The 110000-nt window shown below is 44.1% G+C and overlaps 1 protein-coding gene across 1 annotated transcript; it reads right to left on the bottom strand.

The window, feature by feature from the left end:
* Nucleotides 1-1676: 1676 nt before the first annotated feature.
* SNRNP70 (small nuclear ribonucleoprotein U1 subunit 70) lies at nucleotides 1677-68576 on the bottom strand. The gene is made up of 9 exons (XM_085880645.1): nucleotides 68275-68576; nucleotides 53487-53549; nucleotides 53050-53104; nucleotides 51613-51677; nucleotides 13154-13216; nucleotides 12644-12725; nucleotides 5177-5278; nucleotides 4176-4263; nucleotides 1677-3060 (listed from the first exon to the last, which is right to left on the bottom strand). The coding sequence occupies exons 1-9, from the start codon at nucleotides 68419-68421 to the stop codon at nucleotides 2145-2147; spliced, it is 1581 nt and encodes a 526-aa protein (XP_085736771.1). The 5' UTR covers nucleotides 68422-68576; the 3' UTR covers nucleotides 1677-2144.
* Nucleotides 68577-110000: the final 41424 nt, after the last annotated feature.

A 110000-nucleotide genomic window follows, 5' to 3' on the forward strand; every position in this document is an offset into this window, starting at 1 on the left:
AAAACGCATCCAGCACGTCTGACCACGTGATCCCCATGACATGGACAGAATGCACGAGACGCGATCTGGACTCATCGTACCGAGGGCAAAGAGAGAAAACATGAAGCAAATCCTCGGGAACATTACACCAGTCACACAGCCCCGTGGGGGTGATGCCCTATCCTGTGAAGATGAGCATAAGGGAACAATGCCCGCATGGTTGTTGTTGAATTAAATCCGCGCTGTCACGAAAATGCCTTATCAGAACACGCTCTACCTCGTCGCAGTCGGGTCGGTGGCGCCACGCAGTCGTCGCAGTCAGGTCGGTGGTGCCGCGCCCTCGTCGCAGTCAGTGGCGCCACGCCGTAGTCGCAGTCGGGTCGGTGGTGCCGCACCCTCGTCGCCGTCGGGTCGGTGGCGCCGTACGCTCGATGCATTTGGGTTGGTGTTTCCGCACCATCACAGGTGGGTTGGTGGTGCTGCACCTTTGTCGCAGGCGGGTCAGTGGCACTCCCTTCGTCACAATCAGGGTGGAGGAGTTACCTCCCAGTAACAGGTGTGGTGATAGCGCCTCCTGCTCATAACAGGCACGTTGGTGGGGCTGTAGCATTGTCATAGGCTGGTTGTTGGTATTGCCTCCTCGTTACAGGCAGGTTGGTGGTGCTGCCTCATCGCAGGTGGGTTTGTGATATTGCCTCCTTGTCACAGGCATCAGTGGTGTAGCTTGCTCATTGCAGACGGAACAACAGCGCTGCTTCGTTGTCGGTGGTGTTGCTTTGTTGCAGGTGGTGTTGCTTCGTTGCAGGTAGTGTTGCTTCGTTGCAGGTGGTGCTGCTTCGTTGCAGGTGGTGCTGCTTCGTTGCAGGTGGTGCTGCTTTGTTGCAGGTGGTGCTGCTTCGTTGCAGGTGGTGCTGCTTCGTTGCAGGTGGGTTGGTGGTGCTGCTTCGTTGCAGGTGGGTTGGTGGTACTGCTTCATCACAAGGTTGGTGGTCCTGCTTCATCACAAGGTTGGTGGTCCTGCTTAACATCAGGTTTGTGGTGGTGCTGCTTCCTTGTCGTGGGCAGATTGGCGGCTTCTCCTTCAGTCTTTCCCTGTCTGCTTTCATCTCTTCAGATCGCATTCTTTTTTTCACTTTGTTCCTCCTGCCAGTGGAACTTCCTTCCTCATTCTGTTCAAGTCCACTCTACTCTCCAGTGTTGGCAGTACATCAACTCTGGTCATCCTCAATCCATACCCGTAGTCTTCCATCCTCATTAGCCGCAATTCAAATCTCACCATTTACTTGCAGGTTGTCGTTTACTTCCCTAATCTCCTCCTGATCGTTCATTTCTTTCTTTGTCCACGACGTCCCCACTGTCACTACATTTCCTTCTCCCCTCTCACCTTCTCCTTTCATGAGCTGATACTTTGTGTCGAGACAGAACAAAGGTCTATTCTAGTAACGACAACTAAGATCCTCAGTAAATTCATCATCATTACCGCCACGGCTCTTTTGTTGGGAGAAAGTGTAGTCTGTTTTTTATTGATTGAGGTATGCTGTTGTAGTCTTTCCATCTTGTTTTCTAGGTGTATTCTTTTATTTATTTTGGGGGTTTTGTCCATATCCAAAGTTCTTCAGGACCTGAACTGATGCTGAAGCCATGTGGCTTCACTTGCTTGGTGCAAAACAAACCAAAGCAAAAACAAAGGAACAAAAGACAGTTGAAGATTTTATTAATGAAAGACACAGAAAGGAGACATTCTGAAATGCTGGTATAAAGCACATACATGACTGTTGGCAAAAAAAAAAAATCAAAAACTGTGGGTTTTAGTCAATCAAGCAAAACCTGCAAAAGTACTTTCGTAAATGAACAAGATTTCTACTCAAGTAGAAATGAAATCACATGATAGGACAGTACAACTCAATGCATTGGTGTTAACCTGACACCCTTCATGACTAATCCTGAATGAATACGATGAAATGCAATCCAAATGTCATTACTCAGCAACTGTACAATGGTTTGTCCATACGAAAGTGCTCCGCCTGGCGCTGCATTTGGTCTCATCCCATAAAGGCCAATCATATAAAAAACAGGCTCCACCAAAGCATAAATGAAACAGCAAAGAACTGCCACTCATTGCGTACTTGAGGTTCACATAATGCCTGAAATCGCCTGTGTTTTACCTAATAGTTTTCTGTCATAAACTGATCTATCTGCTGGTAACCATCCTGAGAGGAATCGTCAGCACAAGGTGCCTGAACTGGCTCACCCTGCTGCTGCTCCTCTGCAGGTGCATCCTGCTCGCCCTGCTCACCCTGCTCCTGTGGCTCATCTTGCCCATTCTCAGGCCTAATCACCTCATCTCGATCGCGGTCTCGCTCACGACGGTGATCACGGTCTCTGTCTTTGTCCCTTCGTCGTTCACGGTCACGGTCACGGTCACCACGGTCACGATCCCTGTGACTTCGCTTACGATCCCGATCCCTGTCTCGGTCGCCCTTCCGCTCTCGGTCCCGGTCACGGTCACGCTCCCTGGGCTTTTCTTCACCCTCAGCTATCTCCGTGCTCTCTGGCCTATCACCATCCACTGAAGCGTCGGCCACGACCTTGTCTTCAGGGTTTCGTTCAGGGTTTCGTTCAGGGTTTCGTTCAGGGTTTCGTTCAGGGTTTCGTTCAGGGTTTCGTTCAGGGTTTCGTTCAGGGTTTCGTTCAGGGTTTCGTTCAGGGTTTCGTTCAGGGTTTCGTTCAGGGTTTCGTTCAGGGTTTCGTTCAGAGTTTCGTTCAGGGTTTCGTTCACGGCGCCTCTCACGGCTGCCTGTCCGTCGCTTTCGTTCTTTGTCTCGTGGCCGATCTTCTCGCTCACGTCGACGGTCTCTTTCCCTATCAGAAGTCCTATCCACGAAGTCACGTCCCCGGTCATGACGCTCACCGATAGAACTACGATCTCGCTCGGCCATGCTGCGATCCCTCTCAGGAATGGCGCGATCTCGCTCGGGTACATTACGGTCCCGTTCAGTGATCCCACGGTCTCGCTCCCTTTCACGAAGCCGCTCAGGACGCTCAGGACGCTCAGGACGCTCTTTCTCACGTTCTCGGCCACTGCACAGAATAAAAATAGGCAATGAAGAGTTGATTACATTTCATCGATGCATTCATAAAATGTCAACATAAAACACCAGAAAGACTGTCCTTTTTTAATACAATAGAGGGAAAGATGAAGTGCACAAAATAAATAAAAATTACAACAATGACGATTAATTTGTATATTTAGGAAGTTTATTTGTGCTTCAGCTCTGCAATGTGCAAGAAAAAAACAGAGACCATCAACCATCTGTTACTGCTTCTTTCACTGCTTAATGTCAAAGACAAAAATTACATTGCTTCCCCGAGTACAGATTCGCCACAAATCCGAGCCGCTGTGGGCTCTCCCACACAAGGCATCAACAGTCTCCCCAAGTTGAGCAAAGCGTTTCCAGGTTCCTCAAAATGCAGGTTTTCGACGGATGTGGTCAGTTCTTTCACAGCAACCTTGTGACTGAAGTCAGTCATTTATGGACAAAACTGAGAAGATGGACGCCACTGCTTTTCATTGGATATTTTTGCCACCGAAAAAAGCAACACGAGACTAAAAAAAGTGCAGAAAAACAGAAGCGAACATGTTCACCCTACCCACCCCTCACTTGATTTGTCAGTGATGCAACGCACTTCCACCTATCCCACTTTGGAAAAGGGTCCGGAAAAAAAACAAAACAAAAAACCCAGAAAGTTCAGAATGACAGCTAGTTTTGGATTGGCTGAAGATGCAGTGTTAGTGAAGCCAAGTTTTCAACTTGTGCATTACATTGTTTACACCAGGTTGAACTTTAGGGGTGGTTTTATTGAGCCAATCACTTTCTCAAATATGGGGCACCGCAGACCTGTAATATCATAACTGCCATTTAATTTGAACAACTGACTGGTAAGTACAAATGAAAGGCGCATTATTGTCAAAAAGGTGAAAAGGATTGATAGAAAGATTAAAGCAAACGAGTAAACGCTCATCACCGTTTCAAATGGTTACCACTGTCTGGTTCTTCGCACAGTCTCTTAACAACAGAGTAAAATTGCGGGATCATTTTGAAAGCTCATTTGGATGTTATACAAGATACACATCACCAAGCCATCAATGCCTCTGGCAGATAAAGTTTCAGAAGAACGAATTTTAACATGCTTACCCATCTTCATAACGCATCATCTCGTCACGTCCAGAATGCTTAATATTCACGTCGGCACCGCCTCTCCGCGTTCCACCAAGCCCACCTCCTGTTCAGTGCACAAAGTAGTTGTATTTTTTAAAAGTGTCCAAAAAATGACAAATCAGCCTTCAATAAAGGTAGATTAATTATCTAACATGAAGATTATTAAAAGAGTAAATTAAGAAGGGTGTTTCATATTCTTTGATCTCACACAAAAGAGAAACTTAAACATTGTTTGAAGAACATGGCCCCAAGCAGACAAACGAGCAATGAAAAACTACACAAAACCTTCACTGGAGCCGAAATTTGTTTTTGCAAGAACTGCATGTTCTCGCCAATCTTCTGAGGCACGAATAACATGGAAACAATGAATGTTCCTCCTACATCGCATGTTCCACACAAGTGTTTGCAAGATGGATGAATAGTGATGTGAACATAGGAAGCTTCCAGAATCTGGGATGCACTTATCCAAAATGCAGTTAGGGTAGATGGAACATCTCCAAGACATGTCAATCTGCTGGGCTTGGCTTGGAAACCTGATGCCGAAAAAGGCATGCAACTTATGCGTTGGCAAAAACAAGAAGAAAAGAGAAAAGAAAGAATAAAAAGACAAACTCAATATTTCTTAGGGAAATGCAGGCTCGATCATTTGGTGATGCCTCAGTGCAATAGTGTTGAACACGAGAGTACACATGTCACATTCCAAAATGCACTTGCTGACTAGCATCTTCACAGAAGTGCAGTATGGAACATGTCACATGCACACTTTACGTGGGGTGATATGGCATCTGCAAAGCTTTTCCCTTAATGCACAAACATACCAATTTTTACCCTCCTTCTCAATCATATTTGAGCAAGTGTGGAATAAACTGCCATTCAACGTTTGGAATTCATAGAACCAAATGGTGAACCACTTTGAGCAATGACCATCACTGCTCAAAGTGGTTGCAACTATGACTACAACATGCACCATTGCTCACCAAGTTTGCGTGGGCGCCAGCCCTTGACGGTGCGAGCTCTCTCCACATCAACCAGCACTCTTTTTCCGTCAATCTTCTTGCCATCAGCATGCTTATATGCAGCTGTGAGGGGACCGGGCCCACGCCACAAACGGAAAAGGGAATAAATAAATAAGTAATCCTAAAGCCTTGGGTTAGCAAGTGGATGCTGTGTGACAGAGCTCGAAAGGATAAAAATAGCTGATAAAACATTCTTTCTTCCACATTGTTGCTGCAAGAGTAAACAATGATCAAAACGAGCTTGTCTGGACAGCCACATGCCACAGCCGCTAGAGGGGAAAGGAGACCACCGATATTGCTGCAACCTTTCACCATGATAAAGTTATTACAATGTCCAGGATACACATTATTTGTGCAAAGCACAAACCGATCACAAACCTTGGATAACAAAAAAGAAACAGACACACAATGAGATGCTCCAACTCCAAGTGTTGTCTCAGCATACAATTACAGACTTCATTAAGTGGAAGAAGGTGGGTGAGACAAAGCACAGGAAAAGCGATACGGTGAAGAGGCTGCTAGGTCCTTAAGCCGTGCTGAATAATGGGACATCCATACCACTCCTCAACAAGAAGGGGGAGGGATGACCGGTAAGGGATGAGGTAAAACACAAAAGCAATGCCCAGCCGGTTCCATTACCTGGATTTACTTACAACCCAATGGCACGAAGCTGCTATCTTGCGTAGCGAGAAACCCAAGGCTTTGAGCAATCTTCGAGAAGCGGAGCAGCTCGTCTCACAAGTAGACTATACCTACCCGACCTTACCTGAAATTTTTCCCACCCAGCATCCCCTTGACATTGACAGTGTGTGCGCTTTTACACATTGCCTATCACGATGTTTAAAAACTGCCAAAATCCTGCCATTTATTTTAAACAAGGTTTCAGTGGTTGCTTAAACACTGTAGTCAAATTAGTTTATTGGGTTAAAGGAGGTAAATATCATTTTTATAAATATCCAATTATATTCTTTCAATGTGCGTTTTTAATAATTGGCTGTCGCCGATAAACGATGACTAAAATCGAAAAACAGTGAACCCCCCACCCCCCTCCAAAAAAAACACCGCAATTCGAAACAGAAGGAATAACCACCTATAACCCAAGCACGAGCGCACGACCAAATGCTCCGCTCACGTCAATCTGTGGCTGCTTTGGACGAGTGTCTCTGTGAATCTCTTTCTCGATTGCTGGCACTAAATACCGAATAAAATTCCATCTGACAATCTCCGGAGAGCCCGTTCAAAGTGAAATTAGGTTCAAAAGTCACCTCACTTCGTTGAAAAGTCGGAGAAAATATTCCCTGAAAATATGATCACAGGTGCAAACAAAATGTCAATTATCACGTGTGCATTTGTACACCTTTGGAGAAACTTTTTTTCCGCTGTGGAAAAAAAAAAAAAACATAAAATCGGCAAAATACAGATGACATTGCCAAAAATAAACAAATAAATAAATAAAAACAAGCCTGGTGTGTTTGCATCAATATAGATACTGCCACATCTACATCCTTCCTTGGACATCGGTGAGCGTACACGGACATCGTAATCAAGATTTAGTTTAAAGTGTCGCTTCCCAGAGATCTGCTTTGCATATTTTTTCAACCTGCAGTTCATCATTTTATCATCCCCCACGTTTGTGTCACTCTCGTTGCAAAATACACGACCCAGGGGTGCAGTGGAGGATTTTAGCTGTGGAGACATGAGGAAAATTGTATGTTTTTGACTTTCAAATTGAATTTCACTGTGACTTGGGTCTTCAGAGATTATTAGATGGAGTTTTATTCGGTATTTAATGCCAGAAATAGATATTGAGATCCAGTGATGCTCGTCCGCAGCAGTTGTGATTAAGGTGAGCAGAGTGTAAGCTGTGCTTGCACTCCAGGTGTAGATGGTATTCCTTGTGTATAAAATTGCGGATTAAAAAAAAAAAAATTTTTGCATTTACGCTACAGGAATCCAGTTGATGGAGAATCGCAATCACAAATAATTGTATTGTTAAAATGCAATTGCAGAAATGAATGCCTCTTTTTCCTTTGCTACCATGAAATGAAATCCATTTTTTGAAACGAAATCGATTTTTTTTTTTTTTTGGAAACGGAATATCACTGGTTCAAATTGTGCAAAACCCAAACTCAACCATTAAGCTTACAAAAAATTTTCAACTTGCCAAGATTGCTGTAAAATTTGAAATTAAAATGTATTCGAGTGTTTTTGACTCCATTTCTTTCTGCAACTTTACAAATCCATGTGTTTGTGTGTCATTCCAGGTGCCATATTATTTATTGTTACGTTTCCACCTTCAAGGTGTGTTGCACCGTACCAGTATAAAGGCAGTGAGGTGGATAAATATATGGTTATAATGTGCATCTCAGTGTCGTATGGAAATGACTTGCACGTATTAAAGAATGTAGGAAGTCTTTCTTTTGTCCATTTGACTCGTTTTCATTTTCACATTTATCATGTATTCCTGTCCTTTGTTATCATACTCTATCCAAGTTGAGAAGTGTCTGTTTGTTTGTTGGTTTGTTTGACTTCTATGCATTCTTAAACTGGTGGTGGCACCCGGGGTGTGCACAAGATTTTGGACGATAAAAATTTCCAGAGCCACCGAGGGTTCAGGATAGAGGGAGGACACCAATAATCTCTCGCATACCCATTCTGAATAAAAATACCATCGTTAACTGAGCACAATACGATTATGACCCATATAGCTGTATCATCCAAGCACCCTATTGTGTCACATACGTTGCCATCATCAGTATCTTTATTGATAATTATTAAGATATTTAACGACCACTTGTGTGCACATTCAGGCTAAATTGTGTCAGTGAAGGTGGATATGAAATTTTTTTTAAACTATATTCCCCCATGGCAAGTCAATGATATGTATGAAGTTTCGCATCGATCTATTAAGTGGTTCTGGAGAAGATTTTTTTACATTTTTATTTTCAATCCAATATTGCCACCAGACCACGTGACCGATAACGTTAAATTTAATTCTTCACTAAGATCGGGTTGTTGATCAGACATATGAAGTTTCAAATTTTCCAGATAAGGGTTCTGATTCAACCAATTATGGCTGGAATACCACTTCATCGATGAGGTCATAGTTATCACCCTTCTACCCCAGAGGGAGGGAGTTATGACATATGCCAAGTTTCTATATATATTTTTTTTGTTGAGTGGTTTATCTCTCTGTAAATGTATATAGCAAGGTGCCACATGGTGGAAGCCAGTATTACAAGTCATAAATCATAAATGTCAGGGAGTTACCCCACCCGTAAGGATAAGTTCTTGCGAGTAGAAGCAATATAGATAGCGACTTTAAGAATGGAGAGGGGGGAGTGTGAGGGGAGGGGGGTGGTGTGCATCGCCAAATACTGTTGGCCCAGTTGGTTTCATTCCTTTAATGTTCCTCATCAAAAAAGAAAATTACGTTTTGGCCAGTGTTAAAGGTTCGACTTCTTCTTTTCCCCGAAACCCCTTCTGGGGTGGGTGTTGGGCTGTCTCATTGTCCTCTTCTAAGCCTGCCTGTCCATTGCAATACTCAAGTAAACTTTACTTGTGTCATCCTTGATATAGTCTGCTCACCATAGTCTTGGTCTCCCTCTCTGCCAATTTCATTCACTCTTCAGATCCAGTAACCATCTTGCCAAATTTTACCTGTCTATCCTCTAGAGATGCCCGTACCACCACAGCCTCAACTCCTGTACCTTCTCTCTGATGTTTCCCACTTTGATTTCCTTGTTGAGATCAGCATTTTTCTGTTGAGCATTTCAGCATTTGTTCTGTTGAGCATAATCAGCATTTGTTGAGATGTTACTCCTCTCACTGGTCTTAAGTAGTTCATCACCACCACTGCAAATTTCCTCAGGTGTTCCTCCTTCACTGCTGAGCTTTCCATTCCATCCAACAGTGCCAGCTTCATATATGTATGTGTGTGTGTGTGTGTGTATGCATGAATATATATACATATATATATATATATATATATATATATATATATATATATATATATATATATATATATATATATATAGAATTAATATACAGTACACACACACACACACACACACACACACACACACACACACACACACACACACACACACACACACACACACACACACACACACACACACACACGAGACTCCACGAGGAGGAGTGCAGCAAGCGACATTTTTTAATGATATGATGATGATAGGCTCGGATGATAGGCTAAGGGTTAAAATAGTGCTATATGGCATTAACTCCAAAATGGCCGATGTGTCCCTGACATCACTCCTCCTCGTGGCACCTCATATATATATATATATATATATATATATATATATATATATATATATATATATATATATATATATATATATATATATATATATATATATATATATATATATATATATATATACATACACACACACACACACACACACACACACACACACACACACACACACACACACACACACACACACACACACACACACACACGGTGGGGCATTTATATCTGACGGTTTTATTATCCTTATAACTGTTTCTGAAACAAATAAAACTAGAGGGGGAGCACTCGGTAGCGTGCAAAACCTCCTCCGCCAATAATGCGAGGTCACTCAAGTGAACCTGATATCCTATTCATTCAATTTGACATCAGCAGTGCTCACAGAGTTATAGTTTGCAACTTTCCCTTTTACCTTTAACTTTTACATACTCAATTCATTCGTCATAACTAGATTCCTTGAGACAGAAATTGATTTTACGTGGGTATATCCACCTGAAGTTCCAAAATCAGCCGCAATTATAATTTTGGCATGTTTTTTTGTTGGAAATCACTTATAATATGTAGAAATCCAAATAAAAAATAAAAAAATCGAAATTTTGTTGAAAAAAAAAGGTGCAAATTTTTTTTTCTCTCACAAATGTTTTTTTTGGGGGGGGGGTTGGAAATCACTTAAAACATGCAGAAATGCAAAAAAAAATTCAATTTTTTTTCAAAATGGCCGCCATAGCGGCCATATTGGATTTTGAACCAAGTCCAAAATATAATGGCATGATCCTTGGACCAGACCTCATCCCCCCACCAAGTTTCATCAAAATCCGTCGAGGAGTTTTTCCGTAATACTGTTCACAAACAAACAAACAAACAAACAGAAAGGGGTGAAAACTAGTAACCTCCGATCTTCGATGGCGGAGGTTAATAAAATTTCAATACAACATGGGCACATACTTCAAGTTTTTTTAATCAATTTTGATGCACGAGTCTTTAAAATTACATCAGACAAATGGGCCGCTTTTGAAGTTGTGCATTCACGACAGCGGATCATCATATTATTCATTACCGCAAGCAATGTCTCTTGATCAATAGAGCAATGGTTGCAGTGATGTTTGCCTTCAATTCATCGATTGATGTTGGATGTTCCTTATAAACTTTGCCCTTCAGAAATCCCCCATAGGAAGAAATCTGCTGGAGTTAAATCTGCCAAATCAAAATGTGCCTTATCTGTCATGATGACCTTGTTTGTAAAATTGGCATGCTCATTGCATTTTTAATTAAAAAAAAAAATGCTCATTGCAATTAAAGTGCTCCATCATTAAAAACTTTCAAGTATTATCTGTAAAAGAAAGAAAACAGTAATTAGTTATGCCAAGACTGCTTCCAGCTAGAAAGATTGCAAATGTCTCAGATATAAATGCCCCACCCTGTATATACACACACATATACATATATATATATATATATATATATATATATATATATATATATATATATATATATATATATATATATATATATATATATATATATATATATATATATATATATATATATATATATATATATATATATATATATATACTCTTCTCATTGGCATGCACTTGTCATACACTACCACTCCAGTTATATTATGCATATTATGCCATGCTCCACTCACTCCCTGCAACCCTATCTGTATTTGTCTCTTCAAATCATAAATATTTTCCACCCTCCATCCAAAGTAATCAAAAGCTTTCACTTGCTGCAGCTTTGACTCCCTAACCTCTCTTCTGAATTGGACTAAATGAAGTCAAACTTTATGTCACCACTATAACATCTCTCTATGTCTTGCTCATCTTTCTGCTCTGGCTTGTTGAAAATTGGACACCAACAAAAAAAGCAATACTTTCATTCATCAAATTTCACCAAATCATTTTTCACATTCGCAAATCTAATTAGGAAACAAAATTGAAAAGTTTCTTCAGCATTAAGCTGGTAATGATGACTAAACAAAGATAGGAAGGAAAAAAAATAGGGGAAACTGGAGTGTTTCCTTTTCACTTATCTAACTTTCATGATAAAAAAAAGGAAAAAATGGAAGAATGAAATGTTAAAAAACAGGCAATATTATCCAAGGTCTTCAAGTCACATAAAAATGAAAAATATTTTTGGCGAGATCCTTGTGCTTAAAACTTCCCTCCTGACATGTCAGCATCCAAAACGTAAAATGTTCCGGAGTTTCCAAACACACCGCGGATTTCCGTTTCAACTAACTAATGGAGGAGTTTGAATCAAGCTAAAACCTTTCACCAAACTCAGCTGAATGAATGCCTTTGTTTAACCGCTGCAATCTACCCATTTATCTTGCTTTGACCACTTTACTGGCGGATGAATCTCCAAAATGATTTTCCATAGTTTAGGCAACCAAGCAACGTTTTTAAAACCTTAGTGACGGCACGCTCCACCCTGTACAAACTATTTCTAACCCTGGTTTGATGGTAGGCAAGTTAAAAGCGGGAAAAGTGTAAAATAAATAATTATAATTTTCAACATCTGCATTGCAAACTGAGGCCTAGTCCAATTCAGCCGGTAACTTTGTCGAAATAAATTAAAAATCGCCAATCCATCGCTACCAACGTAGATGCCTTTTCCCTTTTTCTTGTGGCCAATTACCAAAAACCCAGCTCCTTTGCCATGGGTGTTCTTACCAGAATACAAACCCAAATACGAACCACAAAATGGGATGCAAGGGCAGCGCTAGCATCAGCTGCAAGCCAGTACGGACCATTGCCCTCACAATGGTGGCTGCAGTGACAACAGAAATAACAGAAAATTAATATCTACGGCACAAATTTTAAAGAAAAGCCAAAGTCAGAAAGGTATCAATACGAGTATGGTAATGCACCGCAGACGGCAAAAAATAAATGAGTTTAAAAAATGTTTTTAAAACCATGCCCCTCCCATACTAGGTTCTCAACACTTACCTTTTGAGCTTCCAAACGGATCAAGCAACTACACTAGATTAACAAAAACAGGAGCAACAACAAAAAAAAAAACCATACCATTCTACATTTCAAGTGTATCGCTTTGCAGTGCCTTTCGTGAATTTGACAACGTGTCCCATTTCCAATTAGACATTAACTTCCCGCCGATGGAGCTGTACGCAAAGGACTCACAATGCATGTCTCTCTCATGCTCGTACTCGATGAAAGCATAACCACGAGGCTTTCCAGATTTTCTGTTGTGAATGAGACTGATCTATTGGGTACAAGAAAGAGGAGGGTTGGGGGAGGGGGGGGAGTTCTGTTAGTTCCTTCAAGTAATAACATTGCCTTGTTTCAAGAGACAACACAGTGCTTCTCGAGCCGACGAGGTTTACTTTATCTCAAGAGGGATCCAACACTTGTGTTGGCAGGCAACAACCATTTCTCTTCAGTGAACCTGTTTGGACATGTTTCCCAATGATAACTTGCAGCAGCAAGACTCCCACAATATTGAATACACACATCATGCTGGTCTTTAAGCTAAACGTAGAGTTCGCAAAATTGGCACCTGTACAAGTACGGTTCAAATTTGCTCACGCAAGCAAAATTTAACAGGATACCAGGATGGCAGTTTTAACACACTACAGCAAAATTTTTCGAAGACAACACGTACAACATGACACAGTAAAGGAAGACACTTACCCTCCTGATAGGCCCATACACCTCAAACTCCCTTCTCAGCTTGGACTCAGATGTATCATAGTTCTGCAAAGCAATGAACAAGCTTCACAAACAATTTAATTAATACAAGGCACACAAGAACACTGTGATGGAGTTATGCACAGAATTTTATCTATGTATTTTTAAAGTATCAAGATTTCTCCGTCTGTTCCCCCATCATCGTCGGGACGTCATTACGGTGTTATGTCTGAAACGTCATTGTGGGCTTACATCTAGCTTCGGCGAGATCTCTACAGACGTGTACATCATCCCGGCATCCAGCACTCAACCTGTCCCGTCGCTTCACTGACTGCAGTTGAACAACATAATACATTGCTGCTTGGTGTGAATTCTATTTAACTATCTGACATCCGTAGGCAAGGGCTGGCTGAACTTCTAAAATCTGACATCCGGAGGCAAGGGACCATCCATTGGGACCAACTCAGGATCCTAGGAACCCAAGCTCACCACCTTACCATTAAGCCAACACCAGGCAGACGCCACCTATTAATTAAGGCTAAACCTCGTTGAAACCAGTGTCGCAGTCGAGTCCACATGGTTCGAGTCCGGGTTAGACTCCTTGGCATCCCGGGTCCGACTCCTTAGCTTAAAGTATTTTGTAAAGTGGCAAGAAAATAGCAAATTTATTTGTGCTTATGTATCTATCGATAATTCCAGCAATCTCTGTGTGTGTGTCTGTGTGTGTGTGTGACCGCTGTTTCTCGACAACCTCTGGTCCGATCTAATTGAAACTTGCCAGGTATATTGCTGGGGACCTGAGGATGTGCCTTTTCAAGGTTTGATATTAATCGGACAAGTGCTTCCCAAGTTATGGCCATTTATTTACCAAACCAATGGGAAGACACGTTGTTGCATGGGCGTGGCCGATGGGGAAGGGAAGCACAGCCACGTTCCCCATTACGGGTTACAACGTACGGGCTTCCGGAGAGTGATGACTTCGTGTATTATAATAATTTCTCGATTTCTTATGCGCATTTATCGACAAACAGAATGGCCCAAGTTATGATCGTTTTCATATTAGACGGTGTATAAATTTCGGGAACATCAGAGTGCTGGTATGCTCCGAACCAGGAAGTACATTTTTTCTCTCTCTTCTCTTCTCTTTTTGTTTTTCCTTGCCACGACATTGCGAAAAGGTAAAATACGTTGGCGCTAATTGAATAATTGGGTATTAAAAATAAATTGCGAATAACCGTAACAGCGAATAATATCAAACTTCCGGGTCACGCACGTACGGGCACGTGAGAGCGAAGAAACGGCCTGTGTGGTTTATTTATTTATTATTTTTATTTTTATTTTTTACGGGCACATACTAGTTAAGTAAATGAAGACAGAACATCAAAACCAACTAACAGTGTAACTTGTTACTTTCATCAAGATTTTTATTCCATATTGTTACGTTTGAGGGGGTGGGGGGTATGCATTCAAAGGGTAACTAGGATGTTTAATTGGTATGCCATGCTGTTCGAGTTTACCAGGATCTCGATGTAATAAGTAGCAATTCAGTGGTGATAAGTTGTCTAGTAAATGTTCATTTCTTCAAGGGGGGAGATGATAATTGTCACGTAATTAGAAAGGGACACGGGATAGGGTAAGTGTGTCTGCGTAAACCCCTTTTTGGTATTCTCTGGAGACTGGCCGTGACGTCACAGGACAGAGCAGCGGATGGCTCCGCCCCGTGATCACGATTGGCAGGAGGCGATGGCGGTGGGCCAATAAACGGCTCGATTGGAAGTGACGAGGACAGAAGGATAAAAAGGTTCTGTTCGGGATCGAAAAGGAAGAGGAAGAAGATTACAACCAAAAGATCGTGTTTTTTTCTGGTGTAGAGGCTGCTGCATGGAGAGCGTCCTTTTTGTTGTGCTGGTTCGATCGTGTTCTTGATCGTGTCTTGGAGCCTTGCTGAGCCTCGTGCCTCACCTTGGTTGGCTCTGGGGTTCTGCTGACTCGGAGTACGGGGTCGAACCTGCCTCCCTCTCCTGCTCGCAACTTGGCGCCAGAACTGGTTCCCTGGCGGCTGTGAGCGGACTTGGGCCAAGACCAGGAGGTCGACAGCACCACGGTTTCTCCTGCCCCCCTGACGAGAGCAAGGCCAGCTCGTCCGACGCCGATCCAGGGACAGTTGCGTCCACACCACGGTCCAGCCTGACCACCAGAAATAGCTACGTTTTGTGTGTGTGTGTGTGTGTGTGTGTGTGTGTGTGTGTGTGTGTGTGTGTGTGTGTGTGTGTGTGTGTGTGTGTGTGTGTGTGCGCTTGGCGCCTTAGAAGGTTTGAGATCTCTATATTCATTGGAATTGTCTGTGTTTTTTCCCCACGCCCGATCCCACACCATCCCGTCGAATCGCCCCGGATCCCTCTTCTTGCCGAGTCTTGTTATTTCTGGTCAATAGTAAAAACGAAAAAACATCATCAACTCAGTGAAAAGTGACTCGTGCCACCTTCCTCGTCCCGTTTGCGGTAGAGCGATTAGAACCGCCATGTTTGGGTTATAAATAAATAAACCGCCTCCATCGTTTCGGCTCATTCTACGTTGGCGGGACTGTTCAAGTCCCGTGGACGTCACATTGGTGTCAGGGTGTTGGATGTTCGAACCCCTCTAAATTATATACCAGGATTAAAATCTCGCCACGAATTGGAATATAAAATTACTACAGAAAAGCGCGCGAGCGCGGGAAAATTTTGGCGGGATTTTTCAAATTTAAATTAATTGGCGGCAAACGGGACTTCTGCACCATGGCGGATGTGCAGATGTTTGAGGAGGAAGGCCACGTGTCTGGCAGCGAGTCGGGGGAAGAAGGGAGAGACGGAGGTAGGGTTGGAACCTCCCCCATTCCGAGCGTGGACCGTGCTTCATCGCCCGTAACGGAGCCGGCAGCGCCGGAAACCGGCACGATGACGATCTGGACAATGTTGGAACGTTTAATGAGTGCAATTACAGCACAGGGGGCAAAAATGACGGCACAGGGGGCACAAATGGCAGAAATGACGGCACAAATGGAAAATCAATTCGTGACACAGAGGGCAGACATGACGGCACAGGGGGCAGAAATGACGGCACAAAAGGAAAATCAATTCGTGACACAGAGGGCAAAAATGACGGCACAGGGGGCAGAGATGGCGGATCGATTGGGGGTAATGGGGGAACAGTTGGGTGCACGGATTGATTTAATGAGGGATGAATTGGGGGAAAAGATGGAGAAAATGAAAACTGAGATGCAGGAGTGTGTGGATGTTAAATTGGGAGAAATACAAAGTAAATTTGAGGATAGATTGGAGGAAACAAAGGTAGAAATTACATTGGAGGGGGAAAATATACGAAAAAAATTGGTAGATAAAATTGATGCAACGAACATTCGGGTTGATAAAGTGGATGAAAGCCTGGAACGTCATCGTGCCTGTGTGGATGCTCGTATGCAGCTGCAAGTTGAAGAGTGGGGAGAGCTGAGGAAGCAAGGGATGAATTTGGCGGAGGAGGTAAAAGGATTGGAGGCTCGTTTGGACGAACAAGATAAAATTATGAGCCAAGATGAAGTCTTGGATAAAGGCCTGGTAGAGCCGTCTTTTGTAAGTAGAGTGTCCGGGTTGGTTGAGGAGCAGCTACAAACTCGCGACGGAGCCTTGGAGGAGGTTGTGCGGGCCCAGAAGATCCTGCGGGAAGAGGAGAATCGGTCCATTCAACGTTTGGAACAGGAGGAAAAATTGACCCATGAGACCCTCACCACAAAACATCTTTGGCCACAGTGGGCTCCGAAATTGGATACGCAGCCACAAGGGTGTTTGATCCCTGGGCTGGATTCGGACAAGTGAGAAACTGAGAAGCGGGCCACCGTAAAAGTGATCCCCCTGGTAAATTTCGACGGGTCAGGGAGCGTTGAAGCTTTTCTGACGCAATTTGAGTGCATTTCCCGACTAAACGGGTGGAATGAGCAGGAACGTACAGAGAATTTGGTGGCAACGTTGCGGGGACCAGACGCAGACGTGTTAAACGTGATCGCGGAGGGGATGTTGACCAGCTCCCACATTTGCGAGGCGTTGAGCCGTCGGTTTGGGTTTGCAGCAAACTGTGATCTGGTGCGGGCCCAGCTCCAGCACCGCAGATTAAAGCCGGGTGAGACAGTGCAGGAGCTGGCGCAGGACATTTATCAATCAGTCAGGATCGCGTATCGGGACCTTACAGTGGAGGCATGGGACAGACTGGCACTAGAGAAATTTTTAGCTGCTCTTCCTGACCCTGAGGTCCGAGCGCTAGTGGAGTTACAGGATCCACCCACCGTTCACCGACCGGCCGAGTGCGCGGCCAGGCTGGCCTCGTGGAGTCGGCCGGGTCGGGTTCCAGAGAGGCCATCGGTGACGATCCAACAGGTGGAGATCCAGGATCAGGGAGGGGGGCTGGGAGAAATTGGCATTACCCAAATGTTACAGGAAATCTGCCAGAAACTGTTAAGTTTGATAAGGGGTAATTCGGTAGTTAGTGTGCCAAAGCGGCGGGGTCCAGCCCAGCCAATAGAGCAATTTGATTATGGCCGAGGGGGTCCGGAACCGGAAGAGACATTTCACCGATACTCACGGGGGCCTTTTATGGGGAGTTGTTTCCGGTGCGGGCGAAGAGGACACATGCAACGATATTGCCGGTACCCGGCGATGGAGGGACCCTCCAATAGACTTTTAGACTCGGAGAGGGTGAATCCTCCTGCTGAACCGCCAGGTCTATCCGAGATGCCCTTTAATAGGTCGGGTCCGGAGATCACTGTCGGGGGTCGGGGAGACTAGATTGGGCTGAGCATATACGGCCATGCTCGGCTGCTGAGATTGTGGCGAAGTGCCCTCCTTTGGTGAAAAAAAAATGAATTGTGGGAAAATTGGCATGGGTTTGTAAGTTCTGCTGGGTTTTAGAGTGACAATCGGGACAGTGGGTAATTGGTAACAAAGCGAGCACAAGTGGCTGTCCAATGGCTGGTGCGTGGATCGGGTGAGAAGTGCTGTGTGAGTTGTTTTAAGTTAAGAAGTGAAATGTATGGTGCACACATTGATTTTTTATTGGACATGGTGTGGTAACAGGGAAGGTCATGGTCGGTGAAGTGTTAGAAATGCAGGTGTCACATGTAAGGCCGATGGGGTGGGGGAGTCATGTGGGTTTTGTGGGTGGGGATGATGTGCTTGTCCACAGGGATTGCTGAAGCTCACGGTGAGCGGGAATTGCGACCCCCTTCAAGGCGATTCACCACCTGGTGGCTTATGGTGACAGTGTCTGGAGGCAACTGGGAGAGGGTCTGGTTGGGCGACCAAGGCGGGTAGGACCTTGGCGACCCAGGAAGGCCAGAGGAGCCAGTGAGACCCCTTCCAGAGTGTTGTACGGGATTAGAGCTGATGGCTACCAGGGGGGAGGGAATCAAAGGGAGCGGGGCAGAGAAACGTCTGGGTTGGACTAAAGCTTACCTGTGGGCATGGTTGCACCTGAGATGCCCCCATCATCTTGTGGTAACCCACCCCACGGCCATGACGGGATTCAGCCTGCATGATTAAAATGAGGATCATGACCTAGAAATGTGATGATGACCATGGTGTGAGTGTTGTGAAGATGTGCGAGTCCCACTCGATCCCGCACAACTTGATTGGTGCAGCAAGGGCATGATGTCCGCGTAATTTTGGGGCAAGCAAATTTGAAAATTGGCTCCCCAGGTAACGCTGGGTCTATTAGCATCCACTGGGGGAGGCGGTCAAGTGTAAATATCCTGTGAATAGTGTCGTTAAGGCTTAGAGTAGGAATGTAAAGTATAAGTGTTGTGTTTTTGTGGAACCTTTTGTTTCCCCTCCCCAGATCACTGGAAGAGTGTTGGGCAAGAGCGATGATGCAGAAGATGGAGTGCAACTTCGCTCAGTGCTCTCATGTGATAAAATAAAAAATAAAAAAAATAAAAAAACGAATGATTGTTTTGGCGAGGATAAGGCCATAAGGGGGTAGTACATTAAGCAGGATAGGTAAGTTAGCTGCGACTCGCTGCCCATTGCCCCTCCTACTTTATTTCGTTAGGTTAATTAGGTGTGAGTCAGTAAGTGTTAAGGCTGGTACGGTAGCGCCTGTGATATACCTTGCAGGAGCTGCGGTACCAGAGGAGGGGGCAGTGTTACGTTTGAGGGGGGGGGTATGCATTCAAAGGGTAATTGGGATGTTTAATTAGGTATGCCATGCTGTTCGAGTTTACCAGGATCTCGATGTAATAAGTAGCAATTCAGTGGTGATAAGTTGTCTAGTAAATGTTCATTTCTTCAAGGGGGGAGATGATAATTGTCACGTAATTAGATATGGACACGGGATAGGGTAAGTGTGTCTGCGTAAACCCCTTTTTGGTATTCTCTGGAGACTGGCCGTGACGTCACAGGACAGAGCAGCGGATGGCTCCGCCCCGTGATCACGATTGGCAGGAGGCGACGGTGGTGGGCCAATAAACGGCTCGATTGGAAGTGACGAGGACAGAAGGATAAAAAGGTTCTGTTCGGGATCGAAAAGGAAGAGGAAGAAGATTACAACCAAAAGATCGTGTTTTTTTCTGGTTTAGAGGCTGCTGCGCGGAGAGCGTCCTTGTTGTGCTGGTTCGATCGTGTTCTTGATCGTGTCTTGGAGCCTTGCTGAGCCTCGTGCCTCACCTTGGTTGGCTCTGGGGTTCTGCTGACTCGGAGTACGGGGTCGAACGGCGGGCGGACCTGCCTCCCTCTCCTGCTCGCAACTTGGCGCCAGAACTGGTTCCCTGGCGGCTGTGAGCGGACTTGGGCCAAGACCAGGAGGTCGACAGCACCACGGTTTCTCCTGCCCCCCTGACGAGAGCAAGGCCAGCTCGTCCGACGCCGATCCAGGGACAGTTGCGTCCACACCACGGTCCAGCCTGACCACCAGAAATAGCTACGTTGTGTGTGTGTGTATGTGTGTGTGTGTGTGTGTGTGTGTGTGTGTGTGTGTGTGTGTGTGTGTGTGTGTGTGTGTGTGTGTGTGTGTGTGTGTGTGTGTGTGTGTGTGTGTGTGCGCTTGGCGCCTTAGAAGGTTTGAGATCTCTATATTCATTGGAATTTTCTGTGTTTTTTCCCCACGCCCGATCCCACACCATCCCGTCGAATCGCCCCAGATCCCTCTTCTTGCCGAGTCTTGTTATTTCTGGTCAATAGTAAAAACGAATAAACATCATCAACTCAGTGAAAAGTGACTCGTGCCACCTTCCTCGTCCCGTTTGCGGTAGAGCGATTAGAACCGCCATGTTTGGGTTATAAATAAATAAACCGCCTCCATCGTTTCGGCTCATTCTATGTTGGCGGGACTGTTCAAGTCCCGTGGACGTCACAATATTATGACACTTGCTGTTGTTTGCTCAAAAAAACCTACATCAACTATTCCAATAAATGTGTGTCAGTGTCTCTCCTCCATAACTCCAAAACCCTGAAACCGAGCAGCCTGAAAATTTCCATGCATACTTAGGGAATTCCAAAGGAGGGAATGAATGAAAATCGGGTGTTTGGGTTAATTTAAACACCCCTTTAGAAGATAATTTAAGAAATGCTCATCACAAAAAAACAACAAAATAAGCCTTACGAAGATGGTGGCGCACCATCTTGGTCAGGTCAGTCCTCTGTCAGCTCGCTGGAGTCTTAAGCTGCCATTTTATTTTTGGCCTGCACAACAATGCCTTGAGTTGGAACAGGCCGCAACTATTCCTTTACGAAAAAGTTGTTTTTTTTCCCCCCACTTTCCTCACTCATATCATCGAATGCCTGATCATCATACCTACACACATCACTGGATACATTGCAATGCTTATAAACACCTGAAGATGCTAGTGTTCGTGGCTTTATTTAATTTCCGCACATGCCATACCCTCCACAATCTCTTAATCTCAGCCGAATTTCAAAATTTAAACTTGTTTATTGACTTCAGCAGTAGTTCCAACTGCTGAAAAAGTGTTCATTTGTCAAATTTCGACATCACTTGACATTTCTGATGTCTCCGGGTGCACGGTGTTGACAGCCGTTTCTTATGAACCAGAGTGCTTGCGTGAGTGCTTAAGCCACTTGGCAAGCAGTCCACAATATTGAGATGTCTGAATATATCAATGAAATTATGAAAAGTTCAGTGCCCACTCGCCTACGTTTGGCTGTGCGGTGCGTCGGATGGAGGTTCGCTCGCTGAAAATGTACAATTTTATTTTACACATTTCCCCTTTTTGTACTATCTTCTTTCATGAAACGACCAATCACTTTGGAATAGAAAGATATATAAATAAAAAAAAGTAAACGTTTCATTTTTAAAAATTTCTTCAACCGTTTCGTTGGAGTGTTTGCTTGAGTGGAATGCTTAACATCTCTGGAGTTAGGCCTAGGTTACATTTGCTCAATGGCGAGGATACGGTGGCAGTACGCCCTCTGAATTGACAGAAACGTGCGGCGGCCGCAGAGAAACTGAGGTGGCCTCAGGGAGGCCCTACGCCGTTTGGCTTTATTTTACAGGCCGTAGGGGCACCGTTGAATTATAGCGTGGAGTTATAACTTTTTTCATTTCTCCGTTCGCCGTAGCAATTCGACAAGCCAAGCTATAACGTAGATGTGTTCCACGTCGACCGTACGTAGGGCGTACGGTGGGCTTGCGTTATTCGTGCGGCTGCCATAAGCTCTTCTCAATGAAAAATGAATTTTCCCAACCCCCAAAAAATTACGGCGGCCGCACTATTTCCACGGTCGCCATACGGTGGCCTTGCGGTCTGTGTGACTACCTGCGGGCAACGCAGGGTCGACGCACGGTTCCCCCTACGCCCGCCGTGCACCTACGTACGGCCTCCGTGGCAGTCTGCGTCGACCGTGCGCTCCCGCTAGAGATCGGAGTATAGGTGTTTGCCTATACCGTGGTGCCCCCATAATCCCAATTTAATTCGTTCCAGGAGGCTGTTCGGATTGCAAAAAGTTCGGATTCCAAAAATATTTTCACAATAAGAAATAATGGAGTGAATTAATCCGTTCGTGGACCCAAAGAAAACCCACTTTCAAGACACTTTAAACTGAAATTCCCTATGTTTAAGGTAAAATAAGATGAGTCGTACGCTGTCGTATGAGCAGCGTCGTACGCTGCTCATGGAGAGCTCGGCGTTGTAGTTGTTCTTCTTCTTGTGAAGACAAAACCTTAATCTCTCGGACTTGGCTCTTGTATATACAAGATCCGGATCGCCTTAAATACTATGCACATGTACACATCCTCACATAGACGGTGCCTTTGGAGAGCGTCTATCATGAACTTTTAAATATATTCGGACATTTGCTTTAAAGTTTCGAAAAGTTGACATTAATATTGAAAGATTATTCCATTTATCGTATTGTAATTTCGTAAATACATTATATATTTCGTAAATACATTATGACGGGTTTCGCTATTGGCTTAATGAAGGCATGTGACGAAATATCGGAAGTTGTCGTTATTTTTATTTTAAAACATTTTAATTAATTTTTTTTGAGTTGACAAAACCTTTAGGTTTTGGAAGCTGCTCTTGGACACATTTGTCCTTGTTATTTTTCGGGTAGCCGCACGGCGTATTTATAAATTGTGGACACCGAAAACATGGGTGTGCCGTACGGTCTTTGATTTGATGTCGCACGGTGACCTTAGGGCATTCCTGCGGCGGCCATAGAATTTTGAAGGCAGACGGACGGTAACGAATGGGTTAATTTTTTTTTTTTTAACCAGTTATTTTGTTTCGGTTTGTCGAATTTCTATGGCGAACGTAAAAATGAAAAAAGTTATAACTCCGCGTTATAATTCCACGGCGACCTTACGACCTGTAAAATATAGCCATACGGCGCAGGGCCACCCTGAGGCCACCTGTTTCTCTGCGGCCGCCGCACGATTCTGTCAATTCAGAGGGCGTACGGCCGCCGTATCCTCGCCGTAGAGCAAATGTGACTGAGGCCTAAAGTATCGATCGACACACGAGAGATGCTTTCAGGAGGATTTCTACCGACGAACTGAATGAACAAAGCGCGAAGATGCGGCTCGAACAGGTGGGGGAGAAACGTGAACAAACATGAATGCTACGTTGTGTTCGGTTTTTAAAAATGTATTAGGTTTTTAGGGCAAAGTTTTCTCGAAAAAATTGTTCGGATTCCAATTTGTTCAAACAATGGGGCGTTCGGATTCTGGGGGCATCACGGTATATTATAGTTATAGTATATTCAGTTATATATACTGGTATATTTTTATTTCAGTAAAAAAAAGAACTGGTATATATTAGGGAACCTTAGGGCCCCCTGCGGTCGCCTTGCGTCTGCCTTGAAAATTCTATGGCTGCCGCAGCGACGCCCAAAGGTCACCGTGCGACATCAAATCAAAGACCGTACGGCACCCCCACGTTTTCGGTCTCCACAATTTATAAATACGCCGTGCGGCAACCCGAAAAATAAAAACATATGTGACTGCTATATTGTGTGACCGTGGACATACTGCGGCCGCCGTATAATTGCTAGTGGCCGCAGATTTTGGAGACCCCATGGCCACCGTGGCAAATGTGACCAAGGCCTTTGGAAGGCAAAATAAATTAGATGATTACAATGAGTAAAAAATATTTTCAGATGTTACGAAGCAATGAATCGCCACATCACAGCAGGATAGCAAAGACGTACGCACACTCGGTCTAACTCTAAGCTGTCTAGCCTGGGTTTGAATCCCGAACCAGCTATAAACTGTCATCTTGGTGTTTCACTGGTAGGGTGGTTCATCATTGTGTGTGCCGTCTCTCAGATGGATGCGACTGAACAACATGTAAAAAGGCGCTACCACGTTTTAGAGGGTGACACGTTTAAAAGCTCATTCTGGAGATTAGAAAGATGTTTTTTATCTGGCTCTCCTGAGGGAAGACGTACACTTTTGCGGGCTTTGTGGAATGATATGAGGTTGCTTTCAGTCGGATTTGCCTTCTAGGAGGAGAATGCAAGTTGTTTTAAAGAAACAGCCTCACCACATAATTCAGAGAACCAAGAGTGGGAGGTTGGGTAAGATAATTAAAGATGAGATGGGATGAATCTGTTCAGAGAGCAGTTTTCTGTGAAAGAATTCCCAGGCTGAATTAATATCAGTGGCAGTGGATATAGGAGTCGAGTTTTGAAGTGTAAATAATAATATTTTTTTTAAATAGCTCTGCAAAGCGGGCGTAACCCCTCAGCCCATGCATTGTAAAAGGAAGCAGTGATATCACGACGATGCAGTCAGTTAGAGCACGTTGGACGTCATATCGAAAATCAGACTTCAAGATGGCTACCGTGGCAGCTAGTGAAAATCGCAGCGCGCCCATTTTTTAAAGGAACCTTCCTCTACTCAACTCCAACACACACAATGCAAAAATGCATTTAATCGGACAAGCCAAGTCGTTCTCGAAATTGACGAAAACCAATTTCAAGACGACTGCCGTGGCGGCCACACTGAAAATCGCATCGCGACCATTTTCGAAAGGAACCTTCCTCTACTCAACCCCAACACACCCTTCAAAAATGGATTTAATCGGACAAGGCGTTCTCGTCGAAATCGACGGAAACCAATTTCAAAATGGGTGCCATGGAGGCCACATTGAAAATCGCAGCGCGCCAATTTTCGAAAGGAACCTTCTTCTCCTCAACCCCAACATACCCTGCAAAAATGGATTTAATCGGACAAGGCGTTCCCCTCGAAATTGACGGAAACCAAAAGTTGACGGACGCCCGAACACCGAAGTATGAACTTTGACCTCCGTGACCTTGAAAAGAAGGTCAAAAAACCTGGATTATATATCATGTATCCTCATCAAATATACCTGTGATAAAAATTTGGCGATGATCCAGCCATTCGTTCAGGAGAAATAGCCATTTCTAGGTTTTCAGTTTTGGCCCCCTGGTGGCCTAGCCGAGAATCAAATTGCGCTCGTTATCGAAAGGAACCTTCCTCTACCCAGCCCCAACTCACACTGCAAAAATGGATTTAATCGGACAAGGCATTCTCGAAATCGACGGAAAACCAATTTCAAGATAGCTGCCATGGAGGCCACATTGAAAAATCGCAGCGCGCCCATTTTCGAAAGGAACCTTCCTCTACTCAACCCCAACATACCCTGCAAAAATGGATTTAATCGGACAAGGCGTTCTCCTCGAAATTGATGGAAACCAAAAGTAGACGGACGCCCGAACACCGAAGTATGAACTTTGACCTCCGTGACCTTGAAAAGAAGGTCAAAAAACCTGGGTTATATATCATGTATCCTCATCAAATATACCTGTGATAAAAATTTGGCGATGATCCAGCCATTCGTTCAGGAGAAATAGCCATTTCTAGGTTTTCAGTTTTGGCCCCCTGGTGGCCTAGCCGAGAATCAAATTGCGCTCGTTATCGAAAGGAACCTTCCTCTACCCAGCCCCAACTCACACTGCAAAAATGGATTTAATCGGACAAGGCATTCTCGAAATCGACGGAAACCAATTTCAAGATGGCTGCCATGGAGGCCACATTGAAAAATCGCAGCGCGCCCATTTTCGAAAGGAACCTTCCTCTACTCAACCCCAACATACCCTGCAAAAATGGATTTAATCGGACAAGGTGTTCTCGAAATTGACGGAAACCAAAAGTTGACAGATTCCCGGACAACGCCTGTGACGACAATACCCCTTAGCCCAATTCGGGCTGAGGGGTAAAAAACCGCGAATACGCAAAGCGTGAATGTAGCAGTCGATCACACTTTATGACCCGCAAATACGCGAGGTCCACGAATCTCGGGACCGCGAATGTCGGGGTCCGACAGAATGCATGTTGATGGGATAATGTTTAACTTTCAAAATCTCCACTGTTATTTTTGCTCAAATCACGAAATTTTAAAAACTTAACCGCAAATAGGAATGCAATCACTGTGCAAAATTTCAGCCACCTCGCATGTCCGGAATCATACCTATAATGTTTTGCCAATAACTGTGTCCTCGGTAAACATTTCAACCTCAAATTTGTTACACAGTACCGACCACATGGCGTGTTACTCATGTTAAAATTGCAGAGCTGCTACTTCTAAAAAATATACCATCAGAGATGGGGAATCCCCCACCATTGAATGAAAAAGGTCATACATATTCCAGATAATGAGGGAGGTGAATTGCAAACAAGACACCATTTGGTCATCGGTCATCATCTCGAAAAAGTTCCCCAGGGGTGAGGAACCTAGTCACCAAAAATAATTGAAATCAGATAAGCGGTTTTCCATTTATTACAAAAAACATTTTTCAAGATGGCAGCCCAGTTGGCCATCTTGGATCCGGCCACGCCCAAAATCAATAGGGTTCATCCTTTTTAGGTGGTACATGTGTGACTCCAATTTCAAATCGATATGGCGAAAAAACTTTTTTTCAAGATGGCCACCCCAGTCGGCCATCTTGGATCCAGCAACGCCCAAAATCAATAGAGTTCTTCCTTTTCAAGTGGTACATGTGTGACCCAAATTTCAAATCGATATGGCGAACAGTTTATGAGTTATCACACTCACAGCTATAAATGTTGACGCCCGGACGGACGGACAGCCGGACGACCTGGGTGACAACAATATCCTCCTTCCGCCACGCGGTGGGGGATAAAAACATTGAATGGTGGCAATTCCCCTTACTTCCTGCTTTTTTCTTCCCTGCAGATGACCTCTGCTGTTGCTGCTTTTACCCTTATAAACACATCATTGGATGAGAGTTCTATAATAATACCTTAGCGAATAATAATTTTTAAAAACCTTCCAGGACAAAAAAAATTTGAAAACGTTAAAGCGTGTTTGTAATATTACACACCACCTGAAAAGAAAACCTTCACAACATACTTATTTCAAATATTAAAGGGCCATACTATGATATTTTGGCAAGAGAAGATAAATGTGATCTTAGATGTCAACTTTCATCACTCGGTGAGTGTTGCAAATGGTTGACCTCGACTGACATGTCAAAAAATAAAAAACCAATGGGGTCTTGCCAAAAGGTGACCACGTGTGACTTCTTTAAGGTCACACTGAGGTGAACAGAGCTGCTATCCAACAGGAGCGACTCCTTGAGGAATATCTGCCTACGAGAGATTCCGATGAGAATCGTTCTACAGAGTAACCATGAAAAATATGCGTTTGCCTCATAACGTCACCAAATGACGTCATAATGTCTCAAGCTTGATATATCCAGAAAGCACTCATCGAGGTGTTCAATTTGAGGTATGACAAGATATGGCACCTAAGATTTCAAAATTTGACCTTGGGGTCAAAAACTTTCGACCTCCAGCGCTAACCATAAAGGTCAAGGCCGATTGCTACCAAAAATTAATCAGCTGAGCGCCAGACCATGAACAATATTCCCATGAAGTTTGACGACGATCCAATCAAAATTACTCAAAAAATAAGGGTTTCGTCGACTCCCCTGATTTGCGACAAAGTGACCTTGACCTTTGACCTTGACCTTAAAAATGTTATGTGCTGTAAGGGATCTCTATAGGACTCTGATATGCGAAGTTACAAAAATTTCCAATAACTGTGCTCTGCAGAATATTTTATACGTGATTACAGACAAACAAAAACAAACAAACAAACAAAAAAAAACATACAAGCTGACTAATATATCTTGCAAAAACTTCGTTTTGGCAAGATAATAAACAAAATAAAGCAGTAACCTTAGAACACACAATAATGACCCCGGATTTCCAGAGGAAAACACAAAAATATTGTTTTAAAAGACAAATGGATAATTAAAAATACATTTTTAGATTACTTTTCGTCGAGAAAACAGATTCTGATAATTACGGTGGCTAATTTAATCAGGATATCAAGTTTGGAAAAATCAATTTTGCTCTTATTTTTGCTCTACATTTATTTATTGTACATGAACATACAACCACTTTCTGAATGCATTGCATTCACCTGCACACTGCGATGTCATTAAAAAATAAAAAATAAAAAAAAATCACCAAAATGATGAAGCCCTAACCATAACAAAAATAAGTTTCCATCCATGTCATTGAATTTCAAAACTATATAAATATTTTTTATAAACCATAAACCTCACCCTGATTTATAAATTAATATTTATCGGGTATGGACATAAATTCCTCAGCCGAACCCTGAGTGATAAATAAATGTTTATCGAGTAGGCACGTAAATTCCAAACCCCAACATGAACACCTTAGCCCTGCAAAACAAAGCTTATGTCTAACGTGGCATAAAGAAAATATTACACTTGAAATCGAGACATCGAACCAACTGAATACAAATTAATATTGTTATGGCTGTGGAAATTCGCAATACACCATAAAGAGCCTCAGATCAGTTATGACGATAAGTAATTGTGTAGTTAGATTTCCCCACCGTTGTTTCGAGGGGATTTCGGTGTTCACAGGGCTGCGATCCTTTGAGATAGCCGTTTTTCTTTTGCTGGCGTTATTTTGGACCAATCATCCCCCAACAACCAAATCGCCAACACCAACAACGCCCCCAAATAACTACACCAAACCACCACCACCTTAGCCCCCTTCACCTCCACAACCCCACCCTGCAAACATCGCCTCACCTGCACTCTCAAATGATGCCCGCCAACAACCAAATCACCACCACCAAAACACCCTTCCCAAACCACCACAGCAAACTCCCACCACCTTCGCCTTTCTACCGAACGTCGTGCCATGGGTTGTGAATAGGATCCTTTCGAAGAAGAAATCGGATCAGGAGTCATTCACGCCCACTTTTCATCCATCCAATGGCTGAGCATCAGGTGGTGGGGCCCCGCCTCCAAACCCGCTATGATCCACAAATTTACATATGCGCTCCTCCCCCGGCCTATATAAGCGCGAGCACAACGCAGCTCGCGGCAGGAGTAGCAGTGTCGGTGGAGCAGTGGCAGTGTCGGTGGAGCAGTGTCAGGAGTGGCAGTGTCGGTGGGGCAGAGTCGACAGACGCAGTGGCGGTGTCGGTGGAGCAGTGTCGGTGGAGCAGTGTCGGTGGAGCAGTGTCGGTGGAGCAGTGTCGGTGGAGCAGTGTCGGTGGAGCAGTGTCGGCGGAGCAGTGTCGGCGGAGCAGTGTCGGCGGAGCAGTGTCGGCGGAGCAGTGTCGGCGGAGCAGTGTCGGCGGAGCAGTGTCGGCGGAGCAGTGTCGGCGGAGCAGTGTTGGTGGGGCAGAGTCGGGAGACGGAGCTCGAAGCAGACGGAGAAAGGCAGACGGGGGCTGATCGACGGAGAGGAAGGAGCTCGGAGCTCAGGTCGAAGTTGAGGGGCGAGGAGGGCGAGTTGCTGAGTGGAGCAGGGACGCGGAGGAGGGCTCAGAGGCAAACCAGAGGGCTGAGTGGGAACCGCCGCCAGTGAAGGGGCGTAGTGGAGGCCACAGCCAGGAGGAGTTCGCCGGAGCCAGTGCGGTCCAGAGCGTCAACTCGTTGGACGGAGCATCAGCAATTCCCCTCTCCCTTACCGAGCTCCGCGCTAAGAAATCGCCGGTCACCCCGTCCGTCCCCCTCCCCAACCGTGGTGCCGACGGTGAAACACGTGCCTGCGCGGAGAACGCCGGAGAGAGCTCACCGGCCACGCCAGGGGCACGAAACCAGGCGCGGCTACGCTGCCATTGCAGCTTGCCTGCCATCGCGCCACGAGGGTGCGGGTAAGACCCTTCGGTCTCGTGGACCTGGCCGCTCATCCAGGTTCCATGTACATTTGGTCCACGGACCTGTGCCACCCTTGTCTGTGAGGGTGGCTTTTTCTTTGCTTTTTGTGTAAATGCATGTGGTGGTGCTGTCTTTTAAGTAATTGCGTGTGAAATAAAGACACTTTATTCGGTCGTAACTCTGCCTTTGCTTGCTTGATTGTACATACGTGCATGATTCACTGTATGGCTGTAAATACGTGCCTGCTTGTGTGTGTGAAATAAATGTGCTTGTTGAACTGTTCCCTGTTTCGTTGCGTCCTTTCCCTTGTTTGAAATTTCCATCTTGCATCACGGAAGGAATTGGTAGAAGGGTGTAAGCACCCAGTAAATAGAATCACATCCGTCGGGGTTAGCGATTACACCACTCGGTTATCACTGAAGCATGGAACGGACCGCTTAAGCGGTTCGTGTCCTAGGCTTGCCAGCAGCGAGGTACGATCGCCCGGTTAACTACTCGCGCAGGTACTTAGGTAGGTCGAGTTTGGCGAACAACTCTATCCTGCGCGGGTGGCCAATTGGCACGATTGTGGTGGGGTCGAAAGACCCACCCGTGACTAGCTCCTGGCGGTAGTTCCAAGGAGGGTCACGACTGAATTGTCCGTTCCGCTGGGCGACGCGGTCGCAATTTGAATTACGTGACCGATCGCATGCCGGGCGGACCGAAATTCGTAACACTGGTGTACAGGAGTGTGGGATTCAAATCCACCTCGGTCTCCAACTAAATTTACGGGAGTTGGACCAGGGGTGTGCAAAGCAACCCCCCCCCCCACCCGTTCCCTCCAAATTACGAGTGAGCTAAATTAATTCCTCCCGAGAAATAAGGTGGAGTTTCAAGGCGAATGGGTGCCGGGGGTAGATATGGAGTTAGAAATGGTAGAATCCATGGCTCAGGATGAGAACCCCGAGCAGGAAATGTTTGTGATACAGGAACAATTTCCCCCCCCCCAACCGGACCCAGAGTTCAAAATGGGCGCGGCAGCGGTGTATGACACCTCCCCTCCCCATCTCCGCCAAAACCCCCCGATCATGGCCGATTCGGCTCAGCCGAGTGCACCCGACATGGCCCAGCTATGCGCCATGCTGGCGGCAATGAATGCGAATATAAACAGCAAAATGGATACAAACACAAATAAAACTAGAACGGGCACTCAGTAGAGCGCATACCTTCGCCAACGCTACATTTTGCCCCCCCCCCCCCAGAAACCGTTGATTGCGAGGGTATTTAATCCCATAGCACATCTCCCATCTCATATGTGTTATGATGGCTTAAAAACATTAAATTTCCTGTGTCATATCATATATCGCAAGATTGGGCATTGAATTCACAACATTTTGGCATTGGTTGCATGCAAATTGGATAAAAATCAACCGCACTATGGCAAAATGACGATTTTGACATTTTCATGACATCGACCTTGACCTTTGTACTCTTAATTTTGTAATCGGTATTAGAGTGGGGAACAGAACAGTCAACATTTTGGTGTTGGTTTCATGCAAATCGGATAATAATTGACCGTGTTATGACTAAAACCGCACATTTTGCAATGTCGTGAACCTCCCCCCCCCCCCGACCTTTGACTCCCAACCGCGAATAAGGGATATTACGTCATTGTGTCATGTCACATATCACAAGATGGGGCATTGACTTCTGAACATTTTGGCATTAGTTGCATGCAAATTGGATACAAATTCACCGCGCTATGGTAAAAAGACGATTTTGACCTTTTCATGACCTTGACCTTGTCCTTTGACCCGATCGCTCCCAAAATCTAATCAAATGGTCCTCGGATAATAACCAATCATCCCACCAAATTTGCTGAGATTCAGTTCAATACTTTTGGAGTTATGCGAATAACAAACAAACAAACACACATATTCACAAATAAATAAATACACAGCGATCAAAACATAACTTTCGCAACAAAGTTTGCGAAGGTAATGAAAAACGAAATAAATGGCATGACGTAAATACTGCGGGAAGAGATGCAGCAAATGGGCCGAGGCCTGAAGGCAGGCATAGAGGCAATTGCGTGCAGTGAAACGTGGACAAGGGAGTGCATAATGGCGACGCCACATGCTGGAGCGAACGAGCTGGGGGCGGAGTGCAACGGCTGTCAGGCCCGCAATGGAGGCGGGTGAGGAGAAAATAATTCGGGAGACACGTTGGGCGAGACTCGAGTAGGTGACAAAGGAAGTGAGGGTGACACAGAGGGAAAAAGTAAATGTGGTGACTGCGACGTGTAAGAGACACGTGGAGACGGCAGAGATAATAGTTGAGACAAGGGAGGTAATGGGTGATGAGCTGACTGAGTTGGCAGAGACACGGGAGATAGAGGGTGAATTGGACGGGGTTAAGGATGAGCACACACACACACACACACACACACACACACACACACACACACACACACACACACACACACACACACACACACACACACACACACACACACACACACACACACACACACACACACACACACACACGGAGGGAGTGGAGGATAATGGGGGCGAGCTCGCAGAACGTGTTGGGACCCGGTGCGAGCAGCTGGATGGCCTCCTCCAGAAACGAGGGGAGGGAGTATGCCCCCTTGAAGCGGTTTACGACCAGGTGGATCCGGTCGAGCTTTGCGAGGTAGAGGGGGCGAGTGCTGTGGACAGGTGCACACGGAGCTTGGGGGGTATGGAGGCCCCGGAACCCCTTGTCGTGGCGCTAATCCCCAGTGCAATTGTCCCGGTGTGTGTGGTGTCGAGGTGTGTGTTTAAGAGTGTGGCGAAATGCGTGCTGCAACGCACGCATAGCGTGGGTGCAAGGGCATGTGTGAGAGTGACCGGGTGGGTGACAAAGACCCCGTGTGTGGATGAGACCCCATGTATGAATGAGACCCTAGGTATGAGTGACACCCCGTGTGTGGAAGAAACCCCGCGTGTGAGTGGTGTGGTTGCGAGTGTGCCGGAGTGCGTGCTTCCAAGCACTCCGTGTATGGGTGGGGCACGGTGTGTGAGAGGGACAGCGAGTGTGAGAGAGCGGTACGTAAGGGAGATGACGGTCGGTATGCGGGAGCACGCAGCCGCGTCTCCCGGTGTGAGTGTAATGGCGCGTGTGAGTCTCGTGACACACAGGAATGCGTGTGTGGAATGAAGCTTGAGCGCGAGAGTGCGACGAAGACGGCGACAGAGAGACAAAAGCCGGGTAGCGACCGTAGCTATTTTGAGCGCCGCGCCGGGTTTACCCAGCGGCGAGCGCGCGGTTCATGTCGTGCAGCGCACGAGGCAACCGCGTGCGCGCCTGCGGGAGTGAAACCCGGTCTGGAAACGCACACGGTGGATGTTGCCAATCCCGCGGACGGACAAAAGGTAGGCTGGTTAATGGATTCGGACCGGACGGGTTCTCCACGTGAGTGTGTGCGGGTGAAGCTCCGACGGGCAGAGCACATGTGTTCGTGTGGGGAACTCCTCGAAACACGAGGCTTGCTTTTGAATGCGCAGGGTGACGTCATGGCTGCACATATGGTTGGAATCCAGCAGGAGGGTGAATCCCTGCCGAATGGTACCATCCAAGAGGGACGAGGTACGCGAACAGCTGCCATGACGTCACGGGGTAAAAGAAAGCGCAGGTTGCGAGTTTCCGCGCTGGCGGAGCATATCAAGTTGAGAAAAGCAAGCCTCACTTTCGAGTGAACAGGATTCCCTGGGCCCTTGGTGGAAGACCCCTGTCCAGGGCACAGGATGACACTAGTTAGGGGGATGGGTTAGTGATAGTTAGACCGGCTTCATGGGGCAGGGGTAAGTCCTCATGGAGCCCGTGGCATGGATTAGTGAGAGGGTTTGTAGTTGAGATTTAGGATGGAATATGGGAATTGATTTTTGGATTTGAGGAGAGAGACAGACTTTGGATGTGTTGAGGGGACGTAGCTTAGCCATGTAGTATTAAAAGGAACGTGCTATCGTGTAAGGGACGACGTGGGAGCACGAGGTAGTGAGGGGATGTCGTGAGAAGGATGGCAGTGACCAGCGATGTGTGTGTTGAAAAGTTGTGAGGTGGATACAGGTTGAGTGAGTGAGGCCAGCGAGCCTGAGTGTATGGAGTGATTGTTGAATGCATGGTGCGATGAGTGATTGGGAGGGAGGAGTGATTCCCGCCCAAGGGACCCCGGGGTCAGAGTAAAGTGAGTAAGCTGGGTTAGTCAAATTGACAAAATGGAGGTCGTTTTGCTGTTGTTGGGAAAGTAGGCTCGATACCCGCTTGGAGGGGTGCAGGAGCCCTGTTGACAGGTTGGGAGCATGGCTGCGAAAGGTGAGTATCGCTGAGTGGGTACCGCAAGCACCGGGCTAGTCGGCCGCGGTAGGCCAAGGGCCCATGGGGGGCCGGGATAGTGTAGTGGGCACGGGTGACCCGCTGATGGGGGGCCCGGGGCGCCATAGGCCGCGTGGGCAGTGCGTGGGCACAGGTGACCCTCGGTAAGGGGCCCGTACCCCTTTAGTGGAGGAGTGGCCCGTACCCCTGTAACGTCAAACAGGTACAGGGGTTGTTGGGTCTCTGCTCCTACTACCGGCGCTTTGTGGCAAAATTTGTGGACATAGCTCGACCCCATTCACCGGCTTACAGAGGTCAGGTCAGGTATGGGAGCATGTGCCAGAACAGCGCGTCGCTGCGTCCACTTTCCGCCGGTACTCCAGGGGCCTCCGTCTGGCCTTCCCACAGGCAGATGCCAGGCCCATCCCCATCTCCTTGAGATGCTGGTGAACCTGCTGCAACTACGAGGAACGTGGTCGGCCCATTGGCCTCCTCCACTCACGAGACTCCCTCTGGTGAGCAGGATCAGCGTCAGGAAAACGAGCCACATGTCCATACAGCCGCAACTGACGCTCACGGACCATGCAGATAACAAATCTCATCCGAGTCTCTCTCAGCAACCACTCGTTGGACACAAAATCTGACCAGCGATAGCCAAGGATTCTCCGAAGAGACCTGGTACCAAAGGAATTAAGTCTCCGTCTCAGATCCTTGGTCAGAATCTAAGTCTCGCATCCATAGAGCAAGACTGGAAGCATCAAGGACCTCAAGACTCGGAATTTCGTACTCCCGCACAGGTACCGGCAGCGTCACACCCCATGATCCAGTGAATCCATGACTCCCCAGGCCCGACCCAGACGTCTATTGACCTCTGACTCACATCCAGCAGAGACATGAATATCACTGCCAAGGCAAGTGAATCTCTCCACGACCTCAACATCCTCACCACAAACAGACACAAACAGGACAGCAGCATCCAAGATGTCATTGAAAGCCTGGATCTTAGTTTTGACCCAAGAAACCCGTAATCCCAGCGGCTCCGACTCCTCATTCAGCACCTCGAGGGCCCCCAAAAGGATATCTAAAGTCTCCGCAAAGATGACTGCATCATCTGCGAAATCAAGGTCCGAGATCTTGACATTCCCAAACGATGCACCGCAGCTTGATCTTTCCGACATCCTCCCGAGAATCCAGTCCATACAAGTGCTGAAAAGTGTGGGGGCCAGTACACACCCCTGACGAACTCCAGTCACAACTGGAAATAAGTCAGAGATGGTACCACCACACTTCACAGCACTCTCCGTACCAGAGTAGAATTCAGACATCAGATTGATCAGTTTTGGTGGCACCCCACGAAGACCAAGAATCCTCCAGAGGGCATCCCGATTCACTGAATCGAACGCTTTACAGAAATCAACAAAGGCTGCAAGCAGCCCCTGCCGAAACTCTCGCCTGCGTTCGGTGAGGACACGAAGAGCAAGGACACGGTCAATCGTTGACCTCTTTGGTGTAAAGCCTGACTGCTCTGGACGCTGGTGCTCAAGCAGATGGTGGCGAAACCTATCAAGAATTATCCGAGCAAAGATCTTGCCCGGCACTGAGAGCAGCGTCACCCCTCGGTAGTTGTTGCAGTCTTGGCGATCACCCTTCCCTTTCCAGAGAGGGACAACAAGGCTCCTCTTCCAATCAGTTGGGATGATGGCAAAACTGCATGCAACGACACGAGTGCAGCATTTCCACCAGCCTTGAGAAGTTCAGCATGGATGCCACAGATCCCTGGAGCTTTACCCTGTTTCAACCGGTTCACCGCAGCCCGTGTTTCCACAAGCGAAGGTGGACCACAATTGATTGGAGGGTCAGCAACAGGGATTGTAACACCATTGACGTCCAACTCGACAGCTGGTGGATCAGCCTGGTACAACCGCTCAAAGTAACCGGCCCAGCGGCCTTCACTTCAGACTCCTCTGTTAAGAGCCCACCACTCTCTGCTCTAACTGCAGTGCTCCGAGGGATGGGCTTGGATGAACACAATGCGCGAATTCCCTTGTAAGTGGGACGAGAATCACCTGTCCACAGGTGATGCTTTACCCCCTCACAGATTCCTCGCACATAGGCCTCCTTGTCCACCCTAAGTGCACGTAAAGTTTTACGCCTCAGCTCCCTGAACAGCTCAGCTCTGCCATTCAGCCCGGCCCTGCGACTCTGGTCAATGGTATCCAGTGTCCCTTGAGAGACAAAATTCTTCTTTGCCTTGCGGTGAGTTCCAAGACATCCACCGGCAACATCAAGGATGGTGGTCTTGAATGTAAGCCATAACTCTTCAGGAACCCCAAAAGCACGCAGCCACCCCAAATGTCCACTCAGCCTGTTCGCAAACTCCTCAGCTACTCTCTCATCCTTGAGCTTGCCAACATCCAGCCTAGGCTGGGATGGTACCATTCTCCAGGATTTAAGGTGCAGCTTTAGAGTTGCTACAACAAGCCGGTGGTCAGTATTGAGGAACTGAGCAGTCCGGTAGACCCTGCAGTTCTGGATCATCCTCCAGCGACTGTCAACGAGGACATGGTCAATCTCCTTTGCCACACCGCCAGCGTTGGAATACCAAGTCCAGCGATGAGCTTGTGGGCACTGAAACCATGAACCGGCCACCCTAAGTCCATGACTTCTTGCAAAGTCAAGGAACTTAGTGCGATTCTGATTCATAGTTCCTGACCCATGGGGACCAACACACGTCTCATAACCATCCCTATCAGTTCCAGTCGATGCATTGAAATCCCCCAAGACGAGAAGTGTATCTCGTCTGGGGCAATGATCAACCACAGACTCGAGCGTGGCGTAGAATGTGTCCTTCACGGTGAGGTCACTCGCCTCAGTAGGAGCATAGACAGAGACCAGGGAAATGACACCTGAGGAGTGACGAATCCTTAGTCTCATAATACGCTCGTTGACCGGTGTTACCTCATTGGGGTCAGCTTATTGGACACAGCTACAGCAACTCCTTGAGTATGGTAACCATCAGAGCGACCAGACCAATAGTAAGTGTAACCACCGACCATTATCTCGCTGCAATCCGGTCTCCAAACCTCAGAGAGTGCTGCAATACCGATGTCCAAACGCTTGAGCTCAGATGATAACAGAGACAGGTGATCATCCTCTCTTATAGGGATAGGACATTCCAGGCACCCACCCGAAGGGACCGCCTCAGGTTAACCCAAGGAGACTGCCTTCTGGTGGACGACACCTCAGCACCACTCCGACACACTCTCCCACAATATGACCCAGGGAGGTTACCCTGTGGTTTCCCTCCTTTCATCAAAGATTGGGGGTCCCAAAGGCTTTGCCCCAATCACACCATCTGGTGAGCTGCCCTGCGAAGGGAAGCTGCACAGGAGGTACCACCCACGGAGTGGGTTTTCAGATTTTTTTGCATTTGTGTGTTTTGCGGAATGAAGGGTTTTTCAGTGGCCGGAGTGCAAATCCTGCCACCAACCTCCTAATAAAAAAGTAACCCAACTGCAGGAGGACGTCCGCAGGCACAGTTGGGCACGAGATATGGATGGCCGTTGGCTCACAAGGAGCTCCTCCGCCCTTTGACAGGTTTTCTTTTTAATCCTGCTGGGTGTCCATATCCAAATACCCTTCTCACCAGAAAACCTGGTGGGGGAGACGGTTTAGTCGCCGACAACCCGACCATGGAACAGGTTCGTACAGGTTTACATGGTTCCTGTAGCAGGTCACAGATCTGACTTGACCTGACCTTACAGAGAAGGGGTCGAGATTTAATTGGACAGGGGAATGCCATCAGGCCTTCCTCAAATGAAAGGGGTGTTTGACATCTGCACTCGTTTTAGAATACCCCACCGATGATGGGGTGTATACCCTGGACACGGATGCAAGCCAGGAAGGATTGGGTGCAGTTTTGTCTCAGACACGGGGTGGGGGGGGCGTGGAAAGAGTGATCACGTATTACAGTCAGGCCATGAGTCGGCCCGAACGAAATTATTGCATCACTTGCAAGGAACTATTGGCCATGCTGTCTGCCATGAGCCATTTCCACGCGTACTTGTCAGGAGGAAATTTTTGGTTCAAACTGACCATTCCTCCTTGCAATGGCTCTTACAGTTCAAGGAACCGGAGGGCCAGATTGCAAGGTGGTTGTAAAAGTTGAAGCAGTACGATTTGAATGTGGCCCATAGAGCTGGTAAGGCTCATGGGAATGCCGATGCGCTCACTCGACGCCCCTGTATGGGAGAAAACTGCAAGTATTGCATGAGGCATGAGGAGAGGGACCAATTGGCAGACACCTCCCAGAAGCTCCTAGCCCGTGCGGCCTGGGTGGTAGGCCCAATTTTGCCACTAACCACAGGTGAGGAATTTGGCAATTTGGCGTGGAGCACGGCCAAGCAGGAAGACCCCGTGATAGGGCCCATGTACGAGTGGGTCCGAGTCAACAAGAGACCCAATGGGGAGGAGGCCACCCCATTCGGAGCGCGAACAAAGGCGTACTGGGCTCAGTGGAAAACCCTAGAAATGAGGGACAATATCTTGTATCGCAAGTGTGTGGAGATTCCCTCAGAAAGAACTTCTTGGCTCATAGTAGTCCCAGATCAATTTAAGACCCAAATTTTGAAACAGGTGCACGGTACCCGCCCGGGCGGCCATTGGGGGAGGACAAAAATAACATCTCGGGTCCACCGGCAGTTCTCTTGGGTCAACATGGGGCGCGATGTTCAGGACTGATGTCGAGCATGCGACGCCTGTACTGCCAAAAAGGGACCGGCACGGAGGATGAGGGCCCCGCTTCAACTACATCAGGTTGGGGCCCCCCTTGAGCGAGTGGCCATGGACATTTTGGGACCACTGCCCCACACTCGCCAAGGTAATCGATACATCCTCGTGATTATGGACTACTTCACCAAATGGCAGGAGGCATATGACCTTCCCCACCAAGAAGCCGGGGTTGAGGCACAGGCCTTGGTAGAAGGATTTGTATGTTGGCACGGGATTCCAGAGAAGCTGCACACCGACCAGGGTGGAAATTTTGAAAGTGAATTACTAAAAGAAGTGTGCAGTCTCCTCTCAATTAGAAAAACCCGAACAACGCCCCGAAGGCCAAAATCTGACAGCATGGTGGAGAGGTTCAATAGAACCATAATTCAACAATTGGCCCTCTTCACCGCCGATTGTCAGGATGACTGGAACGAACATCTCCCTTATCTGCTGATGGCCTATAGAACGAGTCAACATGGAGCCACCGTCTGAAGCCCGGCGCTGCTCATGTACGGACGGGGGCTGCGAGCCCGTCGATTTGCTGTGCGGCCCGACGCCTGAGCATCCCGACGGACCCCCAGGGAAGGGCTACGCACGTCAGTTGGAGGAAGGCATGGAAAAAGTCCATGCCTTCGCTCGCCGCCAACTCCAACAGGCGGTGTGAAAATGAAGCGCAGGTACGACCACCGGAGCCAGGCGAGTGAGTATCCCCCGGGAACGAAGATTTGGTTCTTCAATCCCCGGAGGAGGAAGGGCAGATGCCCGAAACTCACCTCACCCTGGCAGGGCCCAGGGGTCGTCCTGGCGCAAATTAGTGGCGTGGTCAGTAAGATCAAGATGGGACCACGGGCCCTTCCCCGTATCGTCCACGCGGACCGCCTGAGACCCCATAAGGGCGACCTTACGCTCTCATGGATGGGTCGGACCAGAGTAGCCGGAGCGAGGACCACCGCTCCCACGGAGACGCAAGGCTCGTAGAGCCTTGCCCCGAGCACATGCCCCGGCCAGGATGTGGCAAGCATCCTGGTTTGGGCATAGGAGCATTAGTTAGTGGGAAGGGTTAGCGATAGATAGACCGGCCTCATGGGGGCATGAGCTGTCCTCCATGGGGCCCATGGACGAGTTCGTAGGAATTTAGGTGAGATTTAGAATGGGAAATGGATTTTGGGAGACATGAGCAGACATGGAATGTGTAGTGGGGACGTAGCTTAGCTATGTAGATTAGAAGGAACGTGCATTAGTGTAAGGGATGACGAGGGAGCACGAGTTAGTTAGGGGAATATAGTTAGCAGAATGGCAGTGTTGAGTGATGTGAGAGAATTGGAAAAAAAATATGTACAATGAGTGAATGTGGGACAGCGGGCCCAAGTGTGAGTGGAGTGAATGGGGAATGCATGGTGCGAATGAATGAATGGGGGGAGGAGTGAAACCCACCCAAGTGACCCCGGGGTCAGTGTAATGTTAGTTAGGGGGTTGGTCAAATTTACCAAAAGGAGGTCGTTTTGTTGTTTGTGTGGAAAGAAGGCTCAAAACCTGTTTTGTAGGGTGCAGTAGTCCATGGACCGGCTGGGAGCGTGGCTGTTGAAAGGTGAGTATCGAGTAGAGGACACCCCGGGCACTGGACAGTCGGCCAGAGTAGGCCAAGGGCCCAAGGGACCGGGATAGTGTAGTGGGCACGGGCGATCCACGTAATGGGACCCGTAGCGCCAAAATGCCACGTGGGCATCGGAGGGGGGGCAATGCCAGGGAGGGCAACCACCCAGGTTCATAGGGAGCAGGTAGGCTCGGAGACAGCCTCAGGGGGTGCCATGGTTTGAGTTTGGCAGAGGGGAAGTCCCTGCCAAGTGAGCCACGCTGCCCAGCCATGAAATTGTGCAAGGGCACGAGTGAAAATTTGAGGGCCAGGCCCAAATTAGTAATGGACACCAACACAGGCAACGGGGATCATGGTTTTTAGAACCGATAGTTTAAAGCGTCAGGCGTTTTGAAAAGCCCTATATCCCTATCATCCCCTATTGTACACATCCCCTATCAGGGGATAGGTTAAGGTTAATAAGTGCTCTTGTACACACAGTTAAGGTTAATAATAAGTGTTAAGGTTAAGGTTAAGGTTAAGGATAGTTAGGAAATGTACCCCTTCGCACTATCCATCCCTTCCCTCTCTGTAGGCCGCTGGACCCACCTTGGTAGATTGCTGAAATCTGTGGGAGGCCATTCTGAGGCTTTGTTGGGCCTCGAGACAGGACACTAGCCTCTTCCTTATTCCCCTCCAGAAAGGATTTTAGGGGTTGGGAGTGGGCTAGGTTGACAGGATAGGTGAGCCGGACAAAGACAGAAAGGGGGTTAGGGAGACGAAATTATGAGGGGGGGGGAATATATATATATATATATATATATATATATATATATATATATATATATATATATATATATATATATATATATATATATATATATATATATAAATATATATAGGCTAAATTTGGTTGTTTTGTGTTGCAAATTAAGGGAGTGGGTATGGACAGAGACAGGCAAATGCGATAGGTTAGGGGTAGACTATAGGTTAGGTCTGAGCCTGTTTTCGGAGCGGCTGGCACCACCGCACTCCCTCCAGACTCACACGGACAATACCGGAGGCCGGCCAGCTTCACACGCCGGCCTGCTTGTGCTGCATCGCCTGGTCCACATTGCCTCGCCTTGCCATGCCTTTATGTGGCTGCCTCTGCCATAACCCCATGCCTGCTTGCCCTATTTGCATTGCCCCTGTGTCACCATCACCATGTGCGCCAGGATCTCCTTCAGAGTGTTTTGTAAGGACTGCCCTGCAGGCAGCCACCACGGGGAGTGCATTGAGCAGCCCGTGCACCGTTTGTTGCATTCAGTCCATCCGTTCATTCTCCATCCATTCATTTCCTTGAGCCAGAGACTGCATTGGGCAGCCTGGCTGCCTCTTCAAATGGCCTATAGGATGGCATATGGCATGCCGTGTTAGTGTGAGTTGCCTCCAGCAGCTGGGGGTATGAAAGGAATAAAAAGAAGGTTCACTGCGAGGAATACTCAAGGGGGACCTTTTGAGCAAGCCCTGAGGACGACTGACCTTCAGCTGCTGAGCACTCACCTACACACAAACTGTTGACATTGCTGTGCCTTTCTTTTCTCACAGATCACAGGTCCTGGGCCATGGTTAGTGTAAATAGTTAAGGTAAAATTGTAAATAAGTTTAACCCACCTGCATGTCTGTCGTAGCGCCGGCAATATATTTAAGTCGTCTGTATGAGTCTGTTAGATAGTTGCACAGCGCATTAGGTTATTTATTTTTGGGACATGTATAAAAAAATTTCGCACTCAGGAATCCGCAGGTAAAACGTACGAGGGGAGAACTTACACATGCTGGTCACACGAAAATTCGACTCAGGACGAGTCTGTAAAAAGGGGAGGGGGTAGTGTTGCGAATCTGGAAGCCATGAGCACTCAACATACAGGTCCTATAGAAGTTATATCGGTAAGTATGTGTTTTAGTTAGGGTCCCCCTCCACCGAGGGCGCGATGAGTCGGCCCGAACAGTCGGCCAGAGTAGGCCAAGGGTCCAAAAGACCGGGATAGTGTAGTGGGCACGGGTGTGTCTAATGTCTAAAGACACCAATCTGGTGTCTAATGGGTAATTAAATGTACATGCGCTGTGAAGTTACTTTGATAGTCAGGGTTTTCCTTTATTTTTACACCACCAACATCAACTACAACAATGCCAGCATCACCCTCACCTTCACCTCACTCTGGCCGACGGCATGGTGGGCGGAGTTCAAGGAGGAGCCTCGCGGCGGCCCTCGACCAATCAGCGTGCTACAAGTGAGGTGGCCGCCACTCAGCCAATCAGACCCCGCGACGGTGAGAAAGGGGTCCGCGTGACGTCACCACGCCCCCGGGCCAATCGACAGACTTGACGGTAGTTTTTGACAATGACAGGGCGACGAGCGATTCTGCGCGCCAAAACCGTCCGGTGAGGGAGAGCGGAGGCGTCCCCTCCCCCCCCTGGAGAAGGGTGAATAAGGTCGCGGCACGATCGGATGAAGAGAGATCCTTCCTCCACAAGAACCGCAAGTCGGTTGCACTCTTTCTGTTGGTGAACTCGAGAGTTTTTGAGATAGTTGACAACCATCGAGCAGGCAAGGTTGTGGTCAATCTTACGGGCAGGTTTAACAAATGTGGAGTTATCAGCCCTCACTTTGACGTTCAACTAAAAGACTTGGAGAAGTGACAGAGAAACCTCCTGCCTTCTGGACAGTTTGGGATACGGAGGAGAGTTTTGGTTGCTGGGACGAGCGCTGAAGGGAGCTCTGGATTCTATCATCGCATCTTGACGCTGGCCTGGTTCGCCCGTGTCAGCCGAACCACACGAGGTGGACAGGTCCATGTCCTTTGGGGTATCTGTGTGTGTGTGTCTGTCGGTGGGCCCATCTATAAGTAGGAATTTTTTAAGTGCTCTTTGCTGTACATACTTGCATCTCTATAGTCAGATAACTCTGCTTCTTGCGTGCTCCCCCTTTCCCCCATTATAAATAAATACATTTGTTAAATGTATCAGTTTGTTTCTGTGTTTCTTCCATTGGCTTAGCATGGTGCGTGTTGGTGAATTACAAAGGCTGTTGCCGCTGTAAATGTACATTTGGACCAACAGGACTTCAGCAACCATCCGCTCGGGTTGCGCACGGGTCGGGCACGCTAACGGCTCGACTCATACAAGTGCCGTTGAGGGTGTGAATACTTGGTAACTCGCCACGTGGATCTCTAGGTATTTTGAAGATTGGCAAATAACCCTGTACCACGTGGTGGAATTATTGACGATTCACGGTCTGGTAAGGGACCCGTACCCTCGGAGTTTTCCGAAAGGTACGATCTAGATTCCGGGTGTTCGGTGGAGTTGACCCTACTTCTCCACCTTGCGGTCGTGCTCGCCGCCGATACCCGGTCCGCAACAATATTTTCATCCCTCTGTCTATTATCACCCCTCTGTCTGTTTGTTTGTCTGTGTGCAGAATATCTCAAAAAGTTGTGGATGGATCTGGATGGAATTTAGTGGGCAGGTTGGGTGTGTGAAAAGGATGAACTGATTATATTTCGGTGAAGATCGGGATCCGGATCAGACTACTGGAATTTTAAAGTGATTGTTCACCATTGAGAGACAGGGGCAAAATGACATATAACATGATATTACAAAAATGTATTGGGCCTGATAGGATCCTGGTGTTGGCGCAGTGGTTAGGGCAGTGGCTTGGGACCCAAAAGGTCCTGAGTTCAAGCCCCGTTCGGACACTGAATTAATATATATATATATATATATATATGATATGTATATGTGAATATGTAAATAAATATATATATATATATATATATATATATATATATATATATATATATATATATATATATATATATATATATATATATATATATATATATATATATATATATATATATATATATATATATATATATATATATATACCAAGTCGAAAACACCAGGGGGTTGACTCAGCCTGTCATCCTTCCGAGGTCGGCGAAATGAGTACCAGTTGTACTGGGCCCGGTGTATGCCCCGGTTAGAATAGGTGTACCATATCCCTGTGTGTCGTAAGAGTCGACCAGGGTTGCGTCAGGAAGGGCATCCGGCGTAAAAACCTATGCCAAATCATTATGCGGACAACAAAACGAATTTCCATACTGGATCGGTCGAGGCCCGGGTTACCAACGACCGCCACCGGTACCGGTGGTCAGCAGGGTACCAGTGGAAATTGTGCTACTGCTGGGCGAAGGAGGAGAAGGAGACAGGGAAGGCGAGTCCGGAGGCAGTGGGAGAGGGGGAAGGGTAGAAGTGTGCAGATGAGAGTTGGAACTCTGAATGTTGGGACGATGACTGACAAAGGGCGAGAGTTGGCTGATATGATGGAGAGAAGAAAGGTGGACATACTGTGTGTACAAGAGACCAAGTGGATGGGGAGTAACGCTCGGAGCATTGGAGGTGGTTTCAAACTGTTCTACCATGGTGTGGATGGGAGGAGAAATGGTGTCGGGGTAATCCTGAAGGAAGATTATGTCAAGAGGGTATTGGAGGTGAGGAGAGTGTCTGACCGAGTGATGAGTGTGAAGTTGGAAATTGAAGGGGTGATGATGAATGTCATCAGTGCATATGCCCCACATATGGGGTGTGAGATGGAGTATAAAGAAGATTTCTGGAGTGAGTTAGATGAAGTGGTGGAGAGTGTATCCAAGGATGAAAGAGTGGTGATTGGAGCAGATTTCAATGGGCATGTTGGGGAAGGGAATAAAGAGGATGAGGAGGTGATGGGTAGGTACAGTCTCAACAAGAGAAATGTGGAAGGGCAAATGGTGGTAGAGTTTGCAAAAAGAATGGAAATGGCATTGGTAAATACGTATTTCAAGAAGAAGGAGGAACACAGGGTGACATACAAGAGTGGAGGAAAGTGCACACAGGTGGATTACATCTTAAGCAGGAGATGCAACCTGAAAGAGATTAGTGACTGTAAGGTGGTGGCAGGGGAGAGTGTAGCTCGACAGCATTGATTGGTGGTCTGTAGGATGACTTTAGAGGTGAGGTTGAGGAAGAGAGTGAGGGCTGAACCAAGGACCAGATGGTGGAAGCTGAAGGAGGAAGACTGTTGCGTGAAATTTAGGGAGGAGGTGAGACAGGCGTTGGATGGTGGTAAAGATGGGTGGGATGATTGGGCAACGACAGCAGAAGTTGTGAGGGAGATAGCTGGGAAGGTACTTGGTGTGACATTTGGACAGAGAAAGGAAGATAAGGAGACTTGGTGGTGGAATGAGGAAGTACAGGAAAGTATAAGGAAGAAGGGATTGGCAAAAAAGAAGTGGGATAGTCAGAGAGATGAAGAAAGTAGGCAGGAGTACAAGGAGTGGCGGCGAAAGGCAAAAAGAGAGGTGGCAAAGGCCAAGGAAAAGGCATATGATGAGCTGTATGAGAAGTTGGATACAAAAGAAGGGGAAAAGGATTTATACGGATTGGCAAGACAGAGGGACCGAGCTAGGAAGGATGTGCTGCAGGTTAGGGTGATAAAGGACGCAAATGGGAATGTGTTGACGAGCGAGAAGAGTGTGTTGAGAAGGTGGATGGAGTACTTTGAGGAGCTGATGAATGAAGAAAATGAGAGAGAGAAGATTGGAAGAGGTGGAGATAGTGAATCTGGAAGTGGGGTGGATCAGTAAGGATGAAGTGAGGACTGCTATGAAGAAGATGAAAAGTGGAAAGGCGGTTGGCCCAGATGCTATACCAGTGGAGGCATGGAAGTGCTTAGGAGAGATGGCAGTGGGGTTGTTAACCAGATTGTTTAATAAAGTCTTGGAAAGTGAGAGGATGCCGGAGGAGTGGAGATTAAGTGTACTGGTTCCGATTTTCAAGAATAAGGGTGATGTGCAGAGGGATAAAGTTGTTAAGCCACACCATGAAGCTGTGGGAAAGAGTAGTGGAAGCTAGGTTGAGAGGAGAGGTGACAATCTGTGAGCAGCAATATGGGTTTATGCCAGGAAAGAGCACCACTGATGCAATGTTTGCTTTGAGAATGTTGATGGAGAAGTATAGGGAAGGCCAGAAGGAGTTACATTGTGTGTTTGTGGATTTAGAGAAAGCTTATGATAGGGTGCCAAGAGAGGAGTTGTGGCATTGTACGAGGAAGTCGGGAGTGGTGGAGAAGTATGTGAGGATCGTGCAGGATATGTATGAGGACAGTGTGACAGCGGTGAGGTGTGCGGTAGGAATGACGGACCGGTTTAAGGTTAAAGTGGGATTGCACCAAGGATCGACTCTGAGCCCTTTCCTGTTTGCAATGGTGATGGACAGGTTGACGGACGAGATCAGACTGGAGTCCCCATGGACTATGATGTTCGCGGATGACATCATGATCTGTAGGGAGAGTAGGGAGCAGGCTGAGACGAGCCTCGAGAGGTGGAGGTACGCACTGGAGAGAAGGGGAATGATAGTCAGTCGGAGTAAGACGGAGTACATGTGCGTAAATGAGAGGGAGGGTGGTGGTATGGTGCGGTTGCAAGGAGTTGAGGTGGGGAAGGTGGATGGGTTTAAATACTTGGGATCAACTGTCCAAAGTAAAGGAGAGTGTGGGAGAGAAGTGAAAAAGAGAGTGCAGGCAGGATGGAGTGTGTGGAGAAGAGTTGCAGGAGTGATTTGTGACAGAAAGGTTGCTGCAAGAGTGAAGGGGAAAGTACATAAGACGGTAGTGAGACCAGCTATGTTGTATGGTTTGGAGGCGGTGGCACTAACAAAAAGACAGGAAGCGGAGCTGGAGGTGGCAGAGTTAAAGATGCTACGATTCTCGTTGGGAGTGACGAGGATGGACAGGATAAGGAATGAGTATATTAGAGGGACAGCGCAGGTAGGACGGTTTGGAGACAAAGTGAGAGAGGCGAGATTGAGATGGTTTGGACATGTGCACAGGAGGGAAGCGGAGTATATCGTGAGAAGGATGTTGAAGATGGAGCCGCCAGGCAGGAGGAGAAGAGGAAGGCCAAAGAAGAGGTTCATGGATACGGTGAGGGCGGACATGCGGGTGGTTGGAGTGTCAATGGAAGATGTGGAGGATAGAGCGAAATGGAGACTGTTGATCCGCTGTGGCGACCCCTAACGGGAGCGAGCCGAAAGAAGAAGAAGAATATTGGGCCTGATATGTTCTTGTGGATCATTCATTACGTGGCGGAGGTATTTGCTCTACCGAGTGCCCTTCTAGTTTGCAAAATGTATTTAGAAGATCCTTTCATGTCTCTTTTGCTAATTTAGTATGATGTAGCATGTCAAAAGGACAGTCCAAACGACCTTTTTACTTTTTTATTTGTCTGCATACAAAAAGTTTTACTGTGCACTAAATTTTACCGGACTCGAGCTGGAATCGGGCCGAGTCCAAGTCCTGAAGAATCGAATCCAAGTTCCCCAAAAAATGGACTCAAGTCCTACATCACTGGTTGAAACATCTTCGAAATGTAATACTAACAAGAATGGAAAAGCTACCCTGATGGTTTCCAAAAAACATATTATGGATTCAGATATAGATAGTTTACCTTTGATAGAGAATTTGCACAATGCTCTGAAATGTCCCTTATGTAACTCATTTATGAACTTGAACCTACCCTTCCATACACCTTCCTGAGGATGTGCAATGCCACTCGACCCTTCCATAACATAAAGCAGGCAATGCAACACTTGAATCTCATGTCATCCCTTATCCCAATCCACAATATTTTCTACCCCACCCCCACCCCCAATTTTATCAAACCCTGACTTGCACATGAGGGTTTTCTTCCCTCCTCTTTTCATGTTCGTATATTCCCTTGCTTGTTGTTCAACTGTTACGGCACTCTTCCATGAGGCTCAATCTTGCAAAGAAAAAAAAATTTAACCACACTCAGTGGTGTAATGGTTAGAGCGTCTGCTCAGAATCTGAGAGGTCAGCGGTTTAAACCCTGGCCGAGTTATTAAAACAAGGACAAATGTGTCCAAGAGCCGCGTCCTAAAGGTTTTGTCTTCAACAGAAGAAGAACAAGAAGAGGAAGAAGAATCTACAAAAAAAAAAAAAAAACTTCCGATATTTCGTCACGTGCAGCCACGTCACGTCCGTCATGGACGATCTTCGTTCATGACGAGAAAATAGTGTATTTACGAAATTACAATACATTAAATGAAATAATCTTTAAATAGTAACGTGTACTTTTCGAAACTTAAAAGCAAATGTCCGAATATATTTAAAAGTTCATGATAGACGCTCTCAAAAGGTACCTTCAAAGCGAGGATGTGTACAGGTGTTTAGTATTTAAGGAGATCCGGATCCTGTATATAAAAGAGCAGAGTCCAAAAGGTTTTGGAAGAAGAAAGAAGAAGAAGAAGAAAGAAGAAAGAAGAAGAAGAAAGAAGAAGAAAGAAGAAGAAGAAGAAAGAAGAAGAAAGAAGAAAGAAGAAGAAAGAAGAACGGCGAGCTTTCTGAGAGCAGCGTTCGCAACACGAAACGCTGCTAAAAATGGTGCATGCTGCTCCCTAGCTTGACATAAAGCATAGAGATGGGGCAATCCCCATAGAGAGGAGGAAATGCCCTGCTGAATGTGGTGAGGAAGGCGGCACCATTGTTGTGACGTGGCTGGTACCCCAGGGAGTGACGGCATGTCCTCCAAGCCCAGTGGGTATGTTTATCTTGCCTAATAGTCTTGTGTCTCGTGTTTCTGTCTGTGTGTGTGTGAGTGTGTTCATGTGCTCTCTCTCTCTCCACTACAAACCGTAAGGCCCAGTCACACCTTGACGTTTTAGCCAACGTATGCCGATTTTTGAATTTTTTTTCTAAAACGCTGGCACACGTTGAATACGTTATGGGTAAGTTTTGATAACATTGAGAGCACGCCGAAAAACACTGCCATACGTCGTTGTACACTGGCTTTAAACGTTGTACTTTTCGGTTGTCCTCAAATTTTTGCATGCTTGAAATTTCACGACGTATGCCGGCGTATGACTCACACGTTCCGCTACGCTGGCCACAAGTTGTATGCACGGTCTGCGATCGTTGACAGACGTCAACACATGCTACTTGTAAGTTAATCATAAGTTGAGACACGCCGAGGTAATGTTTAGCGTACCCGAAACTTATTTCTAACCTATGATTAACGTGTTGTAGGCACGTTACGCGATCGTTGCCACACATCGACAGACGTTACTTTTAAGTTACTCATCGGCTGAAAGACGTCGGTATAATGGATCGTCCTTGCGTCAGCCTCCATGGCCACGGCCAGGACACTTATTTGCAGCATTCTTCAAACTTTTCTTCGGCATGACGAGGATGTTCACATTTCGATGTCTAGCTTGGCTATGATTCCAATTGTCCATCGGCAGCGTCTATTTAAAATAGTCGAGTTTGAGCGTTTTAACACGTTCAGAAGAAACGCTTCAAATTTCCAAACCCCAGCGTCAAAAAAAAAGGCGAGTGACAGCAATTTACATCGTTCATTGTAAACAATGAAAATAGTTGAGTGGTACCGTTTAAAAGTCGTTGAGTGTAAAAAAAAATCCAATTGTTGAGCGCAAGCATCTACTTTCAACAGTGGAGATGCAGCCATTTAAATCGTTGAGTGGCAGCCTATGAATAGCAAACCCCACGTCACCGGCAAAGATAAACTGCCGCACGATATGGATAAGTTTGGCTATCGTTGGGCATAGTTTGTGAACGCTGGCTACACGATAATTATTCGTTGGTATACCGTATCTATAAGTTATCGAAGCGCTCTATGCACATTATTAGTTCATTGTGCATTTGTCCAACCCGTTATGAATAGACCTAAATCGTAAAAACAAGCCATAGCTCATTGTTGAAAAAGCCCCATAAAAAAATTAGCCGCGAAGAACTTCGAACAATGGTGCAAAGATGTCTCCTACCCGTGGACACGCGGACGCAAGAAGGATCCAACATAACCCACACCCTCCCCCTCACACTCACCTACTACTGCCAACATGAACAAACTACTACTAATACTAATACTGATACTGTTACTGCTGACATGGACATGGACTCAAAAAGGACTCGAAAACACTGTTGGGTTCCCCTTTTATGAACACCATTTTTATATACCAATTCCCAAAATCGCTGGGAACACGTCTTTATATGGCAGTTGTAAGTTATAAACACGTTCATTTATTTTTTTTGTCGACCGGAAGACGTCATTGGAATACGTCTACATACGTCAATGTGTGTTGGGACTACATAAAGAATTGGTTCAAAGCACGTCAAACATAAGTTAGAAATAAGTTTCGCGTAAAAAAGACATTACCGCGACGTGTTTCGACTTATGAGTAGCTTATAAGTAGCCTTTGTGGACGTGTGTAAGCGTCCACATATCGTGTGTACAACTTATCCCCATCGCATGCGGAACATGTGTCATACGCCAAGTACGTCGTAAAATTTTGAACATGTTTAAAATTTCTTGACGTACTCTACTTACTACGACGTATGATAGCGTACTTTAGCATTCTACTCACGTATACCAAACTTACTCATTCCGTATTTGACGTGCCCCAACGTTTTAGACACATTTTTCTTAGGTCGGCATACGCTGGCAAGATCGCCAAGGTGTGACTGCGATGTTGACACTTCCATTTCTACGGCAGTTATGATTCGAATCGTTGTGCGTCAGCCTTTTAATAGGCTACGTCACGACATCGTCGGCGATGCGTGCAACGAGCTTTGCCTAAGTTAGACTATCGTTGGGCATAGGTTGTGTAGGCCGACAACAGGTTCAGCATTCATTGGTATAAGTAATCTATAACACAACGAAACGTTCTGTGTCCGTTACTAATGCGTTATACATAAGACCAAGTTGCTATGAATACGTCCGAATCTTTAAAAAAAAAACATCAAAAGTTCAACGTAAGCCAGCGTTTTACATAAATTTTAATACGTTGCCATCGCTGGCTAAAACGTCAAGGTGTGACTGGGCCTTTAGCTCCTGTAAAATAAAAAAATAAAAAAATAACAACCCGTGTATCAATTATCTCATTTTGAAATGGGATGTTTGTTCCCCTTTAAACATCAGTTGTGCAAAGACAACACAGCTTCAACAATGAATGTAAACACAAGCATTTCTTCTGGTCTTACTTACAATTCTGGCCACAAATAAGGTTTTAAAAGCATCTCCTTGAACATTCGCATCAGTGGGTGGATCCCCTAGGGTAAAAAAACAAAAACAACAATGTTATTATTTTTGCCATTTTGCCATTATCACTCATGCTATTGATTGCATAATCTTCATCACTCTTTGCACTTCAATAGCAACTCCATATTATGTCCCGATCTGTGGTACACACATGTACGAGCCGAAGTGCAAATATTCTAGGACATCTGTCTGTATGTTACCCCCACCACCGAATGTGGACAGTGGTTATGTTTTTCACCCGTCTGTCTGTGTTTCTTTCGTCTGTGAGCAGTATATCTCAAAAAAAATTGAGACGGATTCCGACGAAATTTGGTGGACAGGTTGGGTGTGTGACAAAGACGAATTGATTTGATTCTGGTAAATACCCGGATCTGGATACAAGTGATTCTTCACCATTGAGAGATAGGACCAAAAACAATACATCTCATCCGATATCTCAAAAAAAATTGTGGAAGGATTCGGACGAAACTTGGTGGATGACTTGAGCGTGACAAGAACAAGCGGATGAGATTTCCGTTCAGGTCCGGCCCATCAGTGGGATACAAAACGTAAACTGTTCAGGTTGGCGGAGGCATTCACTCTACCGAGTGCCATTCTAGTTTTAGGTGCTGTACTTATCAACCTGAAGGATGTTATGCAAATCGTTACAAGATTCACAAATCCGCTTCAACTGCTTTTAGAAAATGACACCGTCACTGACAATATGAAGATGCTTTCCCTTTCCAGATACGTATTGGAAGTAGAGTTTAGTAGAAGCTTTAGACTATGATGCATATTATGATTATTTCCTCCTCCAAGTGACCAGTAGTGGAACATAGAATCTGCAAAACACGATCGCAGATGACCATGGACAGAGCTAGCCAAAAGAGTCTGTGGTGGTTAATATATCACCAGTCACTTTGTTGAGAGGGGAAATATCATCGATGTGGATTACAGACTAGACACAACGAAAACAGCGATTGTGTTTGTTGGCTCAATGCAGCACATCTGTCCTGACCTTCAGCTCAAAGAAGAGGATAGCAAAAGATAAATGTGAAAATGACCTCACAAATAGCATGAGAACATTCTAGCACACATACAAACTTCCATAAATGTTGCAGAGACATTGATTTTTCATAAAACTGTGTATTGCATTTTTCATATGCATCATTAAAAAAGTGCAAAACTCGTTTGCTATATGTTCTTCTTGTGAGCTTCATGTTTTGTTTATTTGATTGAAGTTGGACCACACTGAAGGGTGATTGAAGATCTGCTTGTTTAACTGACAAAATTGGTTGACTAGTTCGTGAGATGTCACATTTTCTAAGGAGCAACGATGAACCAAAATGCCTGCATTGTTGCAATAACTTGGTGCCACAAGGATTGGACATCATCCAAACTTACAAAATTTCACCTCCTCTTCAACCTCCAGCAGGCGCTTTTCAAGCTTTTCACGCCTCTGTGGAACACAGCAATGACTCAGAAATGTAAAAACAGGAAAGTACGATGGCTCATCCCATTTAATAGGCTTTGCAGGTTTGACAAAGGGGGCCAAACAAAGAGCAGATTAAAGCACAAGTAAAATGTAAGGTGGAAGGGGGGGGAGGTGGAGCTCTGGCATATAAACTTTTGTTCCAGCCACACTGATTCAAACCTTAAATCAATGAAGATTTCCCCACAATTGCTCTCCAATGATGAAAAGTAAAAGTCCAAAGATCATTTATGATGACATCCTAATCTCTCAACCCAGGAGTAATGCCAGAAGGTAAACAAACGAGCAATATTTTTGGTGCTCAACAGTCCTGGATCTTATAACAATCGAGTTGCATGTTCATCATCACCTTTCTCTCGATGCGCTCTTCCTTCGTCTCTCCACGCGTGGGTGGAGGAGCATCCTTTGGGTCCTGCACAAGTGAGAAAGATGCATTCAATCTTTCCACAACGCTAATTTTAGAACATAGTCTACTGATAGAACTTGGGGGCTCAATTTATCAGTGTTATTCATATCTCAACAGCACACAAAGTTGGAGGTAAATTGTGAGGCTCCTTTGCTTCTCGTTTCTTGAGCTCATCGATTGACATACCGATTCATTGATGAAAAATCAGTGTTTCAATGGAGTTAAATTATTTCATACAAACAGGACAATTCAATGAAATACCATTTGTAAGAGGCAAAACGATTTAATATGACCACTGTAAACCATGGTCTTGCAACAGGGGAGGTTAAAGGTTTATTGTTTATTTTACACAACAATGCTCCTTTGCATGACAGTGTTGGTGTCATGGAGGCTTTTGGCAAAGCATTAGGCTACAATTCTATGGGATGGCAAAATAGCTGAGAATCCTCAGAAGTATGTGCACTCGACTTTCAGCTGTATATCCTGGGTTTGAATCTCAACCCAGCTATAAACTGTAACCCTGGTGTTTTGTATGCAACGTCATTCATCTTTGTGTGCGTCATCTATTGGAAGCACGTTAAGCTGGAAGACCTGCCAGCGCTGTTCGTTGGTCGAAGTTAAAGATCGAAGTGTCTTTCTTGAAGAGCAGGTCAGTTATCGCAGGTACCCTGAAATCTACCCAAATAGCTTTGTCGAGTACCAAGCCAAACCAGCCGGTTTGGGAGAGACTTTGGGCCAGAACCACTCCCCCATGATGGGATTAATCATGGCCATGAAAGAAGAAGTTCAAAATTCTGACTGATTCACAAAGTGCCCACCATCTTCTTCTTCTTCTTCTTCTTCTTCTTCTTCTTCTTCTTCTTCTTCATTAATGGCCACAATTATTCCCACGTTATTGTAGGGTTGACAGGGAGAAACTTGGCCCAAGTCTTTGACGAGTCAGCTGGCCAGGCCTGATATTCGACTAAAGTCAGGGCAGAGATGTGTAATTTGCTCAGGGTGGTGATATCTCACCTACTCTTCATGAAGGACACCATGTGATATTTATCATCCACCAACTAATGTTTGTCCACAGAGGTCAAACAACTAAAGATGGGATGTCCAGTTTAACGTTCATCCGAGGGACGGTACACACATTGATGAATCACCCTACCTGTGAAACACCGGGATGACAGTAGATAGTTTGGCCAAGATTCTAACTCAGTCGAGATAGCTTATTTGTTGTTGTTATACTTCTGGAGAACATAATCAAAACACCTTGAATGTAGAAGTGTATTAATTTTTATTCTGACAATTTGATTATAAATCAGGTACATCAGGTTAAATTCAAATGTAAACCATTTATTTCTTCACTCTTGAGGTGGTCAAAGCAAGTCTTTCACACCATTGATATCTGAAGACAGGAGGTGGATTCCCATGGACTGTAAACCTCTCACCGATGGCAAGTTGGTGGGCTTTATGTTTTGTTAAAGCTCATGTCCGACCTTACTCCTCGTGCCCTCTGACCTCTACCCTCCCCAAGCCACCCCAGGTGGCATGCGTTCCACGAGGGACCCTCACCTGCTCACCCACTCAAAGTCGGGAGTAGTTTCCCATGTGCATTCATGTCCCGTTATTCTCCTGCTTGTGCAAAACTCTCTTTGTGTCCGAGGTCTCATCCTCCAACGACTGTTACTCGTTTTGTGATATTCGTCCTTACATTCCTTATTATTTGTCAGGTCAGATTAGATCTGTGACTTGCTACAGGTACCAAGTAAACCCGTACTAATCTGTTTCATGGTCAGCTTGTCGGAGACAAAACCATCTCCCCCACCAAGTTTTCTGGTGAGGAGGGTGTATGATATAGACACCCAGCAGGATCAAAAACAAAACCTGTCAAAGGGTGGAGGAGCTCCTTGTGAACCAACGGCCATCCACATCAAGCACCCAACTGTGTCTGCGGACGTCCTCCTGCAGTTGGGTTACTTTATATTAGGAGGTTGGTGGCAGGATTTGCACTCCGGCCACCATAAAACCCATCGTCCCGCAAAACATACCAAAAGTAAAAAGAAAACTCAAAATCCACTCCATCAGAGTACCTCCTGTGCAGCGGACCTTCGCAGGGCAGCTCACCGGATAACGGGATTGGGGCAAAGCCTTCGAGGCCCCCAATCTTTGATGATAGGATGGAAACCACGAAGTAACCTTCCCGGGTCAGATTGCAGTTGTGTGTGGTGGGGTGGTACTGAGGGGTCATCCACCAAATGGCGGTTTCCTTGGGTTAACCTGAGGCAGTCCCTTCGGGTGAGTGCCTGGAATGTCCTATCTCAAAGAGAGGATGATCACCTGTCTCTGTTATCATCTGAGCTCAAGCGTTTGGACATCGGTATTGCAGCACTCTCTGAAGTTCGGAGGCCGGATTGCGCTGAGATCATGGCAGGTGGTTGCACCTACTATTGGTCTGGTTGCTCTGATGGTTACCATGCCCAAGAAGTTGCTGCAGCTGTGTCCAATAAGCTGAATCCAATGATAATTTAGCTAACACCGGTCATAGAATGTATTATGAGACGAAGTATTTGTCACTCCTTGGGTGTCATTTCCCTGGTCTCTGCACATATGCTCCAACTGAGGCGAGTAATCTCACCCTGAAGGACGCATTCTATGCCACTCGATTCTGTGGTTGATCAGTACCCCGGACGAGATACTCCTTTAGTATTGGGGGGGTTTCAATGCATCGACTGGAACTGATAAGGATGGTTATGCGACGTGTGTTGGTCCCCATGGGTCTGGAACTGTGAACCAGAATAGCACTAAGTTCCTTGACTTTGCAAGAAGTCATGGACTTACCATGACTGGTTCATGGTTTCAGAGCCCACAAACTCATCGCTGGACTTGGTATTCCAATGCTGGCAGTGTAGCAAAGGAGATTGACCACGTGCTTGTTGATGGTCGCTGGAGGATAATCCAGAACTGCAGGGTCTACCAGAGTGCTCAGTTCCTCAATACTGACCATCGTAGTCAATACTGCTTGTCGTAGCAACTCTGAAATTGCAGCTTAAATCCAGGAGAATGGTACCATCTCAGCCTCGGCTGGATATTGGCAAGCTCAAGGACGAGAGGGTAGCTGAGGAGTTTGCGAACAGGCTGAGTGGAGATTTGGGGCTCTGGGTGCTTTGGGGGTTCCTGAAGTGTTGTGGAATGCCTTCAAGACCACCGTCCTTGATGGTGCCAGTGGATGTCTTGGAACTCACCATAGGGCAAAGAAGAATTTTGTCTCTCAAGGGACACTGGATACCATTGACCAGAGTCGCAGGGCCAGGCTGAATGGCAGAGCAGAGCTGTTCAGGAAGTTGAGGCGTGAATCTGTACGTGCGCAAAGGGTGGACAAGGAGGCCGATGTGCGAGGAATCTGTGAGGGGGTAGAGCATTTGGTCAAGGGATTCTTGTCCTGCTTGCAGGGGAATTCATGCATTGTGTTCGTCCAAGCCCCTACCTTGGTGTACTGCAGTTGGAGCAGAGGGTGGTGGGCTCTTGACAGATGAGTCCGAAGTGAAGGCCCGCTGGGACGGTTACTTTGAGCGGCTGTACCAGGCTGATCAACCAGCTGTTGAGTTGGATGTCAAGGGTGTTACTATCCCTCCTATTGCTGGCACTCCAATCAACTGTGGTCCACCTGTGTTTGAGGAAATGCAGACTGTGGTGAACTGGTTGAAATGGGGTAAAGCTCCAGGGATTTGTAGCATCAATGTTGAACTTCTCAAGGCTTGTGGAAATGCTGCACTCGTGTCGTTGCGTACAGTTCTGTGCTCTGCCTGGAACACAGGCATCAACCCAACGGACTGAAAGAGGGGCCTTGTTGTCCCTCTCTGGAAAGGGAAGGGTGATCGCCAAGACTGCAACAACTACCAAGGGGGTGATGCTGGTCTCAGTGCCGGGCAAGGTCTTTGCTCGGATAATTCTTGAGAGGGTTCGCCACCATCTGCTTGAGCACCAACACCCAGAGCAGTCAGGCTTTACACCAAAGAGGTCAACAATTGACCGTATCCTTGCTCTTCAGGTCCTCATCAAAAGCAGACGAGAGTTTCGGCAGGGGCTGCTTGCAGCCTATGTTGATCTCTGTAAAGCGTTTGATTCAGTGAATCGGGATGTCCTCTGGAGGAGTCTTGGTCTCCGTGTGGAGGCGAAGGAGGAGATTGGGACCATACTCTGTGCAGAGCATTGGTGCTGCTTAAGCAGTCTCCTTGGCTATTGGGTACATTCCTGGACGGGTCGCCACTCCGACACAGTATACCAGCAAGCTGGCACTCATTTTGAAGACCTGGGAAGGATGACAGGCCAAGTTAACCCCACCTGGTATTAATAATTCAACAGCCGAGCAGGATTTGAACTCAGGATCCTAGGATCCCAAGCCTACCACTCTTACTATTAACCCAAGACCAGGCATAATCTGTGTGGTGCCACCAAAAACTGATCAATCTGATGTCTGAACTTCGTTCGTCAGAGGTGTGTCCTGCCCCCACACTTTTCAGCACTTGTATGGACTGCATTTTGGGGAGGACGTCGGAGAGATCAAGTTGCGGTGCTTCGTTTGGGAATGTTAAGATCTCTGACTTTGATTCTGCAGACAATAGTCATCTTTGCGGAGACTCCTGATATCCTTTTGGGGGCCCTCGAGGTGCTGAATGAGGAGTGGGTACCACTGGGATTACGGGTTTCCTGGGTCAAAACTCAGACCCGGGCTTTCAATGACATTTTGGATGCTGCTATCTTGTCTGTACCTGTTTGTGGCGAAGATGTTGAGGTCACGGAGAGATTCACTTACCTTGGCAGTGATATTAATGTCTCTGCTGGCTGTGAGCCAGAGGTCAACAGATGTCTGGGTCGGGCCTTGGGAGTCATGGATTCACTGGATCATGGTCCTTGGTGCTTCCAGTCTTGCTCTATTGGATGTGAGACTTGGACTCTGACCAGTGATCTGAGACGGAGACTTAATTCCTTTGGTACCAGGTTTCTTCGGAGATTCCTTGGCTATCGCTGGTCAGACTTTGTGCCCAACAAGTGGTTGCTGAGAGAGACTCAAATGAGATTTGTTACCTGCATCGTCCGTGAGCGTCAGCTGCGGCTGTACGGACATGTGGCTCATTTTCCTGACGCTGATCCTGCTCGCAAGATTCTCTCAGCGAGGGAGCCTCGTGAGTGGAGGAAGCCAATGGGCCGACCACATGCCTCGTGGTTGCAGCAGATTGATCAACATCTCAAGATGGGGATGGGCTAGGTATCTGCCTGGGGGATGGCCAGACAGAGGCCCTTGGAGTACCAGCGGAAATTGGATGCAGCGACACGCTGCTCTGGCACATGCTCCCATACTTGACCTGCCCTTCTTACGCATGTCCATCTTTCCCCAAACCCATCAGTCGTTTTCAAATCCACTACCCTCTGTTATTCATCTCCTCCATGAACCTTGACCCCTGTACACAAAAATGAACAATTGTGTGTACTATGAAGTCACCTCAGATAAGACACACTTATTTATCATCTTGTCTGCACCACTCGCTAATCTTGAGCTTTTGAAAACTTGAAGAAAATGGCCCAATACATGCTGGTCTCCGCAATGCTCATTCACCTCGTCTGTGTTACTGTTCACACGATATGCGTTAATCACTCAAATGCAACAATCGCATGCATATCAGGTTAATGTCATGGGTAAGGAATTGTACCTGTACATACAATATACCCGAGCACCAGCGAGTGCTCACTCCCAAGTAATGTTGTCCTTGTGTACATCTCCAGCAATGGTACCTTTGTTAGTTTGTCTCTCTGAGACCATAGCTCTATTGTGCAAGTGTTCCTGTAATCAGATCACCTTCATCTATGGACCTCCTCAGTCCTCTTGTTCAGTATACTGTACTGAAATTGTCGATAAAAAACACTAAATTTACAAACAATACAGAGGTCAAACTACACTACAGACTAAATTTACAAACAACACCGAGGTCAAACTACACCACAGACTAAATTTACAAACAACACTGAGGTCAAACTACACTAGAGACTAAATTTACAAACAACACCGAGGTCAAACTACACCACAGACTAAATTTACAAACAACACTGAGGTCAAACTACACTACAGACTAAATTTACAAACAACACCGAGGTCAAACTACACCACAGACTAAATTTACAAACAACACTGAGGTCAAACTACACTACAGACTAAATTTACAAACACTGAGGTCAAACTACACCACAGACTAAATTTACAAACAACACTGAGGTCAAACTACACTCCAGACAAAATTTACGAACACTGAGGTCAAACTACACTACAGACTAAATTTACAAACACTGAAGTCAAACTACACTACAGACTACAATTACAAACATTGAGGTCAAATTACACTACAGACTAAATTTACAAACAACACTGAGGTCAAACTACACTCCAGACAAAATTTACAAACACTGAGGTCAAACTACACGACAGACTAAATTTACAAACACTGAAGTCAAACGACACTACAGACTACAATTACAAACATTGAGGTCAAATTACACTACAGACTAAATTTACAAACACTGAGGTCAAACGACACTACAGACTAAATTAACAAACAACCTGAGGCCAAACTACACTAGACTAAATTTATAAACAACAATGAAGTCAAACTACACCACAGACTAAATTTACAAACACTGAGGTCAAACTACACTAGACTAAATTTACAAACACCACCACGGTTAAACTCCACTACAGACTAAATTTGCAAACACTGAGGTCAAACTACACTAGACTAAATTTACAAACAACACTGCAGTTAAACTACACTACAGACTAAATTTACAAACACTGAGGTCAAACTACACTACAGACTAAATTTACAAACATTGAGGTCAAACTACACTACGGACTAAATTTACAAACAACACTGAGGTCAAACTACACTAGATTAAATTTACAAACAACACTGTGGTTAAACTACACTAGACTAAATTAACAAACAGCACTGCGGTTAAACTACACTACAGACTAAATTAACAAACAACACTGTGGTTAAACTACACTACAGACTAAATTAAAAAACAATACTGCGGTTAAACTACACTACAGACTAAATTTACAAACACTGAGGTCAAACTACACTGCAGACTAAATTTACAAACAACACTGCGGTTAAACTACACTACAGACTAAATTTACAAACAACACTGAAGTCAAACTACACTAGACTAAATTCACAAACAACACTGCGGTCAAACTACACTAGACTAAATTTACAAACAACACTGACGTCAAGCTACACGACACTAAATTTACAAACACTAAGGTCAAACTACACTACAGACTAAATTTACAAACATTGAGGTCAAACTACACTACGGACTAAATTTACAAACAACACTGAGGTCAAACTACACGAGACTAAATTAACAAACAACACTGTGGTTAAACTACACTAGACTAAATTAACAAACAACACTGCGGTTAAACTACACTGCAGACTAAATTAACAAACAACTCTGCGGTTAAACTACACTACAGACTAAATTTACAAACAACACTGCGGTTAAACTACACTACAGACTAAATTTACAAACAACACTGAAGTCAAACTACACTAGACTAAATTAACAAACAACACTGTGGTTAAACTACACTAGACTAAATTAACAAACAACACTGCGGTTAAACTACACTGCAGACTAAATTAACAAACAACACTGCGGTTAAACTACACTACAGACTAAATTTACAAACAACACTGCGGTTAAACTACACTACAGACTAAATTTACAAACAACACTGAAGTCAAACTACACTAGACTAAATTCACAAACAACACTGAGGTCAAACTACACTAGACTAAATTTACAAACAACACTGACGTCAAGCTACACGACACTAAATTTACAAACACCGAGGTCAAACTACACTACAGACTAAATTTACAAACATTGAGGTCAAACTACACTACGGACTAAATTTACAAACAACACTGAGGTCAAACTACACAAGACTAAATTAACAAACAACACTGTGGTTAAACTACACGAGACTAAATTAACAAACAACACTGCAGTTAAACTACACTGCAGACTAAATTAACAAACAACACTGCGGTTAAACTACACTACAGACTAAATTTACAAACAACACTGCGGTTAAACTTCACTACATACTAAATTAACAAACAGCACTGCGGTTAAACTACACTACAGACTAAATTAACAAACAACACTGCGGTTAAACTACACTAGACAAATTTACAAACAACACTGAGGTCAAACTACATTAGACTAAATTTACAAACAACACTGCGGTTAAACTATACTGGACTAAATTAACAAACAACACTGCGGTTAAACTACACTACAGACTAAATTTGCAAACAACACTGCGGTTAAACTACACTACAGACTAAATTAACAAACAACACTGTGGTTAAACTACACTACAGACTAAATTAACAAACAACACTGCAGTTAAACTACACTGCAGACTAAATTTACAAACACTGAGGTCAAACTACACTACAGACTAAATTTACAAACATTGAGTTCAAACTACACGACGGAATAAATTTACAAACAACACTGAGGTCAAACTACATTAGACTAAATTTACAAACAACACTGCGGTTAAACTATACTGGACTAAATTAACAAACAACACTGCGGTTAAACTTCACTACAGACTAAAATTAACAAACAACACTGCGGTTAAACTACACTACAGACTAAATTTACAAACAACACTGCGGTTAAACTACACTACAGACTAAATTTACAAACAACACTGTGGTTAAACTACACTACAGACTAAATTTACAAACACTGCGGTTAAACTTCACTACAGACTAAATTAACAAACAACACTGCGGTAAAACAACACTACAGACTAAATTTACAAACACTGAGGTCAAACTACACTGCAGACTAAATTTACAAACATTGAGGTCAAACTACACTACGGACTAAATTTACAAACAACACCGAGGTCAAACTACACCACAGACTAAATTTACAAACAACACTGTGGTCAAACTACACTACAGACTAAATTTACAAACAACACTGCGGTTAAACTACACTGCAGACTAAATTTACAAACAACACTGAGGTCAAACTACACTACAGACTAAATTTACAAACACTGAGGTCAAACTACACCACAGACTAAATTTACAAACAACACTGAGGTCAAACTACACTCCAGACAAAATTTACGAACACTGAGGTCAAACTACACTACAGACTAAATTTACAAACACTGAAGTCAAACGACACTACAGACTACAATTACAAACATTGAGGTCAAATTACACTACAGACTAAATTTACAAACACTGAGGTCAAACGACACTACAGACTAAATTAACAAACAACCTGAGGCCAAACTACACTAGACTAAATTTATAAACAACAATGAAGTCAAACTACACCACAGACTAAATTTACAAACACTGAGGTCAAACTACACTAGACTAAATTTACAAACACCACCACGGTTAAACTCCACTACAGACTAAATTTGCAAACACTGAGGTCAAACTACACTAGACTAAATTTACAAACAACACTGCAGTTAAACTACACTACAGACTAAATTTACAAACACTGAGGTCAAACTACACTACAGACTAAATTTACAAACATTGAGGTCAAACTACACTACGGACTAAATTTACAAACAACACTGAGGTCAAACTACACTAGATTAAATTTACAAACAACACTGTGGTTAAACTACACTAGACTAAATTAACAAACAGCACTGCGGTTAAACTACACTACAGACTAAATTAACAAACAACACTGTGGTTAAACTACACTACAGACTAAATTAAAAAACAACACTGCGGTTAAACTACACTACAGACTAAATTTACAAACACTGAGGTCAAACTACACTGCAGACTAAATTTACAAACAACACTGCGGTTAAACTACACTACAGACTAAATTTACAAACAACACTGAAGTCAAACTACACTAGACTAAATTCACAAACAACACTGCGGTCAAACTACACTAGACTAAATTTACAAACAACACTGACGTCAAGCTACACGACACTAAATTTACAAACACTAAGGTCAAACTACACTACAGACTAAATTTACAAACATTGAGGTCAAACTACACTACGGACTAAATTTACAAACAACACTGAGGTCAAACTACACGAGACTAAATTAACAAACAACACTGTGGTTAAACTACACTAGACTAAATTAACAAACAACACTGCGGTTAAACTACACTGCAGACTAAATTAACAAACAACTCTGCGGTTAAACTACACTACAGACTAAATTTACAAACAACACTGCGGTTAAACTACACTACAGACTAAATTTACAAACAACACTGAAGTCAAACTACACTAGACTAAATTAACAAACAACACTGTGGTTAAACTACACTAGACTAAATTAACAAACAACACTGCGGTTAAACTACACTGCAGACTAAATTAACAAACAACACTGCGGTTAAACTACACTACAGACTAAATTTACAAACAACACTGCGGTTAAACTACACTACAGACTAAATTTACAAACAACACTGAAGTCAAACTACACTAGACTAAATTCACAAACAACACTGAGGTCAAACTACACTAGACTAAATTTACAAACAACACTGACGTCAAGCTACACGACACTAAATTTACAAACACCGAGGTCAAACTACACTACAGACTAAATTTACAAAAATTGAGGTCAAACTACACTACGGACTAAATTTACAAACAACACTGAGGTCAAACTACACAAGACTAAATTAACAAACAACACTGTGGTTAAACTACACGAGACTAAATTAACAAACAACACTGCAGTTAAACTACACTGCAGACTAAATTAACAAACAACACTGCGGTTAAACTACACTACAGACTAAATTTACAAACAACACTGCGGTTAAACTTCACTACATACTAAATTAACAAACAGCACTGCGGTTAAACTACACTACAGACTAAATTAACAAACAACACTGCGGTTAAACTACACTAGACAAATTTACAAACAACACTGAGGTCAAACTACATTAGACTAAATTTACAAACAACACTGCGGTTAAACTATACTGGACTAAATTAACAAACAACACTGCGGTTAAACTACACTACAGACTAAATTTGCAAACAACACTGCGGTTAAACTACACTACAGACTAAATTAACAAACAACACTGTGGTTAAACTACACTACAGACTAAATTAACAAACAACACTGCAGTTAAACTACACTGCAGACTAAATTTACAAACACTGAGGTCAAACTACACTACAGACTAAATTTACAAACATTGAGTTCAAACTACACGACGGAATAAATTTACAAACAACACTGAGGTCAAACTACATTAGACTAAATTTACAAACAACACTGCGGTTAAACTATACTGGACTAAATTAACAAACAACACTGCGGTTAAACTTCACTACAGACTAAAATTAACAAACAACACTGCGGTTAAACTACACTACAGACTAAATTTACAAACAACACTGCGGTTAAACTACACTACAGAGTAAATTTACAAACAACACTGTGGTTAAACTACACTACAGACTAAATTTACAAACAACACTGCGGTTAAACTTCACTACAGACTAAATTAACAAACAACACTGCGGTAAAACAACACTACAGACTAAATTTACAAACACTGAGGTCAAACTACACTGCAGACTAAATTTACAAACATTGAGGTCAAACTACACTACGGACTAAATTTACAAACAACACTGAGGTCAAACTACACAAGACTAAATTAACAAACAACACTGTGGTTAAACTACACTAGACTAAATTAACAAACAACACTGCGGTTAAACTACACTGCAGACTAAATTAACAAACAATACTGCGGTTAAACTACACTACAGACTAAATTTACAAACAACACTGCGGTTAAACTACACTACAGACTAAATTTACAAACAACACTGAAGTCAAACTACACTAGACTAAATTAACAAACAACACTGTGGTTAAACTACACTAGACTAAATTAACAAACAACACTGCAGTTAAACTACACTACAGACTAAATTTACAAACACTGAGGTCAAACTACACTGCAGACTAAATTTACAAACATTGAGGTCAAACTACACTACGGACTAAATTTACAAACAACACTGAGGTCAAACTACACAAGACTAAATTAACAAACAACACTGTGGTTAAACTACACTAGACTAAATTAACAAACAACACTGCGGTTAAACTACACTGCAGACTAAATTAACAAACAATACTGCGGTTAAACTACACTACAGACTAAATTTACAAACAACACTGCGGTTAAACTACACTACAGACTAAATTTACAAACAACACTGAAGTCAAACTACACTAGACTAAATTAACAAACAACACTGTGGTTAAACTACACTAGACTAAATTAACAAACAACACTGCGGTTAAACTACACTGCAGACTAAATTAACAAACAACACTGCGGTTAAACTACACTACAGACTAAATTTACAAACAACACTGCGGTTAAACTACACTACAGACTAAATTTACAAACAACACTGAAGTCAAACTACACTAGACTAAATTCACAAACAACACTGAGGTCAAACTACACTAGACTAAATTTACAAACAACACTGACGTCAAGCTACACGACACTAAATTTACAAACACCGAGGTCAAACTACACTACAGACTAAATTTACAAACATTGAGGTCAAACTACACTACGGACTAAATTTACAAACAACACTGAGGTCAAACTACACAAGACTAAATTAACAAACAACACTGGTTAAACTACACGAGACTAAATTACCAAACAACACTGCAGTTAAACTACACTGCAGACTAAATTAACAAACAACACTGCGGTTAAACTACACTACAGACTAAATTTACAAACAACACTGCGGTTAAACTTCACTACATACTAAATTAACAAACAGCACTGCGGTTAAACGACACTACAGACTAAATTAACAAACAACACTGCGGTTAAACTACACTAGACAAATTTACAAACAACACTGCGGTTAAACTATACTGGACTAAATTAACAAACAACACTGCGGTTAAACTACACTACAGACTAAATTTGCAAACAACACTGCGGTTAAACTACACTACAGACTAAATTAACAAACAACACTGTGGTTAAACTACACTACAGACTAAATTAACAAACAACACTGCAGTTAAACTACACTGCAGACTAAATTTACAAACACTGAGGTCAAACTACACTACAGACTAAATTTACAAACATCGAGTTCAAACTACACGACGGAATAAATTTACAAACAACACTGAGGTCAAACTACATTAGACTAAATTTACAAACAACACTGCGGTTAAACTATACTGGACTAAATTAACAAACAACACTGCGGTTAAACTTCACTACAGACTAAAATTAACAAACAACACTGCGGTTAAACTACACTACAGACTAAATTTACAAACAACACTGCGGTTAAACTACACTACAGACTAAATTTACAAACAACACTGTGGTTAAACTACACTACAGACTAAATTTACAAACAACACTGCGGTTAAACTTCACTACAGACTAAATTAACAAACAACACTGCGGTAAAACAACACTACAGACTAAATTAACAAAGAACACTGAGGTTAAACTTCACTACATACTAAAATAACAAACAACACTGTGGTTAAACTACACTACAGACTAAATTTACAAACACTGCGGTTAAACTACACTACAGACTAAATTTACAAACACTGCGGTTAAACTACACTACAGACTAAATTTACAAACACTGCGGTTAAACTACACTACAGACTAAATTTACAAACACTGCGGTTAAACTACACTACAGACTAAATTTACAAACAACACTGCGGTTAAACTTCACTACATACTAAATTAACAAACAGCACTGCGGTTAAACTACACTACAGACTAAATTAACAAACAACACTGCGGTTAAACTACACTACAGACAAATTAACAAACAACACTGCGGTTAAACTACACTACAGACTAAATTAACAAACAACACTGCGATTAAACTACACTGCGGTTAAACTACACTACAGACGAAATCAACAAACAACACTGCTGTTGAACTACACGAGACTAAATTAACAAACAACACTGCGGTTAAACTACAGTAGAGTTCATTACAAAAACGCTGAACGAGCAGGTAAGCATCGTCTCATTGACTAAAACTCTACTTGTGTGATCTACACGGGGTAAAAGCGCTCTTGATGACTCACCTTTGGTAGCTGGAACTGTCGGTTCCATTCTTCAAATCAAAGCGGTTTATTTTTGTCCAAAAGTTGTGGAACATCTTCGATCCACATATTAGGTATGCAAACGGATGGTCCGGGAGGTTTTTCCTGTTTTTTTCACTCCCCCATGTTCGCTGACCTTTCACTGAATATATATATATATATATATATATATATATATATATATATATATATATATATATATATATATATATATATATATCGATAATGGTCGAGTTCATATACATATATACATTAATATAAATATATATATATATATATATATTATATCCATACATATACAAACTTCATAACCAGAACTTTAATTTAATGACTTTTTTTTGTTTCGGTGGAGATCGAAATCATTCCCAGGTTTAGGCCTACAACGACAAGGATTGGGCAATGGGGGCCAGAGACTGCAGACTTTGATCGAGCGGATGTGATTTCGATGGTTCGTCGTTTTCACACGCCTCATGTGCTCTCACCTCGAAGAGATGAACATGCGCCGCCACGCCCGAGTAAGGCTGTCGATGAGACTTCTCGTGAGGAAGCTTGCTCAGGGGCGGCAGGAACGGGATGGGATCTCTCGGCGCGAAAAGCGCCAGCAGGTTGGGCGGCAGAAATTGCGTCATGATGGAACCCAAACGTCACTGTCGACCTCAATGTTGAGGGTTGAAAGCGGCCAAACTCCGAGGGAAGAATCAAACACAAAGGCCGTGAGGCGAGCTACGAACCAAAGATGGCGTCGGACTCGTGAGGTGAGAGAACACGACGCGGATGAATACACGGCGCCTCAGACGATTCGACAAACAGCCGCCGATGATCTCCAAAGCAGCGTGAAAAAGCACAAAATTACATTTTACGACCGAAATATCCTACAATTACAATTCTTAAGGTTGTGTTATGAGGGGAAAAGTGGATTTTGTTTTTATTTTTTGATGGACTATATTTCAAGCCTTATCACTGCTGTGATATGGTGCCTGCAATGCGGTGGCCACGTGACGTCGGTACAACGTGCGTTCGGAAATTTATTTTAATTTATATTCGCCTTTTGCAGTTTTTCCAGACGCGAATACACTGCGGACTTTAATATTCAAAACGTTATAATAAATATTACCTAAAAAATATATGTTAACCTTCATAAGGTAAAGTCCAAAAACCACGTGATCTCGTCTCACAATCTTCCATGAGCGTTGATTCAATTTTCAACAAATTTACACAATTTTGTTTTTTTGTATCTTCTGGTCACATTTTCTCAACTACATTCCTCCAGAAACAAACAAAACACATAATTGCGTGATTATGATTAACAAAAAAAAAAAACAGTTTGAGTGCATCAGCCTCCTGGAACAGCATATGTAGATCTACATGCATCTATATTGTCCACGAAACGATGACTGCGTTTACCTGTATTCAACAAACTTTTTTTTTTCCACAAGGAAATGTTTGCACAGGAAGAGGCCATTCGGCCCATCATGCCTGCGCCACACCAATACCAGATTTTAATAAATCTGTCAACAGCCTTTTGGCTGCTGCGCTGGTAGTGTAGTAGATAGTAGAAAAATCGTGCAAATTATGATACAAGCATCAAATTTGGCATTTCTGATCAAATCTGCCTGATTGGCCATTTGAAAATCCAAATTTTGAAAATTTTGAAAAAAAATAAGAAAAAACTTCAAAAAAATTTGAAGTCACAGCTGGCTGAAATTCTTGAAGCGCAAGTGAACATCCCAGACAGAGAACCAAGGGGAGATGCAGTCATCATTGATGGCTCAGCACTTATCAATGCCCTACCTCCACACACTTCAAAGATATTTGATGACTATGCTAAAGAAGACATCATCCCAAAGGTGGAATCCTATGGTACCAGGTACGAGAGAGTGGACATAGTGTTTGATGTGTACAAGATGTCAAGTCTGAAGTCCGAGGCAAGGTCGAAAAGGGGGCAAGGAATCATAAGAAGAGTGACAGGAACCAGTAAGACCCCAAGTAACTGGAGAAGCTTTCTTCGAGATGACAGCAACAAGACTGAGCTGTTTCACTTCCTTATGGAAAAGATGTGTGAAGCACAGACGATAAGCACCGTCATTGTCACAAAAGGAGAAGATGCCATTAGCAACACAAGGAACTCACCGGATGCTGTGTCTCCATGTTGTCATGAAGAAGCTGACACTCGAATATTTGTACACGCCAGGGATGCAACGATGGATGGTAGCAAGTCCATTATCATTAAGGCTAATGACACGGACGTACTAGTCATAGCAATATCTGTACTGCCATCATTACAGGAACTAGGTCTTGAGAACATGTGGATTGCCTTTGGCCAAGGAGCCAAAGCGCGATGGATTCCAGTCCATGAGGTAGTTTCTGCAATGGGGGCTGAGAAAGCTGGAGGGATCCCATACTTCCATGCGTTCACTGGATGTGACGTCGTGTCTGCCTTCGTTGTGTCTGTAAAGGGAAGAAAACCGCATGGTAGATTTGGAACGTCTTTGATGATGTTTCTGAAACATCCACCAATCTCAGCCAACATCCAACATTGATTAGTGATCTTGACTTTTTTGAAGTTTTTTTTTTTTTCAAAATTTTCAAAATTTGGATTTTCAAATGGCCAATCAGGCAGATTTGATTAGAATCCCCTGGAGAACAAATGTGCCAAATTTGATGCTTGTATCATCATTTGCACGATTCCTCTCAAAATTGCTGTTATCTGCCCCACTAAAGGTCTTACTCACGTTGTTGTTCTTGTGGACTTTTTTGTTTCACAGCCTACAGTTTTCATCGAAACTTCTTGAAACTTGACATATGTATGTAGAAATACCCTGCGCAGACAGTAACCATCTCCGATTTTGAAAATTCCTCCTAGAAAAAAAGTTATGACGTCAAAATATCTCCGCTAATGGAAATTGCCTAAAAAATTATCTCCGAAACTAGGCAAGCTTTTTGAATTCTGTTTGCGGGGATCGAACAGGGCATTAGCAGAGATGAATTACTGCACGTATGATAGATCACTATGACGTCATATCAATTTTTATGATGTCATTCCTATTTTTGACATTTTTTGTTTCACAACCCAGAGTTTTCATCGGATCTTCGTGAAACTTGCCATGTATATGCAGAAAGCCCACGCACAGGCAGTAACCATCTCCGATTTTGGAAATTCTTCCAAGAAAAAAAAGTTGACGTCATAATATCACCGCTAATGGAAATCGCCTATACCATTATCTCTGAAACTAGGCAAGCTGTTTGAATTTTGTTTGCGGGAATCAAGCCGGGCATTAGTACAGATAATTTATCGCAAACCTGATACATCACAATGACGTCATATTCGTTTTTTTATGACGTCATCATTAAGAGGATGAGGATCTTAGCTCATTCGAGCTTGTTTTTGTATTTCACCATATATTTATAATATATTTGTTTGGAATTGTGAATTTTTTTTTTTAAATGTGTTCAGTGAGTGTGTACGTGACACGGCAGGTCTATGACCCACGTCATATTTCTTTGGGAACTGGTGTGTCGGGTACTAAAAGTTGGCGGCCATTTTGAAAAAAAAATGGATTTCTCTCTTTAAAAAACAACAAAATCTGGATGATTAACTGGTATTATTTATTTATTATTATTTGGCCTTACACCTGCTTCAATCACCATCTACTCTGCTGAAAAACTCAACTTCACCTGACTTGTACACACCCTTCATTGTTTAAATTTTAGACAATTGGGATGTTTTAGACTCTAAAACATCCCAATCAGATCCCCTCGTAATTACCTCTTTTAGAACATACTAGAATGTAAGACCCATCGCTTCCAGAGAAAATAAATAAAAATGAACTTTCACCCTTTTAAAATCATGTAAATCAATTATTCAGTATCAATTGATTTTTTTGTTTTTATCCCTTTCTCACCTGTGTTGCAAGTAGAGTGACCTGCTTTGTGATGCTTTAAAAGGCATAAAAAGTGTATAATCGGAAATGCTGTTTGACAGGGCAATATGAATAAAATGGAGATATTGAACAAAAAGTTTTTTTTTTTTTTTTTTTTTTTTTTTTTTTGTATACCTTGGTCGAGGCTCGTATGAGAGCTAACACACAACTCACAGCAAGGAGGCATGAGACAAGAGGGGCGGGAGTGGAAGGGACAAAACATTGGGGAACAGACACAGGTGAACTGTGGAAGGGAGAGGGATGGGGATGGGACGGGGAACATGGCGAGGGGAAGATGGACATTAAAGGGACTTTCAGGAAGGAAAGCAGGAGAATTGAAGGAAGTGGGCTTGGGTGGATTATCGGGGGTAGAAAAGATCGAGGATTTGGATGGGGGAAGATAAGAGGTGGTGGTGAACAGCTGTTTTGAAAGCCTGGAGGGAAGAATGGGAAAGAATAGAGTGAGGAAGTTTATTCCAAAGGCGGGAAAAAGAGGAATGAAAGAGTGAAGATGAGCAGTGATTCGTGATTTTGGTAGTTTTACCAGAAGGGGGTTGTTGGCGGACCTTGAGCGCCCTGTGGAAATGTGGTTGGGAGAAATCACAGAGAGAGCAGGCCGGGCAAGGCTGGAGAGGAGTCGGTAGAAGACAGAAAGACCACCGACCAACCTGCGGTGATTGAGTGAGAGGCCCAAAGACTCAGCTTCATTGCGGGAGATGCCAATGATCTTAAAAGCCCTGGTTTCGACAGCGTGAAGTCGAGAAAGGTGGGAGGCAGGAGCACCAGCCCAGAGGGGAGAGCAGTACTCCATCAGGCTACGGACAAAAGCTTTGTAAGTGGTCAGGAGCTCAAGAGGGCCAAGGAAGGACTTTGCACGACGGAGGATTCCCAGTCGGCGACTGGCTTTTGAGGCAAGGTTGGAAATGTGACTTTCCCAGGAAAGGTCATGGCAGATAGTGAGACCCAGAAGCTTGAAAGAAAAGACTTCTTCCAGAGGATTGTTGAGAAAGTGGATGGGGGGGTTTTGTAAACGGTCCTTTCGAAGAGACATAGTGAGAGTGTGAGATTTGTCACAAGTTAAATATAGCCAGCGTTTAGTCGACGTGAGAAACGGGATTGAATGAGACTCATCATTATTATCAGTGAAGAAGAAGAGTTTCTGTTTTAATGTAAATTGAAACATCCCATCTATCCTCACCATACTCAACTATATCATAGTGTTTGAAACCGGCCCATCTATCCTCACCTTACTCAACTATATCATAGTGTTTGAAACCGGCCCATCTATCCTCACCTTACTCAACGATTTCATACTGTTTGCAGATTGGCCTTGATTAGTGGTATCTCCAATAGGAGAATTGTTGACGGCCGGACAGACACACGCAGGGATGGACACACGCAGAGACCGACGCATGCAGAGACAGCCAACGACAGCTATATGTCCTTCCTTAGAGGCTTTGACCAAAACAGTACACGATAATCTCGATGTGGCCTCATTAATTCCTCTACAGTGTTAAAACCACCTCTTTTGATTTATAAATTATCCCCTACAAATATATCCTAAAACCCTGTTACCTTTACCCATAGCTATACCTGGCACTATGTATGCTCTCTGCTTACCACCCCATATCTACTAACACCCCCCATATCCTTCTTCTGTGTGACATGCTCCAAGATTGCCCCTTGCATAATGTAATAGACTAAGAGTCAATTTTCAAAAGAGGTCTAGATGGTGGGTTTCGTTCAACTATCCAGTTGGGTTATCACCCCAGGCTACTTTAGGGATGTATCTGGAACAGTTCTAGCCCTAATGTAAAGTTTAATTATGGTAAGAGTAATTTTTACGGCCAATTTCCCATGGGTGGGGTTGCGGCGAAGGCACAAATATCTTTAAAATCCCAATGTTTTCGTTCTTGTCAACTCTCATAGGCCAGATTCATTACTAGCCATTACTAATTGGATTAGCATGTTGCTTTGATAGTAGTTATTTTGTTGTTGCTCAACCAGTTAATATTTGAATGAGCTCTGGTATGTAAAGTTAACAATAAACACAAAATTTAATTTAAAACACCTCCGTTTTGTTTATTTTTTAATATAATTTGACAGTATGTACATGGATGAACTACATGTTTCTTCATGCTATCAGAGCTGCTAACTATATAAATCTAATTTTCAAGAAAGCAAATTGTGTTGAATTTTTTGGCTTTTAAAGAAATATAAAGGTGTTTCCTTTCCCCTTACCCCTAAACCACAAAAATCATGTAACTTCAAGACAAATTATATGAAGATGTCCAAGTTCAGACATGCACACATTTATGATATGACATTTAATTCAACACATTTTGTATTTTACAGATGTCTGAATGAGATGCAGTGTGTTACTTAAAGGACAGGAGAAGTTGGAAGGACGAATAACCTTCGAGAGTATGCACCGGTCAACCAGCCAAGTGCCTTCTCAAAAAAAGCCTGAAATGGCACCAACAAGAGTGCACAACCTTTGAAATAATCACTGAGATAACAGCAGTGCAATATCCGATAGGTAGATTACATGAGTAGAGATAGTTCAGAAAAGGATACGTCGCAGGGTATGATATAGCAAGTGAATCTGAACCTCCACAGACCAATGCACAATGAGTTGAAGTTGATCCGTCATGGTCAGGGAAGAGGTGAGTCGCTTAACCTTTTCGGATTCGCCTACAGAAGGACCCCGATTCCTCCTTCACTGGGTATGTCAGTTTTTAAATGATTTGCAATGCTTGAAAACAGAACGTGACAGCTTAGGAGAATGTGTTGCCTTCTCCTCCTCATCTTCTCATCTCTGAGAATGTTGCCTTCTCCTCATCTCTGTCTGTCCTCCTCTCGTTCTGAAACTTACGTTGCCTTTTTCCTCATGTTGTTGTTGTTTCTGCTGCTGTTGTTACCCTGCCCATGTGAAGCAAAAAGTGGGTTTAGCAATTGATTAATGTCCATCCACACTTCCGTCTGTCTGTCTTATCAGTTTATGACTGAGGAAAAACTAATTTAAATCAAGTGTTATATTTTGAATGCAAATTGGAACATGAATAGGAAGACAATTATTTCGTTTTACTGTATATTGGCTCTGAATTTATCCGGACCACACATGCGCAGAGGCGTGAGATAATATTTTTATTCTGTCTGCCTGTCTGGCAGTGAAACTAAATTGAAAACCATTCAAAACAGGAAACTTACCGGTTTTAAGGACGTCATAAAGGACACATACAACAGGCATGAATAACTCACGTAACGTGTTAAACAAAGTGGTGTAAAAGACGCTGCATTAACGGCGGCAAACTTCAGAAAATATTTTTTTCTCCAACCATTAAAACTTTTATTTTATTTATACATGAACACTGTAAAACACAAATCGTCTTATTGGCACTTTCTAAAACCTTCCATTTAGCAGTACTTGGACAAAATATTTTACATCATCTCGACGAATTAAATTTGCTGCTCGCAGACCCCGCCCATGTCCTTTTTCTCTGGACTGTATGAGGTAAGGTGTTCCATGAACTCGCTAGTTTGACTGAGTACTGATTGAGTCAACTTCCAGGGTTGTGTTTTCAGAAGGGGAAGTTGTGCTGTGGAAACCAGAAAAGTAGGCTGGTCAGGAAAAATATTGTCACTTATCAACAATCACATCACGACTACCACTTTCAAAGCAATCAAATGTATCCATGCATGTATTAATACACTCACAGCCCACCCCTCCCTCTTTCCTTCCTTGCTACCATCTCTTCCCTCCTTCCCAATGGGGGATGATGCCCAGAACATGTTGCTGAATAGATCAATTGAAGGGCACATAGTCCTTACAAATAGTGCAGCTTCTGTGAACGTATAGGTATTATTACACAAGCTAGATGTCTGCTTTTGGAATGTGCTCATTGCTTTTCAGTATTTCAGTAAAACCTCACCTTCGCACCAATTAAAAATGTGTGGTGCGCTGTCTAATCATGACTGTAAGTGTTGTGTGAGGTTTGATTGTACTTCCATTTCTGTGGTCTGTTTATGCACATCACAGATGCCTCTGGAAAGCCTCGACTCAACTTATGCAGCAGGCTGGTAGGATGGCCTCGACCTAGAGGTATGCACACTCACCTCAAAGCTGGTCTCGCGGAGGTTTGAATCCTGACCCGAGCTATAAACTGTCATCCGGGTGTTTCACAGGCAGGGTGGTTCATCAATGTGTGCCGTTCCTCGGATGGACATTAAACTGGGTGACCCTCTGTCAGCATTAGTTGTTGGACGTTGAAGATCATACTGTGTCCTTCACGAAAAGTCGGTGAGCTATCGCCGGCACCCTGAACAAATTCCCCCCTTAATGTAGACGAGTTGCAGACATTTCACCAAGTCATATATGGGTGCCTGGAGGTTCATTGGGTCATCACTTCAGCTCCTTGTGTAATGAAGCCAGCTATGTTTCTGTGCCGCATAAACTTTTTGTTAGGGCTTGCCATCGACTTTTACTTCACTTAATTTTTGTACAAAATATAGGTTATATGGAGGATTGAGGTGACAGAGTAATTAGAATGGCACGCTGTAGAGTGCATATCTCCGCCAGCCTGAACAGTTTCCGTTTTGTATCCCACTGATAGGCTGGACATTATCGGGCGTATATATATATATATATATATATATATATATATATATATATATATATATATATATATATATATATATATATATATATATATATATATATATATATATATATATATACATATATATACATATATATATATATATATATATATATATATATATATATATATACATATATATATATATATATATATATATATATATATATATATATATATATATATATATATACTGTATTGTTGCGAATTCGCGCTCGCCGACGTGCGAGCGGCCACAGAACTCGAATCGCGGCACGTCGCCCACCGGACGGACAATTCTGTCATGACCCTCTCGGACTAACGCCGGGAACTAGTTACGGGTGGGCCTTTCGGCCTCACCACGATCGTGCCAATCGGTCCCCGCGTGGGATAGGGTTGTTCGCCAAATTCGACCTACCTAAGTACCCACACGGAGGGTAGACCGGGCGATCGCACCTCACCGCAGGTCGACTCCGGACACGGGCCACTTTAAGCGACCCGTTCCGTACTATCGGGATAACCGAGCGGTGTTATCGTCAACCTCGACGGTTCCGATTAATTATCGGGCGTATTTAGCCAACTACCAACCCTTAACGTGAAGTAAGATGGAGATTCAATTAAAGAAAAGACGAAGCGAAACGGGAAAACAGTTCAACAGGAGGCACATTTATTCCGCGGCACACGGAAAGCACACATATACAATTACAACAATTATGCACCAACATCAATTGCAACAAAAGAAACACAACAATGCAGAGATACTACCGACTACGCGAGCACACGGCAACACTTACACAGTTTTACTTTACAGACGGTGCCGACAACACATATACTCAAAAGCAAAAGAAAAGGGCCACCCTCAACGATAAGGGGACAGACGGGGCCTGTGTGAGCGAGACTGGGTGGAGCCTACCCGTCTTGTGATGAGCCGCAAATGTGGCGGCGGTGCCCCGACTCTGCACTCCTCCGCGGGTTTCGTTGGCACTGCTTGGAATGGGGTGGGAACGGGGCCCCCTTTCCGCACTATCTCAGCGCGGGGGGTGGAAAGGGGGGAATTGTTGATGCTCTGGGAAAAGAGGATAGCTGGCTTGCTTGGGTCCCGTAACGAGCGACTCCATTGCGACCTCGACCGCGCTCCCGGCTTCCCCTCTCTGCAACTCCCCAACAGACTCCGAACCCCGACAGACTGACTCTCCTCCAGACCCGACTTGACTGCTGCTGCCACACTTTGCCGCTGCCACACTTCTCCAACTCGCCTTGACTCTTCTCCAACTCCCTTGACCAAAAAACTCTCTGCCGCTGCCACACTTCTCCAACTCGCCTTGACTCTTCTCCAACTCCCTTGACCAAAAAACTCTCTGCCGCTGCCACACTTCTCCAACTCGCCTTGACTCTTCTCCAACTCCCTTGACCAAAAAACTCTCTGCCGCTGCCACACTTCTCCAACTCGCCTTGACTCTTCTCCAACTCCCTTGACCAAAAAACTCTCTGCCGCTGCCACACTTCTCCAACTCGCCCGAGCCCAAAAACTGACTGAACTCGCCCCGCGCTCGGCGCTTTATAGTGGTGTAGGAGATCGCATATGCAAATTTCTGGATCAGAACGAGCTCGGGGGAGGAGCCACGCTCGCCCATTGGACGGAGAAAAAGGGGCGTGAATCTCCCCTGATCCTCGAATTTGCATATATCGATTCCACTCCGACGCGCCTGGAGGCGGGGCCAAATCGCCCCGTGCTTGCTGATTGGACGGATCGGAAGTGGGCGTGTATCATTCCTGATCCGACTTTTCCTCGGAAAGGCCGCACTTTGTACCCGCGGCTTGGCGTGCGCCCTGTACGAGTCCAGGACAGCCTGACGCTCGGTGCCCACAAGCGGTGCGGGAATGGCCGCAGAAGGAGAGGCGAAGGTGGTGGAGGGTCTAAAGTGGCGGTCCCTGGCCACGGTGACGCTTGGAATGGCGGTGATGCGATGCCTGCGGGAGCGAGCTGTGAAGGTAAAGGTCGTGGCTGTTGGCATTTTTTTTTTGTATACCTTGGTCGAGGCTCGTATGAGAGCTAACACACAACTCACAGCAAGGAGGCATGAGACAAGAGGGGCGGGAGTGGAAGGGACAAAACAGTGGGGAACAGACACATTAGGTGAACTGTGGAAGGGAGAGGGATGGGGATGGGACGGGGAACATGGCGAAGAGAAGATGGACATTTCAGGGACTTTCAGGAAGGAAAGCAGGAGAAATGAAAGAAGTGGGCTTGGGTGGATTATCGGGGGTAGAAAAGATCGAGGATTTGGATGGGGGAAGATAAGAGGTGGTGGTGAACAGCTGTTTTGAAAGCCTGGAGAGAAGAATGGGAAAGAATAGAGTGAGGAAGTTTATTCCAAAGGTGGGAAAAAAGAGGAATGAAAGAGTGAAGATGAGCAGTGATTCGTGATTTTGGTAGTTTTACCAGAAGGGGGTTGTTGGCGGACCTTGAGCGCCCTGTGGAAATGTGGTGGGGACAAATCGCAGAGAGAGCAGGGGGGCAAGGCTGGAGAGGAGTCGGTAGAAGACAGAAAGACCACCGACCAACCTGCGGTGATTGAGTGAGAGGCCCAAAGACTCAGCTTCATTGCGGGAGATGCCGATGATCTTAAATGCCCTGGTTTCGACAGCGTGAAGCCGAGAAAGGTGGGAGGCAGGAGCACCAGCCCAGAGGGGAGAGCAGTACTCCATCAGGCTACGGACAAAAGCTTTGGAAGTGGTCAGGAGCTCAAGAGGGCCGAGGAAGGACTTAGCACGACGGAGGATTCCCAGTCGGCGACTGGCTTTTGAGGCGAGGTTGGAAATGTGACTTTCCCAGGAAAGGTCATGGCAGATAGTGAGACCTAGAAGCTTGAAAGAAAAGACTTCTTCCAGAGGATTGTTGAGAAAGTGGATGGGGGGGTTTTGTAAACGGTCCTTTCGAAGAGACAAAGTGAGAGTGTGAGATTTGTCTGGATTGAAAGACATGTTCCACGTGTTGGACCAGTTTGTGATTTTATCCAGATCTGCAGTGAGTGAAGAAGCTGCTGCTTGCCGGTCTGAGGGATGACAGATGGTACGGCAGAGGGTGGAGTCGTCGGCAAAGAGAAATAGAGGATTTTCCAGAGAGTCCGAGAGATCATTGATGAAAACCAGAAAAAGAACAGGGCCCAGAACGCTACCTTGAGGAACTCCAGCCTGCACAGGAAGAGGGGATGAAAGAACTCCATTTAGGGCCACACGTTGACTGCGACAGGAGAGGAAGTCTGCGAGCCATGAGTGGAGATGGCCTTGAATACCATGGGAAGAGAGTTTGGTGAGTAGGGCAGGGTGCCAGACTGTGTCCAAAGCACGTGATATGTCCAGGGATACGGCTCGGATTTCCTGTCTGGCATTGAGGACCTCCATCCATTGATGGGAGAGCAGAAGCAGCATATCCAGGGTAGAGCATATCCAGGCATATCCAAATTGATGATTGGAAATCAAGCCATTGGAGAAGAGGAAGGATTTCATATCTGAGGCGATGATGGATTCCATCACCTTCCTGATGATTGGGAGAAGGCTGATTGGTCTGTAGTTATAGGGATCTGTTTTTGCACCTTTTTTATGCAGGGCAGTGATGTTAGCAGATTTCCAAGCAGATGGGAGATGACCTTGGGCAAATGAGAGGGTGAATAGAACAGAGAGAGGGTGAGCAAGAGCAGAAGAGGCGGCTTTGAGGACACGTGGGCTGATGCCGTCTGGACCGGTTGCAGAATCTGACTCGAGGTTTGAGAGCAAGCTCTCCACCTTGTCAGGAGAAAAGGATACAGAGTCCAGGGACAGTTGGGTGCGACTGGGTAAAGTGGGTAGAGATAGTGATGGGTTTAGGACACAAGATTTAGCTGCAAACACCGAGTTTAGACATTCAGCTTTATCACGTGTGGAATCAGCAGTGCGGCCATTTGAGGTAAGGGAGGGGATGGAGGGGGAACATACACCAGAAACAGATTTGATTAAACGCCACCAGGATTTTGAGGAGGGAGAGAGGTTTGAGAGTTCAGACTTGAGATGAGAAAGATGTTGTTTTCTGGCTCTCCTGAGGGTAGATACACACTTGTTCCGAGCTTTGTGGAAAGAACTGAGATTGCCCTCAGTTGGGTTTGCTTTCCATGAGGCAAAGGCAAGTTGTTTCAGGACAACTGCCTCGCCACAAGCTTCAGTAAACCAAGGGCGGGAGGAAGGGTAAGACAACTGAACGCGAGAAGGGATGGCATTGTTGTTGTTGTGAAGCGGCGTTGCGGTTGGTGGTTGTTGTGTGATGGCGGTTGAGACGTGGTTGGTTCAAAATCAAGATAGAACAGAAAAAACGGCTATCTTAAAGGGTCACAGCCCGAATGAATCACATTTATTCCCTCTAAACAACGGGTTTGGGGCGAACTACACATGTACTTGCAGAGATATCTCACCTACGGGACCTGAATGGTGGTTTGCGAATTTCCTCAACCGTAACAGTATATATATATATATATATATATATATATATATATATATATATATATATATATATATATATATATATATATATATATATATATATATATATATATATATATATATATATATATATATATATATATATATATATATATATATATATATATATATATATATATATATATATATATATATATATATATATATATATATATATATATATATATATATATATATATATATGTATATATATATATTTATATATGTATATATATATATATACAGTATATATATATATATATATATATATATATATATATATATATATATATATATATATATATATATATATATATATATATATATATATATATATATATATATATATATATATATATATATATATATATATATATATATATATATATATATATATATATATATATATATATATATATATATATATATATATATATATATATATATATATATATATATCTGGACCTGAACCAAAATCTAATTTGCTTGTTCTTGTCACCGACCAACTCATGCACCAAGTTTTGTCATAATCTGTCCACAACGTTTTGAGAAATTGTGCTTTGTATTGTTTTGGCCCCGGAGCTCAAGAGTGAAGAATCAATTTGAAAATTAAAAAAATTCTCGTCTCCACATCCGGAGCTTTGCCAAAATCAAATCAATTCGTCCTTGTCACACACACACACACACATTCAACCTGTCCACCAAGTTTCCTCCAAATACATGCATAACTTTTTTTAGATAACCTGCTCACAGACAGACAGACAGACAGAGAGACAAACACACAAACAGGGGTGAAAACATAACCTACGTCGACTTTCGGTGGCGGAGGTAAAACTCAACACACCAACAGTAGGGAAGTGTGAACACAGAAGGAGACAAGCAAAGGGATGAGTGAACAGGAAAATACGAGAGAATAGGAGGAAACACAGTAAAATGCAAGTAAGAGGTTTCGGTTAGGTAGGGTTAATGGGAATAAAAAGTAATGTGGGGAGGGATGGGGATGACATAAAATTGCGGTTCACCATTTGCTTGAAGTCCCTGGGGGGAACAGTGGGATTTAATCATTTCCACCACGCAGATCCACAAATGGGAGAAAAGAATAACAATGAAGTGGAAGTGTGGGGGAAGCCAGGATTTGTCAGTTTCCCAAGTTGTATCACTTTACTAGGAATAGATGCAAAAGAAGAAGGATAATGATTGGTTGACTTGCTGGTTCTCTCAAATTTACAGGCTGAGATACTGCTATGGATGTCTGAGTTGTATTAACTTTTCTCCTCCCCATTGCTGTTCAGATGATTATTTCTTTGCCTGTATTTTGTGAGTGTGGGAGAGAAGGGAGGTGGTGTGCCATCAATAGATGTGAGTGAAGTGTAAGTGGGGATTAGAGGCAAAGAAAGTGATAACAGAGAAGAGAGACAGGTTGCTGGCCTCTCTTTTACATCGCAGACAAGTTGGTGGCTTCTCTGCAAGCTACCACCTCCTTTTTGGTCTGAGCCTCCTCTTCCCTCTCTTGGCTCTTTCCCTCCCAGGTTTCTGCATAGTGCACAGAGTCTACCAGTAGTAACGCTCTCCTTGTTAAACTCCCAATATACAGGCTCACTGCTCACATCGACTCATTTATTCCTCTTTTCTCTCGCATGTGGAGCCATCTTCCCCAGCCTGTTCAGTGCCATTCAGAGTTCATGTCCAGGGATTCAATACAGCTGCTCACCCCATCCCGCACCCTCCCAGCTCCTCCTACAATCCTCACAACTTCCCCGCAAATGTCTTCTGCCCTTCCTCGGCTCAAATTGGTTAATCTGATAATATGCTTACAAGTGGAAATCGGAACCTGGAATCTCCTGTGATGAATTTGAGCATGAGTCTATGGATCTCTCCCAAAGTCTCCCAGCTTCACACCTGTCCTGCACCCTCTCAGCCCCCCCCACCCCCAATCCCTCATCCTCATAGCTTCCCCACAAATATCTTCTGCTCTTCCTCTGCTTCTCTTAGTTAATCTGATCATATGCTTGTGAAAGTTTACATCTCCCTGGCTCTTCTCAGAGAATTGCCTCAACACCAGTGAGTCTGGCATTTCACTCAGGGAGACTTGCAAGGGCTGCAAGCAGCTCTTTCACTTCAGGACTTGTGTCCTGTATCTACCACCATTGATATAAACTCAGCTTGAGAATTCTTCCACAGAAACCTGCTCTCTCTTATGCACAGGCAATACATCTTTGAAGAGTTTCATTATATGCCTCATCACAAAACACAATCCATCACATCCCATCTTCATAACCCTTCTTCACGCCGATGGCGCACTGAATCCTGTGAAACAACTGGCCTTCTCTTTCAGGAAGGAAAACCGAAGGCAATCTCAGATTATTCCAAAAAGCCCACAACAATTGTGTGTGTATTCTCAGAAGAGACTGAAAACAACATCTGCCCAACCCCAATAATGAAGTTTCAAACTTGTCTCCCTCCTCTAAAACCTGGTGATGCCTTGTTAAGTCTGTCTCTGGAGTATGCTCTCCTTTCGTCCCTTCCCTCTCTTCAATGGAACCAAAGCTGACTCCACTTGTGAAAAGGTCGAATGCCTCAATTCTGTTTTTGCTTCCAAATCTTGTGTCAGGTGAGGCCAGATTAGATCTGTAACTTGCTACAGGTACCACATAAACCTGTACTAACATGTTTCACGGTCGGTTTGGTGGCGACAAACCATCTCCCCCACCAGGTTTCCTGGTGAGGGTGTGTGACATGGACACCAAGCAGGATTAAAAACAAAACTTGTCAATGGGTGTAAGAGCTCTTTGTGAGCCAACGGCCATTCAAGTCTCGTGCCCACTTTCAGTTTCCTTGGCAGTGATATTCATGTCTCTGCTGGCTGTGAGTCAATGGTCAATAGGCATCTGGGTCAGACCTGGTGTGTCATGGAGTCACTGGATCATGGGGTGTGGTGCTCTCAGTACTTGTGCAGGACGAAAGTCCGAGTCTTCCGGTCCTTGGTGCTTCCAGTCTTGCTCTACGAATGTGAGACTTGGACTCTTACTAGGGATCTAAGATGGAGGCTTAATTTCTTTGGTACCAGGTCTCTTTGGAGAATCCTTGGCTATCGCTGGTCGGACTTTGTCTGCAACGAGCAGTTGCTGAGAGAGACTCAAATGAGATTTGTTACCTGCATGGTCCATGAGCGTCAGTTGTGGCTACCTGGTCATGTGGCTCATTTTCCTGGCGCTGATCCTGCTCACCAGATTCTTTCAGCGAGGAAGCCTTGTGAGTGGAAGAGGGTGGTGGGTTGACCACGTGCCTCATGGTTACAGCAGGTTGATCGGCATCTCGAGGAGATGGGGATGTGCCAGGCATCTGCCTGGGGGATTGCCGGACAGAGGCCCTTGGAGTACTGGCGGAAAGTGGATGCAGCGACGCGCTGCTCCTGCGCATGCTCCTTTACCTGACCTGACCATACCTTTTGGCCCCAACCCCTCACTCTTTGTACCCACCCTTCCTCATTGTATGCAACTACTCCTGAATTCTGTATCTTTTGCACCTGTGAAGGTGGAGAAGTTTCTGGCAACCTCGAGTCTGACTTTGCAACTGGACCGGATGGCATCAGCTCATGTGTCATAAAATCCTGCTTTACTGCCCTTGCACTTCCTCTTTCTGCCCTTTTCACCCTATTAATTTGTGTTACGTCATCTTCCATCTGCTTGAAAATCTGCTAAGATCACTGCATTACCTAAACAAGGTGCAAAAACGGACCCCTTAACTCCAGACTTATCAACATCCTTTCAATTGTCAGCAAGGTCATGGAATCCATCTTCACAGCTGCGATAAAATAATTCCTTTCCTCCAATGGCCTCATCTCAGATTATCAATTTAGATTCAGACCAGGTCCTCTTTTCTTCTATATGCTACCTTTTCTCTCCCAGCAATGGATGGAGGCCCTCAATATCAGACATGAGATCAGGGCCATCACTCTGGACATATCTCCTGCTTTTAATGTAATCTACACAGTCTGGCATCCCACCTTGCTCTCCAAACTCTTTGACTATGGCATCCAAGGCCAAATCCACTCTTGGTTTTCTCACTTCTTCTACTCTCATAGCCAATGCATGACTCTCAAAGAGATTATGTCATTTCCTCTCCCTGTGAAGGCTAGATTGCCCTGAGGTAGTGTTGGGCCCAAACCTATCCCTAATCTTCAACAACACCAACGATCTCTCTGACTCCGTGCAAAATCCCCTTTATCTATTTGCTGATGACTCCACCCACTGCCATGACATCTCTCATCCTTCAGATATGAAGTCTGTGGCCTCTTTCCTCTCTTTCGACCTTGATGTAATCATAAGATAGTCAAACATATACAAGCCATTTATTCAGTAAAACAAAAGACACTCGGGTGCACAGAAGGAAGAATTCGACGCTCAGTGGGTATTGCGAGCCAAAGACTTAAGGTTACATAGCATGGTGCGTGTTTATCTACAGTTTTTACCAAGATATCAGATGAAACTTTGTTCACTTCAAATATGCCACATAAAAAGGTTTTGGTTTGTTTTTCAGATTTAAGGAGAGGGGTGTGGGGGGGGGGTCAGAGAGAGTCATTGTTTTGCCCTGCTGACTACATGATCACAGGTCAATGGTTTACTCAACAGATAAGATTTAACAAAGATTGTTTACGACTAAAGTAAAGATCATGTGTGTATTTTCTTATTGGTTTCTTCAGCATGTATACTTAGCTTTCTCAACATGTATGTTCATTATTTCTCAAAAGAACTAAACTAAGTTAATTTTGCATTTTACATGATTATAAATTCAATTAGTAATCCAGTTTCCAGTTTCCTAGTTTTGTTCATACAGAACAACTTAAGTGTTTGTTCTGTAAGTACAAACCTGATGAAAATCAAAATTTATCGTCGGCTAGTGGCAGGCTCGTTCCCACCGCGTCACACAAACTTGCCCTCTCTGATGGGTAAACACAACTTGCTGGTGGATGCAACCTTGATGGGGGGCACCACCTCCCCATCCCACAGAGTTGGGGCGCCCAGGCGATTTTGGAAGGAAAAAACCCTGTGCACACCGAACATATACATCCAATAGGCAATTGCCTTTTTTCAATTATACTAATCAGATTTAATTTGAGCAAGTTCAAATTATTTTTCCCCTGACGTTTTAAAGGTATCTTTAACATTCCATATCTCTTCATCACAATCATCCATCTGCTTTTGGCTCTTTAGTAATAATTGTTGAATTCTTTGAAAAAGGGTTTTTGTCATTTCCAAAGGCACGAGTGTCTGTACTTTCATATTTCCATAAGATTCCACCATCACGGTGTCTCGACTCAATTTTATAGTAGGTTCTTCATTTTTCGGCTTTTCTGGATCTTCAAGATCTTCTTGATCTTCAGGGTTACCATAGTTGGTCCAGGGATATTTCATGTGCTACCATTGTTGTTACTGTGGCAAATTTTCTCACACACATACCGATTATTGCTCTTATGCATGCTATGATGACAACAATAGCAATGAACATCATAAGTCCAACAAACAATATGTGAAGTATCCATGCTCCCAATCCACCAAACATCTTTTCCAACCATGACCCGAAGTTCCATCCATTATTATAATCATGATATTTGGCCACTTCTACTTTAATCTTCCCAGCCAGATTGTCAATTTCTTCTGAGTTATCGGGGATATAGGTACAACATTCTGACCCTATTACTGCACATCTGCCTCCCTGTGCAGCAAATGGGACATCAAGGTCGATACGATTTTGCATAGCTACTGTCCATATGGCGACCATTTCAGCATTTACTTTGGTAAAAACCCTCAGCAGTTTCATTCGCAGGTTTCTTAAAGGAGGCTGCCAAATTAATGATTTCTCTAGCGGCTTTCCCACTGCCTTAAAATGGAAAAGCTATCATGAAAAATCATTCAGTTTCTGAAATAGATCTCTTTTGTTTTTTCTATGACATGAAAGTTGATTGGTCGAGAATACAAATTTGGGGTATTACATATCCTAAAATAACAAGATCCCATCCACCCGGTTGGGAACCACTAATATTCCATTTGCCCACATACGAAATATGTATTGTTTAATGGTGCATGGGGTTCCACGACATTATCCATTCATATCCTTATATCTATTCTTGTCCCATTAATTCATCCCTTAATGGTTACTTTTTCTTCCCCATCTTTGGCATAGTATTGGCATGTTGAGTTACCCAAGTAAGGACAATTTCCTTTTCTACTTACTAGGCAAACTATTCCTACTTCTCTATTTATCACCTCAAAATGCGGTGGGTATTTCTCCAATCCTTCCTCCTTAGATAGTGAGGCAAAATCTGTCCTATATCGGGTAGTGTCGTCATCCTTTTCCCCTATATATAGGAAGTCACGTTTCACCTGATACTTAGGAGAGTACTGGTGCCAATAGTCAGTACATTTGTATCCCCCCTTCTTCCAGTTACTTGTAATTTCTAGTACTCTCACACTTTCTTCCCCTACTCTCCCTTCTGTTCTCCATGGCATTCTCATAATGCCCTCACTGCCTGTTATCATCCACATTGTCACAATTATGCAGTTGCTAATCAAAAGCACTGCTGTATATGTCATGAACCCCTGGAAACGTTCTTCCCACTTGCGGTTTTCCTTTCTTCTCTTTATGGCTTGCTGTATGCTCTTTTGCAGTGAGATGAGTGAGTCCATGATTGTTTGGCTTTGAACTTGGCAGCTGTGCTGGTGTCCAATAATACCTGGTGGGGCCCGGTCCAACGTGCCTTCAGTGCATTTTTACGCTTGAACACCTTGATGTACACCCAGTTACCCGGCTGGATGCTGTGATGTTCTTCCGCAGCTGTTTCTGGTAGCGCTTGTTTGACCTGCGAATGGAATTCTTTGAGAACCTTTGTTAAGGCAACACACAAGTTAATCATTGTTTCATCCATCATGTGTATGTCCATCTGTTTTTGCGGTTGAAAGGGCAGTTACCGGTACTCGCATCGGTCTCCCCATCAGTATTTCATGGGGGGGGGGGGGGACAATCCGCTGCGCCTGTTTTCCATTGACCTCATTGACATCAGTGCCAGAGGAATAGCCTCTGGCCATTTCAAACCTGTTTCATCACATGTTTTGGCAAGTTTGTTTTTAAGTATGCCATTCTGGCGTTCTACTTGCCCTGCTGTTTCAGGATGATACGGACAGTGGAAATGTTGTTTGATTTGTAAAGCTATGCAGAGTTCCTTGGTAATATCTGATGTAAAATGTGATCCTTTATCATTTGATATTTTGTAAGGTATCCCATACCAGCAAATGTACTCTCTGAACAAAACATTTGCCACTCTCCTTGCATCACATGTTCTGCATGGATATGCTTCAATACATTTGGTGAACACATCGACCACTACCAAAATGTAGCCGTAATTACAGCATTTTGGCATGGTTACGAAGTCCATTTGAATATGGACGAAAGTCCCCAGGGTAGAGGATGAGCTCCTTCTGGTTGTTTAAACACTTTACCAATATTATGATATTGACAATACGCACAGCTTCTACAAAAAAATTCTGCCACAGCTGCAAATCCTGGAGCATGCCACGTTCGTAGCACCTCCTTCTGCATTCCCCATTTGCTTGTGTGGCCACTTCCATGAGCCAAACAAGCAAGCCATAGTGAAAGCTCCTTTGGGGCAACCACCTTACCCTCCTTTGAGACCCAAAGTTTTGTTTTTGCATTATAACAGCAGCCTATTTTTCCCACTTGGCTTTTTCACTTGCCTCAGCTGCCTCCTGTAATGCTGCAATGTCGTCAATACTCGGCGCCTTTTCTTCATTTTTCTCTTTGACGAGCATATTCGCTATTTGTTGTGATTTTGCTACTTGCTTTGCTGCTGAATCAGCAAAATAATTTTCTTTTGAGACCATATCTCTTTTCTTTGTATGTGCTCGGCATTTTAGTATTGCTATTTGTTTCGGAAAGTGAATAGCTTCTAACAGTTCTGCTTTCAGTTTACCATTTTTGACTGGTGTACCTTGTGATGTTATATACCCCCTTATTTTCCACAATGCCCCTATATCATGTGCCACTCCATACGCATATTGGGAATCTATGTATATTGTTATGATTTTATTCTCGGCTAAATTGCATGCTGCAATTAGCACACATAGTTCTGCTTGTTGTGCGGAATAATGTTGAGTTAGCTTACCACTTTCCAAGATGTCACTTTCAGAACACACTGCATATCCTGTGAGTAATGACCCGTCTGCTGCTTTCGTTGATGAGCCATCTGCAAAGACTATCATTCCAGGGTTTTGAAATGGAATGTTCTTTGAGTCTGTCCAGGAAGTAGCAGTTTTTGTCATCACTTTCTCGCAATTATGTTCCTCCCCATCATCAGCAATTGGCATTAAGGATGCCGTGTTCAGTGTCGGACATCTTTCATTTACCACATTTTTGCTTGAATGAACACTAGGTCATATGTCATTGCTCTTACTACTGATAGGTGTTGCGTTTTTTCTTTTAGCAATACACAACTTACACAGTGTGGTACTCACAGTACTGAAGGTGATGTCATCACAATCTGACTTGTAATCTGTACAGCGTATGAGCAAACATGGTGAAAATCCTTGCGCCACAGGGTCTAGTTTCGTGCTGTGATATGCTAATGGACGCAATTTGTCACCGTGCTGCTGTGTCAGTACTGCCTGTGCAAATCCATCTCTCTCATGGGTATATAAATGAAACGACTTGTCATAATCAGGTAAGCCTAAGGCTGGTGTTGTCAGAGCTGTTTTGACCTTGCCAAAGTTTTCTTCTGCCTGCTGTGTCCACTCCATTGGCCCCGGTGCTTTGTCCAGCATCATGTCTAACAGTGGTCTCACCAGTACTGCATAATCAGGTACCCATTGTCTGCAGTATCCAGCCATTCCCAAGAAACGTCTCATTTCTTTCTTTGGTTTGGGTTTTGGAACATTCAGAAAAGCCTGCACCCTGTCATTTGACAATCTTCTTGAGGTTCCACTCAATACATGTGCTTGGTATGTCACCTTGGTCTCGCACAGTTGTAATTTGGCCTCTGGTACTTTATGACCTTTTGCAGCTGGTGCTCTTAAAAGGGTTAAGGTGTCCTTTTTGCAATTGTCCTCTGATGTAGAGCAAATCAATAAATCATCTACATACTGTACCAAAGTAGATCCTTCAGTAAATACTTCGTCATTCAAATCCTTGTGGAGTGCTCGTGAGAACAATGTGGGGCTACCCACAAAGCCCTGTGGCAGCACAATCCAGGTGTGCTGTACCCCTTCAGAGGTAAAAGGAAACTGATTCTGTGAATCCTCATGGATGCGTATCGAAAAGTATGCACTACGTAGATCAATTGTGGTGTAACACACTGTATTGGACGGAATTGATGATAATATAGTCACTGGATTCGGTACCACAGGATGAATTGACACTGTGCATTTGTTAATCGCCCTCAGGTCTTGTACAAATCACCACATCTGCTTACCCGGCTTCTTTACAGGAAAGATTGGTGTATTGCACTCACTGACAATCTCTCTAATTACCCCCTGCTCAAGTAGTGCTGCAATCACTGGAGCAATTCCTCTTCTGGCCTCTACACATAGAGGGTACTGTTTGACACTGGGTCGAGGCTAGGTTTTATCCACCATAGTATGCACTGGTTTTGCATCTTTTATTCTTCCGACCTCATTTGGATGTGTCGTCCATAATTTCTTGGGTACTTGTGCCAACAAATCCTCTTTTTCCTCCATTGATAACATTTCTATACATGGTAACTTGTTCATCCGCTCAAAAACGGCCATAGAGTCCGTACGAGGCTGTTTCCACATGTACCCTTTGTTTCCTTCCATGCAATAAAAATTTGTACCCTTGTACCTGCCATACATACTGTCTCGATAAACCCTTTAATCGCGCAATCATTGTTCCAATCTCCTTCGCTTTGTGTCCTTCTGCAACATGCGGCGTTGCATTCATGGATTGGTACAGCAAATTGCATTGTTGTTGTGTGAATTCCACCTCTAATCCAATCCCCTCCTCACCAATCCAAAGATCAGTGGTTGCGATATTGAATTCCATACCGAGCACATTCTGTACTTCATTTGCATAATTCACATCCTCTCCCGAAGCGTCATCGTATGCTGTGCAGTGTAGTTCATTCCATTCTACCATATTTATATTGTGATGCTCTACCCAATGTTTACATCGGGAATCGTTTTTTGGCTCTGCCAAATTCTGCTCAGTTATCTCTCGGACATTTCCGTCATGTATTAATTCTCCACCGGTACATGGCAGGTCCGATCGATCGTGATAGCATTTCCAAGGTTTCGGTTTCTTTGTTCTCTGGAATATTCAAACACACTCCATTTTCCGAGCATTTTACCATACATCCCAAGCAACAAAGCAAATCGTGTCCCAATAAATTTACAGGTGAATTTGCAGCTAATAAAAAGGCATAATGTGCTTCTAGAGGTCCATATTCGACCGCCAGGAATCTTTTCAACTATTCCAGTTATTCCAATCACGTTTGCACACTCGTGTGACAAAGGTACGGTTGCATAACATCCTTTCTAATCGTCGAGCGGGTAGCTCCCGTATCGACAAAAAACGAAACATTTTTCCCATTTACCTTCAAATTTAAAGTCGGATCATCTGAAGGAGTCACTGTTAACAACAGGCGTGTGGAGGTTAACCCACTCTCATACTGTCAATATCGTTTCTCTTGTTGTTTCCCCACCCGCTCTCTGTTCCGTACTTCAGAATCCCTAATTCGGCCTTCGGTTGCGCGGACAGTTTATTTTTTCCAATATCCAGCTTTCCCACAATTGTGACAAGCATTTGGGTTTGGAGACGGCCCACGAGGGAGCGCTCTCGCACTGTTTTTCACACATCTCTATTTTGGCTTTGTGTTCCAATTTTGCTCGGTGGGGAAAGGTCTTACATCATCATCAGTCTTCTGCCAGACTCGCACGTGGGGCTGTTAGTACTTCCGCATTTCTTTGGTATCGCGAGCTCTGCCCAACCCCGAGTGTTGAATAATATACTCTTCCGGTTCCTCATCTTTTTTTGGTCTGCATCCTTGTATCTTCCCCCAATTGATCTCAGGTGGCTTGCTGTTCTTAAATAAATAAGTAATTATTGTACTCGAGTATTACAAGCTCTTTCAGTTTCTCTTGTTGGTGCCACATCCGGCCACGCGGATAATTCCTTAGTTTTCCGCCATATTTTGACCGGAAGTACTGTTGTCATTAATGCAATCACATCCTCGTGGTTAGCTTTGTTTGAATTTATATCATACAATGTTTGTTCCACGAATCCTTCTGGATTATCATCATAATCTTTCATTTGCATTTTCATGGCTTGCAAATCTCTCTGGTTCCATGCACGATGAATTAAATAATTCTGATGTTGATTATTTCTTGGGTTTATCATTCTTTGTTCAATTATCGGGCATGCTTTTTTGAGTTCCATCTCAGCTGTCTTGTCTTCTTCAATTATTTTCTGCATTCCTATGATTACTGATTTGTACGTGTTTGCGGAGGCCTGAAGGGTCGCATTCGTACTCATACCTCTCGTCTCACTTTTGTCTACTATCGGCGTTGTCATTCGAATATCTCCTCCACACGCATCTTGCGGCAAGCACGGAGATATTGCCGGTAATATTTTTTTGCACTTCTTTAAGAGTAGCTTGTGTGTTCTTCAAAGTTCCTCTTATACTTGCGCTCTTCGCTTGGTCCTCTCTTTTAAGGCACTCCTCAGCCCATCTACCAAAGATTTTCCAGTCGACTAGTTTTTGAGTGGTTTTATTTTTTTCTTTCTTGATTAATTCCCTTCTCAAATTCTCAATTCTATCTCAATGAAATGTCCCATTCTACAGGAAAATTCAACTTATGTTTCTTAATCCACTCCGCCCATATTTTTAACTCCTTCGACAAACTCGACAAACTCGACCCAACGGTTTTGTTCATATACTCAGGCTTTGACCTCAAAGCGGGTGCATCCTCGTCCACTCTCTTTTGTTGTCGGTTCCCCAGAACCACTTGTCAGCACTTCCCCTTATTATTTTTTTAAACGCTCTGACCACTTGCTGGTGCTCCCTCCTCTAAATCGTTCTAAACACTTGCCAGCACTCTTCTTTCTAAATCGTTCTAAACACTCGTTAGTGTCTCTTTTTTACAGCGATTAAACCCTTTGGCCCCCTGTCTTTTTACTCACCCTTCTTGGCCTTTCTTGGCCCTTTCTGCACTTATCTGCCCTCTTATTGACTTGGCGACACTAATCCTGTTTATCAGGTCAGGTTCGATATGTGACCTGCTACAGGTACCATGTAAACCTGTACTAACCTGTTCCATGGTCGGGTTGTCGGCGACTAAACCGTCTCCCCCACCAGGTTTTCTGGTGAGGAGGGTGTTTGGATATGGACACCCAGCAGGATTAAAAACAAAACCTGTCAAAGGGCGGAGGAGCTCCTTGTGAGCCAACGGCCATCCATATCTAGTGCCCAACTGTGTCTGCGGACGTCCTCCTGCAGTTGGGTCACTTCTTATTAGGAGGTTGGTGGCAGGATTTGCACTCCGGCCACCGTAAAACCCTTCATTCCGCAAAACGCAAAAACGCAAAAAAATCTGAAAACCCACTCCGTGGGAGTACCTCCTGTGCAGCTTCCCTTCGCAGGGCAGCTCACCGGATGACGGGATTGGGGCAAAGCCTTCGGGACCCCCAATCTTTGATAGGAGGGAAACCACGGGGTAACATCCCTGGGTCAGATTGCGGGAGAGTGTGTCGGAGTGGTGCTGAGGTGTCGTCCACCAGACGGCGGTCTCCTTGGGTTAACCTGAGGCGGTCCCTTCGGGTGGGTGCCTGGAATGTCCTATCCCTAAGAGAGGATGATCACCTGTCTCTGTTATCATCTGAGCTCAAGCGTTTGGACATCGGGATTGCAGCTCTCTCTGAGGTTCGGAGACCGGATTGCGGTGAGATAATGGTGGGTGGTTACACCTACTATTGGTCTCGTCGCTCTAATGGTTACCATACCCAAGGAGTTGCTGTAGCTGTGTCCAATAAGCTGACCCCAATGATAATTGAGGTAACACCGGTCAACGAGCGTATTATGAGATTAAGGATTCGTCACTCCTTAGGTGTCATTTCCCTGGTCTCTGTTTATGCTCCGACTGAGGCGAGTGATCTCACCGTGAAGGATGCATTCTACGCCACACTCGAGTCTGTGGTTGATCAGTGCCCCAGACGAGATACACTTCTAGTCTTGGGGGATTTCAATGCATCGACTGGAACTGATAGGGATGGTTATGAGGTGTGTGTTGGTCCCCATGGGTCAGGAACTATGAACCAGAATAGCACTAAGTTCCTTGACTTTGCAAGAAGTCATGGACTTAGGGTGGCTGGTTCATGGTTTCAGCGCCCACAAGCTCATCGCTGGACTTGGTATTCCAACGCTGGCGGTGTGGCAAAGGAGATTGACCATGTCCTCATTGACGGTCGTTGGAGGATGATCCAGAACTGCAGGGTCTACCGGAGTGCTCAGTTCCTCAATACTGACCACAGGCTTGTTGTAGCAACTCTAAAGCTGCACCTTAAATCCTGGAGAATGGTACCATCCCAGCCGAGGCTGGATGTTGCCAAGCTCAGGGATGAGAGAGTAGCTGAGGAGTTTGCGAACAGGCTGAGTGGACACTTGGGGGGTCTGGGTGCTTTGGGGGTCCTGAAGAGTTGTGGAGCGCCTTCAAGACCACCGTCCTTGATGTTGCCGGTGGATGCCTTGGAGCTCACCGCAGGGCAAAGAAGAATTTTGTCTCTCAAGGGACACTGGATACCATTGACCAGAGTCGCAGGGCCAGGCTGAATGGCAGAGCTGAGCTGTTCAGGGAGCTGAGGCGTAAAACTGTACGTGCACTGAGGGTGGACAAGGAGGCCTATGTGCGAGGAATCTGTGAGGGGGTAGAGCATCACCTGTGGACAGGTGATTCTCGTCCCGCTTACAGGGGAATTCGCGCATTACGTTCATCCAAGCCCATCCCTCGGAGCACTACAGTTCGAACAGAGAGTGGTAGGCTCTTGACAGAGGAGTCTGAAGTGAAGGCCCGCTGGGCCGGTTACTTTGAGCGGTTGTACCAGGCTGATCCCCCAACTGTTGAGTTGGACGTCAAGGGTGTTACAATCCCTGTTGCTGACCCTCGAATCAACTGTGGTCCACCTACGCTTGTGGAAACACGGGCTGCGGTGAACCAGTTGAAACGGGGCAAAGCTCCAGGGATCTGTGGCATCCATGCCGAACTTCTCAAGGCTGGTGGAAATGCTGCACTCGTGTCGTTGCATGCAGTTTTGTGCTCTGCCTGGAACACAGGCATCATCCCAACTGACTGGAAGAGGGGCCTTGTTGTCCCTCTCTGGAAAGGGAAGGGTGATCGCCAAGACTGCAACAACTACCGAGGGGTGACGCTGCTCTCAGTGCCGGGCAAGGTCTTTGCTCGGATAATTCTCGATAGGGTTCGCCACCATCTGCTTGAGCACCAGCATCCAGAGCAGTCAGGCTTTACACCAAAGAGGTCAACGATTGACCGTATCCTTGCACTTCGTGTCCTCACCGAACGCAGACGAGAGTTTCGGCAGGGGCTGCTTGCAGCCTATGTTGATCTCTGTAAAGCGTTCGATTCAGTGAATCGGGATGTCCTCTGGAGGATTCTTGGTCTTCGTGGGGTGCCACCAAAACTGATCGATCTGATGTCTGAACTCTACTCTGGTACTGAGAGTGCTGTGAAGTGTGGTGGTACCATCTCTGACTTATTTCCAGTTGTTACTGGAGTTCGTCAGGGATGTGTACTTGCCCCCACACTTTTCAGCACTTGTATGGACTGGATTCTAGGGAGGATGTCGGAGAGATCAAGTTGCGGTGCGTCATTTGGGAATGTCAAGATCTCGGACCTTGACTTTGCAGATGATGCAGTCATCTTTGCGGAGACTTTAGACATCCTCTTGGGGGCCCTCGAGGTGCTGAATGAGGAGTCGGAGCCGTTGGGATTACGGGTTTCTTGGGTCAAAACTAAGATCCAGGCTTTCGGTGACATCTTGGATGCTGCTGTCCTGTCTGTGTCTGTTTGTGGTGAGGATGTTGAGGTCGTGGAGAGATTCACTTACCTTGGCAGTGATATTCATGTCTCTGCTGGCTGCGAGTCAGAGGTCAATAGACATCTGGGTCGGGCCTGGGGAGTCATGGATTCACTGGATCATGGGGTGTGGCGCTGCCGGTACCTGTGCGGGAGGACGAAAGTCCGAGTCTTCAGGTCCTTGGTACTTCCAGTCTTGCTGTATGGGTGCGAGACTTGGAATCTGACCAAGGATCTGAGACGGAGACTTAATTCCTTTGGTACCAGGTCTCTTCGGAGAATCCTTGGCTATCGGTGGTCGGATTTTGTGTCCAACGAGCGGTTTCTGAGAGAGACTCGGATGAGATTTGTTACCTGCATAGTCCGTGAGCGTCATTTGCGGCTGTATGGACATGTGGCTCGTTTTCCTGACTCTGATCCTGCTCACCAGATTCTCTCAGCGAGGGAATCTCATGAGTGGAGGAGGCCAGTGGGTCGACCACGTGCCTCATGGTTGCAACAGGTTGACCATCATCTCAAGGAGATGGGGATGGGCCTGGCATCTGCCTGGGGGATGGCCAGACGGAGGCCCCAGGAGTACCGGCGGAAAGCAGCGACGCGCTGTTCTGGCACATGCTCCCATACCTGACCTGACCTCACACTAATTCTGTGCCTCCCGTCCTCTCAGACTCGGCGACTCTTGATCCAATCCTGCCATACTCGGCACTAATCTTTCTTTACGTAGTGCCTCTTGCTATTTTACATAACTTGGCAATCCCGTCTATGCAACGTGATCAAAACATCGACACATTTATCAAAACATACCAATATGTCACCCTCTCTTAAGGGAATAAACTCCTTATTTCCTTAAAAATAAAACAAACATAAAGAAAGAAAGAAATAAAAAAAACACCCAAATAAAATAAATAAATGTCTTCTATGTTACTCAACAAACAGCTCTGTACATATCCTTACCTTTTAAATTTCTGGTTCGAGACTGCGCAACCTTCCTTGGAGAGCTCGTCTACCTGGGAGAAACACGTGTTCCAGCAGGGATTTCTCACCTTTGGTTTCAGCAGCGTTCACTTAAGACCAGACAGAAACCCCTCTCCTTCAGATGGAGGCTGTCAAATCCCACCTTCGTCACCAAACTGTGGAAGCAGATTCCTGCTACCTCAAGACAGAGAAAGGTAAGTTCATATACAAACCGTTTATTCAGTAAAACAAAAGACACTCTGCACAGAAGGAAGAATTCGACTCTCAATGGTATTGCGAGCCAAAGACTTAAGGTTACAAAGCATGTTGCGTGTTTATATACAGTTTTTACCAAGATATCAAGAGAAACTTTGTTGACTTCAAATATGCCACATAGAAAGGTTTTGGTTTGTTTTTCAGCTTTAAGGAGAGGGGTGTGAGTGTGGGGTGGAGGGTAAGAGAGAGTCATTATTTTGCCATGCTGACTTCATGATCACAGGTCGATGGTTTACTAAACAGATAAGATTTAAAGATCATGTGTGTACTTTTTTACTGGTTTCTTCAGCATGTATACTTAGCTTTATCAGCATGTATGTTCATTAAATTATTTCTCTAAAGAACTAAACGAAGTTAATTTTGCATTTTACATGATTTTTAATTCAATTAATAATCCAGTTTCCACAGTCTCCAATGGTCGTTGCCGACTGGACATCCTCCGTCATACAAAGTTCTTACTTGGCTCACCTGAACTACTATCCACCTACAAGGCCTTCATCTGTAGCTTGATGGAACACTGCTCTCCTCTTTGGGTTGCCGCCTCTGCCTCACATCTTGCTCAGCTTGAGGCCATTTAAACCAAGGCCTTCAACATCGTTGAAATTGTTCCCATCGCAGACAGGTCAGTGGTCTCTCTGTCTTTTACCATCCCCTTTCATGTCTTGGACCCTCTGCTCCTTCCGTGCTTTTCCACCCACCCCCAACCCAGGTTTCTATGCGGCACATACAATCTACCAGAAACCAGCCTCCCCTTCGGGTGAAACTCACAAAATCCAGGATCACTACTCATCTCCACTCATTACCTCTGTTACTGAAGGTGGATGGAGGTTTATGTTTTCACCCGTCTGTCCGTCTGCTTGTTTGTTTGTGAACAAAATATCTCAAAAAGTTGTAAACGGAATCGGACAAAACTTGGTGCGTAGGATGGGTATTTAACAAGGGAGAAATGATTCGATTTTGGTGAAGATCGGAATCTGGATCCAGATCCGAGAATTTTTTTAAATGATTTTTCACCATTGAGTGATAGAGCTAAAACGATATATAGCACGATGTATCATAAAGTTACGGGTGGATTCGGACAAAACTTGGTGGATGAGTTGGTTCAGGGACAAGAACACGCCAATTAAATTTTAGTTCAAGTCCGAATCCAGATCCGGCTGATCAGTGGGATAAAAAACGTAATCTAATCAGCCAGGCAGAGGGATGACCTCTACCGAGTGCCCTTCTAGTTTGTTCCTCCTTTTTCCACCTGTGGAAACAACTTCCACATCCTCTTCAATCTCATTCCTCCCTCCAGGTCTTCAAGACCTCACCACATCTCAAATGTTCCTGGAGGGGGGGGGGGGTTCCTCACCACGTCTCAAATCGTCCTCAATCCAAAACCATGGTCTTTTCTTCCCCCATTAACGCCCCACGCCCAAGTCCACCTCTTTGAAAATTTCTTGCTGTCGTTTCGTGAGAGTTTGCTTCTGGATCCATCTTGTCTAGCTCGTGCATCATCCCCTACCCCTCCTTTCTCCCCACACCAATTATTTGTCCAAGTGTCCCTATATTTTGTCCCACAGCCATGTTGGTGTTTCCACCTTCTCTTTCTGTTGCTCCTGATCTGTTCTGTCTTCAACCCCTTCCACGAGCCTTGACCTTAATGTGCATAAAACAAATCAAGTAAATATGGCTGGATACAGAAATGCTGTAGTTGTGGGGTTTTTTTGGAGGCACATACTGAAGCCCTTGAAGGTGTATTGCCTGCTTTGTGAGACTGAGCCAAAATGTGGAACCTGAAGAACACCATATATCGACGATTACTTTAAAACACCATGAGTAAGAGTAAAGAAGCTGAAAAACAGAAGATCCACAAAACCAACTAGAACTGCCACTTTATAACTGCTGGCAGTGATGACCGGGTACCCAGAAGTGCCTTTGACACAACTGATACAACATGAGACTTAAATCAGTCGCAAAGTTTTGCATTGACAGGATAAGCGGTGCCAGAGAAAACATTATTTAATGGTGATACAAACACAGGCCTGCTTCGAGAGGGCGCGGAACAGACGAGTTACGAACCGGGCAGCACAAAGCATTCAATTTCGTTAGAACTGGCTTCCAGATTCAAATAATTAAATAATTCTGGCTCCCAAACCGCGTGACCGATCAGGTTGAAATTTTAAACTTTTGTTTCGCATGTCACCTGAATTATAAATCTGAAGTTTCTCATATATAGAGGCAGCGATTCCAGAGTAAACATTAATTAATATTTATCCTTCAATCCAAGATGGCGGCCAAACCATGTGACTTGTGATGTCATAATTTTCACCACATGTGCAAACACGATGGCAGACTATAAGTGCAATTTTTCTCTTCTCCAGGTTAAGCAGTTCCAGAGAAAACATTATTTAATATTTTTCTTAAAACCAACATGGCTGCCAAACCCTGGGCCCGATCCCGTTGAAATTTCAAACCCTCATTCCGCATGAGCGTTCCACCATAAAGGTGATGTTTCACATTTATTGATGCTGTAGTTCCAGAGTAAACATTAATTAATATTTTTCCTTCAATCCACTATGGCTGCCAAACCTTGCGTCGTACCTCAAAAGGGGGTGAGAACTTTTTATTCGTCATGGAGAGGCGGTCATAGTGGTGGAGTTTCGCCTGGATCTGTTCAGTCGTTTCAGAGAAAAAGACGTTTTAAGATATTATTTTTCAATCCAAGATGGCTGACGAACCATGTAACCTATGACATCACAATTTTGTATTCTGCTTCCAAGTGGGTATTGGAACACGTGTGTGAAGTTTCGTGTTAATCGGTAAAGGTGCGTTTTTCTATCCAAGATGGCCGCCAAACCATGTGACGTGTGACATCATAATTTTTACCACGCGTGCACACACGATGCCAGATGACAATTGCAAACTTTCGATTCGTTAGGTTAAGCGGTTCCAGAGAAAACATTATTTAATATTTTTCTTAAATCCAAGATGGCGGCCAAACCGTGTGACTTATCAATTCGAAATTAACAAACTTATATCGCCTATGTGTCCCGAACATACTTCTGAAATCTCCCCTTCATCCGACCAGCACTTCTGGAGAAGAAGATGTTTGAAGGTTTTCGGGTTTTTTCAAGATGGCCGCCAAACCATGTGACCGATCAAGAACAAATTAACAAACTTGAGAAAGGACCTCAGGGGGAATAGATGTGTGAAGTTTCGTCTTCATCTGTCTTGCCCTTCTGGAGAAGAAGATTTTTAAAATTTATTCATTTTCAATCCAAGATGGCTGCCGAACCTTGTGACCTATGATATCATAAATTTAAATTCTGCTTTCCATCGTCGACCCGAACAAGTGTGTGAAGTTTCGTGTAAATCGGATAAGGTCTATTTTTCTATCCAAGATGGCCGCCAAACCATGTAACTTCTGAGGTAAAATTTTTTTACCATGTATGCAGACTTGAGGGAGGAAGGCAATTGCAAATTTTCGCTTCGATGGCTTATGAAATTCCAGAGAAAACATTATTGAATATTTTTCTTAAATCCAACATGGCGGCCAAACCATGTGACCTATCACTTCAAAATTAACAAACTTCCATTGCATACATGTCACGAATATAGTTCTGAAATCTCGCCTTGATTGGACCAGCGCTTCTAGAGAAGAAGTTTGAAGGTTTTAGGGTTTTTTCAAGATGGCCGCCAAACCATGTGACGTATCAACAACAAATTAACAAACTTGAAAGAGGACCTCAGGGGGAATGTGCCTGTAAAGTTTCGCCTCAATCTACACAGCTGTTCTGGAGAAGAAGATTTTTTTAAAAAAACACTAAAAAACAAGATGGCGGCCGAAATACGTCATCGATGACGTCACGAAAAACATTTTCGTCGGTGATTTTAGGCGTAGATGATGCTCAAAATTTTTCAGATTTTTCCTATACAGCGTTCTACTTGACGAATTTTCACCGGTATATCGCTTCACCTATGACGTCACGAAAAATCACACGTGTTCCCCATAGAGAGCTTAGTAAAATGTATTAAACGAAAAATTTTTCCATTGCACGGTTTCCGAGATACAGATGTCCAAAGTTTATCGCTTTTTTCAAGATGGCGACCGTACCACGTGACCAATGACGTCATAATTATAACGTGATTATGCTATCAAAAAAGATACATACTATGGTTAAAATTTCGTGTCGATCGGACTTTGTGTTCCAGAGAAAATGATTTTTAAAGCGAAAAAGGGTGCAAAATGCCGGCGGAAAAAGAAAAATAAGAAAAAACTAGAACTGCCACTTTATAACTGCTGGCAGTGATGACCGGGTACCCAGTCCGTCCGCCTTTGACACAACTGACACAACGTGAGACTTAAATCATAGTCGCAAAGTTTCGCATTTATCGGATAAGCGGTGCCAGAGAAAACATTATTTAATGGTGATACAAACACAGGTCTGCTTCGAGACGGCGCGGAACAGACGAGTTACGAACCGGGCAGCACAAAGCGTTCAATTTCCTTATTACTGGCGACCAGATTCAAATAATTAAATAATTCTGGCTGCCAAACCACACGGCCGATCAGGTTGAAATTTTAAACTTTTGTTTCCCATGTAGCCTAAATTATAAATATGAAGTTTCGCATATATAGAAGTAGTGGTTCCAGAGTAAACATGAATTAATATTTATCCTTCAATCTAAGATGGCGGCCAAACCATGTGACTTGTGACCTCATAATTTTTACCATGTATGCAGATATCATGGACGATGACAGACGCAAATTTTCGCTTCGATAGGTTAAGCAGTTCCAGAGAAAACATTATTTAATATTTTTCTTAAATTCAACATGGCTGCCAAACCATGTGACCTATCAATTAGAAATTAACAAACTTGTATTCCCTACTCATGTGCAATAGGGGTGTGAAGTTTCCCCTTGATCAGATCAGGTGTTCTGGAGAAGAAGATGTTTGAAGGTTTTAAGGTAAATTCAAGATGGCCGCCAAACCATGTGACCAATCAAGAACAAATTAACAAACTTGAGAAAGGACCTCATGGGGAATATATGTGTGAAGTTTCGGCTTAATCTGTCTTGTGTTTCTGGAGAAGAAGATTTTTAAAATTTATTCATTTTCAATCCAAGATGGCTGACGAACCATGTGACCTATGACATCAGAAATTTATATTCTGCTTCCAACTGGGTATTGGAACACGTTTGTAAAGTTTCGTGTTAATCGGTAAAGGTGCGTTTTTCTATCCAAGATGGCCGCCAAACCATGTGACGTGTGATGTCATAATTTTTACCATGCGTGCATACACGATGGTAGATGATAATTACAAATTTTCGATTCGTTTGGTTCAGCGGTTCCAGAGAAAACATTATTTAATATTTTTCTTAAATCCAAGATGGCGGCCAAACCGTCTAACGTATCAATTCGAAATTAACAAACTTATATCGCCTACGTGTCCCGAATATAGTTCTGAAATCTCCCCTTCATCCGACCAGCGCTTCTGGAGAAGAAGATGTTTGAAGGTTTTAGGGTTTTTTCAAGATGGCCGCCGAACCATGTGACCGATCAAGAACAAATTAACAAACTTGAGAAAGGACCTCATGGGGAATATATGTGTGAAGTTTCGCCTTCATCTGTCTTGCCCTTCTGGAGAAGAAGATTTTTAAAATTTATTCATTTTCAATCCAAGATGGCTGCCGAACCTTGTGACCTATGATATCATAAATTTAAATTCTGCTTTCCATCGTCGACCCGAACAAGTGTGTGAAGTTTCGTGTAAATCGGATAAAGTCGATTTTTCTATCCAAGATGGCCGCCAAACCATGTGACTTCTGAGGTAAAATTTTTTTTACCATGTATGCAGACTTGAGGGAGGAAGGCACTTGCAAATTTTCGCTTTGATGGTTTATGAAATACCAGAGAAAACATTATTTAATATTTTTCTTAAATCCAACATGGCGGCCAAACCATGTGACCTATCACTTTGAAATTAACAAACTTGCATCGCATACATGTCACGAATATAGTTCTGAAATCTCGCCTTCATTGGACCAGCGCTTCTGGAGAAGAAGATGTTTGAAGGTTTTAAGGTTTTTTCAAGATGGCCGCCAAACCATGTGACGTATCAACAACAAATTAACAAACTTGAAAGAGGACCTCAGGGGGAATGTGCCTGTAAAGTTTCGCCTCAATCTGCACAGCCGTTCTGGAGAAGAAGATTTTTTAAAAAAAAACACAAAAAACAAGATGGCGGCCGAATTACGTCACTGATGACGTCAAAATATTTTTTTTCTACGATGAATTTTTGTGTAGATGATGCTCAAGAAATTTCAAATTTTTGCCATGTGGCGTTCTACTTGACGAATTTTTACTGGGATACCTCTTCACTGATGACGTCACGAAAAATCACACGTATACCCGAGAGGGAGCTTGTTCAAATGTATCAAGCGAAATTTTTTTACACTAGAAGGTTTCCGAGATACAGAGGTCCAAAGTTGATCTGTTTTTTCAAGATGGCGCCCGTATCACGTGACCTATGACGTCATAATTATCAATTATGTATGCTATCAAAAAAGATACATATCTGGTGAAAATTTTGTGTCGATTGGTCTTACCATTTCTGAGAAAATGGCATTTAAAGCGAAAAAAACTGGAAATTTTGCAAATTTACGGCGGAAGAAAAATAATAATAAAAATAATAATAACTAGAACTGCCACTTTATAACTGCTGGCAGTGATGACCGGGTACCCAGTCCGTCCGCCTTTGACACAACTGACACAACGTGAGACTTAAATCATAGTCGCAAAGTTTCGCATTTATCGGATAAGCGGTGCCAGAGAAAACATTATTTAATGGTGATACAAACACAGGTCTGCTTCGAGACGGCGCGGAACAGACGAGTTACGAACCGGGCAGCACAAAGCGTTCAATTTCCTTATTACTGGCGACCAGATTCAAATAATTAAATAATTCTGGCTGCCAAACCACACGGCCGATCAGGTTGAAATTTTAAACTTTTTGTTTCCCATGTAGCCTAAATTATAAATATGAAGTTTCGCATATATAGAAGTAGTGGTTCCAGAGTAAACATGAATTAATATTTATCCTTCAATCTAAGATGGCGGCCAAACCATGTGACTTGTGACCTCATAATTTTTACCATGTATGCAGATATCATGGACGATGACAGACGAAATTTTCGCTCGATAGGTTAAGCAGTTCCAGAGAAAACATTATTTAATATTTTTCTTAAATTCAACATGGCTGCCAAACCATGTGACCTATCAATTAGAAATTAACAAACTTGTATTCCTACTCATGTGCAATAGGGGTGTGAAGTTTCCCTTAATCAGATCAGGTGTTCAGGAGAATAAGATGTTTGAAGGTTTTAAGGTACATTCAAGATTGCCGCCAAACCATGTAACCAATCAAGAACAAATTAACAAACTTGAGAAACGACCTCATGGGGAATATATGTGTGAAGTTTCTCGGCTTAATCTGTCTTGCCTTTCTGGAGAAGAAGATTTTTAAAATTTATTCATTTTCAATCCAAGATGGCTGACGAACCATGTGACCTATGACATCAGAAATTTATATTCTGCTTCCAACTGGGTATTGGAACACGTTTGTAAAGTTTCGTGTTAATCGGTAAAGGTGCGTTTTTCTATCCAAGATGGCCGCCAAACCATGTGACGTGTGATGTCATAATTTTTACCATGCGTGCATACACGATGGTAGATGATAATTACAAATTTTCGATTCGTTTGGTTCAGCGGTTCCAGAGAAAACATTATTTAATATTTTTCTTAAATCCAAGATGGCGGCCAAACCGTCTAACGTATCAATTCGAAATTAACAAACTTATATCGCCACGTGTCCCGAATATAGTTCTGAAATCTCCCTTCATCCGACCAGCGCTTCTGGAGAAGAAGATGTTTGAAGGTTTTAGGGTTTTTTCAAGATGGCCGCCGAACCATGTGACCGATCAAGAACAAATTAACAAACTTGAGAAAGGACCTCATGGGGAATATATGTGTGAAGTTTCGTTCATCTGTCTTGCCCTTCTGGAGAAGAAGATTTTTAAAATTTATTCATTTTCAATCCAAGATGGCTGCCGAACCTTGTGACCTATGATATCATAAATTTAAATTCTGCTTTCCATCGTCGACCCGAACAAGTGTGTGAAGTTTCGTGTAAATCGGATAAAGTCGATTTTTCTATCCAAGATGGCCGCCAAAAACCATGTGACTTCTGAGGTAAAATTTTTTTTACCATGTATGCAGACTTGAGGGAGGAAGGCACTTGCAAATTTTCGCTTTGATGGTTTATGAAATACCAGAGAAAACATTATTTAATATTTTTCTTAAATCCAACATGGCGGCCAAACCATGTGACCTATCACTTTGAAATTAACAAACTTGCATCGCATACATGTCACGAATATAGTTCTGAAATCTCGCCTTCATTGGATCAGCTTCTGGAGAAGAAGATGTTTGAAGGTTTTAAGGTTTTTTCAAGATGGCCGCTAAACCATGTGACGTATCAACAACAAATTAACAAACTTGAAAGAGGACCTCAGGGGGAATGTGCCTGTAAAGTTTCACTCAATCTGCACAGCCGTTCTGGAGAAGAAGATTTTTTTAAAAAACACAAAAAAACAAGATGGCGGCCGAATTACGTCACTGATGACGTCAAAATATTTTTTTTTCTACGATGAATTTTTGTGTAGATGATGCTCAAGAAATTTCAAATTTTTGCCATGTGGCGTTCTACTTGACGAATTTTACTGGGATACCTCTTCACTGATGACGTCACGAAAATCACACGTATTCCCGAGAGCGAGCTTGTTCAAATGTATCAAGCGAAATTTTTTTACACTCGAAGGTTTCCGAGATACAGAGGTCCAAAGTTGATCTGTTTTTTTTAAGATGGCGCCCGTATCACGTGACCTATGACGTCATAATTATCAATTATGTATGCTATCAAAAAAGATACATATCTGGTGAAAATTTTGTGTCGATTGGTCTTACCATTTCTGAGAAAATGGCATTTAAAGCGAAAAAAACTGGAAATTTTGCAAATTTACGGCGGAAGAAAAATAATAATAAAAATAATAATAACTAGAACTGCCACTTTATAACTGCTGGCAGTGATGACCGGGTACCCAGTCCGTCCGCCTTTGACACAACTGACACAACGTGAGACTTAAATCATAGTCGCAAAGTTTCGCATTTATCGGATAAGCGGTGCCAGAGAAAACATTATTTAATGGTGATACAAACACAGGTCTGCTTCGAGACGGCGCGGAACAGACGAGTTACGAACCGGGCAGCACAAAGCGTTCAATTTCCTTATTACTGGCGACCAGATTCAAATAATTAAATAATTCTGGCTGCCAAACCACACGGCCGATCAGGTTGAAATTTTAAACTTTTGTTTCCCATGTAGCCTAAATTATAAATATGAAGTTTCGCATATATAGAAGTAGTGGTTCCAGAGTAAACATGAATTAATATTTATCCTTCAATCTAAGATGGCGGCCAAACCATGTGACTTGTGACCTCATAATTTTTACCATGTATGCAGATATCATGGACGATGACAGACGAAATTTTCGCTCGATAGGTTAAGCAGTTCCAGAGAAAACATTATTTAATATTTTTCTTAAATTCAACATGGCTGCCAAACCATGTGACCTATCAATTAGAAATTAACAAACTTGTATTCCCTACTCATGTGCAATAGGGGTGTGAAGTTTCCCTTGATCAGATCAGGTGTTCTGGAGAAGAAGATGTTTGAAGGTTTTAAGGTAAATTCAAGATGGCCGCCAAACCATGTGACCAATCAAGAACAAATTAACAAACTTGAGAAAGGACCTCATGGGGAATATATGTGTGAAGTTTCGGCTTAATCTGTCTTGCCTTTCTGGAGAAGAAGATTTTTAAAATTTATTCATTTTCAATCCAAGATGGCTGACGAACCATGTGACCTATGACATCAGAAATTTATATTCTGCTTCCAACTGGGTATTGGAACACGTTTGTAAAGTTTCGTGTTAATCGGTAAAGGTGCGTTTTTCTATCCAAGATGGCCGCCAAACCATGTGACGTGTGATGTCATAATTTTTACCATGCGTGCATACACGATGGTAGATGATAATTACAAATTTTCGATTCTGTTTGGTTCAGCGGTTCCAGAGAAAACATTATTTAATATTTTTCTTAAATCCAAGATGGCGGCCAAACCGTCTAACGTATCAATTCGAAATTAACAAACTTATATCGCCTACGTGTCCCGAATATAGTTCTGAAATCTCCCCTTCATCCGACCAGCGCTTCTGGAGAAGAAGATGTTTGAAGGTTTTAGGGTTTTTTCAAGATGGCCGCCGAACCATGTGACCGATCAAGAACAAATTAACAAACTTGAGAAAGGACCTCATGGGGAATATATGTGTGAAGTTTCGTCTTCATCTGTCTTGCCCTTCTGGAGAAGAAGATTTTTAAAATTTATTCATTTTCAATCCAAGATGGCTGCCGAACCTTGTGACCTATGATATCATAAATTTAAATTCTGCTTTCCATCGTCGACCCGAACAAGTGTGTGAAGTTTCGTGTAAATCGGATAAAGTCGATTTTTCTATCCAAGATGGCCGCCAAACCATGTGACTTCTGAGGTAAAATTTTTTTTACCATGTATGCAGACTTGAGGGAGGAAGGCACTTGCAAATTTTCGCTTTGATGGTTTATGAAATACCAGAGAAAACATTATTTAATATTTTTCTTAAATCCAACATGGCGGCCAAACCATGTGACCTATCACTTTGAAATTAACAAACTTGCATCGCATACATGTCACGAATATAGTTCTGAAATCTCGCCTTCATTGGACCAGCGCTTCTGGAGAAGATGTTTGAAGGTTTTAAGGTTTTTTCAAGATGGCCGCCAAACCATGTGACGTATCAACAACAAATTAACAAACTTGAAAGAGGACCTCAGGGGGAATGTGCCTGTAAAGTTTCGCCTCAATCTGCACAGCCGTTCTGGAGAAGAAGATTTTTTTAAAAAAACACAAAAAAACAAGATGGCGGCCGAATTACGTCACTGATGACGTCAAAATATTTTTTTTCTACGATGAATTTTTGTGTAGATGATGCTCAAGAAATTTCAAATTTTGCCATGTGGCGTTCTACTTGACGAATTTTTACTGGGATACCTCTTCACTGATGACGTCACGAAAAATCACACGTATACCCGAGAGGGAGCTTGTTCAAATGTATCAAGCGAAATTTTTTTACACTAGAAGGTTTCGAGATACAGAGGTCCAAAGTTGATCTGTTTTTTCAAGATGGCGCCCGTATCACGTGACCTATGACGTCATAATTATCAATTATGTATGCTATCAAAAAAGATACATATCTGGTGAAAATTTTGTGTCGATTGGTCTTACCATTTCTGAGAAAATGGCATTTAAAGCGAAAAAAACTGGAAATTTTGCAAATTTACGGCGGAAGAAAAATAATAATAAAAATAATAATAATAATAATAAACAGAAGAAAAACAATAGGTTATCCAGTCCATTTGACTGGATACCCTAATAATAATAAACAGAAGAAAAACAATAGGTTATCCAGTCCATTTGACTGGATACCCTAATAAAGAAATAATCTTAAGAAAAACAATAGGGTACCCTGTACTGACAGGGTACCCTAATTACAAACTTCCAGATAACTCTTCTTCCTCTTCTTTAATGGCCACAATTATTCCCACGTTATTGTGGGGTTGGCCAGAGGAAGCTTGGCCCAAGTCCTTCACGAACCAGCTGGGCAGGCCTGACGTTGGATTGAGGTTAGGGATGGAATTTGGAATTTGTACATGGTGCCGGGGAGAGCTTGCCTTCTCATCAGGAATGACACCGTGAGCTCTTTAACGACCACCAACTAATGACGACGGACAGTTTAACGTCCATTCGATGGACAGAGCACACAGTGATGAATCACCCTGGCTGTGAAACACTGGAAAGAAAGGTTATAGCGGGGTCGGGATTTGAGCCCAGCTGGGCTAGCCAGACTGGGTTAGACAGCTTGGAGATGAGTATACATACCTCGAGTCTCAGCCATCTGTGTGAAACTTTCAGATACCTGATATGTTTCATTAATTTTGTCCAAAAATAAAATATGACCAACATTCCTGTTGAATGAGACCTCAATGAGTACAGTGAAAGGGGGCGGGGGGGGGGGTAACCCCCAATTCTTAAATTCCTCAATGTTTTTTTTTTGCCCAACTCCAAGCTGAAGCACTCCCATCCCATGCCTCTTTGGGTCACTAGAGGGAGTATGTTGTTTACCTGGTCCCCTCGTTTTCATCGCTCAAGAAACAATCAGCAATTTTAAAATTGGAAGGAAGTGAGAGGAGGTAACACTGTAAATACCTGCCTGGTATCACTACCAACCTGTGACAATGTGAACACGCACAAATATTCATATTTATGTATTGCTCGAATTTAATGAAGCAATTGTTTTCTTTGTTTTTTTATTTCTTTTAGGCAAAGGGGCTCAATGCTGCCGCTTGCAAATAGTGGGCAAGAAAAGCTCTGGCACAAGGTGATGTCATTGGCAAAGTGACCAGAGGGGAATTCCAGAGAATGAAAGGTCATTTTGTACGTCAACTATTATGAACGGACCAAGATCACTGTCCTGTGGGATGTTGGAATCCAAAAGAAGAGTGGAAGAGCTGATGCGATCCATAACAATATGTCACTGGCATTCATGGAAGAAAGCACCCAACCAGTAGAGTGGAGGATCCTGGATACCACGATT

This window comes from Eptatretus burgeri, chromosome 5 (genome assembly GCF_056783735.1).
Source record: "Eptatretus burgeri isolate ZD-2024b chromosome 5, Ebu_testis_v1, whole genome shotgun sequence".
NCBI classification, from domain to species: Eukaryota; Metazoa; Chordata; class Myxini; order Myxiniformes; family Myxinidae; genus Eptatretus; species Eptatretus burgeri.

Coding starts and splice junctions, on each gene's coding strand:
- SNRNP70 (XM_085880645.1), bottom strand. CDS start 68,421: ATGACGCAATTTCTGCCGCCCAACCTGCTGGCGCTTTTCGCGCCGAGA. Junction 53,550..68,274: donor CGCATGTTCATCTCTTCGAG/GTGAGAGCACAT, acceptor TCACTTGTGCAG/GACCCAAAGGATGCTCCTCC. Junction 12,726..13,153: donor TGTATGGGCCTATCAGGAGG/GTAAGTGTCTTC, acceptor TGTACCCAATAG/ATCAGTCTCATTCACAACAG.